We start from the raw sequence: 138,413 nt of genomic DNA, 5'->3' as shown, positions 1-138,413 counted from the left end.
CAGTAACACTTTTGAAAACCGACAATCGTCATAGCATGCCCTGACCGAACAATGTCTCCCAAATGTTGGTTGTTCACTTGTTTTGAATTATAATTTATATCGTGAGCATTGTCGTATATTGCATAAGTAACGTACATTAAAGAAGTGATCTTCGTGATAATGTATCAACTAGATGCATGTAAGTATGAACGTTACGGGAGTAATCGAGCCCAAAGGCAGGCGTGATAAACACAGTGAGTATGGTGGCAACTCCCTCACCAGAGCTGAGTTCTGGATGATCTCAGCGACGTCCGCATTCAGTACGCCGCTTCTATAATAACCTCGGGCCTGGAGAACACTCGTTTCGAATTCGTGAGAGCGCTGATTTCGATTTCAAAGAGGCGAGGCGATAAAAGCGACGTCTTGAGATGGCGGAAACTGCTCCTGCTCAACCACCAGCTGCGGCTACTTCAGCGCCTAAAAGCCCCAAGAAGAAGCGCGCCGCTCCAAAGGCCAAGAAGGTCGGCCCCAGCGTGTCCGAGCTCATCCTCAAGGCTCTGGCCAGCAGCAAGGAGAGGAACGGCGTGTCTCTTCCTGCGCTCAAAAAGTCGCTTGCTGCCGGAGGATACGACGTGGAGAAGAACAATGCCCGCGTGAAGTTGGCCATCAAGAAGCTCGTGGCCAAAGACGCCGTGGCGCAAGTGAAGGGCAGCGGCGCGTCTGGCTCTTTCAAACTCAACAAGGAAAAGGCTGCCGCAAAGGCGAAGCCCAAGTCGTCAACGGCAAAGCCCGCAGCTAAAAAGCCCGCGGCAGCCAAGAAGGTGAAGAAGCCCGCGGCAGCCAAGAAGACCGCGCCCAAGAAGTCTCCCAAGAAAGCAAAGAAGCCCGCGGCTGCCAAGGCGGCCAAGAGCCCCAAAAAGGTGAAGTTGGCTGTTAAGCCCAAGAAGGCGGCGAAGAGCCCAGCCAAGCCCAAGGCTGCGAAGCCCAAGGTCGCTAAGCCCAAGACCGTCAAGGCCAAGGCCGCCAAACCCAAGGTGGCCAAGCCCAAGAAGGCCGCGGCCAAGCCCAAGAAGACTGCGCCAAAGAAGTGAATCCGATCGGACGACGCTCGATTCACTCCACCTCAACGGCTCTTTTCAGAGCCACCCACTTAGTTAAAAAAGTGAACCAGATGCTGCTGCGCTTCCATTAGTTCATCGGTAACACATGACAGTGTATTACGTTGCTGTTGAATGCGTGCCATATTCTGTAAGTCAAACCCATTTACGGCGTGGCGATGGTTGCTCGCCTTGCCTCGGCCCTGATCAAGGAGCTCGACGCTTGGTGCAGTTCAATCGTGAGGATTTGTGTAGATTGGATAAGTTACGTACATTCGCCAAATTAACTATAACATTTTACCCACTCGATGTGTTTTAAGCATTGATGTGATGGGAGTAATCGAGCCCGAAAGCAGGGATCACAAACACAGGCGAGGCGGGTGGCAGCTCCCTCACTCGAACGGAGTGCAGAGTAATCTCAGCGACGTCCGAATTATGTGTTGCACCTCTTCATTCCGTCATCATGTTACTGGTGCCAAATATGGAATTTAGTCTAAAAAGGTATTGATTCCAGACAGCTTTACTCAATTTGCCTTCATTCGCTCGTTCTCGCCTTTTCACTTTGTTTTGTAAACATTGCGGTGCACCATCTAAACTTCTCTATTAAAATTAATTTCTATACGTAAATATCGCATTGTTTGCAATGTCTTTCTTACTTTGGGAGAACTAGTTGGTGACGTTCACTCAACTATTGTGTTGGAAGCCGTTTAGCTTCACACGATTATAAAGTTAGTTCATCTTGTTCACTTGAAAACAAGACCTTACACCGATTATTCACTCCACGTGCAATCTTGCAACAGATCGCGTTCCTCTCGCGTTCGCTGCGGGTGTGCCAATATCATTACAGAGTGCTTCGAAGAAGGGTCATTGCCCAAAACGTCGCATATTATACATGTCAAGGAAGTGTTATTGACGACAGTGGAGGGTTTTCTTCGTCACAGAGGTTAAAGGTCTAAGGTTTAAGGCGGAGCCATCGCGGAGGGCAGGGGTGGTCGGTGACGTCACCACGCTTCGGGTATAAAGGCGGCTGCTGCTGCAAGCTGAGCGCGCAGTCTCTCGCGAGCTTTGTCAGAAGTAGTCGGAATGTCTGGACGCGGTAAAGGCGGTAAGGGGCTCGGCAAGGGAGGCGCAAAACGCCATCGCAAGGTGCTGCGCGACAACATCCAGGGCATCACCAAGCCCGCCATCCGCCGCCTCGCTCGCCGCGGCGGTGTGAAGCGCATCTCGGGCCTCATCTACGAGGAGACCCGCGGCGTCCTGAAGGTCTTCCTTGAGAACGTCATCCGCGACGCCGTCACCTACACGGAGCACGCCAAGCGCAAGACCGTCACCGCCATGGACGTGGTCTACGCCCTCAAGCGCCAGGGCCGCACTCTCTACGGCTTCGGAGGCTGAGCGCCCATCTCTCGCACACTAAGCCAACCCAAAGGCTCTTTTCAGAGCCACCCACCTCTTCGAAACTGCTTGCGCCAGTGTTGCCAAACACTTTCTAAATGGAGCACATGTCCTGGGTTGTTGCGCGCCAATTCCTCGTGAGCGTGGTGGACGTTTGCTTGTTGAGTTGGCGAATCTTCATCTGCTTCCACATGAATGAAAGAAATCATGATATTCACGACACGTCACATTTAACAAGGCGTAATTCTTGAACGCGTTAATACAGTACCCATTTCTGGTATTTTTGCGTTAATTATTTCCAGCTGCAGCCGATTCCGATATTACGTGGAGCATTTGGCGCCACAATCTTACAGCACACTCGTCCTAATTGACGTAGCGTGCCGGAATGCTAATCTCCACCTGTACAGCACAACAGCGAAGTTATTTTTCTCCACCGAGCGCTTGTATTTTTCCAAATTGCGTTCTTAAAACGCCCGTGCGCCGTATTAGACGAGTGGTGAAACAATCCCTCGTAAGAAACAAAAAAACCCACGCTCAAAACACAATATACTGTATTGGGTTTTCCAGTCATCCTTATTAAAACAAAGGCAATGGCCATGGCTGCAATTCACTAATATACATGTTTGGACATTACATTGTGTTATATTCACAAGTCCTTTTTGCAGTAAAAACGATATTAAAGTGAGCATCGCGTCCGCGTTTCTCATTGGAGGCTGATGGAGAGGGATGGTACTAAAAGAGCCACTCAGCAGCGCCGCGCACTACGATCCTCTGATTTGCATCTCGCCTCCTATAAAAGGAGCTCATCGCCCGACCGACATCCACATTCGCTTCCCGTCTGTTCTGACCTGAAGCTGCCTACAACGCGTCGACATGCCCGATCCTCCCGCATCAAAGAGCGCTGGGCCGGCCAAGGTTCCTGCTCCCAAGAAGGGCTCCAAGAAGGCTGTGACCAAGGCAACGCGCAAGGATGGCAAGAAGCGACGCCACCGCAGGAAGGAGAGCTACGCCATTTACATCTACAAGGTGATGAAGCAGGTGCACCCCGATACCGGCATCTCGTCCAAGGCAATGAGCATCATGAACTCGTTCGTCAACGACATCTTCGAGCGCATCGCTTCCGAGGCGTCCCGCCTGGCGCACTACAACAAGCGCTCCACCATCACTTCTCGGGAGATCCAGACCGCAGTGCGACTGCTGCTCCCCGGCGAGCTGGCCAAGCACGCCGTGTCGGAGGGCACCAAGGCCGTCACCAAGTACACAAGCTCCAAGTGAAGCCTCGACTCCACCATTAATTACAAAGGCTCTTTTCAGAGCCACCCACCTCTCCGAACCTGCTTGTACCAGTCCTAGCAGGAGTACAAAACGAAACTTCCAACAAAGCCCCGGTTCACGCGGGGACATTGTTCGCTCATTGAGTGAAGTGGAGAGATCGAACGCATTTTAACATGTTTCCACGTGAATAAAAGCGATAACAATATTCATGGCACATCATATTCACCAGCAGGCATTTCTTGGACTTGATTGTCCATTGATTTCATCTGCAGCCCATTCAGATATTACATTAAATATTTGGCGCCAAAACCTTGCAATGCAATATTTAATTCGTGGTTGTATTTTCGGGCAGGAACTAACATTTTGCACGTGTACATATATGTAAAAGTAAGCGCCTAGCATGGATGACTCGTGCAGTATAATTGATCATCATCTCAATGCCAAGAGAATATATATCTATTCCTGTGATCACCTCTTTCCGACATTTTTACGTATTACTGTTTCCAATGAAGTGCAGTTTCTTCACACTTTATTTAGATCATGCAGAGCACTGTAAAGTTGTTTTCGGAAAGGTGTTTGCTTGAGAAAAGAACATCCGTTAAAGACATCGACGGCGCTCAAACGGTACTACTGCATCGTGATGCGGCATTCTGAAATGATCCAAACTGTGAACATTTTGTTGATTAAGAAGAGTTGACGACTCGAGATCATTGCACGCTGCCAACCAATCAGCACGCTCCCCTTCTTCGCACGTCACGACTCCGCTGACCAGTGAGCGCGCGCTCTGGGCTACATAAGCCGCCTTCTCCCCGCCTGTGAGAATCTTTGCCCTCACCAAGCCATGGCTCGCACCAAGCAGACGGCTCGCAAGTCCACGGGTGGCAAGGCCCCCCGCAAGCAACTCGCCACCAAGGCGGCCCGAAAGAGCGCTCCGGCCACGGGCGGCGTCAAGAAGCCTCACCGCTACAGGCCCGGCACCGTCGCTCTGCGCGAGATCCGCCGCTACCAGAAGTCCACCGAGCTGCTCATCCGCAAACTGCCCTTCCAGCGCCTCGTCAGGGAGATCGCGCAGGACTTCAAGACCGACCTGCGCTTCCAGAGCTCCGCTATCATGGCTCTGCAGGAGGCCAGCGAAGCGTACCTTGTCGCGCTCTTCGAGGACACCAACCTGTGCGCCATCCACGCCAAGCGCGTCACCATCATGCCCAAGGACATTCAGCTCGCCCGCCGCATTCGTGGCGAGCGCGCTTGAACGCCCAGCTCGGCCCTCAAAGCACAACACAAAGGCTCTTTTCAGAGCCACCACTTACTCATGAAAACGCTTCCATGTGTGTTCTTCAAAGTTCGGGTGCCGGAAACCTTCGTTTGCTGGTCACGGCTCTCACGAGTCGTCAGGCGTAAGCGACAATGAAGTTCATTTTCTATACCCCGCCGCTCATATTTTTCAACATCACACGTTGGTGTCGTATATAAGCGTTGTGAAACCATGCTTACATAATGTTCAACAAAAGGGTTATTTTGGTGAAATATATTAACTATTAAACCCAAAGATATTGGTTTATGTTGTTTCAAGCCCGAGCTGATAAGAAGTTCACATTTTGCAAACTAAGAGACTGAATTATTCACGCACATATATTTTTAGGCATTGCCCGAACAGGCGGTTAAAGGAAAATATATATACACCGTATAGGCACGTGGGCGATCAATCACGAGCTCAAGGCTATCACAATGATTTCTTATAACCAATGCGGTCCCTCAAAATGATTATTATAATCAATAATACATTGATATTTGCGGAATCCGCTTATAAGTTTGACTTGCCAGCACGTGCCCATTAATGAACTCTATCATGCTTAAAACTTGAACCTATTAAGTACGTGTATCGCATTGTTTCATTCATAAGATGCGTGTCCGCATTAAAATATATATGGATACAAATAATTAAAGTCAACATCGAATCCTCGCGTCCCGGCTTTTCATTGGTGGCTCAAGGAGAGGGCGGGACTCGACCGAGAGGAGCCAATCAGCAGCGGCGCGCTCTACGATCCTCGTCTCCGCTATAAAAGCCGCTCCGGTGGTGCGTGTTAACGTCACAAATCGTTCGTACTTTGTCTCCAGTGCTTTTTGCATCCTAGGTCGCTTAACAATGTCTGGACGCGGCAAGACCGGTGGCAAGTCTCGCGCCAAGGCAAAGTCCCGCTCTTCCCGCGCCGGCCTGCAGTTCCCCGTGGGTCGCGTTCACAGGCTGCTCCGCAAGGGCAATTACGCCCAGCGGGTCGGCGCTGGAGCACCCGTTTACCTGGCCGCCGTGCTCGAGTACCTTTCTGCCGAGATCCTCGAGCTGGCTGGCAATGCCGCCCGCGACAACAAGAAGACGAGGATCATCCCCCGACACCTGCAGCTCGCCGTGCGAAACGACGAGGAGCTCAACAAGCTCATGGGCGGCGTGACTATCGCCCAGGGCGGTGTGCTGCCCAACATCCAGGCCGTGCTGCTGCCCAAGAAGACCTCTCAGGCAAAGAAGTGAACGCGCCGCCGCCTCTACCACCACAACAACGGCTCTTTTCAGAGCCACCCACTTACTTGCAAAGAGCTCGGACAGTCGTACACAGGAGTTTTGTTATACTGGTAGGAACGAAGTGGACCAGACCACCAATAGATTAATGTGTCCGTCCGTCAACATCGCCCCCTACTGCAAACATTTGGCATGACCCTACGAAAACCTTGACTCAGTGACGCTATCCTGGCTAAACAAGTGTAACATTCCCTTATAATTCCCTCAGCTTTTAATTAAAACATTTAAATTAATGAGGCTTTCCTGGCTAAACACGTGTAACATTCCCTAATAATTCCCTGAGATAGCTTTTAATTAAAACTTTGAAATTAAATAAAACAACTAACAGCGCCCTAATAATTCCCTGAGATAGCTTTTAATTAAAACTTTGAAATTAAAAAAAAACTCACAGCGCCCTAAAGCCTACAGCTAGGCCTAAAGCCTAGAACTAGGCCTGAAACTCTCCATTCGTGTCGTACCCCCGCGTGTGTGAAAGGGAGTTATGTTTAACAATGTTACATTCCCTCATGTTTTTAAATAGAAACATTTAAATTTAAAGCTTTTACATGAATCATTAAATCATTTAAATTAAAAATTAACTCACAGCGCCCTAAAGCATACAGCTAGGCCTAAAGCCTAGAACTAGGCCTCAATCTCTCCCTTCGTATCGTCCGATTAGGTGTAGCAACATCGCCCCCTACTGCAAACACTTGGCAGGACCCTACAAAAACCTTTTGACTCAGTGGGGCTTTCCTGGCTTAACAAGTGTAATAATACATTATGTTTATATTATTTGGTTATTCGTTCCTACCAGCCCACCCCGCAGGGTCCTGTTTAATAAGGACACCGTCGTCGAGTTGCCCTCGTCCCAAATTGCTCGCAATTAAACGAATGCTCTGCTCATTCCAGATACCCTTTATGTCTAATTTAGGAACGGTATTTGAGCAGCATTCCAACATTGCATCAATCATGGAACATGGTTTAGAATAAATTGGGATGCCTATTGGAAGAAAGAATCGTGTTTTTTAAAGAATAAAACTCGCTCTTTTTGAGCGGTCAGAAAAGGGATCAAATGAGCACATCAGCTCAGGGTTGTGGCCGGTGTTAGCTGATAGTAAGCAAAAAAGTACTGGTAAACGCTGGGGATGTCAACACTCGGTAAAGTATAATATTACTTGTCAAATAAGATGGTACAAATATGTGTAGTTAAATATTTTTTACATGGTTAATAACATCTTTCCAATGATTACTCATTCGTGTTACTTAGTGCAGTAAATACGTGTTACTTATTGCAGTAAAAACAACCCATCGGATGAACCATCCTGCGCTCCTAGAATATCAACTCTGTCGGTGCATTAAACGTAAGATTATATATTTTCTTTAAACATTCGACTGCAGAGTCACTTGAGTTGAATTTGAGTGGTGATGATTGTGCACCGTGCCTCGATCTTGTTCAAGGCGCGCGACCCTTCTGCAGTGCGTGAGCTACTCACCTCTTGCCACGTAAAATGTTAAACTTTCTATTTAATGTCGGTTAATTTTGAGTAATTTTCTTCAGTTTGTTGTCCATCTGAAAATCCATATATTTATTCATTTCAAAGTTCGATTAAAACGTCCAGTTAAAAGTTCGGTGACAAGGGACTGTTGACATGGCGCGCAGTCCTCACCATAGCGCGAGAGGAGGAATCGCGAGCGCGCGAGGCAAAACTTAAATAGAAAATATTTCGTTGGAATTAAATATGAGTAGTCTGTTGAAGCATCTTGTCTTGCAAAAAATTCGAGTGCGTTTTAAATAGTGTTCATCAGTAACACTTTTGAAAACCGACAATCGTCATAGCATGCCCTGACCGAACAATGTCTCCCAAATGTTGGTTGTTCACTTGTTTTGAATTATAATTTATATCGTGAGCATTGTCGTATATTGCATAAGTAACGTACATTAAAGAAGTGATCTTCGTGATAATGTATCAACTAGATGCATGTAAGTATGAACGTTACGGGAGTAATCGAGCCCAAAGGCAGGCGTGATAAACACAGTGAGTATGGTGGCAACTCCCTCACCAGAGCTGAGTTCTGGATGATCTCAGCGACGTCCGCATTCAGTACGCCGCTTCTATAATAACCTCGGGCCTGGAGAACACTCGTTTCGAATTCGTGAGAGCGCTGATTTCGATTTCAAAGAGGCGAGGCGATAAAAGCGACGTCTTGAGATGGCGGAAACTGCTCCTGCTCAACCACCAGCTGCGGCTACTTCAGCGCCTAAAAGCCCCAAGAAGAAGCGCGCCGCTCCAAAGGCCAAGAAGGTCGGCCCCAGCGTGTCCGAGCTCATCCTCAAGGCTCTGGCCAGCAGCAAGGAGAGGAACGGCGTGTCTCTTCCTGCGCTCAAAAAGTCGCTTGCTGCCGGAGGATACGACGTGGAGAAGAACAATGCCCGCGTGAAGTTGGCCATCAAGAAGCTCGTGGCCAAAGACGCCGTGGCGCAAGTGAAGGGCAGCGGCGCGTCTGGCTCTTTCAAACTCAACAAGGAAAAGGCTGCCGCAAAGGCGAAGCCCAAGTCGTCAACGGCAAAGCCCGCAGCTAAAAAGCCCGCGGCAGCCAAGAAGGTGAAGAAGCCCGCGGCAGCCAAGAAGACCGCGCCCAAGAAGTCTCCCAAGAAAGCAAAGAAGCCCGCGGCTGCCAAGGCGGCCAAGAGCCCCAAAAAGGTGAAGTTGGCTGTTAAGCCCAAGAAGGCGGCGAAGAGCCCAGCCAAGCCCAAGGCTGCGAAGCCCAAGGTCGCTAAGCCCAAGACCGTCAAGGCCAAGGCCGCCAAACCCAAGGTGGCCAAGCCCAAGAAGGCCGCGGCCAAGCCCAAGAAGACTGCGCCAAAGAAGTGAATCCGATCGGACGACGCTCGATTCACTCCACCTCAACGGCTCTTTTCAGAGCCACCCACTTAGTTAAAAAAGTGAACCAGATGCTGCTGCGCTTCCATTAGTTCATCGGTAACACATGACAGTGTATTACGTTGCTGTTGAATGCGTGCCATATTCTGTAAGTCAAACCCATTTACGGCGTGGCGATGGTTGCTCGCCTTGCCTCGGCCCTGATCAAGGAGCTCGACGCTTGGTGCAGTTCAATCGTGAGGATTTGTGTAGATTGGATAAGTTACGTACATTCGCCAAATTAACTATAACATTTTACCCACTCGATGTGTTTTAAGCATTGATGTGATGGGAGTAATCGAGCCCGAAAGCAGGGATCACAAACACAGGCGAGGCGGGTGGCAGCTCCCTCACTCGAACTGAGTGCAGAGTAATCTCAGCGACGTCAGCATTCTCGCTGGCGATTCTAATCTAAATCCAGATTCAAAATCGATGCATTCTTGACGAACCTCCAATTTTGATTATGTGTTGCACCTCTTCATTCCGTCATCATGTTACTGGTGCCAAATATGGAATTTAGTCTAAAAATGTATTGATTCCAGACAGCTTTACTCAATTTGCCTTCATTCGCTCGTTCTCGCCTTTTCACTTTGTTTTTGTTTTGTAAACATTGCGGTGCACCATCTAAACTTCTCTATTAAAATTAATTTCTATACGTAAATATCGCATTGTTTGCAATGTCTTTCTTACTTTGGGAGAACTAGTTGGTGACGTTCACTCAACTATTGTGTTGGAAGCCGTTTAGCTTCACACGATTATAAAGTTAGTTCATCTTGTTCACTTGAAAACAAGACCTTACACCGATTATTCACTCCACGTGCAACCTTGCAACAGATCGCGTTCCTCTCGCGTTCGCTGCGGGTGTGCCAATATCATTACAGAGTGCTTCGAAGAAGGGTCATTGCCCAAAACGTCGCATATTATACATGTCAAGGAAGTGTTATTGACGACAGTGGAGGGTTTTCTTCGTCACAGAGGTTAAAGGTCTAAGGTTTAAGGCGGAGCCATCGCGGAGGGCAGGGGTGGTCGGTGACGTCACCACGCTTCGGGTATAAAGGCGGCTGCTGCTGCAAGCTGAGCGCGCAGTCTCTCGCGAGCTTTGTCAGAAGTAGTCGGAATGTCTGGACGCGGTAAAGGCGGTAAGGGGCTCGGCAAGGGAGGCGCAAAACGCCATCGCAAGGTGCTGCGCGACAACATCCAGGGCATCACCAAGCCCGCCATCCGCCGCCTCGCTCGCCGCGGCGGTGTGAAGCGCATCTCGGGCCTCATCTACGAGGAGACCCGCGGCGTCCTGAAGGTCTTCCTTGAGAACGTCATCCGCGACGCCGTCACATACACGGAGCACGCCAAGCGCAAGACCGTCACCGCCATGGACGTGGTCTACGCCCTCAAGCGCCAGGGCCGCACTCTCTACGGCTTCGGAGGCTGAGCGCCCATCTCTCGCACACTAAGCCAACCCAAAGGCTCTTTTCAGAGCCACCCACCTCTTCGAAACTGCTTGCGCCAGTGTTGCCAAACACTTTCTAAATGGAGCACATGTCCTGGGTTGTTGCGCGCCAATTCCTCGTGAGCGTGGTGGACGTTTGCTTGTTGAGTTGGCGAATCTTCATCTGCTTCCACATGAATGAAAGAAATGATATTCACGACACGTCACATTTAACAAGGCGTAATTCTTGAACGCGTTAATACAGTACCCATTTCTGGTATTTTTGCGTTATTTCCAGCTGCAGCCGATTCCGATATTACGTGGAGCATTTGGCGCCACAATCTTACAGCACACTCGTCCTAATTGACGTAGCGTGCCGGAATGCTAATCTCCACCTGTACAGCACAACAGCGAAGTTATTTTTCTCCACCGAGCGCTTGTATTTTTACAAATTGCGTTCTTAAAACGCCCGTGCGCCGTATTAGACGAGTGGTGAAACAATCCCTCGTAAGAAACAAAAAAACCCACGCTCAAAACACAATATACTGTATTGGGTTTTCCAGTCATCCTTTTTAAAACAAAGGCAATGGCCATGGCTGCAATTTACTAATATACATGTTTGGAAATTACATTGTGTTATATTCACAAGTCCTTTTTGCAGTAAAAACGATATTAAAGTGAGCATCGCGTCCGCGTTTCTCATTGGAGGCTGATGGAGAGGGATGGTACTAAAAGAGCCACTCAGCAGCGCCGCGCACTACGATCCTCTGATTTGCATCTCGTCTCCTATAAAAGGAGCTCATCGCCCGACCGACATCCACATTCGCTTCCCGTCTGTTCTGACCTGAAGCTGCCTACAACGCGTCGACATGCCCGATCCTCCCGCATCAAAGAGCGCTGGGCCGGCCAAGGTTCCTGCTCCCAAGAAGGGCTCCAAAAAGGCTGTGACCAAGGCAACGCGCAAGGATGGCAAGAAGCGACGCCACCGCAGGAAGGAGAGCTACGCCATTTACATCTACAAGGTGATGAAGCAGGTGCACCCCGATACCGGCATCTCGTCCAAGGCAATGAGCATCATGAACTCGTTCGTCAACGACATCTTCGAGCGCATCGCTTCCGAGGCGTCCCGCCTGGCGCACTACAACAAGCGCTCCACCATCACTTCTCGGGAGATCCAGACCGCAGTGCGACTGCTGCTCCCCGGCGAGCTGGCCAAGCACGCCGTGTCGGAGGGCACCAAGGCCGTCACCAAGTACACAAGCTCCAAGTGAAGCCTCGACTCCACCATTAATTACAAAGGCTCTTTTCAGAGCCACCCACCTCTCCGAACCTGCTTGTACCAGTCCTAGCAGGAGTACAAAACGAAACTTCCAACAAAGCCCCGGTTCACGCGGGGACATTGTTCGCTCATTGAGTGAAGTGGAGAGATCGAACGCATTTTAACATGTTTCCACGTGAATAAAAGCGATAACAATATTCATGGCACATCATATTCACCAGCAGGCATTTCTTGGACTTGATTGTCCATTGATTTCATCTGCAGCCCATTCAGATATTACATTGGATATTTGGCGCCAAAACCTTGCAATGCAATATATTTAATTCGTGGTTGTATTTTCGGGCAGGAACTAACATTTTGCACGTGTACATATATGTAAAAGTAAGCGCCTAGCATGGATGACTCGTGCAGTATAATTGATCATCATCTCAATGCCAAGAGAATATATATCTATTCCTGTGATCACCTCTTTCCGACATTTTTACGTATTACTGTTTCCAATGAAGTGCAGTTTCTTCACACTTTATTTAGATCATGCAGAGCACTGTAAAGTTGTTTTCGGAAAGGTGTTTGCTTGAGAAAAGAACATCCGTTAAAGACATCGACGGCGCTCAAACGGTACTACTGCATCGTGATGCGGCATTCTGAAATGATCCAAACTGTGAACATTTTGTTGATTAAGAAGAGTTGACGACTCGAGATCATTGCACGCTGCCAACCAATCAGCACGCTCCCCTTCTTCGCACGTCACGACTCCGCTGACCAGTGAGCGCGCGCTCTGGGCTACATAAGCCGCCTTCTCCCCGCCTGTGAGAATCTTTGCCCTCACCAAGCCATGGCTCGCACCAAGCAGACGGCTCGCAAGTCCACGGGCGGCAAGGCCCCCCGCAAGCAACTCGCCACCAAGGCGGCCCGAAAGAGCGCTCCGGCCACGGGCGGCGTCAAGAAGCCTCACCGCTACAGGCCCGGCACCGTCGCTCTGCGCGAGATCCGCCGCTACCAGAAGTCCACCGAGCTGCTCATCCGCAAACTGCCCTTCCAGCGCCTCGTCAGGGAGATCGCGCAGGACTTCAAGACCGACCTGCGCTTCCAGAGCTCCGCTGTCATGGCTCTGCAGGAGGCCAGCGAAGCGTACCTTGTCGCGCTCTTCGAGGACACCAACCTGTGCGCCATCCACGCCAAGCGCGTCACCATCATGCCCAAGGACATTTGTGGGGGTCGCTAGCCCCCGAGATCCCTCCCTCGATAATACTAACGGCCGGACTAACATCATCAATCGCCCCCCCGCTGCTAAGCGAACCGCCGCTAGGCTCCTCACCCAGGGTGTGGGAGCCGTCACCCGAGGATTCCCCTCCACCGCGGGTCCGCGTAGCAGGCATGGATAACCACGCACGCGCACACCCACACACAGCTCTGCACGGCACTCACCCAACCCTGACCACTCACGTTAGGATCGCGCACCTGTGTTACACACGTCGTGAACGTGCGCGCACACACGCGTACAGCTCCACACGCGATACCCACTCCTGCGCCGCTCTGCGCTGCGCTGGCCGCCCACGTTACGATCGCGCACCTTGGGCACGCCGATTACGCACGCCGAGAGCTTACGCAAGTAACGAGCGCACGCAAGCGGGGCACACGCCGACACGACGACTCGTCCCCTCCCCCACTCGCGCGTGCACGTCAACACAAATATCGTACAAGGACGATTCTCCTCTCACACGGCTGCGTAGTCACGCCAACACACCAAAAGTGCTCTCCCCGGGCGTTAACGCACACACCTCCGTACCCGCACAATCGTACAGAGACCACGGCCTTTATGCGTACAACGACCACACACTCGCGAATGCAGTGCACGCTAGTACCACGTTCCAAAAACACCCAACAACACGGTTTTGTTACTACGCTCGAGATTTTATTAGCCCTTGCTAACCAACCGAGCCACCCGTGTGTGTGTGCGGGACAGCAAGGCGCCTCTAACCCACACTCTGGTGCCGTGTAGCCCTATTTTATGCTGCGCTCTCTGCTAAACCGCTTTCCTACTCGTCCTTACCCCGAACTAACCCTCTCCTACGGATCCTACCCTCCGCTCTGAGGTGTTGTAAGGCGCGCAACACGATACCGTCTGTAGTCCTTGGTGACCTTGCGGCGCTCAGATCGTCCTGCAGACAATCTAGCGGCTCGCCCGATGACTCCTTCGTCGCTGACCCCGTGTCCAAACTCCAGAAGAAGAGAGTTCCCTACTGCCCCTGCGTTTTCTTTTAAACTATTCACATCAAAGGCTAGGCGCCCCCGTCCCGACCGCCTTGGTCTCTCGACCAATCCTGAGCCTAGGATTTCCCGCTCTTTTGCGATCCCGCCGGCCTTTGAACTTTCTACCAATCAGTCGTCCCGGTTCCTGATCCCAGCTATCTGCCTTGCTGACCCGTGTTTGTGTTTGTATGCGTTTCTAACTGCGGGGCTCTCTGAGCTCGCCGTGGTCGTGCGATCTCAAATCCGCCCACGGCGCCGCAGTGTTACTTGGCCTGGGAAGGGTCCTGTCCAATTCCCTGGCCCTGAGAAACCGTGGGGTAACCCCCCTAGGGGGCCCTCGGGTGAAAACTCAGGGTAGGTGACCCGACCACGAGGCCCTACGTGGGTGCGGGTGCGTGTTTATGTGGGGGGGGTGATGGGGGGCAGTGCGGCGGTGGAAGCCGGGCGGCTCCCTGGCTCGGCCGAGCGGCCCCGTCGCTGTGGCACCACATAGCCCCCCGGGGTGCCAGTCCCCGTCCCGGGTTGACTGGAGCACCTCGCCTGGGTTGCCCCCACGAGGTATCGCCGCGGGGTCCGCGGGATTCGCCCGGCCCTTGTGGCTGGCCTCGGGGGGTGGCGGCTCCGTCTCCTGGGGCTCCGGCGGTGGTCTCCTCCTCCATTCCAACGGCTCCCCTCGGTCTCTGGCACCTGCGGGCTGGGGAACAAACTCAGAGGCGGTGGGGTTTAAGGGTCGCCGTCCTCGTCGCCCCCGGCCCCGCCCGGGGCCCCTCGGAGCCCGGGGCTCCGTGGGGCCCATATACTGCGCGAGGCCCCCGGGCACGGGGGGTAGGGGGACCCCGGGGTTTCGGGGTACTTGGACGGCGGGGCTCCCCCCCTCGGGGGCTGCTCGCCACGGCTTCAGTCGGCGGATGTTGACCACCATCTCCCGGCCCCTCTCTCCTCCCTGAATCAGCACCGTCCATGGTGAGATCTGCCGTCTCACAATCCAGGGTCCTCGCCAGTAGGTGGTCAGCTTCCCTACCTGTCCGGCACCGACGCGGGGAGTGTACAGCCACACCTCGGAGCCCGCAGTGTAGAAGGGGGGCTCCATACGGGGTCGGGCGCCCTGCTCTTGCCGCTGGTGCGCGGCCTCTCCGTGCGGGTAGGCTCGGCCCCTGGCCCCTCGCAGGGTCTCCAGCAAGTGCTCCACGGGGTGGCTCCCTTCCTCCCGTTGCGGCGGAGGGACACCGAACAGCAGATCTGCGGGCAGGCGAGACTCGCGACCAAACATCATTAGGAACGGGGTCTGTCCTGTAGATGTGTGAACGGCGGTGGTGTAGGCGAACAGGGCATAGGGGAGGTGTTCGTCCCAGTCCTGTTGATTCGCGGCCGCCATGCGTTTAAGCTTCCCGGCCAGAGTCTGGTTCATCCTCTCTACCATCCCGTTCGCCTGGGGGTGATATGCCGTGGTTCGGTCCTTCTGGATCCCGAACTCTCGGCACAGCGCCTGGAATAGTTCGGCCTCGAATTCACTACCCTGGTCGGTAATGACTCGTTCGGGGATCCCGCACTTAAGTACGTAGTTTTCCACGAAGGCCCGGGCCACTACGAGGGCTGTTTTATCCGGGATAGCCACCGCCACGGGGTAGCGGGTGAAGTACTCCACCGCTACAAGAATATATCGGTTGCCCCGGTGGGATCGTGGAAAGGGCCCTTGCAGGTCGATTCCGACCAACTGATTCGTCCGACTGACTCGGAACGGCCTCAGGGGTACCTGGTACCTCGCCGGCTTTTGCCCACACTGCTGACAGGCCCGGCAGCCCTGCACCCAGGCGGCCACATCTTGCGCCAATTTAGGCCAGAGATACTGGCGACGCAGAGTCTCCCGGGTGCGCCGTTCCCCATCATGGCCCCCGAGCGGGTGGTCGTGTACCAGTCGTAGCAGCTGGGGTCGCACCTGGGCAGGAACACAGATACACCCCGGCTGGCCGGCCTCGGTTAACTCCCGTACCACTCCGTTCTGTACACACAACCGGGCATACAAACCGCTCCAGGGTCCTGGTAGGGCGCTCTTTTCCTCCCGCAGTGCCGCCTCCACTGCCGCCAGATCCGGATCTCGCTGCTGGGTCTGTCTCAGCTGCTCGTCGTTTAGGCCCGGGAAGGCACAGCCGACGTCCTCCTGGGTCCGTCCGATCGGGTCCCGAGCCGCGGGTCCCGCGCTTGCCGGGCGGTCGACGGGATCCTCAGTGCCACCTGCGAGGGTCTCTGTGGCGCACACTGCACTCTCTCTCGGGGGGGGGAGTTTAGTTTCCGCGCGCTCCTTGGGTTCTGCTGCCTGGCGGCAGCGTCCCCCCGTGAAGCACGGGCAGGCGTCTCCCTCCCTCGTCTCAGCGCGCACCGCGGGCCGTCTTGACAAGGCGTCCGCGTTCGCGTGTGTCCGCCCCGCTCGGTACTCGATCTGCAGGTTGTACTCCTGCAGCTGCGCCAGCCATCGAGCCATCTGCCCCCGCGGTTCCTTGAATGTAAGGAGGAACTGCAGTGCATAATGATCGGTGCGCACACGACATTTCCTGCCGTACAAGTACGGTCGGAACTGTTTACACGCGAAAATTACAGCATACAGTTCCTGACGGGTTACACAATAGTTCAGTTCGGCCCCGCTCAGGGTCCGACTGGCGTACGCGATGACCCGCTCCGTCCCACCCTGCACTTGCGACAGCACCGCGCCCAGCCCACTGCTGCAGGCGTCAGTGTCCAAAATAAAATCGGTGGTGAAATCTGGGAAAGCCAAGGTGGGGGTGTGGGTGAGGTGGTCTTTGAGTGTGGTGAAAGCCGTCTGGCAGGCCTCCGACCACTGATAGGGGTTCTTAGGGGAGGTGAGTTGGGTGAGGGGGCGTGCAATCTCACTGAATCCCTTTACAAATCGACGGTAATAAGTGGCGAGTCCCAAGAATGACCTGATCTCCGTCAGGTTCCTCGGCCGCGGCCAATCCACTACGGCACGCACCTTCTCGGGATCGGTGCTCACCCCTGCCTCGCTGACTCGGTGTCCGAGGTACCCCACCTCGCGTTGCGCAATGTAACACTTACGTGGCTTGAGCTTGAGATGGGCTGCTCGCAGTCGCTGGAATACTTCCCGCAGCCTGGACCAGTGTTCGGACAGCGACCTACTGAACACTATTACGTCGTCCAGGTAAATCAGGCACTGTTCCCACTGCAAGCCCCGCATCACCAACTCCATCAACCGCTGGAACGTCGCGGGCGCGTTAGTGAGTCCGAACGGCAACACTCGAAACTCAAACAGGCCCATCGGGGTGGTGAATGCTGTTTTTGGCCGATCCTCCTCCGTCATCTCCACCTGCCAGTAACCGGACGCCAGATCGAGGGTGGAAAAATACCGCGCTCCTGCGAGACTGTCGAAGGTGTCGTCGATGCGTGGGATGGGAAAAGCGTCGCCGAGGGTGACTGCGTTCAATTTTCGGTAATCAACGCAGAACCGAGTCGATCCGTCCTTTTTCGTTACCAGTACCACCGGGGCAGACCAAGGGCTCGCGGAGGGCTGGATTATGTTATTGCGTAGCATATCCGTGACTGCCTCTTTGATCTGGGTCCGTTCAGGCGCGCCCACTCGGTATGCGGGGAGTTTGATGGGTCGGGCTGCACCTGTGTCAATTTGGTGCTTGACCAGGTCGGTCCGGCCCACGTCCGAATCGTGCTCACTGAACACGTCGGCGTACTCCCGCAATAACCCGCGCAGCTGATCGGCCTCCCCCTTAGGTAAGGCTGCCCAAGGCACATGTAACGCATCCTGCAGGGGAACAATCTCGGCTCGGGGGGTCGGGCCGACCCGCCAGGCCAGATCCTGGCTGTCCTCGGGGCGGCCAGGGTCCTCCGCCCAGAGTGCGAACACCGAGTCGTTCGAGTGGCGAGCATGCAGGGGGTGTACGGTGGCTACCGGGGTGCGTCGTCGTATCATTGCCGGGGTACTGTGTGGGTTAAACACACGTATAAACAGCCGGCCCCCATCTGCGTTTACCAGTGTGGCTGACCCTACCACCCCGTATCGCGATGCCAACTCCGGGTGAGGAGTCAGCATTACCTCGCCCGATGGTCGGTGGGTTGGGTCGGTGGAGAGGGTTGCCACCGGCACCAGCATCTCGGCGAGAGGCCCGATGGTGACGGCCGACACCAGCGTAGCGGCCACAGGTGCGAAGCGGGGGCGCGTTGGTTCTCGTCCCAGGAACGGTATCCGCTCGCCGTTGCTCTCCATGGTGGCGCATCGCTGGCGGGGTTGCACGTTGAGTCCCAGCCGTTCTAAGAGGTCGGTACCTGCGATACACTCGTGACACAACGCACTCGACACGTAGAACTCCTGGGTGCACACCTGACTGCCTATGCGGACCTCTAGGGTGGCTCTCCCCAGCAGCCCCATTCCGGCTCCGCTCGCCGTGTGCAGCGCGCGGTCCGGTGCCTGCAGGTGACGCACGTCGACCCCGATCGCGCTGCAGTGCGCTGCGCTCACGAGCGAGGCCACCGCCCCCGTGTCCAGCAGAATTCGGGTACGCACTCCGTTTACCTCCCCTTCCACCAGCGACGTGGCCCCCGTGATCCCCGCCACCAGCTCCCGTAGCCAGTCGCCAGGAGTCACCGTTTCCGTGGGCGTTGTTGTTGGAACCTGTGTGGAGATCACTCGCTCGCCATTATTACCGTCTTTTTGCATCGGGACCGCTTCGAATGCACCCCCAGATGGTCCACTCTCTAGGGGGCGTTGGGGTTTAACCCCGGCGCGTTTCTAGCGCGGGCGATCTGCGGACAGTCTCTCACGAGATGCCCTCGCCGGTCACACAGGTAACACGCACGGGGGGCCGTCCCGTAGGAGCCCCCCCGTCCGTTCCCTATCCCCCCTCCGGCACGCCGCTGCCCCGACTCTGCCTCCAGTCGAGCCACTCTCCCAGTTAATCCTCCTACCTCGGCCTGGACCGTCTCTACCATTGTCTCCAGCGCGGTCATGTGTGCCCGTACTTGGGTTACCTTGTTGTCTACTTGGGTTACCCTGTCACCTACCTGGGTTACCCTGTCACCTACCTGGGTTACCTGGCCGGAGACATCCTTTATACCCGTTTGTATACCGGCAACCCATCCCGGGGTTGTCTCGCGGGACACTGGAGGTTCTCTTTCCCGGCCCCTTACCGTCCTCGCGAGCTCCTGTTCCTCCTCCTCGTCTTCCGAGAGCAGGCTCGCAATGGCGCGCTCTCGTCCCAGCCCCCGGAGCTGCGCGCGTTCGCTGTGAATTCTTTCACACTTACGTGCGCGCTCGACAAGGGTGTTAAAGGGAAGACGTGGGCAGCTCATGTCTGGCTGCCACCACGCCGTGCGAGACAGGTACCGCTGGATTTTCTCGGCAGCCAGTTCCTCAATAACCTCAGTTGCGTACCCCGGGCGTGCGATCTTTGTTAACTCGCGCACATCCTCGGCGTAATCACGGAGATCTTCGCCAGGTTGGCGACGGCGCGCCTCTAAGGCCGATTTTGCTTCCTCCTCGTCACGCGTGCCAAAACGCTGATCGAGTCGGCGCATCAGCTCCTCTAGCTGTGTCTGTGCGCTCGCGGGTAACGCTTCTACAAAATCGGCTGCCCGCCCATCAAGATTCATATTAAGTTGACGTACTGCCTGCGCGTCCGTCCATCCATTAATTTCCTTGGCCCCTAAGAGATTGCGGGCGAATGCCTTCCACGAAGGGGCCCCCCGGCCGGTAAATATCAGTCTTATTTTAGCGTGAGGTAACGCGGGGGTCCGTACCGCTTCCGACACCAATTTGTGGGGGTCGCTAGCCCCCGAGATCCCTCCCTCGATAATACTAACGGCCGGACTAACATCATCAATCGCCCCCCCGCTGCTAAGCGAACCGCCGCTAGGCTCCTCACCCAGGGTGTGGGAGCCGTCACCCGAGGATTCCCCTCCACCGCGGGTCCGCGTAGCAGGCATGGATAACCACGCACGCGCACACCCACACACAGCTCTGCACGGCACTCACCCAACCCTGACCACTCACGTTAGGATCGCGCACCTGTGTTACACACGTCGTGAACGTGCGCGCACACACGCGTACAGCTCCACACGCGATACCCACTCCTGCGCCGCTCTGCGCTGCGCTGGCCGCCCACGTTACGATCGCGCACCTTGGGCACGCCGATTACGCACGCCGAGAGCTTACGCAAGTAACGAGCGCACGCAAGCGGGGCACACGCCGACACGACGACTCGTCCCCTCCCCCACTCGCGCGTGCACGTCAACACAAATATCGTACAAGGACGATTCTCCTCTCACACGGCTGCGTAGTCACGCCAACACACCAAAAGTGCTCTCCCCGGGCGTTAACGCACACACCTCCGTACCCGCACAATCGTACAGAGACCACGGCCTTTATGCGTACAACGACCACACACTCGCGAATGCAGTGCACGCTAGTACCACGTTCCAAAAACACCCAACAACACGGTTTTGTTACTACGCTCGAGATTTTATTAGCCCTTGCTAACCAACCGAGCCACCCGTGTGTGTGTGCGGGACAGCAAGGCGCCTCTAACCCACACTCTGGTGCCGTGTAGCCCTATTTTATGCTGCGCTCTCTGCTAAACCGCTTTCCTACTCGTCCTTACCCCGAACTAACCCTCTCCTACGGATCCTACCCTCCGCTCTGAGGTGTTGTAAGGCGCGCAACACGATACCGTCTGTAGTCCTTGGTGACCTTGCGGCGCTCAGATCGTCCTGCAGACAATCTAGCGGCTCGCCCGATGACTCCTTCGTCGCTGACCCCGTGTCCAAACTCCAGAAGAAGAGAGTTCCCTACTGCCCCTGCGTTTTCTTTTAAACTATTCACATCAAAGGCTAGGCGCCCCCGTCCCGACCGCCTTGGTCTCTCGACCAATCCTGAGCCTAGGATTTCCCGCTCTTTTGCGATCCCGCCGGCCTTTGAACTTTCTACCAATCAGTCGTCCCGGTTCCTGATCCCAGCTATCTGCCTTGCTGACCCGTGTTTGTGTTTGTATGCGTTTCTAACTGCGGGGCTCTCTGAGCTCGCCGTGGTCGTGCGATCTCAAATCCGCCCACGGCGCCGCAGTGTTACTTGGCCTGGGAAGGGTCCTGTCCAATTCCCTGGCCCTGAGAAACCGTGGGGTAACCCCCCTAGGGGGCCCTCGGGTGAAAACTCAGGGTAGGTGACCCGACCACGAGGCCCTACGTGGGTGCGGGTGCGTGTTTATGTGGGGGGGGTGATGGGGGGCAGTGCGGCGGTGGAAGCCGGGCGGCTCCCTGGCTCGGCCGAGCGGCCCCGTCGCTGTGGCACCACACATTCAGCTCGCCCGCCGCATTCGTGGCGAGCGCGCTTGAACGCCCAGCTCGGCCCTCAAAGCACAACACAAAGGCTCTTTTCAGAGCCACCACTTACTCATGAAAACGCTTCCACGTGTGTCCTTCAAAGTTCGGATGCCGGAAACCTTCGTTTGCTGGTCACGGCTCTCACGAGTCGTCAGGCGTAAGCGACAATGAAGTTCATTTCCCTATACCCAGCCGCTCATATTTTTCAACATCACACGTTGGTGTTGTATATGAGCGTTGTGAAACCATGTTTACATAATGTACAACAAAAGGGTTATTTTGGTGAAATATATTAACTATTACACCCAAAGATATTGATTTATGTTGTTTCAAGCCCGAGCTGATAAGAAGTTCACATTTTGTAAACTAAGAGACTGAATTATTCACGCACATATATTTTTAGGCATTGCCCGAACAGGCGGTTAAAGGAAAATATATATACACCGTATAGGCACGTGGGCGATCAAGCACGAGCTCAAGGCTATCACAATGATTTCTTATAACCAATGCGGTCCCTCAAAATGATGATTATAATCAATAATACATTGATATTTGCGGAATCCGCTTATAAGTTTGACTTGCCAGCACATGCCCATAAATTAACTCTATCATGCTTAAAACTTGAACCTATTAAGTACGTGTATCGCATTGTTTCATTCATAAGATGCGTGTGTGGGGGTCGCTAGCCCCCGAGATCCCTCCCTCGATAATACTAACGGCCGGACTAACATCATCAATCGCCCCCCCGCTGCTAAGCGAACCGCCGCTAGGCTCCTCACCCAGGGTGTGGGAGCCGTCACCCGAGGATTCCCCTCCACCGCGGGTCCGCGTAGCAGGCATGGATAACCACGCACGCGCACACCCACACACAGCTCTGCACGGCACTCACCCAACCCTGACCACTCACGTTAGGATCGCGCACCTGTGTTACACACGTCGTGAACGTGCGCGCACACACGCGTACAGCTCCACACGCGATACCCACTCCTGCGCCGCTCTGCGCTGCGCTGGCCGCCCACGTTACGATCGCGCACCTTGGGCACGCCGATTACGCACGCCGAGAGCTTACGCAAGTAACGAGCGCACGCAAGCGGGGCACACGCCGACACGACGACTCGTCCCCTCCCCCACTCGCGCGTGCACGTCAACACAAATATCGTACAAGGACGATTCTCCTCTCACACGGCTGCGTAGTCACGCCAACACACCAAAAGTGCTCTCCCCGGGCGTTAACGCACACACCTCCGTACCCGCACAATCGTACAGAGACCACGGCCTTTATGCGTACAACGACCACACACTCGCGAATGCAGTGCACGCTAATACCACGTTCCAAAAACACCCAACAACACGGTTTTGTTACTACGCTCGAGATTTTATTAGCCCTTGCTAACCAACCGAGCCACCCGTGTGTGTGTGCGGGACAGCAAGGCGCTTCTAACCCACACTCTGGTGCCGTGTAGCCCTATTCTATGCTGCGCTCTCTGCTAAACCGCTTTCCTACTCGTCCTTACCCCGAACTAACCCTCTCCTACGGATCCTACCCTCCGCTCTGAGGTGTTGTAAGGCGCGCAACACGATACCGTCTGTAGTCCTTGGTGACCTTGCGGCGCTCAGATCGTCCTGCAGACAATCTAGCGGCTCGCCCGATGACTCCTTCGTCGCTGACCCCGTGTCCAAACTCCAGAAGAAGAGAGTTCCCTACTGCCCCTGCGTTTTCTTTTAAACTATTCACATCAAAGGCTAGGCGCCCCCGTCCCGACCGCCTTGGTCTCTCGACCAATCCTGAGCCTAGGATTTCCCGCTCTTTTGCGATCCCGCCGGCCTTTGAACTTTCGACCAATCAGTCGTCCCGGGTCCTGATCCCAGCTATCTGCCTTGCTGACCCGTGTTTGTGTTTGTATGCGTTTCTAACTGCGGGGCTCTCTGAGCTCGCCGTGGTCGTGCGATCTCAAATCCGCCCACGGCGCCGCAGTGTTACTTGGCCTGGGAAGGGTCCTGTCCAATTCCCTGGCCCTGAGAAACCGTGGGGTAACCCCCCTAGGGGGCCCTCGGGTGAAAACTCAGGGTAGGTGACCCGACCACGAGGCCCTACGTGGGTGCGGGTGCGTGTTTATGTGGGGGGGGTGATGGGGGGCAGTGCGGCGGTGGAAGCCGGGCGGCTCCCTGGCTCGGCCGAGCGGCCCCGTCGCTGTGGCACCACATAGCCCCCCGGGGTGCCAGTCCCCGTCCCGGGTTGACTGGAGCACCTCGCCTGGGTTGCCCCCACGAGGTATCGCCGCGGGGTCCGCGGGATTCGCCCGGCCCTTGTGGCTGGCCTCGGGGGTGGCGGCTCTGTCTCCTGGGGCTCCGGCGGTGGTCTCCTCCTCCATTCCAACGGCTCCCCTCGGTCTCCGGCACCTGCGGGCTGGGGGACAAACTCAGAGGCGGTGGGGTTTAAGGGTCGCCGTCCTCGTCGCCCCCGGCCCCGCCCGGGGCCCCTCGGAGCCCGGGGCTCCGTGGGGCCCATATACTGCGCGAGGCCCCCGGGCACGGGGGGTGGGGGGACCCCGGGGTTTCGGGGTACTTGGACGGCGGGGCTCCCCCCCTCGGGGGCTGCTCGCCACGGCTTCAGTCGGCGGATGTTGACCACCATCTCCCGGCCCCTCTCTCCTCCCTGAATCAGCACCGTCCATGGTGAGATCTGCCGTCTCACAATCCAGGGTCCTCGCCAGTAGGTGGTCAGCTTCCCCACCTGTCCGGCACCGACGCGGGGAGTGTACAGCCACACCTCGGAGCCCGCAGTGTAGAAGGGGGGCTCCATACGGGGTCGGGCGCCCTGCTCTTGCCGCTGGTGCGCGGCCTCTCCGTGCGGGTAGGCTCGGCCCCTGGCCTCTCGCAGGGTCTCCAGCAAGTGCTCCATGGGGTGGCTCCCTTCCTCCCGTTGCGGCGGAGGGACACCGAACAGCAGATCTGCGGGCAGGCGAGACTCGCGACCAAACATCATTAGGAACGGGGTCTGTCCTGTAGATGTGTGAACGGCGGTGGTGTAGGCGAACAGGGCATAGGGGAGGTGTTCGTCCCAGTCCTGTTGATTCGCGGCCGCCATGCGTTTAAGCTTCCCGGCCAGAGTCTGGTTCATCCTCTCTACCATCCCGTTCGCCTGGGGGTGATATGCCGTGGTTCGGTCCTTCTGGATCCCGAACTCTCGGCACAGCGCCTGGAATAGTTCGGCCTCGAATTCACTACCCTGGTCGGTAATGACTCGTTCGGGGATCCCGCACTTAAGTACGTAGTTTTCCACGAAGGCCCGGGCCACTACGAGGGCTGTTTTATCCGGGATAGCCACCGCCACGGGGTAGCGGGTGAAGTACTCCACCGCTACAAGAATATATCGGTTGCCCCGGTGGGATCGTGGCAAGGGCCCCTGCAGGTCGATTCCGACCAACTGATTCGTCCGACTGACTCGGAACGGCCTCAGGGGTACCTGGTACCTCGCCGGCTTTTGCCCACACTGCTGACAGGCCCGGCAGCCCTGCACCCAGGCGGCCACATCTTGCGCTAATTTAGGCCAGAGATACTGGCGACGCAGAGTCTCCCGGGTGCGCCGTTCCCCATCATGGCCCCCGAGCGGGTGGTCGTGTACCAGTCGTAGTAGTTGGGGCCGCACATGGGCGGGAACGCAGATGCACCCCGGCTGCCCAGCGTCGGCCAGTTCCCTCACCACCCCGTTTTCTACACACAACCGGGCATACAAACCGCTCCAGGGCCCTGGTAGTGCATCCTTCCTCTCTCGCAGTGCCGCCTCCACCGCCGCCAGATCCGGATCCCGCTGCTGGGTTTGTCGCAGCTGCTCGTCGTCCAAGCCCGGGAAGGCGCAGCCGACATCCTCTTGGATCCGCCCGGTTGGGGTGGGATGATCCGTCTGTCCCCGGGCTCCTTCTGCAGGGGTTCCTGCGGCGCACACTGCACTCTCTCTCGGGGGGGGGAGTTTAGTTTCCGCGCGCTCCTTGGGTTCTGCTGCCTGGCGGCAGCGTCCCCCCGTGAAGCACGGGCAGGCGTCTCCCTCCCTCGTCTCAGCGCGCACCGCGGGCCGTCTTGACAAGGCGTCCGCGTTCGCGTGTGTTCGCCCCGCTCGGTACTCGATCTGCAGGTTGTACTCCTGCAGCTGCGCCAGCCATCGAGCCATCTGCCCCCGCGGTTCCTTGAATGTAAGGAGGAACTGCAGTGCATAATGATCGGTGCGCACACGACATTTCCTGCCGTACAAGTACGGTCGGAACTGTTTACACGCGAAAATTACAGCATACAGTTCCTGACGGGTTACACAATAGTTCAGTTCGGCCCCGCTCAGGGTCCGACTGGCGTATGCGATGACCCGCTCCGTCCCACCCTGCACTTGCGACAGCACCGCGCCCAGCCCACTGCTGCAGGCGTCAGTGTCCAAAATAAAATCGGTGGTGAAATCTGGGAAAGCCAAGGTGGGGGTGTGGGTGAGGTGGTCTTTGAGTGTGGTGAAAGCCGTCTGGCAGGCCTCCGACCACTGATAGGGGTTCTTAGGGGAGGTGAGTTGGGTGAGGGGGCGTGCAATCTCACTGAATCCCTTTACAAATCGACGGTAATAAGTGGCGAGTCCCAAGAATGACCTGATCTCCGTCAGGTTCCTCGGCCGCGGCCAATCCACTACGGCACGCACCTTCTCGGGATCGGTGCTCACCCCTGCCTCGCTGACTCGGTGTCCGAGGTACCCCACCTCGCGTTGCGCAATGTAACACTTACGTGGCTTGAGCTTGAGATGGGCTGCTCGCAGTCGCTGGAATACTTCCCGCAGCCTGGACCAGTGTTCGGACAGCGACCTACTGAACACTATTACGTCGTCCAGGTAAATCAGGCACTGTTCCCACTGCAAGCCCCGCATCACCAACTCCATCAACCGCTGGAACGTCGCGGGCGCGTTAGTGAGTCCGAACGGCAACACTCGAAACTCAAACAGGCCCATCGGGGTGGTGAATGCTGTTTTTGGCCGATCCTCCTCCGTCATCTCCACCTGCCAGTAACCGGACGCCAGATCGAGGGTGGAAAAATACCGCGCTCCTGCGAGACTGTCGAAGGTGTCGTCGATGCGTGGGATGGGAAAAGCGTCGCCGAGGGTGACTGCGTTCAATTTTCGGTAATCAACGCAGAACCGAGTCGATCCGTCCTTTTTCGTTACCAGTACCACCGGGGCAGACCAAGGGCTCGCGGAGGGCTGGATTATGTTATCGCGTAGCATATCCGTGACTGCCTCTTTGATCTGGGTCCGTTCAGGCGCGCCCACTCGGTATGCAGGGAGTTTGATGGGTCGGGCTGCACCTGTGTCAATTTGGTGCTTGACCAGGTCGGTCCGGCCCACGTCCGAATCGTGCTCACTGAACACGTCGGCGTACTCCCGCAATAACCCGCGCAGCTGATCGGCCTCCCCCTTAGGTAAGGCTGCCCAAGGCACATGTAACGCATCCTGCAGGGGAACAATCTCGGCTCGGGGGGTCGGGCCGACCCGCCAGGCCAGATCCTGGCTGTCCTCGGGGCGGCCAGGGTCCTCCGCCCAGAGTGCGAACACCGAGTCGTTCGAGTGGCGAGCGTGCAGGGGGTGTACGGTGGCTACCGGGGTGCGTCGTCGTATCATTGCCGGGGTACTGTGTGGGTTAAACACACGTATAAACAGCCGGCCCCCATCTGCGTTTACCAGTGTGGCTGACCCTACCACCCCGTATCGCGATGCCAACTCCGGGTGAGGAGTCAGCATTACCTCGCCCGATGGTCGGTGGGTTGGGTCGGTGGAGAGGGTTGCCACTGGCACCAGCATCTCGGCGAGAGGCCCGATGGTGACGGCCGACACCAGCGTAGCGGCCACGGGTGTGAAGCGTGGGCGATTCGGCTCCTGTCCTAGGAACGGAATCCGCTCCCCGCTGCCCTCCACCGTAGCGCATCGTTGCCGGGGCTGTACGTTAAGTCCCAACTTTTCCAGGAGGTCCGTTCCTGCAATGCACTCGTGGCACAACACACTCGAAACGTAGAATTCCTGTGTGCACACCTGGTTTCCTAGACGGACCTCGAGGGAGACCTTCCCCAGCAACCCCATCCCGGCTCCGCTTGCCGTGTGCAGCGCGCGATCCGGGGCCTGCAGGCAGCCCACGTCCACCCCGAGCATGGTGCAGTGCGCGGCGCTCATGAGAGAGGCCACGGCGCCCGTGTCCAACAGGATCCGGGTGCGCTGCCCGTTCACCTGGCCTTCCACCAGCGACGTGGCTCCCGTTATCCCTGCCACCAGCTCCCGCAGCCAATCGCCCGAGGTCCCTGCGCCCTTGGGTGTTGTCGTTGTAACCTGTTTATGGATCACTCGCTCGCCATTAGTATTACAGCTGGTTTGGGTCGGGTCTACGTCGATTTCATCCCCCGGTGGTCCCCTCTCTAGGGGGGGCTTAGTGTTTGACCTATGCATCGGCCTCGCACGGGCGAGCTGAGGGCAGTCCCTCATGAGATGCCCTCGACGGTCGCACACATAACACGTCCTGGGAGGAGTGGCGGCTCTGTGGCGAACTTTCTGCCCACTCCCTCCTCCCCCCGTGCGCTGTTGCTCATACTCTGCTTCTAGTCGGGCTATCCTTCCAGTTAGCCCTCCTACCGTGGAGTCTAGGTCCCCCATTTCGGATCGGATGGTCTCAACGGAGGATTGCAGTTGGGTCATATTTTTATTCGTTTCCTCACCTACTTGGTTTACCTTGTTGTCTATCTGGGTTACCTGGCCGGAGACATCCTTTATACCCGTTTGTATACCGGCAACCCATCCCGGGGTTGTCTCGCGGGACACTGGAGGCTCTCTTTCCCGGCCCCTTACCGTCCTCGCGAGCTCCTGTTCCTCCTCCTCGTCTTCCGAGAGCAGGCTCGCAATGGCGCGCTCTCGTCCCAGCCCCCGGAGCTGCGCGCGTTCGCTGTGAATTCTTTCACACTTACGTGCGCGCTCGACAAGGGTGTTAAAGGGAAGACGTGGGCAGCTCATGTCTGGCTGCCACCACGCCGTGCGAGACAGGTACCGCTGGATTTTCTCGGCAGCCAGTTCCTCAATAACCTCAGTTGCGTACCCCGGGCGTGCGATCTTTGTTAACTCGCGCACATCCTCGGCGTAATCACGGAGATCTTCGCCAGGTTGGCGACGGCGCGCCTCTAAGGCCGATTTTGCTTCCTCCTCGTCACGCGTGCCAAAACGCTGATCGAGTCGGCGCATCAGCTCCTCTAGCTGTGTCTGTGCGCTCGCGGGTAACGCTTCTACAAAATCGGCTGCCCGCCCATCAAGATTCATATTAAGTTGACGTACTGCCTGCACGTCCGTCCATCCATTAATTTCCTTAGCCCCTAAGAGATTGCGGGCGAATGCCTTCCACGAAGGGGCCCCCCTGCCGGTAAATATTAGTCTTATTTTAGCGTGAGGTAACGCGGGGGTCCATCCCACTTCTGACACCAATTTGTGGGGGTCGCTAGCCCCCGAGATCCCTCCCTCGATAATACTAACGGCCGGACTAACATCATCAATCGCCCCCCCGCTGCTAAGCGAACCGCCGCTAGGCTCCTCACCCAGGGTGTGGGAGCCGTCACCCGAGGATTCCCCTCCACCGCGGGTCCGCGTAGCAGGCATGGATAACCACGCACGCGCACACCCACACACAGCTCTGCACGGCACTCACCCAACCCTGACCACTCACGTTAGGATCGCGCACCTGTGTTACACACGTCGTGAACGTGCGCGCACACACGCGTACAGCTCCACACGCGATACCCACTCCTGCGCCGCTCTGCGCTGCGCTGGCCGCCCACGTTACGATCGCGCACCTTGGGCACGCCGATTACGCACGCCGAGAGCTTACGCAAGTAACGAGCGCACGCAAGCGGGGCACACGCCGACACGACGACTCGTCCCCTCCCCCACTCGCGCGTGCACGTCAACACAAATATCGTACAAGGACGATTCTCCTCTCACACGGCTGCGTAGTCACGCCAACACACCAAAAGTGCTCTCCCCGGGCGTTAACGCACACACCTCCGTACCCGCACAATCGTACAGAGACCACGGCCTTTATGCGTACAACGACCACACACTCGCGAATGCAGTGCACGCTAATACCACGTTCCAAAAACACCCAACAACACGGTTTTGTTACTACGCTCGAGATTTTATTAGCCCTTGCTAACCAACCGAGCCACCCGTGTGTGTGTGCGGGACAGCAAGGCGCTTCTAACCCACACTCTGGTGCCGTGTAGCCCTATTCTATGCTGCGCTCTCTGCTAAACCGCTTTCCTACTCGTCCTTACCCCGAACTAACCCTCTCCTACGGATCCTACCCTCCGCTCTGAGGTGTTGTAAGGCGCGCAACACGATACCGTCTGTAGTCCTTGGTGACCTTGCGGCGCTCAGATCGTCCTGCAGACAATCTAGCGGCTCGCCCGATGACTCCTTCGTCGCTGACCCCGTGTCCAAACTCCAGAAGAAGAGAGTTCCCTACTGCCCCTGCGTTTTCTTTTAAACTATTCACATCAAAGGCTAGGCGCCCCCGTCCCGACCGCCTTGGTCTCTCGACCAATCCTGAGCCTAGGATTTCCCGCTCTTTTGCGATCCCGCCGGCCTTTGAACTTTCGACCAATCAGTCGTCCCGGGTCCTGATCCCAGCTATCTGCCTTGCTGACCCGTGTTTGTGTTTGTATGCGTTTCTAACTGCGGGGCTCTCTGAGCTCGCCGTGGTCGTGCGATCTCAAATCCGCCCACGGCGCCGCAGTGTTACTTGGCCTGGGAAGGGTCCTGTCCAATTCCCTGGCCCTGAGAAACCGTGGGGTAACCCCCCTAGGGGGCCCTCGGGTGAAAACTCAGGGTAGGTGACCCGACCACGAGGCCCTACGTGGGTGCGGGTGCGTGTTTATGTGGGGGGGGTGATGGGGGGCAGTGCGGCGGTGGAAGCCGGGCGGCTCCCTGGCTCGGCCGAGCGGCCCCGTCGCTGTGGCACCACACGTGTCCGCATTAAAATATATATGGATACAAATAATTAAAGTCAACATCGAATCCTCGCGTCCCGGCTTTTCATTGGTGGCTCAAGGAGAGGGCGGGACTCGACCGAGAGGAGCCAATCAGCAGCGGCGCGCTCTACGATCCTCGTCTCCGCTATAAAAGCCGCTCCAGTGGTGCGTGTTAACGTCACAAATCGTTCGTACTTTGTCTCCAGTGCTTTTTGCATCCTAGGTCCCTTAACAATGTCTGGACGCGGCAAGACCGGTGGCAAGTCTCGCGCCAAGGCAAAGTCCCGCTCTTCCCGCGCCGGCCTGCAGTTCCCCGTGGGTCGCGTTCACAGGCTGCTCCACAAGGGCAATTACGCCCAGCGGGTCGGCGCTGGAGCACCCGTCTACCTGGCCGCCGTGCTCGAGTACCTTTCTGCCGAGATCCTCGAGCTGGCTGGCAATGCCGCCCGCGACAACAAGAAGACGAGGATCATCCCCCGACACCTGCAGCTCGCCGTGCGAAACGACGAGGAGCTCAACAAGCTCATGGGCGGCGTGACTATCGCCCAGGGCGGTGTGCTGCCCAACATCCAGGCCGTGCTGCTGCCCAAGAAGACCTCTCAGGCAAAGAAGTGAACGCGCCGCCGCCTCTACCACCACAACAACGGCTCTTTTCAGAGCCACCCACTTACTTGCAAAGAGCTCGGACAGTCGTACACAGGAGTTTTGTTATACTGGTAGGAACGAAGTGGACCAGACCACCAATAGATTCATGTGTCCGTCCGTCAACATCGCCCCCTACTGCAAACACTTGGCATGACCCTACAAAAACCTTTAAACTCAGTGATGCTATCCTGGCTAAAAAAGTGTAACATTCCCTTATAATTCCCTCAGCTTTTAATTAAAACATTTAAATTAATGAGGCTTTCCTGTCTAAACACGTGTAACATTCCCTTATAATTCCCTGAGATAGCTTTTAATTAAAACTTTGAAATTGAATTTAAAAAACTCACAGCGCCCTAAAGCCTACAGCTAGGCCTAAAGCCTAGAACTAGGCCTGAAACTCTCCCTTCGTATCGTACCCCCGCGTGTGTGAAAGGGAGTTATGTTTAACAATGTTACATTCCCTCATGTTTTTAAATAGAAACATTTAAATTTAAAGCTTTTACATGAATCATTAAAACATTTAAATTGAAAAATTAACTCACAGCGCCCTAAAGCCTACAGCTAAGCCTAAAGCCTAGAACTAGGCCTCAATCTCTCCCTTCGTATCGTCCGATTAGGTGTAGCAACATCGCCCCCTACTGCAAACACTTGGCAGGACCCTACAAAAACCTTTTGACTCAGTGGGGCTTTCCTGGCTTAACAAGTGTAATAATCTATATATATAAAATCGCGAATCTGTCTGTCTGTGTGTGTGTGTCGCCGGACCATACGCACTTTCATTGGACGGCGGTTGCCCCTGGCAATGGCTAGCGACGCCTTCGCCGCTTTCATTGGACGGCGGTTGCCCCTGGCAACGGGTAGTGACGCCTTCGCCGCGGGCTGCAGTTTCATTGGACGGCGGTTGCCCCTGGCAACGGGTAGCCACGCCTTCGCCGCTTTCATTGGACGGCGGTTGCTCCTGGCAACGGGTAGCCACGCCTTCGCCGCTTTCATTGGACGGCGGTTGCCCCTGGCAACGGGTAGCGACGCCTTCGGCGCGGGGTGGACGCCATTTTTAATTCCCCTTAAAAATAGGCGCACGCATTAACACGCGACTTTTAGGTAAATTCATCAAAGTTTCACGTCCTGTTCACTCCCCTCCCACCCCAATGTGTGCAATTACTATTATAGGGTCGCTAGATAATAAAATTATAGCGATTAGACAGTATTATTGTAGCGCGGGGGGGGGGGGGGTAACTGCCCCAGTACCAAGCCTCAGTTGGGTAGGCAATCTAGGCAAGGCCGGAGGCTCTGCACGGTACTAGACCTCGACACCCCACCCGTGTCAAGCGACGACTTTGTGGTGAGGGTGTGATTGGTGAGGATGAGTGGTGAGGGAGAGTGGTGAGGGAGAGTGGTGAGGGTGAATGGTGAGGGTGAGTGGTCAGTGGTGAGGGTGAGTGTTGAGGGTGAGTGGTGAGTGGTGATTGGTGAGGGTCTGATTGGTGAGGATGAGTGGTGAGGGAGAGTGGTGAGGGAGAGTGGTGAGGGTGAATGGTGAGGGAGAGTGAGTGGTGAGGGTGAGTGTTGAGGGTGAGTGGTGATTGGTGAGGGTGTGATTGGTGAGTATGAGTGGTGAGGGAGAGTGGTGAGGGTGAATGGTGAGGGTGAGTGTTGAGGGTGAGTGGTGAGTGGTGATTGGTGAGGGTCTGATTGGTGAGGATGAGTGGTGAGGGAGAGTGGTGAGGGAGAGTGGTGAGGGTGAATGGTGAGGGAGAGTGAGTGGTGAGGGTGAGTGTTGAGGGTGAGTGGTGATTGGTGAGGGTGTGATTGGTGAGTATGAGTGGTGAGGGAGAGTGGTGAGGGAGAGTGGTGAGGGTGAATGGTGAGGGTGAGTGTTGAGGGTGAGTGGTGATTGGTGAGAGTGTGATTGGTGAGGATGAGTGGTGAGGGAGAGTGCTGAGGGAGAGTGGTGAGGGTGTGATTGGTGAGGATGAGTGGTGAGGGAGAGTGGTGAGGGTGAATGGTGAGGGTGAGTGGTGAGGGTGAGTGTTGAGGGTGAGTGGTGAGTGGTGATTGGTGAGTGTGAGTGGTGAGTGGTGAGGGTGAGTGTTGAGGGTGAGTGGTGAGTGGTGATTGGTGAGGGTGTGATTGGTGAGGATGAGTGGTGAGGGTGAGTGTTGAGGGTGAGTGGTGAGGGTGTGATTGGTGAGGATGACTGGTGAGGGAGAGTGGTGAGGGTGAATGGTGAGGGTGAGTGGTTAGTGGTGAGGGTGAGTGTTGAGGGTGAGTGCTGAGTGGTGATTGGTGAGGGTGAGTGGTGAGGGTGAGTGTTGAGGGTGAGTGGTGAGTGGTGATTGGTGAGGGTGTGATTGGTGAGGATGAGTGTTGAGGGTGAGTGTTGAGGGTGAGTGGTGAGGGTGTGATTCGTGAGTATGAGTGGTGAGGGAGAGTGGTGAGGGAGAGTGGTGAGGGTGAATGGTGAGGGTGAGTGGTGAGGGTGAGTGTTGATGGTGAGTGGTGAGTGGTGATTGGTGAGGGTGTGATTGGTGAGGATGAGTGGTGAGGGAGAGTGCTGAGGGAGAGTGGTGAGGGTGTGATTGGTGAGGATGAGTGGTGAGGGAGAGTGGTGAGGGTGAATGGTGAGGGTGAGTGGTGAGGGTGTGATTGGTGAGGATGAGTGGTGAGGGAGAGTGGTGAGGGTGAATGGTGAGGGTGAATGGTGAGTGGTGAGTGGTGAGGGTGAGTGTTGAGGGTGAGTGGTGAGTGGTGATTGGTGAGGGTATGATTGGTGAGGATGAGTGGTGAGGGAGAGTGGTGAGGGAGAGTGGTGAGGGTGAATGGTGAGGGTGAGTGGTGAGTGGTGAGGGTGTGTATATATGTAAGGTTATTAAGAAATATATTTTTCACCCGGGCAACGCCGGGTACTTCTGCTAGTACATTATGTTTATATTATTTGGTTATTCGTTCCTACCAGCCCACCCCGCAGGGTCCTGTTTAATAATGACACCGTCGTCGAGTTGCCCTCGTCCCAAATTGCTCGCAATTAAACGAATGCTCTGCTCATTCCAGATACCCTTAATGTCTAATTTAGGAACGGTATTTGAGCAGCATTCCAACATTGCATCAATCATGGAACATGGTTTAGAATAAATTGGGATGCCTATTGGAAGAATTAATCGTGTTTTTTTAAAGAATAAAACTCGCTCTTTTTGAGCGGTCAGTAAAGGGAACAAATGAGCACATCAGCTCAGGGTTGTGGCCGGTGTTAGCTGATAGTAAGCAAAAAAGTACTGGTAAACGCTGGGGATGTCAACACTCGGTAAAGTATAATATTACTTGTCAAATAAGATGGTACAAATATGTGTAGTTAAATATTTTTTACATGGTTAATAACATCTTTCCAATGATTACTCATTCGTGTTACTTAGTGCAGTAAATACGTGTTACTTATTGCAGTAAAAACAACCCATCGCATGAACCATCCTGCGCTCCTAGAATATCAACTCTGTCGGTGCATTAAACGTAAGATTATATATTTTCTTTAAACATTCGACTGCAGAGTCACTTGAGTTGAATTTGAGTGGTGATGATTGTGCACCGTGCCTCGATCTTGTTCAAGGCGCGCGACCCTTCTGCAGTGCGTGAGCTACTCACCTCTTGCCACGTAAAATGTTAAACTTTCTATTTAATGTCGGTTAATTTTGAGTAATTTTCTTCAGTTTGTTGTCCATCTGAAAATCCATATATTTATTCATTTCAAAGTTCGATTAAAACGTCCAGTTAAAAGTTCGGTGACAAGGGATTGTGGTGCCACAGCGACGGGGCCGCTCGGCCGAGCCAGGGAGCCGCCCGGCTTCCACAGCCGCACTGCCCCCCATCACCCCCCCCACATAAACACGCACCCGCACCCACGTAGGGCCTCGTGGTCGGGTCACCTACCCTGAGTTTTCACCCGAGGGCCCCCTAGGGGGGTTACCCCACGGTTTCTCAGGGCCAGGGAATTGGACAGGACCCTTCCCAGGCCAAGTAACACTGCGGCGCCGTGGGCGGATTTGAGATCGCACGACCACGGCGAGCTCAGAGAGCCCCGCAGTTAGAAACGCATACAAACACAAACACGGGTCAGCAAGGCAGATAGCTGGGATCAGGACCCGGGACGACTGATTGGTCGAAAGTTCAAAGGCCGGCGGGATCGCAAAAGAGCGGGAAATCCTAGGCTCAGGATTGGTCGAGAGACCAAGGCGGTCGGGACGGGGGCGCCTAGCCTTTGATGTGAATAGTTTAAAAGAAAACGCAGGGGCAGTAGGGAGGTCTCTTCTTCTGGAGTTTGGACACGGGGTCAGCGACGAAGGAGTCATCGGGCGAGCCGCTAGATTGTCTGCAGGACGATCTGAGCGCCGCAAGGTCACCAAGGACTACAGACGGTATCGTGTTGCGCGCCTTACAACACCTCAGAGCGGAGAGTAGGATCCGTAGGAGAGGGTTAGTTCGGGGTAGGGACGAGTAGGAAAGCGGTTTAGCAGAGAACGCAGCATAGAAGAGGGCTACACGGCACCAGAGTGTGGGTTAGAAGCGCCTTGCTGGCCCGCACACACACACGGGTGGCTCGGTTGGTTAGCAAGGGCTAATAAAATCTCGAGCGTAGTAACAAAACCGTGTTGTTGGGTGTTTTTGGAACGTGGTATTAGCGTGCACTGCATTCGCGAGTGTGTGGTCGTTGTATGCATAAAGGCCGTGGTCTCTGTGCGATTGTGCGGGTACGGAGGTGTGTGCGTTAACGCCCGGGGAGAGCACTTTTGTGTGTTGGCGTGACTAGGCAGCCGTGTGAGAGGAGAATCGTCCTTGTACGATATTTGTGGTGACGTGCACGCGCGAGTGGGGGAGGGGACGAGTCGTCGTGTCGGCGTGTGCCCCGCTTGCGTGTGCTCGTTACTTGCGTAAAGTGCGGCGCGGTGGTGGACCCCTGACCCCCGACCCCACGGCTCGAGTGCGTAATCGGCTGCGCATTGTTGTACGGTTTGTCTCGCGCGCACGGCGGCGGCGGCTTGAGTCGTTGTGTCGGCGTGTGCCCCGCTTGCGTGTGCTCGTTACTTGCGTAAGCTCTCGGCGTGCGTAATCGGCGTACCCCAGGTGCGCGATCGTAACGTGAGCGGCCAGCGCGGCGCAGAGCGGCGCAAGAGTGGGTATTGCGCGTGGAGCTGTATGTGTGTGCGCGCACGTTCACGACGTGTGTAACACAGGTGCGCGATCCTAACGTGAGTGGTCAGTGTTGGGTGAGTGCCGTGCAGAGCTGTGTGTGGGTGTGCACGTACGTGGTTAACCATTCCTGCTACGCGGACCCGCGGTGGAGGGGAATCCTCGGGTGACGGCTCCCACACCATGGGTGAGGAGCCTAGCGGCGGTTCGCTTAGCAGCGGGGGGGCGATTGATGATGTTAGTCCGGCCGTTAGTATTATATCGAGGGAGGGATCTCGGGGGCTAGCGACCCCCACAAATTGGTGTCGGAAGCGGTACGGACCCCCGCGTTACCTCACGCTAAAATAAGACTGATATTTACCGGCCGGGGGGCCCCTTTGTGGAAGGCATTCGCCCGCAATCTCTTAGGGGCCAAGGAAATTAATGGATGGACGGACGCGCAGGCAGTACGTCAACTTAATATGAATCTTGATGGGCGGGCAGCCGATTTTGTAGAAGCGTTACCCGCGAGCGCACAGACACAGCTAGAGGAGCTGATGCGCCGACTCGATCAGCGTTTTGGCACGCGTGACGAGGAGGAAGCAAAATCGGCCTTAGAGGCGCGCCGTCGCCAACCTGGCGAAGATCTACGTGATTACGCCGAGGATGTGCGCGAGTTAACAAAGATCGCACGCCCGGGGTACGCAACTAATGTTATTGAGGAACTGGCCGCCGAGAAAATCCAGCGGTACCTGTCTCGCACGGCGTGGTGGCAGCCAGACATGAGCTGCCCACGTCTTCCCTTTAACGCCCTTGTCGAGCGCGCACGTAAGTGTGAAAGAATTCACAGCGAACGCGCGCAGCTCCGGGGGCTGGGACGAGAGCGCGCCATTGCGAGCCTGCTCTCGGAAGACGAGGAGGAGGAACAGGAGCTCGCGAGGACGGTAAGGGGCCGGGAAAGACAGCCTCCAGTGTCCCGCGAGACAACCCCGGGATGGGTTGCCGGTATACAAACGGGTATAAAGGATGTCTCCGGCCAGGTAACCCAGGTAGGTGACAGGGTAACCCAAGTAGACAACAAGGTAACCCAAGTACGGGCACACATGACTGCGCTGGAGACAATGGTAGAGACGGTCCAGGCCGAGGTAGGAGGATTAACTGGGAGAGTGGCTCGACTGGAGGCAGAGTCGGGGCAGCGGCGTGCCGGAGGGGGGATAGGGAACGGACGGGGGGGCTCCTACGGGACGGCCCCCCGTGCGTGTTACCTGTGTGACCGGCGAGGGCATCTCGTGAGAGACTGTCCGCAGATCGCCCGCGCTAGAAACGCGCCGGGGTTAAACCCCAACGCCCCCTAGAGAGTGGACCATCTGGGGGTGCATTCGAAGCGGTCCCGATGCAAAAAGACGGTAATAATGGCGAGCGAGTGATCTCCACACAGGTTCCAACAACAACGCCCACGGAAACGGTGACTCCTGGCGACTGGCTACGGGAGCTGGTGGCGGGGATCACGGGGGCCACGTCGCTGGTGGAAGGGGAGGTAAACAGAGTGCGTACCCGAATTCTGCTGGACACGGGGGCGGTGGCCTCGCTCGTGAGCGCAGCGCACTGCAGCGCGATCGGGGTCGACGTGCGTCACCTGCAGGCACCGGACCGCGCGCTGCACACGGCGAGCGGAGCCGGAATGGGGCTGCTGGGGAGAGCCACCCTAGAGGTCCGCATAGGCAGTCAGGTGTGCACCCAGGAGTTCTACGTGTCGAGTGCGTTGTGTCACGAGTGTATCGCAGGTACCGACCTCTTAGAACGGCTGGGACTCAACGTGCAACCCCGCCAGCGATGCGCCACCATGGAGAGCAACGGCGAGCGGATACCGTTCCTGGGACGAGAACCAACGCGCCCCCGCTTCGCACCTGTGGCCGCTATCCTGGCGACAGCAGTCATCATCGGCCCGCTCACCGAGATGCTGGTGCCGGTGGCAACATCCCCCACCGACCCCGCGCTCCGACCATCAGGAGAGGTAATGCTAACTCCTCACCCGGAGTTGGCAAAACGGTATGGGATAGTGGGATCCGCCACGTTGGTAAACGCAGATGGGGACCGATTGTTTATGCGGATGTTTAACCCCCACAGTACCCCAGCGATACTGCGGCGGCGCACCCCGATAGCCACCGTACACCCCCTGCACGCACGCCACTCTAACGACTCGGTGTTCGCACTCTGGGCTGAGGACCCCGGGCGTCCTGAGGGTGACCAGGACCTGGCATGGCGAGTCGGCCCGACTCCCCAAGCCGAGGTCGTTCCCCTGCTCGACGCGTTACATGTACCATGGGCGGATTTACCTAAGGGAGAGGCCGATCGGCTGCGCGAGTTACTGCGGGAGTATGCCGACGTATTCAGTGAACACGACTCGGACGTGGGTCGGACCAAACTTGTTAAGCACCAAATTGACACCGGTGCAGCCCGACCCATCAAACTCCCTGCGTACCGAGTGGGCACACCCGAACGCGCCCAAATCAAAGAGGCAGTTGGGGACATGCTTCGCGATAACATAATTCAGCCCTCGGCGAGCCCCTGGTCAGCCCCAGTGGTACTAGTAACGAAAAAGGATGGGTCAACTCGGTTCTGCGTCGATTTCCGTAAACTAAATGCAGTCACGCTCGGCGATGCCTTCCCCATACCCCGCATCGACGACACCTTCGACAGCCTCGCCGGAGCGCGATATTTTTCAACCCTCGATCTCGCGTCCGGGTACTGGCAGGTGGAGATGGCGGAGGAGGATCGGCCGAAAACCGCATTCACCACCCCGATGGGACTATTCGAGTTTCGAGTACTCCCGTTCGGACTCACCAATGCGCCTGCGACGTTCCAGCGGCTGATGGAGTTGGTGATGCGGGGCTTGCAATGGGAACAGTGCCTGATTTACTTGGACGATGTGATAGTGTTCAGTAGATCTTTGTCTGAGCATTGGTCCAGGCTTCGAGAGGTGTTCCAGCGACTGCGAGCGGCTCATCTCAAGCTCAAGCCACGTAAGTGTTACATCGCACAACGCGAGGTGGGGTACCTCGGGCATCGCGTCAGCGAGGCAGGCGTGCACACCGATCCGGAGAAGGTACGCGCCGTAGTGGAGTGGCCACGGCCAAGGAATCTGACGGAGATCAGATCATTTTTGGGGCTCGCCACCTATTATCGTCGATTTGTAAAGGGATTCAGTGAGATTGCACGCCCTCTCACCCAACTCACCTCCCCTAAGCACCCCTACCAGTGGACGGGGGCCTGCCAGACGGCCTTCACCACTCTCAAAGATCACCTCACCCACGCCCCCACCCTCGCTTTCCCCGATTTTACCACCGATTTTATTTTGGACACCGACGCCTGCAGCAGCGGGCTGGGCGCGGTGTTGTCACAGGTACAGGATGGGACGGAACGAGTCATCGCGTACGCCAGCCGGACCTTGAGTGGAGCCTAGCTGAACTATTGCGTGACCCGCCATGAGTTGTACGCCGTAATTTTCGCATGCAAACAGTTCCGGCCGTATTTGTACGGCAGGAGATGTCGCGTACGCACTGACCATTATGCTCTGCAGTTCCTTCTTACATTCAAGGAGCCGCGGGGGCAGATGGCCCGGTGGTTGGCGCAGTTGCAGGAGTACAACCTGCAAATCGAGTATCGGGCTGGCCGGACGCATGCAAACGCGGAGGACTTGTCGAGGCGACCCACGGTGTTCGCCGAGACGAGGGCGGAGGAGGCCTGCCCGTGTTTCACGGGGGGACGCTGCCGGCAGGCAACGGACCCCCGAGAGGCCGTGGCCACTGACCCCCCCCCAGCGAGAGAGAGTGCAGTGTGCGCCACAGAGACCCTCGCAGGTGGCACCGAGGATCCCGTCGACCGCCCGGCAAGCGCGGGACCCGCAGCTCGGGACCCGATCGGACGGATCCAGGAGGACGTCGGCTGCGCCTTCCCGGGCCTGAACGACGAGCAGCTGAGACAGACCCAGCAGCGAGATCCGGATCTGGCGGCGGTGGAGGCGGCACTGCGAGAGAAGGAGGATGCACTACCAGGGCCCTGGAGCGGTTTGTATGCCCGGTTGTGTGTGGAAAACGGGGTGGTGAGGGAACTGGCCGACGCTGGGCAGCCTGGGTGCATCTGCGTTCCCGCCCATGTGCGACCCCAACTACTACGACTGGTACACGACCACCCGCTCGGGGGCCATGATGGGGAACGGCGCACCCGGGAGACTCTGCGTCGCCAGTATCTCTGGCCTAAATTGGCGCAAGATGTGGCCGCCTGGGTGCAGGGCTGCCGGGCCTGTCAGCAGTGTGGGCAAAAGCCGGCGAGGTACCAGGTACCCCTGAGGCCGTTCCGAGTCAGTCGGACGAATCAGTTGGTCGGAATCGACCTGCAGGGGCCCTTTCCACGATCCCACCGGGGCAACCGATATATTCTTGTAGCGGTGGAGTACTTCACCCGCTACCCCGTGGCGGTGGCTATCCCGGATAAAACAGCCCTCGTAGTGGCCCGGGCCTTCGTGGAAAACTACGTACTTAAGTGCGGGATCCCCGAACAAGTCATTACCGACCAGGGTAGTGAATTCGAGGCCGAACTATTCCAGGCGCTGTGCCGAGAGTTCGGGATCCAGAAGGACCGAACCACGGCATATCACCCCCAGGCGAACGGGATGGTAGAGAGGATGAACCAGACTCTGGCCGGGAAGCTTAAACGCATGGCGGCCGCGAATCAACAGGACTGGGACGAACACCTCCCCTATGCCCTGTTCGCCTACACCACCGCCGTTCACACATCTACAGGACAGACCCCGTTCCTAATGATGTTTGGTCGCGAGTCTCGCCTGCCCGCAGATCTGCTGTTCGGTGTCCCTCCGCCGCAACGGGAGGAAGGGAGCCACCCCGTGGAGCACTTGCTGGAGACCCTGCGAGGGGCCAGGGGCCGAGCCTACCCGCACGGAGAGGCCGCGCACCAGCGGCAAGAGCAGGGCGCCCGACCCCGTATGGAGCCCCCCTTCTACACTGCGGGCTCCGAGGTGTGGCTGTACACTCCCCGCGTCGGTGCCGGACAGGTGGGGAAGCTGACCACCTACTGGCGAGGACCCTGGATTGTGAGACGGCAGATCTCACCATGGACGGTGCTGATTCAGGGAGGAGAGAGGGGCCGGGAGATGGTGGTCAACATCCGCCGACTGCAGCCGTGGCGAGCAGCCCCCGAGGGGGGGAGCCCCGCCGTCCAAGTACCCCGAAACCCCGGGGTCCCCCCACCCCCCGTGCCCGGGGGCCTCGCGCAGTATATGGGCCCCACGGAGCCCCGGGCTCCGAGGGGCCCCGGGCGGGGCCGGGGGCGACGAGGACGGCGACCCTTAAACCCCACCGCCTCTGAGTTTGTTCCCCAGCCCGCAGGTGCCAGAGACCGAGGGGAGCCGTTGGAATGGAGGAGGAGACCACCGCCGGAGCCCCAGGAGACGGAGCCGCCACCCCCGAGGCCAGCCACAAGGGCCGGGCGAATCCCACGGACCCCGCGGCGATACCTCGTGGGGGCAACCCAGGCGAGGTGCTCCAGTCAACCCGGGACGGGGACTGGCACCCCGGGGGGCTATGTGGTGCCACAGCGACGGGGCCGCTCGGCCGAGCCAGGGAGCCGCCAGGCTTCCACCGCCGCACTGCCCCCCATCACCCCCCCCACATAAACACGCACCCGCACCCACGTAGGGCCTCGTGGTCGGGTCACCTACCCTGAGTTTTCACTCGAGGGCCCCCTAGGGGGGTTACCCCACGGTTTCTCAGGGCCAGGGAATTGGACAGGACCCTTCCCAGGCCAAGTAACACTGCGGCGCCGTGGGCGGATTTGAGATCGCACGACCACGGCGAGCTCAGAGAGCCCCGCAGTTAGAAATGCATACAAACACAAACACGGGTCAGCAAGGCAGATAGCTGGGATCAGGACCCGGGACGACTGATTGGTCGAAAGTTCAAAGGCCGGCGGGATCGCAAAAGAGCGGGAAATCCTAGGCTCAGGATTGGTCGAGAGACCAAGGCGGTCGGGACGGGGGCGCCTAGCCTTTGATGTGAATAGTTTAAAAGAAAACGCAGGGGCAGTAGGGAGGTCTCTTCTTCTGGAGTTTGGACACGGGGTCAGCGACGAAGGAGTCATCGGGCGAGCCGCTAGATTGTCTGCAGGACCATCTGAGCGCCGCAAGGTCACCAAGGACTACAGACGGTATCGTGTTGCGCGCCTTACAACACCTCAGAGCGGAGAGTAGGATCCGTAGGAGAGGGTTAGTTCGGGGTAAGGACGAGTAGGAAAGCGGTTTAGCAGAGAGCGCAGCATAGAATAGGGCTACACGGCACCAGAGTGTGGGTTAGAAGCGCCTTGCTGGCCCGCACACACACACGGGTGGCTCGGTTGGTTAGCAAGGGCTAATAAAATCTCGAGCGTAGTAACAAAACCGTGTTGTGGGGTGTTTTTGGAACGTGGTATTAGCGTGCACTGCATTCGCGAGTGTGTGGTCGTTGTATGCATAAAGGCCGTGGTCTCTGTGCGATTGTGCGGGTACGGAGGTGTGTGCGTTAACGCCCGGGGAGAGCACTTTTGTGTGTTGGCGTGACTAGGCAGCCGTGTGAGAGGAGAATCGTCCTTGTACGATATTTGTGGTGACGTGCACGCGCGAGTGGGGGAGGGGACGAGTCGTCGTGTCGGCGTGTGCCCCGCTTGCGTGTGCTCGTTACTTGCGTAAAGTGCGGCGCGGTGGTGGACCCCTGACCCCCGACCCCACGGCTCGAGCGCGTAATCGGCTGCGCATTGTTGTACGGTTTGTCTCGCGCGCACGGCGGCGGCGGCTTGAGTCGTTGTGTCGGCGTGTGCCCCGCTTGCGTGTGCTCGTTACTTGCGTAAGCTCTCGGCGTGCGTAATCGGCGTACCCCAGGTGCGCGATCGTAACGTGAGCGGCCAGCGCGGCGCAGAGCGGCGCAAGAGTGGGTATCGCGCGTGGAGCTGTATGTGTGTGCGCGCACGTTCACGACGTGTGTAACACAGGTGGCGATCCAAACGTGAGTGGTCAGTGTTGGGTGAGTGCCGTGCAGAGCTGTGTGTGGGTGTGCGCGTACGTGGTGAACCATGCCTGCTACGCGGACCCGCGGTGGAGGGGAATCCTCGGGTGACGGCTCCCACACCATGGGTGAGGAGCCTAGCGGCGGTTCGCTTAGCAGCGGGGGGGCGATTGATGATGTTAGTCCGGCCGTTAGTATTATCGAGGGAGGGATCTCGGGGGCTAGCGACCCCCACAGAGGAATCGCGAGCGCGCGAGGCAAAACTTAAATAGAAAATATTTCGTTGGAATTAAATATGAGTAGTCTGTTGAAGCATCTTGTCTTGCAAAAAATTCGAGTGCGTTTTAAATAGTGTTCATCAGTAACACTTTTGAAAACCGACAATCGTCATAGCATGCCCTGACCGAACAATGTCTCCCAAATGTTGGTTGTTCACTTGTTTTGAATTATCATTTATATCGTGAGCATTGTCGTATATTGCATAAGTAACGTACATTAAAGAAGTGATCTTCGTGATAATGTATCAACTAGATGCATGTAAGTATGAACGTTACGGGAGTAATCGAGCCCAAAGGCAGGCGTTATAAACACAGTGAGTATGGTGGCAACTCCCTCACCAGAGCTGAGTTCTGGATGATCTCAGCGACGTCCGCATTCAGTACGCCGCTTCTATAATAACCTCGGGCCTGGAGAACACTCGTTTCGAATTCGTGAGAGCGCTGATTTCGATTTCAAAGAGGCGAGGCGATAAAAGCGACGTCTTGAGATGGCGGAAACTGCTCCTGCTCAACCACCAGCTGCGGCTACTTCAGCGCCTAAAAGCCCCAAGAAGAAGCGCGCCGCTCCAAAGGCCAAGAAGGTCGGCCCCAGCGTGTCCGAGCTCATCCTCAAGGCTCTGGCCAGCAGCAAGGAGAGGAACGGCGTGTCTCTTCCTGCGCTCAAAAAGTCGCTTGCTGCCGGAGGATACGACGTGGAGAAGAACAATGCCCCCGTGAAGTTGGCCATCAAGAAGCTCGTGGCCAAAGACGCCGTGGCGCAAGTGAAGGGCAGCGGCGCGTCTGGCTCTTTCAAACTCAACAAGGAAAAGGCTGCCGCAAAGGCGAAGCCCAAGTCGTCAACGGCAAAGCCCGCAGCTAAAAAGCCCGCGGCAGCCAAGAAGGTGAAGAAGCCCGCGGCAGCCAAGAAGACCGCGCCCAAGAAGTCTCCCAAGAAAGCAAAGAAGCCCGCGGCTGCCAAGGCGGCCAAGAGCCCCAAAAAGGTGAAGTTGGCTGTTAAGCCCAAGAAGGCGGCGAAGAGCCCAGCCAAGCCCAAGGCTGCGAAGCCCAAGGTCGCTAAGCCCAAGACCGTCAAGGCCAAGGCCGCCAAACCCAAGGTGGCCAAGCCCAAGAAGGCCGCGGCCAAGCCCAAGAAGACTGCGCCAAAGAAGTGAATCCGATCGGACGACGCTCGATTCACTCCACCTCAACGGCTCTTTTCAGAGCCACCCACTTAGTTAAAAAAGTGAACCAGATGCTGCTGCGCTTCCATTAGTTCATCGGTAACACATGACAGTGTATTACGTTGCTGTTGAATGCGTGCCATATTCTGTAAGTCAAACCCATTTACGGCGTGGCGATGGTTGCTCGCCTTGCCTCGGCCCTGATCAAGGAGCTCGACGCTTGGTGCAGTTCAATCGTGAGGATTTGTGTAGATTGGATAAGTTACGTACATTCGCCAAATTAACTATAACATTTTACCCACTCGATGTGTTTTAAGCATTGATGTGATGGGAGTAATCGAGCCCGAAAGCAGGGATCACAAACACAGGCGAGGCGGGTGGCAGCTCCCTCACTCGAACGGAGTGCAGAGTAATCTCAGCGACGTCCGAATTATGTGTTGCACCTCTTCATTCCGTCATCATGTTACTGGTGCCAAATATGGAATTTAGTCTAAAAAGGTATTGATTCCAGACAGCTTTACTCAATTTGCCTTCATTCGCTCGTTCTCGCCTTTTCACTTTGTTTTGTAAACATTGCGGTGCACCATCTAAACTTCTCTATTAAAATTAATTTCTATACGTAAATATCGCATTGTTTGCAATGTCTTTCTTACTTTGGGAGAACTAGTTGGTGACGTTCACTCAACTATTGTGTTGGAAGCCGTTTAGCTTCACACGATTATAAAGTTAGTTCATCTTGTTCACTTGAAAACAAGACCTTACACCGATTATTCACTCCACGTGCAATCTTGCAACAGATCGCGTTCCTCTCGCGTTCGCTGCGGGTGTGCCAATATCATTACAGAGTGCTTCGAAGAAGGGTCATTGCCCAAAACGTCGCATATTATACATGTCAAGGAAGTGTTATTGACGACAGTGGAGGGTTTTCTTCGTCACAGAGGTTAAAGGTCTAAGGTTTAAGGCGGAGCCATCGCGGAGGGCAGGGGTGGTCGGTGACGTCACCACGCTTCGGGTATAAAGGCGGCTGCTGCTGCAAGCTGAGCGCGCAGTCTCTCGCGAGCTTTGTCAGAAGTAGTCGGAATGTCTGGACGCGGTAAAGGCGGTAAGGGGCTCGGCAAGGGAGGCGCAAAACGCCATCGCAAGGTGCTGCGCGACAACATCCAGGGCATCACCAAGCCCGCCATCCGCCGCCTCGCTCGCCGCGGCGGTGTGAAGCGCATCTCGGGCCTCATCTACGAGGAGACCCGCGGCGTCCTGAAGGTCTTCCTTGAGAACGTCATCCGCGACGCCGTCACCTACACGGAGCACGCCAAGCGCAAGACCGTCACCGCCATGGACGTGGTCTACGCCCTCAAGCGCCAGGGCCGCACTCTACGGCTTCGGAGGCTGAGCGCCCATCTCTCGCACACTAAGCCAACCCAAAGGCTCTTTTCAGAGCCACCCACCTCTTCGAAACTGCTTGCGCCAGTTGCCAAACACTTTCTAAATGGAGCACATGTCCTGGGTTGTTGCGCACCAATTCCTCGTGAGCGTGGTGGACGTTTGCTTGTTGAGTTGGCGAATCTTCATCTGCTTCCACATGAATGAAAGAAATCATGATATTCACGACACGTCACATTTAACAAGGCGTAATTCTTGAACGCGTTAATACAGTACCCATTTCTGGTATTTTTGCGTTAATTATTTCCAGCTGCAGCCGATTCCGATATTACGTGGAGCATTTGGCGCCACAATCTTACAGCACACTCGTCCTAATTGACGTAGCGTGCCGGAATGCTAATCTCCACCTGTACAGCACAACAGCGAAGTTATTTTTCTCCACCGAGCGCTTGTATTTTTCCAAATTGCGTTCTTAAAACGCCCGTGCGCCGTATTAGACGAGTGGTGAAACAATCCCTCGTAAGAAACAAAAAAACCCACGCTCAAAACACAATATACTGTATTGGGTTTTCCAGTCATCCTTATTAAAACAAAGGCAATGGCCATGGCTGCAATTCACTAATATACATGTTTGGACATTACATTGTGTTATATTCACAAGTCCTTTTTGCAGTAAAAACGATATTAAAGTGAGCATCGCGTCCGCGTTTCTCATTGGAGGCTGATGGAGAGGGATGGTACTAAAAGAGCCACTCAGCAGCGCCGCGCACTACGATCCTCTGATTTGCATCTCGCCTCCTATAAAAGGAGCTCATCGCCCGACCGACATCCACATTCGCTTCCCGTCTGTTCTGACCTGAAGCTGCCTACAACGCGTCGACATGCCCGATCCTCCCGCATCAAAGAGCGCTGGGCCGGCCAAGGTTCCTGCTCCCAAGAAGGGCTCCAAGAAGGCTGTGACCAAGGCAACGCGCAAGGATGGCAAGAAGCGACGCCACCGCAGGAAGGAGAGCTACGCCATTTACATCTACAAGGTGATGAAGCAGGTGCACCCCGATACCGGCATCTCGTCCAAGGCAATGAGCATCATGAACTCGTTCGTCAACGACATCTTCGAGCGCATCGCTTCCGAGGCGTCCCGCCTGGCGCACTACAACAAGCGCTCCACCATCACTTCTCGGGAGATCCAGACCGCAGTGCGACTGCTGCTCCCCGGCGAGCTGGCCAAGCACGCCGTGTCGGAGGGCACCAAGGCCGTCACCAAGTACACAAGCTCCAAGTGAAGCCTCGACTCCACCATTAATTACAAAGGCTCTTTTCAGAGCCACCCACCTCTCCGAACCTGCTTGTACCAGTCCTAGCAGGAGTACAAAACGAAACTTCCAACAAAGCCCCGGTTCACGCGGGGACATTGTTCGCTCATTGAGTGAAGTGGAGAGATCGAACGCATTTTAACATGTTTCCACGTGAATAAAAGCGATAACAATATTCATGGCACATCATATTCACCAGCAGGCATTTCTTGGACTTGATTGTCCATTGATTTCATCTGCAGCCCATTCAGATATTACATTGGATATTTGGCGCCAAAACCTTGCAATGCAATATTTAATTCGTGGTTGTATTTTCGGGCAGGAACTAACATTTTGCACGTGTACATATATGTAAAAGTAAGCGCCTAGCATGGATGACTCGTGCAGTATAATTGATCATCATCTCAATGCCAAGAGAATATATATCTATTCCTGTGATCACCTCTTTCCGACATTTTTACGTATTACTGTTTCCAATGAAGTGCAGTTTCTTCACACTTTATTTAGATCATGCAGAGCACTGTAAAGTTGTTTTCGGAAAGGTGTTTGCTTGAGAAAAGAACATCCGTTAAAGACATCGACGGCGCTCAAACGGTACTACTGCATCGTGATGCGGCATTCTGAAATGATCCAAACTGTGAACATTTTGTTGATTAAGAAGAGTTGACGACTCGAGATCATTGCACGCTGCCAACCAATCAGCACGCTCCCCTTCTTCGCACGTCACGACTCCGCTGACCAGTGAGCGCGCGCTCTGGGCTACATAAGCCGCCTTCTCCCCGCCTGTGAGAATCTTTGCCCTCACCAAGCCATGGCTCGCACCAAGCAGACGGCTCGCAAGTCCACGGGCGGCAAGGCCCCCCGCAAGCAACTCGCCACCAAGGCGGCCCGAAAGAGCGCTCCGGCCACGGGCGGCGTCAAGAAGCCTCACCGCTACAGGCCCGGCACCGTCGCTCTGCGCGAGATCCGCCGCTACCAGAAGTCCACCGAGCTGCTCATCCGCAAACTGCCCTTCCAGCGCCTCGTCAGGGAGATCGCGCAGGACTTCAAGACCGACCTGCGCTTCCAGAGCTCCGCTGTCATGGCTCTGCAGGAGGCCAGCGAAGCGTACCTTGTCGCGCTCTTCGAGGACACCAACCTGTGCGCCATCCACGCCAAGCGCGTCACCATCATGCCCAAGGACATTCAGCTCGCCCGCCGCATTCGTGGCGAGCGCGCTTGAACGCCCAGCTCGGCCCTCAAAGCACAACACAAAGGCTCTTTTCAGAGCCACCACTTACTCATGAAAACGCTTCCATGTGTGTTCTTCAAAGTTCGGGTGCCGGAAACCTTCGTTTGCTGGTCACGGCTCTCACGGAGTCGTCAGGCGTAAGCGACAATGAAGTTCATTTTCTATACCCCGCCGCTCATATTTTTCAACATCACACGTTGGTGTCGTATATAAGCGTTGTGAAACCATGCTTACATAATGTTCAACAAAAGGGTTATTTTGGTGAAATATATTAACTATTAAACCCAAAGATATTGGTTTATGTTGTTTCAAGCCCGAGCTGATAAGAAGTTCACATTTTGCAAACTAAGAGACTGAATTATTCACGCACATATATTTTTAGGCATTGCCCGAACAGGCGGTTAAAGGAAAATATATATACACCGTATAGGCACGTGGGCGATCAATCACGAGCTCAAGGCTATCACAATGATTTCTTATAACCAATGCGGTCCCTCAAAATGATTATTATAATCAATAATACATTGATATTTGCGGAATCCGCTTATAAGTTTGACTTGCCAGCACGTGCCCATTAATTAACTCTATCATGCTTAAAACTTGAACCTATTAAGTACGTGTATCGCATTGTTTCATTCATAAGATGCGTGTCCGCATTAAAATATATATGGATACAAATAATTAAAGTCAACATCGAATCCTCGCGTCCCGGCTTTTCATTGGTGGCTCAAGGAGAGGGCGGGACTCGACCGAGAGGAGCCAATCAGCAGCGGCGCGCTCTACGATCCTCGTCTCCGCTATAAAAGCCGCTCCGGTGGTGCGTGTTAACGTCACAAATCGTTCGTACTTTGTCTCCAGTGCTTTTTGCATCCTAGGTCGCTTAACAATGTCTGGACGCGGCAAGACCGGTGGCAAGTCTCGCGCCAAGGCAAAGTCCCGCTCTTCCCGCGCCGGCCTGCAGTTCCCCGTGGGTCGCGTTCACAGGCTGCTCCGCAAGGGCAATTACGCCCAGCGGGTCGGCGCTGGAGCACCCGTCTACCTGGCCGCCGTGCTCGAGTACCTTTCTGCCGAGATCCTCGAGCTGGCTGGCAATGCCGCCCGCGACAACAAGAAGACGAGGATCATCCCCCGACACCTGCAGCTCGCCGTGCGAAACGACGAGGAGCTCAACAAGCTCATGGGCGGCGTGACTATCGCCCAGGGCGGTGTGCTGCCCAACATCCAGGCCGTGCTGCTGCCCAAGAAGACCTCTCAGGCAAAGAAGTGAACGCGCCGCCGCCTCTACCACCACAACAACGGCTCTTTTCAGAGCCACCCACTTACTTGCAAAGAGCTCGGACAGTCGTACACAGGAGTTTTGTTATACTGGTAGGAACGAAGTGGACCAGACCACCAATAGATTAATGTGTCCGTCCGTCAACATCGCCCCCTACTGCAAACATTTGGCATGACCCTACGAAAACCTTGACTCAGTGACGCTATCCTGGCTAAACAAGTGTAACATTCCCTTATAATTCCCTCAGCTTTTAATTAAAACATTTAAATTAATGAGGCTTTCCTGGCTAAACACGTGTAACATTCCCTAATAATTCCCTGAGATAGCTTTTAATTAAAACTTTGAAATTAAATAAAACAACTAACATCGCCCTAATAATTCCCTGAGATAGCTTTTAATTAAAACTTTGAAATTAAAAAAAAAACTCACAGCGCCCTAAAGCCTACAGCTAGGCCTAAAGCCTAGAACTAGGCCTGAAACTCTCCATTCGTGTCGTACCCCCGCGTGTGTGAAAGGGAGTTATGTTTAACAATGTTACATTCCCTCATGTTTTTAAATAGAAACATTTAAATTTAAAGCTTTTACATGAATCATTAAATCATTTAAATTAAAAATTAACTCACAGCGCCCTAAAGCATACAGCTAGGCCTAAAGCCTAGAACTAGGCCTCAATCTCTCCCTTCGTATCGTCCGATTAGGTGTAGCAACATCGCCCCCTACTGCAAACACTTGGCAGGACCCTACAAAAACCTTTTGACTCAGTGGGGCTTTCCTGGCTTAACAAGTGTAATAATACATTATGTTTATATTATTTGGTTATTCGTTCCTACCAGCCCACCCCGCAGGGTCCTGTTTAATAAGGACACCGTCGTCGAGTTGCCCTCGTCCCAAATTGCTCGCAATTAAACGAATGCTCTGCTCATTCCAGATACCCTTTATGTCTAATTTAGGAACGGTATTTGAGCAGCATTCCAACATTGCATCAATCATGGAACATGGTTTAGAATAAATTGGGATGCCTATTGGAAGAAAGAATCGTGTTTTTTAAAGAATAAAACTCGCTCTTTTTGAGCGGTCAGAAAAGGGATCAAATGAGCACATCAGCTCAGGGTTGTGGCCGGTGTTAGCTGATAGTAAGCAAAAAAGTACTGGTAAACGCTGGGGATGTCAACACTCGGTAAAGTATAATATTACTTGTCAAATAAGATGGTACAAATATGTGTAGTTAAATATTTTTTACATGGTTAATAACATCTTTCCAATGATTACTCATTCGTGTTACTTAGTGCAGTAAATACGTGTTACTTATTGCAGTAAAAACAACCCATCGGATGAACCATCCTGCGCTCCTAGAATATCAACTCTGTCGGTGCATTAAACGTAAGATTATATATTTTCTTTAAACATTCGACTGCAGAGTCACTTGAGTTGAATTTGAGTGGTGATGATTGTGCACCGTGCCTCGATCTTGTTCAAGGCGCGCGACCCTTCTGCAGTGCGTGAGCTACTCACCTCTTGCCACGTAAAATGTTAAACTTTCTATTTAATGTCGGTTAATTTTGAGTAATTTTCTTCAGTTTGTTGTCCATCTGAAAATCCATATATGTATTCATTTCAAAGTTCGATTAAAACGTCCAGTTAAAAGTTCGGTGACAAGGGACTGTTGACATGGCGCGCAGTCCTCACCATAGCGCGAGAGGAGGAATCGCGAGCGCGCGAGGCAAAACTTAAATAGAAAATATTTCGTTGGAATTAAATATGAGTAGTCTGTTGAAGCATCTTGTCTTGCAAAAAATTCGAGTGCGTTTTAAATAGTGTTCATCAGTAACACTTTTGAAAACCGACAATCGTCATATCATGCCCTGACCGAACAATGTCTCCCAAATGTTGGTTGTTCACTTGTTTTGAATTATAATTTATATCGTGAGCATTGTCGTATATTGCATAAGTAACGTACATTAAAGAAGTGATCTTCGTGATAATGTATCAACTAGATGCATGTAAGTATGAACGTTACGGGAGTAATCGAGCCCAAAGGCAGGCGTGATAAACACAGTGAGTATGGTGGCAACTCCCTAGGGGTCGGCACGGTTTGGCTCAAACCACCAAACCGCGGTTTGAACCGAACCAAATCGGTTTGGTTTGGCTCTGTTTGAACTGGTTCGGTTTGGTTTGGGGCTACGAAAACCGACTCGGTTTGGCTCGGACAGGGTGGAACCGGCTCAAACTAGTTTGGTTCAAGCCAACTTAAGAGGTTTGGTTTAGCTTAGTTTGGTTTGGTTTTGGTTTGGTTTGGTTCAGTCGTCGCTGGTTTGGTTTGGATTGCTCAATTTGAAACCAGTTTGAGTCGGTTCAAACCGTGCCGACCCCTACAACTCCCTCACCAGAGCTGAGTTCTGGATGATCTCAGCGACGTCCGCATTCAGTACGCCGCTTCTATAATAACCTCGGGCCTGGAGAACACTCGTTTCGAATTCGTGAGAGCGCTGATTTCGATTTCAAAGAGGCGAGGCGATAAAAGCGACGTCTTGAGATGGCGGAAACTGCTCCTGCTCAACCACCAGCTGCGGCTACTTCAGCGCCTAAAAGCCCCAAGAAGAAGCGCGCCGCTCCAAAGGCCAAGAAGGTCGGCCCCAGCGTGTCCGAGCTCATCCTCAAGGCTCTGGCCAGCAGCAAGGAGAGGAACGGCGTGTCTCTTCCTGCGCTCAAAAAGTCGCTTGCTGCCGGAGGATACGACGTGGAGAAGAACAATGCCCGCGTGAAGTTGGCCATCAAGAAGCTCGTGGCCAAAGACGCCGTGGCGCAAGTGAAGGGCAGCGGCGCGTCTGGCTCTTTCAAACTCAACAAGGAAAAGGCTGCCGCAAAGGCGAAGCCCAAGTCGTCAACGGCAAAGCCCGCAGCTAAAAAGCCCGCGGCAGCCAAGAAGGTGAAGAAGCTGTGGGGGTCGCTAGCCCCCGAGATCCCTCCCTCGATAATACTAACGGCCGGACTAACATCATCAATCGCCCCCCCGCTGCTAAGCGAACCGCCGCTAGGCTCCTCACCCAGGGTGTGGGAGCCGTCACCCGAGGATTCCCCTCCACCGCGGGTCCGCGTAGCAGGCATGGATAACCACGCACGCGCACACCCACACACAGCTCTGCACGGCACTCACCCAACCCTGACCACTCACGTTAGGATCGCGCACCTGTGTTACACACGTCGTGAACGTGCGCGCACACACGCATACAGCTCCACACGCGATACCCACTCCTGCGCCGCTCTGCGCCGCGCTGGCCGCCCACGTTACGATCGCGCACCTTGGGCACGCCGATTACGCACGCCGAGAGCTTACGCAAGTAACGAGCGCACGCAAGCGGGGCACACGCCGACACGACGACTCGTCCCCTCCCCCACTCGCGCGTGCACGTCAACACAAATATCGTACAAGGACGATTCTCCTCTCACACGGCTGCGTAGTCACGCCAACACACCAAAAGTGCTCTCCCCGGGCGTTAACGCACACACCTCCGTACCCGCACAATCGTACAGAGACCACGGCCTTTATGCGTACAACGACCACACACTCGCGAATGCAGTGCACGCTAATACCACGTTCCAAAAACACCCAACAACACGGTTTTGTTACTACGCTCGAGATTTTATTAGCCCTTGCTAACCAACCGAGCCACCCGTGTGTGTGTGCGGGACAGCAAGGCGCTTCTAACCCACACTCTGGTGCCGTGTAGCCCTATTCTATGCTGCGCTCTCTGCTAAACTGCTTTCCTACTCGTCCTTACCCCGAACTAACCCTCTCCTACGGATCCTACCCTCCGCTCTGAGGTGTTGTAAGGCGCGCAACACGATACCGTCTGTAGTCCTTGGTGACCTTGCGGCGCTCAGATCGTCCTGCAGACAATCTAGCGGCTCGCCCGATGACTCCTTCGTCGCTGACCCCGTGTCCAATCTCCAGAAGAAGAGAGTTCCCTACTGCCCCTGCGTTTTCTTTTAAACTATTCACATCAAAGGCTAGGAGCCCCCGTCCCGACCGCCTTGGTCTCTCGACCAATCCTGAGCCTAGGATTTCCCGCTCTTTTGCGATCCCGCCGGCCTTTGAACTTTCGACCAATCAGTCGTCCCGGGTCCTGATCCCAGCTATCTGCCTTGCTGACCCGTGTTTGTGTTTGTATGCGTTTCTAACTGCGGGGCTCTCTGAGCTCGCCGTGGTCGTGCGATCTCAAATCCGCCCACGGCGCCGCAGTGTTACTTGGCCTGGGAAGGGTCCTGTCCAATTCCCTGGCCCTGAGAAACCGTGGGGTAACCCCCCTAGGGGGCCCTCGGGTGAAAACTCAGGGTAGGTGACCCGACCACGAGGCCCTACGTGGGTGCGGGTGCGTGTTTATGTGGGGGGGGTGATGGGGGGCAGTGCGGCGGTGGAAGCCGGGCGGCTCCCTGGCTCGGCCGAGCGGCCCCGTCGCTGTGGCACCACATAGCCCCCCGGGGTGCCAGTCCCCGTCCCGGGTTGACTGGAGCACCTCGCCTGGGTTGCCCCCACGAGGTATCGCCGCGGGGTCCGCGGGATTCGCCCGGCCCTTGTGGCTGGCCTCGGGGGTGGCGGCTCCGTCTCCTGGGGCTCCGGCGGTGGTCTCCTCCTCCATTCCAACGGCTCCCCTCGGTCTCCGGCACCTGCGGGCTGGGGGACAAACTCAGAGGCGGTGGGGTTTAAGGGTCGCCGTCCTCGTCGCCCCCGGCCCCGCCCGGGGCCCCTCGGAGCCCGGGGCTCCGTGGGGCCCATATACTGCGCGAGGCCCCCGGGCACGGGGGGTGGGGGGACCCCGGGGTTTCGGGGTACTTGGACGGCGGGGCTCCCCCCCTCGGGGGCTGCTCGCCACGGCTTCAGTCGGCGGATGTTGACCACCATCTCCCGGCCCCTCTCTCCTCCCTGAATCAGCACCGTCCATGGTGAGATCTGCCGTCTCACAATCCAGGGTCCTCGCCAGTAGGTGGTCAGCTTCCCCACCTGTCCGGCACCGACGCGGGGAGTGTACAGCCACACCTCGGAGCCCGCAGTGTAGAAGGGGGGCTCCATACGGGGTCGGGCGCCCTGCTCTTGCCGCTGGTGCGCGGCCTCTCCGTGCGGGTAGGCTCGGCCCCTGGCCTCTCGCAGGGTCTCCAGCAAGTGCTCCATGGGGTGGCTCCCTTCCTCCCGTTGCGGCGGAGGGACACCGAACAGCAGATCTGCGGGCAGGCGAGACTCGCGACCAAACATCATTAGGAACGGGGTCTGTCCTGTAGATGTGTGAACGGCGGTGGTGTAGGCGAACAGGGCATAGGGGAGGTGTTCGTCCCAGTCCTGTTGATTCGCGGCCGCCATGCGTTTAAGCTTCCCGGCCAGAGTCTGGTTCATCCTCTCTACCATCCCGTTCGCCTGGGGGTGATATGCCGTGGTTCGGTCCTTCTGGATCCCGAACTCTCGGCACAGCGCCTGGAATAGTTCGGCCTCGAATTCACTACCCTGGTCGGTAATGACTCGTTCGGGGATCCCGCACTTAAGTACGTAGTTTTCCACGAAGGCCCGGGCCACTACGAGGGCTGTTTTATCCGGGATAGCCACCGCCACGGGGTAGCGGGTGAAGTACTCCACCGCTACAAGAATATATCGGTTGCCCCGGTGGGATCGTGGAAAGGGCCCCTGCAGGTCGATTCCGACCAACTGATTCGTCCGACTGACTCGGAACGGCCTCAGGGGTACCTGGTACCTCGCCGGCTTTTGCCCACACTGCTGACAGGCCCGGCAGCCCTGCACCCAGGCGGCCACATCTTGCGCTAATTTAGGCCAGAGATACTGGCGACGCAGAGTCTCCCGGGTGCGCCGTTCCCCATCATGGCCCCCGAGCGGGTGGTCGTGTACCAGTCGTAGTAGTTGGGGTCGCACATGGGCGGGAACGCAGATGCACCCCGGCTGCCCAGCGTCGGCCAGTTCCCTCACCACCCCGTTTTCTACACACAACCGGGCATACAAACCGCTCCAGGGCCCTGGTAGTGCATCCTTCCTCTCTCGCAGTGCCGCCTCCACCGCCGCCAGATCCGGATCCCGCTGCTGGGTTTGTCGCAGCTGCTCGTCGTCCAAGCCCGGGAAGGCGCAGCCGACATCCTCTTGGATCCGCCCGGTTGGGGTGGGATGATCCGTCTGTCCCCGGGCTCCTTCTGCAGGGGTTCCTGCGGCGCACACTGCACTCTCTCTCGGGGGGGGGAGTTTAGTTTCCGCGCGCTCCTTGGGTTCTGCTGCCTGGCGGCAGCGTCCCCCCGTGAAGCACGGGCAGGCGTCTCCCTCCCTCGTCTCAGCGCGCACCGCGGGCCGTCTTGACAAGGCGTCCGCGTTCGCGTGTGTTCGCCCCGCTCGGTACTCGATCTGCAGGTTGTACTCCTGCAGCTGCGCCAGCCATCGAGCCATCTGCCCCCGCGGTTCCTTGAATGTAAGGAGGAACTGCAGTGCATAATGATCGGTGCGCACACGACATTTCCTGCCGTACAAGTACGGTCGGAACTGTTTACACGCGAAAATTACAGCATACAGTTCCTGACGGGTTACACAATAGTTCAGTTCGGCCCCGCTCAGGGTCCGACTGGCGTATGCGATGACCCGCTCCGTCCCACCCTGCACTTGCGACAGCACCGCGCCCAGCCCACTGCTGCAGGCGTCAGTGTCCAAAATAAAATCGGTGGTGAAATCTGGGAAAGCCAAGGTGGGGGTGTGGGTGAGGTGGTCTTTGAGTGTGGTGAAAGCCGTCTGGCAGGCCTCCGACCACTGATAGGGGTTCTTAGGGGAGGTGAGTTGGGTGAGGGGGCGTGCAATCTCACTGAATCCCTTTACAAATCGACGGTAATAAGTGGCGAGTCCCAAGAATGACCTGATCTCCGTCAGGTTCCTCGGCCGCGGCCAATCCACTACGGCACGCACCTTCTCGGGATCGGTGCTCACCCCTGCCTCGCTGACTCGGTGTCCGAGGTACCCCACCTCGCGTTGCGCAATGTAACACTTACGTGGCTTGAGCTTGAGATGGGCTGCTCGCAGTCGCTGGAATACTTCCCGCAGCCTGGACCAGTGTTCGGACAGCGACCTACTGAACACTATTACGTCGTCCAGGTAAATCAGGCACTGTTCCCACTGCAAGCCCCGCATCACCAACTCCATCAACCGCTGGAACGTCGCGGGCGCGTTAGTGAGTCCGAACGGCAACACTCGAAACTCAAACAGGCCCATCGGGGTGGTGAATGCTGTTTTTGGCCGATCCTCCTCCGTCATCTCCACCTGCCAGTAACCGGACGCCAGATCGAGGGTGGAAAAATACCGCGCTCCTGCGAGACTGTCGAAGGTGTCGTCGATGCGTGGGATGGGAAAAGCGTCGCCGAGGGTGACTGCGTTCAATTTTCGGTAATCAACGCAGAACCGAGTCGATCCGTCCTTTTTCGTTACCAGTACCACCGGGGCAGACCAAGGGCTCGCGGAGGGCTGGATTATGTTATCGCGTAGCATATCCGTGACTGCCTCTTTGATCTGGGTCCGTTCAGGCGCGCCCACTCGGTATGCGGGGAGTTTGATGGGTCGGGCTGCACCTGTGTCAATTTGGTGCTTGACCAGGTCGGTCCGGCCCACGTCCGAATCGTGCTCACTGAACACGTCGGCGTACTCCCGCAATAACCCGCGCAGCTGATCGGCCTCCCCCTTAGGTAAGGCTGCCCAAGGCACATGTAACGCATCCTGCAGGGGAACAATCTCGGCTCGGGGGGTCGGGCCGACCCGCCAGGCCAGATCCTGGCTGTCCTCGGGGCGGCCAGGGTCCTCCGCCCAGAGTGCGAACACCGAGTCGTTCGAGTGGCGAGCGTGCAGGGGGTGTACGGTGGCTACCGGGGTGCGTCGTCGTATCATTGCCGGGGTACTGTGTGGGTTAAACACACGTATAAACAGCCGGCCCCCATCTGCGTTTACCAGTGTGGCTGACCCTACCACCCCGTATCGCGATGCCAACTCCGGGTGAGGAGTCAGCATTACCTCGCCCGATGGTCGGTGGGTTGGGTCGGTGGAGAGGGTTGCCACTGGCACCAGCATCTCGGCGAGAGGCCCGATGGTGACGGCCGACACCAGCGTAGCGGCCACGGGTGTGAAGCGTGGGCGATTCGGCTCCTGTCCTAGGAACGGAATCCGCTCCCCGCTGCCCTCCACCGTAGCGCATCGTTGCCGGGGCTGTACGTTAAGTCCCAACTTTTCCAGGAGGTCCGTTCCTGCAATGCACTCGTGGCACAACACACTCGAAACGTAGAATTCCTGTGTGCACACCTGGTTTCCTAGACGGACCTCGAGGGAGACCTTCCCCAGCAACCCCATCCCGGCTCCGCTTGCCGTGTGCAGCGCGCGATCCGGGGCCTGCAGGCAGCCCACGTCCACCCCGAGCATGCTGCAGTGCGCGGCGCTCATGAGAGAGGCCACGGCGCCCGTGTCCAACAGGATCCGGGTGCGCTGCCCGTTCACCTGGCCTTCCACCAGCGACGTGGCTCCCGTTATCCCTGCCACCAGCTCCCGCAGCCAATCGCCCGAGGTCCCTGCGCCCTTGGGTGTTGTCGTTGTAACCTGTTTATGGATCACTCGCTCGCCATTATTATTACAGCTGGTTTGGGTCGGGTCCACGTCGATTTCATCCCCCGGTGGTCCCCTCTCTAGGGGGGGCTTAGTGTTTGACCTATGCATCGGCCTCGCACGGGCGAGCTGAGGGCAGTCCCTCATGAGATGCCCTCGACGGTCGCACACATAACACGTCCTGGGAGGAGTGGCGGCTCTGTGGCGAACTTTCTGCCCACTCCCTCCTCCCCCCGTGCGCTGTTGCTCATACTCTGCTTCTAGTCGGGCTATCCTTCCAGTTAGCCCTCCTACCGCGGAGTCTAGGTCCCCCATTTCGGATCGGATGGTCTCAACGGAGGATTGCACCTGGGTTACCTGGCCGGCTATATCTCCCATGCCGGTCTGTAACCCAGCTACCCAACCCGGGGTTGTCTCGCGGGACACGGGAGGTTCTCTTTCCCGTCCCCTTACCGTCCTCGCGAGCTCCTGTTCCTCCTCCTCGTCTTCCGAGAGCAGGCTCGCAATGGCGCGCTCTCGTCCCAGCCCCCGGAGCTGCGCGCGTTCGCTGTGAATTCTTTCACACTTACGTGCGCGCTCGACAAGGGTGTTAAAGGGAAGACGTGGGCAGCTCATGTCTGGCTGCCACCACGCCGTGCGAGACAGGTACCGCTGGATTTTCTCGGCGGCCAGTTCCTCAATAACCTCAGTTGCGTACCCCGGGCGTGCGATCTTTGTTAACTCGCGCACATCCTCGGCGTAATCACGGAGATCTTCGCCAGGTTGGCGACGGCGCGCCTCTAAGGCCGATTTTGCTTCCTCCTCGTCACGTGTGCCAAAACGCTGATCGAGTCGGCGCATCAGCTCCTCTAGCTGTGTCTGTGCGCTCGCGGGTAACGCTTCTACAAAATCGGCTGCCCGCCCATCAAGATTCATATTAAGTTGACGTACTGCCTGCGCGTCCGTCCATCCATTAATTTCCTTGGCCCCTAAGAGATTTCGGGCGAATGCCTTCCACGAAGGGGCCCCCCGGCCGGTAAATATCAGTCTTATTTTAGCGTGAGGTAACGCGGGGGTCCGTACCGCTTCCGACACCAATTTGTGGGGGTCGCTAGCCCCCGAGATCCCTCCCTCGATAATACTAACGGCCGGACTAACATCATCAATCGCCCCCCCGCTGCTAAGCGAACCGCCGCTAGGCTCCTCACCCAGGGTGTGGGAGCCGTCACCCGAGGATTCCCCTCCACCGCGGGTCCGCGTAGCAGGCATGGATAACCACGCACGCGCACACCCACACACAGCTCTGCACGGCACTCACCCAACCCTGACCACTCACGTTAGGATCGCGCACCTGTGTTACACACGTCGTGAACGTGCGCGCACACACGCATACAGCTCCACACGCGATACCCACTCCTGCGCCGCTCTGCGCCGCGCTGGCCGCCCACGTTACGATCGCGCACCTTGGGCACGCCGATTACGCACGCCGAGAGCTTACGCAAGTAACGAGCGCACGCAAGCGGGGCACACGCCGACACGACGACTCGTCCCCTCCCCCACTCGCGCGTGCACGTCAACACAAATATCGTACAAGGACGATTCTCCTCTCACACGGCTGCGTAGTCACGCCAACACACCAAAAGTGCTCTCCCCGGGCGTTAACGCACACACCTCCGTACCCGCACAATCGTACAGAGACCACGGCCTTTATGCGTACAACGACCACACACTCGCGAATGCAGTGCACGCTAATACCACGTTCCAAAAACACCCAACAACACGGTTTTGTTACTACGCTCGAGATTTTATTAGCCCTTGCTAACCAACCGAGCCACCCGTGTGTGTGTGCGGGACAGCAAGGCGCTTCTAACCCACACTCTGGTGCCGTGTAGCCCTATTCTATGCTGCGCTCTCTGCTAAACCGCTTTCCTACTCGTCCTTACCCCGAACTAACCCTCTCCTACGGATCCTACCCTCCGCTCTGAGGTGTTGTAAGGCGCGCAACACGATACCGTCTGTAGTCCTTGGTGACCTTGCGGCGCTCAGATCGTCCTGCAGACAATCTAGCGGCTCGCCCGATGACTCCTTCGTCGCTGACCCCGTGTCAAACTCCAGAAGAAGAGAGTTCCCTACTGCCCCTGCGTTTTCTTTTAAACTATTCACATCAAAGGCTAGGAGCCCCCGTCCCGACCGCCTTGGTCTCTCGACCAATCCTGAGCCTAGGATTTCCCGCTCTTTTGCGATCCCGCCGGCCTTTGAACTTTCGACCAATCAGTCGTCCCGGGTCCTGATCCCAGCTATCTGCCTTGCTGACCCGTGTTTGTGTTTGTATGCGTTTCTAACTGCGGGGCTCTCTGAGCTCGCCGTGGTCGTGCGATCTCAAATCCGCCCACGGCGCCGCAGTGTTACTTGGCCTGGGAAGGGTCCTGTCCAATTCCCTGGCCCTGAGAAACCGTGGGGTAACCCCCCTAGGGGGCCCTCGGGTGAAAACTCAGGGTAGGTGACCCGACCACGAGGCCCTACGTGGGTGCGGGTGCGTGTTTATGTGGGGGGGGTGATGGGGGGCAGTGCGGCGGTGGAAGCCGGGCGGCTCCCTGGCTCGGCCGAGCGGCCCCGTCGCTGTGGCACCACAAAGCCCGCGGCAGCCAAGAAGACCGCGCCCAAGAAGTCTCCCAAGAAAGCAAAGAAGCCCGCGGCTGCCAAGGCGGCCAAGAGCCCCAAAAAGGTGAAGTTGGCTGTTAAGCCCAAGAAGGCGGCGAAGAGCCCAGCCAAGCCCAAGGCTGCGAAGCCCAAGGTCGCTAAGCCCAAGACCGTCAAGGCCAAGGCCGCCAAACCCAAGGTGGCCAAGCCCAAGAAGGCCGCGGCCAAGCCCAAGAAGACTGCGCCAAAGAAGTGAATCCGATCGGACGACGCTCGATTCACTCCACCTCAACGGCTCTTTTCAGAGCCACCCACTTAGTTAAAAAAGTGAACCAGATGCTGCTGCGCTTCCATTAGTTCATCGGTAACACATGACAGTGTATTACGTTGCTGTTGAATGCGTGCCATATTCTGTAAGTCAAACCCATTTACGGCGTGGCGATGGTTGCTCGCCTTGCCTCGGCCCTGATCAAGGAGCTCGACGCTTGGTGCAGTTCAATCGTGAGGATTTGTGTAGATTGGATAAGTTACGTACATTCGCCAAATTAACTATAACATTTTACCCACTCGATGTGTTTTAAGCATTGATGTGATGGGAGTAATCGAGCCCGAAAGCAGGGATCACAAACACAGGCGAGGCGGGTGGCAGCTCCCTCACTCGAACGGAGTGCAGAGTAATCTCAGCGACGTCCGAATTATGTGTTGCACCTCTTCATTCCGTCATCATGTTACTGGTGCCAAATATGGAATTTAGTCTAAAAAGGTATTGATTCCAGACAGCTTTACTCAATTTGCCTTCATTCGCTCGTTCTCGCCTTTTCACTTTGTTTTGTAAACATTGCGGTGCACCATCTAAACTTCTCTATTAAAATTAATTTCTATACGTAAATATCGCATTGTTTGCAATGTCTTTCTTACTTTGGGAGAACTAGTTGGTGACGTTCACTCAACTATTGTGTTGGAAGCCGTTTAGCTTCACACGATTATAAAGTTAGTTCATCTTGTTCACTTGAAAACAAGACCTTACACCGATTATTCACTCCACGTGCAATCTTGCAACAGATCGCGTTCCTCTCGCGTTCGCTGCGGGTGTGCCAATATCATTACAGAGTGCTTCGAAGAAGGGTCATTGCCCAAAACGTCGCATATTATACATGTCAAGGAAGTGTTATTGACGACGGTGGAGGGTTTTCTTCGTCACAGAGGTTAAAGGTCTAAGGTTTAAGGCGGAGCCATCGCGGAGGGCAGGGGTGGTCGGTGACGTCACCACGCTTCGGGTATAAAGGCGGCTGCTGCTGCAAGCTGAGCGCGCAGTCTCTCGCGAGCTTTGTCAGAAGTAGTCGGAATGTCTGGACGCGGTAAAGGCGGTAAGGGGCTCGGCAAGGGAGGCGCAAAACGCCATCGCAAGGTGCTGCGCGACAACATCCAGGGCATCACCAAGCCCGCCATCCGCCGCCTCGCTCGCCGCGGCGGTGTGAAGCGCATCTCGGGCCTCATCTACGAGGAGACCCGCGGCGTCCTGAAGGTCTTCCTTGAGAACGTCATCCGCGACGCCGTCACCTACACGGAGCACGCCAAGCGCAAGACCGTCACCGCCATGGACGTGGTCTACGCCCTCAAGCGCCAGGGCCGCACTCTCTACGGCTTCGGAGGCTGAGCGCCCATCTCTCGCACACTAAGCCAACCCAAAGGCTCTTTTCAGAGCCACCCACCTCTTCGAAACTGCTTGCGCCAGTGTTGCCAAACACTTTCTAAATGGAGCACATGTCCTGGGTTGTTGCGCGCCAATTCCTCGTGAGCGTGGTGGACGTTTGCTTGTTGAGTTGGCGAATCTTCATCTGCTTGCACATGAATGAAAGAAATCAAGGTATTCGCGACACGTCACATTTAACAAGGCGTGATTCTTGAACGCGTTAATACAGTACCCATTTCTGGTATTTCACCGAGCGCTTGTATTTTTCCAAATTGCGTTCATAAAACGCCCGTGCGCCGTATTAGACGAGTGGTGAAACAATCCCTCGTAAGAAACAAAAAAACCCACGCTCAAAACACAATATACTGTATTGGGTATTCTCGTCATCCTTTTTAAAACAAAGGCAATGCCATGGCTGCAATTCACTAATATACATGTTTGGACATTACATTGTGTTATATTTGCAGTAAAAATCGATATTAAAGTGAACATCGCGTCCGCATTTCTCATTGGACGCTGATGGAGAGGGATGGTACTAAAAGAGCCACTCAGCAGCGCCGCGCACTACGATCCTCTGATTTGCATCTCGCCTCCTATAAAAGGAGCTCAACGCGCGACCGACATCCACATTCGCTTCCCGTCTGTTCTGACCTGAAGCTGCCTACAACGCGTCGACATGCCCGATCCTCCCGCATCAAAGAGCGCTGGGCCGGCCAAGGTTCCTGCTCCCAAGAAGGGCTCCAAGAAGGCTGTGACCAAGGCTACGCGCAAGGATGGCAAGAAGCGACGCCACCGCAGGAAGGAGAGCTACGCCATTTACATCTACAAGGTGATGAAGCAGGTGCACCCCGATACCGGCATTTCGTCCAAGGCAATGAGCATCATGAACTCGTTCGTCAACGACATCTTCGAGCGCATCGCTTCCGAGGCGTCCCGCCTGGCGCACTACAACAAGCGCTCCACCATCACTTCTCGGGAGATCCAGACCGCAGTGCGACTGCTGCTCCCCGGCGAGCTGGCCAAGCACGCCGTGTCGGAGGGCACCAAGGCCGTCACCAAGTACACAAGCTCCAAGTGAAGCCTCGACTCCACCATTAATTACAAAGGCTCTTTTCAGAGCCACCCACCTCAACGAACCTGCTTGTACCAGTCCTAGCAGGAGTACAAAACGAAACTTCCAACAAAGCCCCGGTTCACGCGGGGACATTGTTCGCTCATTGAGTGAAGTGGAGAGATCGAACGCATTTTAACATGTTTCCACGTGAATAAAAGCGATAACAATATTCATGGCACATCATATTCACCAGCAGGCATTTCTTGGACTTGTTTGTCCATTGATTTCATCTGCAGCCCATTCAGATATTACATTGGATGTTTGGCGCCAAAACCTTGCAATGCAATATATTTAATTCGTGGTTGTATTTTCGGGCAGGAACTAACATTTTGCACGTGTACATATATGTAAAAGTAAGCGCCTAGCATGGATGACTCGTGCAGTATAATTGATCATCATCTCAATGCCAAGAGAATATATATCTATTCCTGTGATCACCTCTTTCCGACATTTTTACGTATTACTGTTTCCAATGAAGTGCAGTTTCTTAACACTTTATTTAGATCATGCAGAGCACTGTAAAGTTGTTTTCGGAAAGGTGTTTGCTTGAGAAAATAACATCCGTTAAAGACATCGACGGCGCTCAAAGGGTACTACTGCATCGTGATGCGGCATTCTGAAATGATCCAAACTGTGAACATTTTGTTGATTAAGAAGAGTTGACGACTCGAGATCATTGCACGCTGCCAACCAATCAGCACGCTCCCCTTCTTCGCACGTCACGACTCCGCTGACCAGTGAGCGCGCGCTCTGGGCTACATAAGCCGCCTTCTCCCCGCCTGTGAGAATCTTTGCCCTCACCAAGCCATGGCTCGCACCAAGCAGACGGCTCGCAAGTCCACGGGCGGCAAGGCCCCCCGCAAGCAACTCGCCACCAAGGCGGCCCGAAAGAGCGCTCCGGCCACGGGCGGCGTCAAGAAGCCTCACCGCTACAGGCCCGGCACCGTCGCTCTGCGCGAGATCCGCCGCTACCAGAAGTCCACCGAGCTGCTCATCCGCAAACTGCCCTTCCAGCGCCTCGTCAGGGAGATCGCGCAGGACTTCAAGACCGACCTGCGCTTCCAGAGCTCCGCTGTCATGGCTCTGCAGGAGGCCAGCGAAGCGTACCTTGTCGCGCTCTTCGAGGACACCAACCTGTGCGCCATCCACGCCAAGCGCGTCACCATCATGCCCAAGGACATTCAGCTCGCCCGCCGCATTCGTGGCGAGCGCGCTTGAACGCCCAGCTCGGCCCTCAAAGCACAACACAAAGGCTCTTTTCAGAGCCACCACTTACTCATGAAAACGCTTCCATGTGTGTTCTTCAAAGTTCGGGTGCCGGAAACCTTCGTTTGCTGGTCACGGCTCTCACGAGTCGTCAGGCGTAAGCGACAATGAAGTTCATTTTCTATACCCCGCCGCTCATATTTTTCAACATCACACGTTGGTGTCGTATATAAGCGTTGTGAAACCATGCTTACATAATGTTCAACAAAAGGGTTATTTTGGTGAAATATATTAACTATTAAACCCAAAGATATTGGTTTATGTTGTTTCAAGCCCGAGCTGATAAGAAGTTCACATTTTGCAAACTAAGAGACTGAATTATTCACGCACATATATTTTTAGGCATTGCCCGAACAGGCGGTTAAAGGAAAATATATATACACCGTATAGGCACGTGGGCGATCAATCACGAGCTCAAGGCTATCACAATGATTTCTTATAACCAATGCGGTCCCTCAAAATGATTATTATAATCAATAATACATTGATATTTGCGGAATCCGCTTATAAGTTTGACTTGCCAGCACGTGCCCATTAATTAACTCTATCATGCTTAAAACTTGAACCTATTAAGTACGTGTATCGCATTGTTTCATTCATAAGATGCGTGTCCGCATTAAAATATATATGGATACAAATAATTAAAGTCAACATCGAATCCTCGCGTCCCGGCTTTTCATTGGTGGCTCAAGGAGAGGGCGGGACTCGACCGAGAGGAGCCAATCAGCAGCGGCGCGCTCTACGATCCTCGTCTCCGCTATAAAAGCCGCTCCGGTGGTGCGTGTTAACGTCACAAATCGTTCGTACTTTGTCTCCAGTGCTTTTTGCATCCTAGGTCGCTTAACAATGTCTGGACGCGGCAAGACCGGTGGCAAGTCTCGCGCCAAGGCAAAGTCCCGCTCTTCCCGCGCCGGCCTGCAGTTCCCCGTGGGTCGCGTTCACAGGCTGCTCCGCAAGGGCAATTACGCCCAGCGGGTCGGCGCTGGAGCACCCGTCTACCTGGCCGCCGTGCTCGAGTACCTTTCTGCCGAGATCCTCGAGCTGGCTGGCAATGCCGCCCGCGACAACAAGAAGACGAGGATCATCCCCCGACACCTGCAGCTCGCCGTGCGAAACGACGAGGAGCTCAACAAGCTCATGGGCGGCGTGACTATCGCCCAGGGCGGTGTGCTGCCCAACATCCAGGCCGTGCTGCTGCCCAAGAAGACCTCTCAGGCAAAGAAGTGAACGCGCCGCCGCCTCTACCACCACAACAACGGCTCTTTTCAGAGCCACCCACTTACTTGCAAAGAGCTCGGACAGTCGTACACAGGAGTTTTGTTATACTGGTAGGAACGAAGTGGACCAGACCACCAATAGATTAATGTGTCCGTCCGTCAACATCGCCCCCTACTGCAAACATTTGGCATGACCCTACGAAAACCTTGACTCAGTGACGCTATCCTGGCTAAACAAGTGTAACATTCCCTTATAATTCCCTCAGCTTTTAATTAAAACATTTAAATTAATGAGGCTTTCCTGGCTAAACACGTGTAACATTCCCTAATAATTCCCTGAGATAGCTTTTAATTAAAACTTTGAAATTAAATAAAACAACTAACATCGCCCTAATAATTCCCTGAGATAGCTTTTAATTAAAACTTTGAAATTAAAAAAAAAACTCACAGCGCCCTAAAGCCTACAGCTAGGCCTAAAGCCTAGAACTAGGCCTGAAACTCTCCATTCGTGTCGTACCCCCGCGTGTGTGAAAGGGAGTTATGTTTAACAATGTTACATTCCCTCATGTTTTTAAATAGAAACATTTAAATTTAAAGCTTTTACATGAATCATTAAATCATTTAAATTAAAAATTAACTCACAGCGCCCTAAAGCATACAGCTAGGCCTAAAGCCTAGAACTAGGCCTCAATCTCTCCCTTCGTATCGTCCGATTAGGTGTAGCAACATCGCCCCCTACTGCAAACACTTGGCAGGACCCTACAAAAACCTTTTGACTCAGTGGGGCTTTCCTGGCTTAACAAGTGTAATAATACATTATGTTTATATTATTTGGTTATTCGTTCCTACCAGCCCACCCCGCAGGGTCCTGTTTAATAAGGACACCGTCGTCGAGTTGCCCTCGTCCCAAATTGCTCGCAATTAAACGAATGCTCTGCTCATTCCAGATACCCTTTATGTCTAATTTAGGAACGGTATTTGAGCAGCATTCCAACATTGCATCAATCATGGAACATGGTTTAGAATAAATTGGGATGCCTATTGGAAGAAAGAATCGTGTTTTTTAAAGAATAAAACTCGCTCTTTTTGAGCGGTCAGAAAAGGGATCAAATGAGCACATCAGCTCAGGGTTGTGGCCGGTGTTAGCTGATAGTAAGCAAAAAAGTACTGGTAAACGCTGGGGATGTCAACACTCGGTAAAGTATAATATTACTTGTCAAATAAGATGGTACAAATATGTGTAGTTAAATATTTTTTACATGGTTAATAACATCTTTCCAATGATTACTCATTCGTGTTACTTAGTGCAGTAAATACGTGTTACTTATTGCAGTAAAAACAACCCATCGGATGAACCATCCTGCGCTCCTAGAATATCAACTCTGTCGGTGCATTAAACGTAAGATTATATATTTTCTTTAAACATTCGACTGCAGAGTCACTTGAGTTGAATTTGAGTGGTGATGATTGTGCACCGTGCCTCGATCTTGTTCAAGGCGCGCGACCCTTCTGCAGTGCGTGAGCTACTCACCTCTTGCCACGTAAAATGTTAAACTTTCTATTTAATGTCGGTTAATTTTGAGTAATTTTCTTCAGTTTGTTGTCCATCTGAAAATCCATATATGTATTCATTTCAAAGTTCGATTAAAACGTCCAGTTAAAAGTTCGGTGACAAGGGACTGTTGACATGGCGCGCAGTCCTCACCATAGCGCGAGAGGAGGAATCGCGAGCGCGCGAGGCAAAACTTAAATAGAAAATATTTCGTTGGAATTAAATATGAGTAGTCTGTTGAAGCATCTTGTCTTGCAAAAAATTCGAGTGCGTTTTAAATAGTGTTCATCAGTAACACTTTTGAAAACCGACAATCGTCATATCATGCCCTGACCGAACAATGTCTCCCAAATGTTGGTTGTTCACTTGTTTTGAATTATAATTTATATCGTGAGCATTGTCGTATATTGCATAAGTAACGTACATTAAAGAAGTGATCTTCGTGATAATGTATCAACTAGATGCATGTAAGTATGAACGTTACGGGAGTAATCGAGCCCAAAGGCAGGCGTGATAAACACAGTGAGTATGGTGGCAACTCCCTAGGGGTCGGCACGGTTTGGCTCAAACCACCAAACCGCGGTTTGAACCGAACCAAATCGGTTTGGTTTGGCTCTGTTTGAACTGGTTCGGTTTGGTTTGGGGCTACGAAAACCGACTCGGTTTGGCTCGGACAGGGTGGAACCGGCTCAAACTAGTTTGGTTCAAGCCAACTTAAGAGGTTTGGTTTAGCTTAGTTTGGTTTGGTTTTGGTTTGGTTTGGTTCAGTCGTCGCTGGTTTGGTTTGGATTGCTCAATTTGAAACCAGTTTGAGTCGGTTCAAACCGTGCCGACCCCTACAACTCCCTCACCAGAGCTGAGTTCTGGATGATCTCAGCGACGTCCGCATTCAGTACGCCGCTTCTATAATAACCTCGGGCCTGGAGAACACTCGTTTCGAATTCGTGAGAGCGCTGATTTCGATTTCAAAGAGGCGAGGCGATAAAAGCGACGTCTTGAGATGGCGGAAACTGCTCCTGCTCAACCACCAGCTGCGGCTACTTCAGCGCCTAAAAGCCCCAAGAAGAAGCGCGCCGCTCCAAAGGCCAAGAAGGTCGGCCCCAGCGTGTCCGAGCTCATCCTCAAGGCTCTGGCCAGCAGCAAGGAGAGGAACGGCGTGTCTCTTCCTGCGCTCAAAAAGTCGCTTGCTGCCGGAGGATACGACGTGGAGAAGAACAATGCCCGCGTGAAGTTGGCCATCAAGAAGCTCGTGGCCAAAGACGCCGTGGCGCAAGTGAAGGGCAGCGGCGCGTCTGGCTCTTTCAAACTCAACAAGGAAAAGGCTGCCGCAAAGGCGAAGCCCAAGTCGTCAACGGCAAAGCCCGCAGCTAAAAAGCCCGCGGCAGCCAAGAAGGTGAAGAAGCTGTGGGGGTCGCTAGCCCCCGAGATCCCTCCCTCGATAATACTAACGGCCGGACTAACATCATCAATCGCCCCCCCGCTGCTAAGCGAACCGCCGCTAGGCTCCTCACCCAGGGTGTGGGAGCCGTCACCCGAGGATTCCCCTCCACCGCGGGTCCGCGTAGCAGGCATGGATAACCACGCACGCGCACACCCACACACAGCTCTGCACGGCACTCACCCAACCCTGACCACTCACGTTAGGATCGCGCACCTGTGTTACACACGTCGTGAACGTGCGCGCACACACGCATACAGCTCCACACGCGATACCCACTCCTGCGCCGCTCTGCGCCGCGCTGGCCGCCCACGTTACGATCGCGCACCTTGGGCACGCCGATTACGCACGCCGAGAGCTTACGCAAGTAACGAGCGCACGCAAGCGGGGCACACGCCGACACGACGACTCGTCCCCTCCCCCACTCGCGCGTGCACGTCAACACAAATATCGTACAAGGACGATTCTCCTCTCACACGGCTGCGTAGTCACGCCAACACACCAAAAGTGCTCTCCCCGGGCGTTAACGCACACACCTCCGTACCCGCACAATCGTACAGAGACCACGGCCTTTATGCGTACAACGACCACACACTCGCGAATGCAGTGCACGCTAATACCACGTTCCAAAAACACCCAACAACACGGTTTTGTTACTACGCTCGAGATTTTATTAGCCCTTGCTAACCAACCGAGCCACCCGTGTGTGTGTGCGGGACAGCAAGGCGCTTCTAACCCACACTCTGGTGCCGTGTAGCCCTATTCTATGCTGCGCTCTCTGCTAAACTGCTTTCCTACTCGTCCTTACCCCGAACTAACCCTCTCCTACGGATCCTACCCTCCGCTCTGAGGTGTTGTAAGGCGCGCAACACGATACCGTCTGTAGTCCTTGGTGACCTTGCGGCGCTCAGATCGTCCTGCAGACAATCTAGCGGCTCGCCCGATGACTCCTTCGTCGCTGACCCCGTGTCCAATCTCCAGAAGAAGAGAGTTCCCTACTGCCCCTGCGTTTTCTTTTAAACTATTCACATCAAAGGCTAGGAGCCCCCGTCCCGACCGCCTTGGTCTCTCGACCAATCCTGAGCCTAGGATTTCCCGCTCTTTTGCGATCCCGCCGGCCTTTGAACTTTCGACCAATCAGTCGTCCCGGGTCCTGATCCCAGCTATCTGCCTTGCTGACCCGTGTTTGTGTTTGTATGCGTTTCTAACTGCGGGGCTCTCTGAGCTCGCCGTGGTCGTGCGATCTCAAATCCGCCCACGGCGCCGCAGTGTTACTTGGCCTGGGAAGGGTCCTGTCCAATTCCCTGGCCCTGAGAAACCGTGGGGTAACCCCCCTAGGGGGCCCTCGGGTGAAAACTCAGGGTAGGTGACCCGACCACGAGGCCCTACGTGGGTGCGGGTGCGTGTTTATGTGGGGGGGGTGATGGGGGGCAGTGCGGCGGTGGAAGCCGGGCGGCTCCCTGGCTCGGCCGAGCGGCCCCGTCGCTGTGGCACCACATAGCCCCCCGGGGTGCCAGTCCCCGTCCCGGGTTGACTGGAGCACCTCGCCTGGGTTGCCCCCACGAGGTATCGCCGCGGGGTCCGCGGGATTCGCCCGGCCCTTGTGGCTGGCCTCGGGGGTGGCGGCTCCGTCTCCTGGGGCTCCGGCGGTGGTCTCCTCCTCCATTCCAACGGCTCCCCTCGGTCTCCGGCACCTGCGGGCTGGGGGACAAACTCAGAGGCGGTGGGGTTTAAGGGTCGCCGTCCTCGTCGCCCCCGGCCCCGCCCGGGGCCCCTCGGAGCCCGGGGCTCCGTGGGGCCCATATACTGCGCGAGGCCCCCGGGCACGGGGGGTGGGGGGACCCCGGGGTTTCGGGGTACTTGGACGGCGGGGCTCCCCCCCTCGGGGGCTGCTCGCCACGGCTTCAGTCGGCGGATGTTGACCACCATCTCCCGGCCCCTCTCTCCTCCCTGAATCAGCACCGTCCATGGTGAGATCTGCCGTCTCACAATCCAGGGTCCTCGCCAGTAGGTGGTCAGCTTCCCCACCTGTCCGGCACCGACGCGGGGAGTGTACAGCCACACCTCGGAGCCCGCAGTGTAGAAGGGGGGCTCCATACGGGGTCGGGCGCCCTGCTCTTGCCGCTGGTGCGCGGCCTCTCCGTGCGGGTAGGCTCGGCCCCTGGCCTCTCGCAGGGTCTCCAGCAAGTGCTCCATGGGGTGGCTCCCTTCCTCCCGTTGCGGCGGAGGGACACCGAACAGCAGATCTGCGGGCAGGCGAGACTCGCGACCAAACATCATTAGGAACGGGGTCTGTCCTGTAGATGTGTGAACGGCGGTGGTGTAGGCGAACAGGGCATAGGGGAGGTGTTCGTCCCAGTCCTGTTGATTCGCGGCCGCCATGCGTTTAAGCTTCCCGGCCAGAGTCTGGTTCATCCTCTCTACCATCCCGTTCGCCTGGGGGTGATATGCCGTGGTTCGGTCCTTCTGGATCCCGAACTCTCGGCACAGCGCCTGGAATAGTTCGGCCTCGAATTCACTACCCTGGTCGGTAATGACTCGTTCGGGGATCCCGCACTTAAGTACGTAGTTTTCCACGAAGGCCCGGGCCACTACGAGGGCTGTTTTATCCGGGATAGCCACCGCCACGGGGTAGCGGGTGAAGTACTCCACCGCTACAAGAATATATCGGTTGCCCCGGTGGGATCGTGGAAAGGGCCCCTGCAGGTCGATTCCGACCAACTGATTCGTCCGACTGACTCGGAACGGCCTCAGGGGTACCTGGTACCTCGCCGGCTTTTGCCCACACTGCTGACAGGCCCGGCAGCCCTGCACCCAGGCGGCCACATCTTGCGCTAATTTAGGCCAGAGATACTGGCGACGCAGAGTCTCCCGGGTGCGCCGTTCCCCATCATGGCCCCCGAGCGGGTGGTCGTGTACCAGTCGTAGTAGTTGGGGTCGCACATGGGCGGGAACGCAGATGCACCCCGGCTGCCCAGCGTCGGCCAGTTCCCTCACCACCCCGTTTTCTACACACAACCGGGCATACAAACCGCTCCAGGGCCCTGGTAGTGCATCCTTCCTCTCTCGCAGTGCCGCCTCCACCGCCGCCAGATCCGGATCCCGCTGCTGGGTTTGTCGCAGCTGCTCGTCGTCCAAGCCCGGGAAGGCGCAGCCGACATCCTCTTGGATCCGCCCGGTTGGGGTGGGATGATCCGTCTGTCCCCGGGCTCCTTCTGCAGGGGTTCCTGCGGCGCACACTGCACTCTCTCTCGGGGGGGGGAGTTTAGTTTCCGCGCGCTCCTTGGGTTCTGCTGCCTGGCGGCAGCGTCCCCCCGTGAAGCACGGGCAGGCGTCTCCCTCCCTCGTCTCAGCGCGCACCGCGGGCCGTCTTGACAAGGCGTCCGCGTTCGCGTGTGTTCGCCCCGCTCGGTACTCGATCTGCAGGTTGTACTCCTGCAGCTGCGCCAGCCATCGAGCCATCTGCCCCCGCGGTTCCTTGAATGTAAGGAGGAACTGCAGTGCATAATGATCGGTGCGCACACGACATTTCCTGCCGTACAAGTACGGTCGGAACTGTTTACACGCGAAAATTACAGCATACAGTTCCTGACGGGTTACACAATAGTTCAGTTCGGCCCCGCTCAGGGTCCGACTGGCGTATGCGATGACCCGCTCCGTCCCACCCTGCACTTGCGACAGCACCGCGCCCAGCCCACTGCTGCAGGCGTCAGTGTCCAAAATAAAATCGGTGGTGAAATCTGGGAAAGCCAAGGTGGGGGTGTGGGTGAGGTGGTCTTTGAGTGTGGTGAAAGCCGTCTGGCAGGCCTCCGACCACTGATAGGGGTTCTTAGGGGAGGTGAGTTGGGTGAGGGGGCGTGCAATCTCACTGAATCCCTTTACAAATCGACGGTAATAAGTGGCGAGTCCCAAGAATGACCTGATCTCCGTCAGGTTCCTCGGCCGCGGCCAATCCACTACGGCACGCACCTTCTCGGGATCGGTGCTCACCCCTGCCTCGCTGACTCGGTGTCCGAGGTACCCCACCTCGCGTTGCGCAATGTAACACTTACGTGGCTTGAGCTTGAGATGGGCTGCTCGCAGTCGCTGGAATACTTCCCGCAGCCTGGACCAGTGTTCGGACAGCGACCTACTGAACACTATTACGTCGTCCAGGTAAATCAGGCACTGTTCCCACTGCAAGCCCCGCATCACCAACTCCATCAACCGCTGGAACGTCGCGGGCGCGTTAGTGAGTCCGAACGGCAACACTCGAAACTCAAACAGGCCCATCGGGGTGGTGAATGCTGTTTTTGGCCGATCCTCCTCCGTCATCTCCACCTGCCAGTAACCGGACGCCAGATCGAGGGTGGAAAAATACCGCGCTCCTGCGAGACTGTCGAAGGTGTCGTCGATGCGTGGGATGGGAAAAGCGTCGCCGAGGGTGACTGCGTTCAATTTTCGGTAATCAACGCAGAACCGAGTCGATCCGTCCTTTTTCGTTACCAGTACCACCGGGGCAGACCAAGGGCTCGCGGAGGGCTGGATTATGTTATCGCGTAGCATATCCGTGACTGCCTCTTTGATCTGGGTCCGTTCAGGCGCGCCCACTCGGTATGCGGGGAGTTTGATGGGTCGGGCTGCACCTGTGTCAATTTGGTGCTTGACCAGGTCGGTCCGGCCCACGTCCGAATCGTGCTCACTGAACACGTCGGCGTACTCCCGCAATAACCCGCGCAGCTGATCGGCCTCCCCCTTAGGTAAGGCTGCCCAAGGCACATGTAACGCATCCTGCAGGGGAACAATCTCGGCTCGGGGGGTCGGGCCGACCCGCCAGGCCAGATCCTGGCTGTCCTCGGGGCGGCCAGGGTCCTCCGCCCAGAGTGCGAACACCGAGTCGTTCGAGTGGCGAGCGTGCAGGGGGTGTACGGTGGCTACCGGGGTGCGTCGTCGTATCATTGCCGGGGTACTGTGTGGGTTAAACACACGTATAAACAGCCGGCCCCCATCTGCGTTTACCAGTGTGGCTGACCCTACCACCCCGTATCGCGATGCCAACTCCGGGTGAGGAGTCAGCATTACCTCGCCCGATGGTCGGTGGGTTGGGTCGGTGGAGAGGGTTGCCACTGGCACCAGCATCTCGGCGAGAGGCCCGATGGTGACGGCCGACACCAGCGTAGCGGCCACGGGTGTGAAGCGTGGGCGATTCGGCTCCTGTCCTAGGAACGGAATCCGCTCCCCGCTGCCCTCCACCGTAGCGCATCGTTGCCGGGGCTGTACGTTAAGTCCCAACTTTTCCAGGAGGTCCGTTCCTGCAATGCACTCGTGGCACAACACACTCGAAACGTAGAATTCCTGTGTGCACACCTGGTTTCCTAGACGGACCTCGAGGGAGACCTTCCCCAGCAACCCCATCCCGGCTCCGCTTGCCGTGTGCAGCGCGCGATCCGGGGCCTGCAGGCAGCCCACGTCCACCCCGAGCATGCTGCAGTGCGCGGCGCTCATGAGAGAGGCCACGGCGCCCGTGTCCAACAGGATCCGGGTGCGCTGCCCGTTCACCTGGCCTTCCACCAGCGACGTGGCTCCCGTTATCCCTGCCACCAGCTCCCGCAGCCAATCGCCCGAGGTCCCTGCGCCCTTGGGTGTTGTCGTTGTAACCTGTTTATGGATCACTCGCTCGCCATTATTATTACAGCTGGTTTGGGTCGGGTCCACGTCGATTTCATCCCCCGGTGGTCCCCTCTCTAGGGGGGGCTTAGTGTTTGACCTATGCATCGGCCTCGCACGGGCGAGCTGAGGGCAGTCCCTCATGAGATGCCCTCGACGGTCGCACACATAACACGTCCTGGGAGGAGTGGCGGCTCTGTGGCGAACTTTCTGCCCACTCCCTCCTCCCCCCGTGCGCTGTTGCTCATACTCTGCTTCTAGTCGGGCTATCCTTCCAGTTAGCCCTCCTACCGCGGAGTCTAGGTCCCCCATTTCGGATCGGATGGTCTCAACGGAGGATTGCACCTGGGTTACCTGGCCGGCTATATCTCCCATGCCGGTCTGTAACCCAGCTACCCAACCCGGGGTTGTCTCGCGGGACACGGGAGGTTCTCTTTCCCGTCCCCTTACCGTCCTCGCGAGCTCCTGTTCCTCCTCCTCGTCTTCCGAGAGCAGGCTCGCAATGGCGCGCTCTCGTCCCAGCCCCCGGAGCTGCGCGCGTTCGCTGTGAATTCTTTCACACTTACGTGCGCGCTCGACAAGGGTGTTAAAGGGAAGACGTGGGCAGCTCATGTCTGGCTGCCACCACGCCGTGCGAGACAGGTACCGCTGGATTTTCTCGGCGGCCAGTTCCTCAATAACCTCAGTTGCGTACCCCGGGCGTGCGATCTTTGTTAACTCGCGCACATCCTCGGCGTAATCACGGAGATCTTCGCCAGGTTGGCGACGGCGCGCCTCTAAGGCCGATTTTGCTTCCTCCTCGTCACGTGTGCCAAAACGCTGATCGAGTCGGCGCATCAGCTCCTCTAGCTGTGTCTGTGCGCTCGCGGGTAACGCTTCTACAAAATCGGCTGCCCGCCCATCAAGATTCATATTAAGTTGACGTACTGCCTGCGCGTCCGTCCATCCATTAATTTCCTTGGCCCCTAAGAGATTTCGGGCGAATGCCTTCCACGAAGGGGCCCCCCGGCCGGTAAATATCAGTCTTATTTTAGCGTGAGGTAACGCGGGGGTCCGTACCGCTTCCGACACCAATTTGTGGGGGTCGCTAGCCCCCGAGATCCCTCCCTCGATAATACTAACGGCCGGACTAACATCATCAATCGCCCCCCCGCTGCTAAGCGAACCGCCGCTAGGCTCCTCACCCAGGGTGTGGGAGCCGTCACCCGAGGATTCCCCTCCACCGCGGGTCCGCGTAGCAGGCATGGATAACCACGCACGCGCACACCCACACACAGCTCTGCACGGCACTCACCCAACCCTGACCACTCACGTTAGGATCGCGCACCTGTGTTACACACGTCGTGAACGTGCGCGCACACACGCATACAGCTCCACACGCGATACCCACTCCTGCGCCGCTCTGCGCCGCGCTGGCCGCCCACGTTACGATCGCGCACCTTGGGCACGCCGATTACGCACGCCGAGAGCTTACGCAAGTAACGAGCGCACGCAAGCGGGGCACACGCCGACACGACGACTCGTCCCCTCCCCCACTCGCGCGTGCACGTCAACACAAATATCGTACAAGGACGATTCTCCTCTCACACGGCTGCGTAGTCACGCCAACACACCAAAAGTGCTCTCCCCGGGCGTTAACGCACACACCTCCGTACCCGCACAATCGTACAGAGACCACGGCCTTTATGCGTACAACGACCACACACTCGCGAATGCAGTGCACGCTAATACCACGTTCCAAAAACACCCAACAACACGGTTTTGTTACTACGCTCGAGATTTTATTAGCCCTTGCTAACCAACCGAGCCACCCGTGTGTGTGTGCGGGACAGCAAGGCGCTTCTAACCCACACTCTGGTGCCGTGTAGCCCTATTCTATGCTGCGCTCTCTGCTAAACCGCTTTCCTACTCGTCCTTACCCCGAACTAACCCTCTCCTACGGATCCTACCCTCCGCTCTGAGGTGTTGTAAGGCGCGCAACACGATACCGTCTGTAGTCCTTGGTGACCTTGCGGCGCTCAGATCGTCCTGCAGACAATCTAGCGGCTCGCCCGATGACTCCTTCGTCGCTGACCCCGTGTCAAACTCCAGAAGAAGAGAGTTCCCTACTGCCCCTGCGTTTTCTTTTAAACTATTCACATCAAAGGCTAGGAGCCCCCGTCCCGACCGCCTTGGTCTCTCGACCAATCCTGAGCCTAGGATTTCCCGCTCTTTTGCGATCCCGCCGGCCTTTGAACTTTCGACCAATCAGTCGTCCCGGGTCCTGATCCCAGCTATCTGCCTTGCTGACCCGTGTTTGTGTTTGTATGCGTTTCTAACTGCGGGGCTCTCTGAGCTCGCCGTGGTCGTGCGATCTCAAATCCGCCCACGGCGCCGCAGTGTTACTTGGCCTGGGAAGGGTCCTGTCCAATTCCCTGGCCCTGAGAAACCGTGGGGTAACCCCCCTAGGGGGCCCTCGGGTGAAAACTCAGGGTAGGTGACCCGACCACGAGGCCCTACGTGGGTGCGGGTGCGTGTTTATGTGGGGGGGGTGATGGGGGGCAGTGCGGCGGTGGAAGCCGGGCGGCTCCCTGGCTCGGCCGAGCGGCCCCGTCGCTGTGGCACCACAAAGCCCGCGGCAGCCAAGAAGACCGCGCCCAAGAAGTCTCCCAAGAAAGCAAAGAAGCCCGCGGCTGCCAAGGCGGCCAAGAGCCCCAAAAAGGTGAAGTTGGCTGTTAAGCCCAAGAAGGCGGCGAAGAGCCCAGCCAAGCCCAAGGCTGCGAAGCCCAAGGTCGCTAAGCCCAAGACCGTCAAGGCCAAGGCCGCCAAACCCAAGGTGGCCAAGCCCAAGAAGGCCGCGGCCAAGCCCAAGAAGACTGCGCCAAAGAAGTGAATCCGATCGGACGACGCTCGATTCACTCCACCTCAACGGCTCTTTTCAGAGCCACCCACTTAGTTAAAAAAGTGAACCAGATGCTGCTGCGCTTCCATTAGTTCATCGGTAACACATGACAGTGTATTACGTTGCTGTTGAATGCGTGCCATATTCTGTAAGTCAAACCCATTTACGGCGTGGCGATGGTTGCTCGCCTTGCCTCGGCCCTGATCAAGGAGCTCGACGCTTGGTGCAGTTCAATCGTGAGGATTTGTGTAGATTGGATAAGTTACGTACATTCGCCAAATTAACTATAACATTTTACCCACTCGATGTGTTTTAAGCATTGATGTGATGGGAGTAATCGAGCCCGAAAGCAGGGATCACAAACACAGGCGAGGCGGGTGGCAGCTCCCTCACTCGAACGGAGTGCAGAGTAATCTCAGCGACGTCCGAATTATGTGTTGCACCTCTTCATTCCGTCATCATGTTACTGGTGCCAAATATGGAATTTAGTCTAAAAAGGTATTGATTCCAGACAGCTTTACTCAATTTGCCTTCATTCGCTCGTTCTCGCCTTTTCACTTTGTTTTGTAAACATTGCGGTGCACCATCTAAACTTCTCTATTAAAATTAATTTCTATACGTAAATATCGCATTGTTTGCAATGTCTTTCTTACTTTGGGAGAACTAGTTGGTGACGTTCACTCAACTATTGTGTTGGAAGCCGTTTAGCTTCACACGATTATAAAGTTAGTTCATCTTGTTCACTTGAAAACAAGACCTTACACCGATTATTCACTCCACGTGCAATCTTGCAACAGATCGCGTTCCTCTCGCGTTCGCTGCGGGTGTGCCAATATCATTACAGAGTGCTTCGAAGAAGGGTCATTGCCCAAAACGTCGCATATTATACATGTCAAGGAAGTGTTATTGACGACGGTGGAGGGTTTTCTTCGTCACAGAGGTTAAAGGTCTAAGGTTTAAGGCGGAGCCATCGCGGAGGGCAGGGGTGGTCGGTGACGTCACCACGCTTCGGGTATAAAGGCGGCTGCTGCTGCAAGCTGAGCGCGCAGTCTCTCGCGAGCTTTGTCAGAAGTAGTCGGAATGTCTGGACGCGGTAAAGGCGGTAAGGGGCTCGGCAAGGGAGGCGCAAAACGCCATCGCAAGGTGCTGCGCGACAACATCCAGGGCATCACCAAGCCCGCCATCCGCCGCCTCGCTCGCCGCGGCGGTGTGAAGCGCATCTCGGGCCTCATCTACGAGGAGACCCGCGGCGTCCTGAAGGTCTTCCTTGAGAACGTCATCCGCGACGCCGTCACCTACACGGAGCACGCCAAGCGCAAGACCGTCACCGCCATGGACGTGGTCTACGCCCTCAAGCGCCAGGGCCGCACTCTCTACGGCTTCGGAGGCTGAGCGCCCATCTCTCGCACACTAAGCCAACCCAAAGGCTCTTTTCAGAGCCACCCACCTCTTCGAAACTGCTTGCGCCAGTGTTGCCAAACACTTTCTAAATGGAGCACATGTCCTGGGTTGTTGCGCGCCAATTCCTCGTGAGCGTGGTGGACGTTTGCTTGTTGAGTTGGCGAATCTTCATCTGCTTGCACATGAATGAAAGAAATCAAGGTATTCGCGACACGTCACATTTAACAAGGCGTGATTCTTGAACGCGTTAATACAGTACCCATTTCTGGTATTTCACCGAGCGCTTGTATTTTTCCAAATTGCGTTCATAAAACGCCCGTGCGCCGTATTAGACGAGTGGTGAAACAATCCCTCGTAAGAAACAAAAAAACCCACGCTCAAAACACAATATACTGTATTGGGTATTCTCGTCATCCTTTTTAAAACAAAGGCAATGCCATGGCTGCAATTCACTAATATACATGTTTGGACATTACATTGTGTTATATTTGCAGTAAAAATCGATATTAAAGTGAACATCGCGTCCGCATTTCTCATTGGACGCTGATGGAGAGGGATGGTACTAAAAGAGCCACTCAGCAGCGCCGCGCACTACGATCCTCTGATTTGCATCTCGCCTCCTATAAAAGGAGCTCAACGCGCGACCGACATCCACATTCGCTTCCCGTCTGTTCTGACCTGAAGCTGCCTACAACGCGTCGACATGCCCGATCCTCCCGCATCAAAGAGCGCTGGGCCGGCCAAGGTTCCTGCTCCCAAGAAGGGCTCCAAGAAGGCTGTGACCAAGGCTACGCGCAAGGATGGCAAGAAGCGACGCCACCGCAGGAAGGAGAGCTACGCCATTTACATCTACAAGGTGATGAAGCAGGTGCACCCCGATACCGGCATTTCGTCCAAGGCAATGAGCATCATGAACTCGTTCGTCAACGACATCTTCGAGCGCATCGCTTCCGAGGCGTCCCGCCTGGCGCACTACAACAAGCGCTCCACCATCACTTCTCGGGAGATCCAGACCGCAGTGCGACTGCTGCTCCCCGGCGAGCTGGCCAAGCACGCCGTGTCGGAGGGCACCAAGGCCGTCACCAAGTACACAAGCTCCAAGTGAAGCCTCGACTCCACCATTAATTACAAAGGCTCTTTTCAGAGCCACCCACCTCAACGAACCTGCTTGTACCAGTCCTAGCAGGAGTACAAAACGAAACTTCCAACAAAGCCCCGGTTCACGCGGGGACATTGTTCGCTCATTGAGTGAAGTGGAGAGATCGAACGCATTTTAACATGTTTCCACGTGAATAAAAGCGATAACAATATTCATGGCACATCATATTCACCAGCAGGCATTTCTTGGACTTGTTTGTCCATTGATTTCATCTGCAGCCCATTCAGATATTACATTGGATGTTTGGCGCCAAAACCTTGCAATGCAATATATTTAATTCGTGGTTGTATTTTCGGGCAGGAACTAACATTTTGCACGTGTACATATATGTAAAAGTAAGCGCCTAGCATGGATGACTCGTGCAGTATAATTGATCATCATCTCAATGCCAAGAGAATATATATCTATTCCTGTGATCACCTCTTTCCGACATTTTTACGTATTACTGTTTCCAATGAAGTGCAGTTTCTTAACACTTTATTTAGATCATGCAGAGCACTGTAAAGTTGTTTTCGGAAAGGTGTTTGCTTGAGAAAATAACATCCGTTAAAGACATCGACGGCGCTCAAAGGGTACTACTGCATCGTGATGCGGCATTCTGAAATGATCCAAACTGTGAACATTTTGTTGATTAAGAAGAGTTGACGACTCGAGATCATTGCACGCTGCCAACCAATCAGCACGCTCCCCTTCTTCGCACGTCACGACTCCGCTGACCAGTGAGCGCGCGCTCTGGGCTACATAAGCCGCCTTCTCCCCGCCTGTGAGAATCTTTGCCCTCACCAAGCCATGGCTCGCACCAAGCAGACGGCTCGCAAGTCCACGGGCGGCAAGGCCCCCCGCAAGCAACTCGCCACCAAGGCGGCCCGAAAGAGCGCTCCGGCCACGGGCGGCGTCAAGAAGCCTCACCGCTACAGGCCCGGCACCGTCGCTCTGCGCGAGATCCGCCGCTACCAGAAGTCCACCGAGCTGCTCATCCGCAAACTGCCCTTCCAGCGCCTCGTCAGGGAGATCGCGCAGGACTTCAAGACCGACCTGCGCTTCCAGAGCTCCGCTGTCATGGCTCTGCAGGAGGCCAGCGAAGCGTACCTTGTCGCGCTCTTCGAGGACACCAACCTGTGCGCCATCCACGCCAAGCGCGTCACCATCATGCCCAAGGACATTCAGCTCGCCCGCCGCATTCGTGGCGAGCGCGCTTGAACGCCCAGCTCGGCCCTCAAAGCACAACACAAAGGCTCTTTTCAGAGCCACCACTTACTCATGAAAACGCTTTCATGTGTGTCCTTCAAAGTTCGGGTGCCGGAAACCTTCGTTTGCTGGTCACGGCTCTCACGAGTCGTCAGGCGTAAGCGACAATGAAGTTCATTTTCTATACCCCGCCGCTCATATTTTTCAACATCACACGTTGGTGTCGTATATAAGCGTTGGGAAACCATGTTTACATAATGTACAACAAAAGGGTTATTTTGGTTAAATATATTAACTATTAAACCCAAAGATATTGGTTTATGTTGTTTCAAGCCCGAGCTGATAAGAAGTTCACATTTTGCAAACTAAGAGACTGAATTATTCACGCACATATATTTTTAGGCATTGCCCGAACAGGCGGTTAAAGGAAAATATATATACACCGTATAGGCACGTGGGCGATCAAGCACGAGCTCAAGGCTATCACAATGATTTCTTATAACCAATGCGGTCCCTCAAAATGATGATTATAATCAATAATACATTGATATTTGCGGAATCCGCTTATAAGTTTGACTTGCCAGCACGTGCCCATAAATTAACTCTATCATGCTTAAAACTTGAACCTATTAAGTACGTGTATCGCATTGTTTCATTCATAAGATGCGTGTCCGCATTAAAATATATATGGATACAAATAATTAAAGTCAACATCGAATCCTCGCGTCCCGGCTTTTTATTGGTGGCTCAAGGAGAGGGCGGGACTCGACCGAGAGGAGCCAATCAGCAGCGGCGCGCTCTACGATCCTCGTCTCCGCTATAAAAGCCGCTCCGGTGGTGCGTGTCAACGTCACAAATCGTTCGTACTTTGTCTCCAGTGCTTTTTGCATCCTAGGTCCCTTAACAATGTCTGGACGCGGCAAGACCGGTGGCAAGTCTCGCGCCAAGGCAAAGTCCCGCTCTTCCCGCGCCGGCCTGCAGTTCCCCGTGGGTCGCGTTCACAGGCTGCTCCGCAAGGGCAATTACGCCCAGCGGGTCGGCGCTGGAGCACCCGTCTACCTGGCCGCCGTGCTCGAGTACCTTTCTGCCGAGATCCTCGAGCTGGCTGGCAATGCCGCCCGCGACAACAAGAAGACGAGGATCATCCCCCGACACCTGCAGCTCGCCGTGCGAAACGACGAGGAGCTCAACAAGCTCATGGGCGGCGTGACTATCGCCCAGGGCGGTGTGCTGCCCAACATCCAGGCCGTGCTGCTGCCCAAGAAGACCTCTCAGGCAAAGAAGTGAACGCGCCGCCGCCTCTACCACCACAACAACGGCTCTTTTCAGAGCCACCCACTTACTTGCAAAGAGCTTGGACAGTCGTACACAGGAGTTTTGTTATACTGGTAGGAACGAAATGGACCAGACCACCAACAGATTAATGTGTCCGTCCGTCAACATCGCCCCCTACTGCAAACATTTGGCATGACCCTACGAAAACCTTTAGACTCAGTGACGCTATCCTGGCTAAACAAGTGTAACATTCCCTTATAATTCCCTCAGCTTTTAATTAAAACATTTAAATTAATGAGGCTTTCCTGGCTAAACACGTGTAACATTCCCTAATAATTCCCTGAGATAGCTTTTAATTAAAACTTTGAAATTAAATAAAACAACTAACAGCGCCCTAATAATTCCCTGAGATAGCTTTTAATTAAAACTTTGAAATAAAAAAAAAACTCACAGCGCCCTAAAGCCTACAGCTAGGCCTAAAGCCTAGAACTAGGCCTGAAACTCTCCATTCGTGTCGTACCCCCGCGTGTGTGAAAGGGAGTTATGTTTAACAATGTTACATTCCCTCATGTTTTTAAATAGAAACATTTAAATTTAAAGCTTTTACATGAATCATTAAAACATTTAAATTAAAAATTAACTCACAGCGCCCTAAAGCATACAGCTAGGCCTAAAGCCTAGAACTAGGCCTCAATCTCTCCCTTCGTATCGTCCGATTAGGTGTAGCAACATCGCCCCCTACTGCAAACACTTGGCAGGACCCTACAAAAACCTTTTGACTCAGTGGGGCTTTCCTGGCTTAACAAGTGTAATAATACATTATGTTTATATTATTTGGTTATTCGTTCCTACCAGCCCACCCCGCAGGGTCCTGTTTAATAAGGACACCGTCGTCGAGTTGCCCTCGTCCCAAATTGCTCACAATTAAACGAATGCTCTGCTCATTCCAGATACCCTTTATGTCTAATTTAGGAACGGTATTTGAGCAGCATTCCAACATTGCATCAATCATGGAACATGGTTTAGAATAAATTGGGATGCCTATTGGAAGAAAGAATCGTGTTTTTTAAAGAATAAAACTCGCTCTTTTTGAGCGGTCAGAAAAGGGATCAAATGAGCACATCAGCTCAGGGTTGTGGCCGGTGTTAGCTGATAGTAAGCAAAAAAGTACTGGTAAACGCTGGAGATGTCAACACTCGGTAAAGTATAATATTACTTGTCAAATAAGATGGTACAAATATGTGTAGTTAAATATTTTTTACATGGTTAATAACATCTTTCCAATGATTACTCATTCGTGTTACTTAGTGCAGTAAATACGTGTTACTTATTGCAGTAAAAACAACCCATCGGATGAACCATCCTGCGCTCCTAGAATATCAACTCTGTCGGTGCATTAAACGTAAGATTATATATTTTCTTTAAACATTCGACTGCAGAGTCACTTGAGTTGAATTTGAGTGGTGATGATTGTGCACCGTGCCTCGATCTTGTTCAAGGCGCGCGACCCTTCTGCAGTGCGTGAGCTACTCACCTCTTGCCACGTAAAATGTTAAACTTTCTATTTAATGTCGGTTAATTTTGAGTAATTTTCTTCAGTTTGTTGTCCATCTGAAAATCCATATATTTATTCATTTCAAAGTTCGATTAAAACGTCCAATTAAAAGTTCGGTGACAAGGGACTGTTGACATGGCGCGCAGTCCTCACCATAGCGCGAGAGGAGGAATCGCGAGCGCGCGAGGCAAAACTTAAATAGAAAATATTTCGTTGGAATTAAATATGAGTAGTCTGTTGAAGCATCTTGTCTTGCAAAAAATTCGAGTGCGTTTTAAATAGTGTTCATCAGTAACACTTTTGAAAACCGACAATCGTCATATCATGCCCTGACCGAACAATGTCTCCCAAATGTTGGTTGTTCACTTGTTTTGAATTATAATTTATATCGTGAGCATTTGTGGGGGTCGCTAGCCCCCGAGATCCCTCCCTCGATAATACTAACGGCCGGACTAACATCATCAATCGCCCCCCCGCTGCTAAGCGAACCGCCGCTAGGCTCCTCACCCAGGGTGTGGGAGCCGTCACCCGAGGATTCCCCTCCACCGCGGGTCCGCGTAGCAGGCATGGTTAACCACGTACGCGCACACCCACACACAGCTCTGCACGGCATTCACCCAACACTGACCACTCACGTTAGGATCGCGCACCTGTGTTACACACGTCGTGAACGTGCGCGCACACCCATACAGCTCCACACGCGATACCCACTCTTGCGCTGCTCTGCGCCGCGCTGGCCGCTCACGTTACGATCGCGCACCTGGGGTACGCCGCTTACGCACGCCGAGAGCTTACGCAAGTAACGAGTGCACGCAAGCGGGGCACACGCCGACACGACGACTCGTCCCCTCCCCCACTCGCGCGTGCACGTCAACACAAATATCGTACAAGGACGATTCTCCTCTCACACGGCTGCGTAGTCACGCCAACACACAAAAGTGCTCTCCCCGGGCGTTAACGCACACACCTCCGTACCCGCACAATCGTACAGAGACCACGGCCTTTATGCATACAACGACCACACACTCGCGAATGCAGTGCACGCTAATACCACGTTCCAAAAACACCCAACAACACGGTTTTGTTACTACGCTCGAGATTTTATTAGCCCTTGCTAACCAACCGAGCCACCCGTGTGTGTGTGCAGGCCAGCAAGGCGCTTCTAACCCACACTCTGGTGCCGTGTAGCCCTATTCTATGCTGCGCTCTCTGCTAAACCGCTTTCCTACTCGTCCTTACCCCGAACTAACCCTCTCCTACGGATCCTACTCTCCGCTCTGAGGTGTTGTAAGGCGCGCAACACGATACCGTCTGTAGTCCTTGGTGACCTTGCGGCGCTCAGATCGTCCTGCAGACAATCTAGCGGCTCGCCCGATGACTCCTTCGTCGCTGACCCCGTGTCCAAACTCCAGAAGAAGAGACTTCCCTACTGCCCCTGCGTTTTCTTTTAAACTATTCACATCAAAGGCTAGGCGCCCCCGTCCCGACCGCCTTGGTCTCTCGACCAATCCTGAGCCTAGGATTTCCCGCTCTTTTGCGATCCCGCCGGCCTTTGAACTTTCGACCAATCAGTCGTCCCGGGTCCTGATCCCAGCTATCTGCCTTGCTGACCCGTGTTTGTGTTTGTATGCGTTTCTAACTGCGGGGCTCTCTGAGCTCGCCGTGGTCGTGCGATCTCAAATCCGCCTACGGCGCCGCAGTGTTACTTGGCCTGGGAAGGGTCCTGTCCAATTCCCTGGCCCTGAGAAACCGTGGGGTAACCCCCCTAGGGGGCCCTCGGGTGAAAACTCAGGGTAGGTGACCCGACCACGAGGCCCTACGTGGGTGCGGGTGCGTGTTTATGTGGGGGGGGTGATGGGGGGCAGTGCGGCGGTGGAAGCCGGGCGGCTCCCTGGCTCGGCCGAGCGGCCCCGTCGCTGTGGCACCACATTGCCCCCCGGGGTGCCAGTCCCCGTCCCGGGTTGACTGGAGCACCTCGCCTGGGTTGCCCCCACGAGGTATCGCCGCGGGGTCCGCGGGATTCGCCCGGCCCTTGTGGCTGGCCTCGGGGGTGGCTGCTCCGTCTCCTGGGGCTCCGGCGGTGGTCTCCTCCTCCATTCCAACGGCTCCCCTCGGTCTCTGGCACCTGCGGGCTGGGGAACAAACTCAGAGGCGGTGGGGTTGAAGGGTCGCCGTCCTCGTCGCCCCCGGCCTCGTCGCCCCCGGCCCCACTGCGCGAGGCCCCCGGGCACGGGGGGTGGAGGGACCCCGGGGTTTCGGGGTACTTGGACGGCGGGGCTCCCCCCCTCGGGGGCTGCTCGCCACGGCTTCAGTCGGCGGATGTTGACCACCATCTCCCGGCCCCTCTCTCCTCCCTGAATCAGCACCGTCCATGGTGAGATCTGCCGTCTCACAATCCAGGGTCCTCGCCAGTAGGTGGTCAGCTTCCCCACCTGTCCGGCACCGACGCGGGGAGTGTACAGCCACACCTCGGAGCCCGCAGTGTAGAAGGGGGGCTCCATACGGGGTCGGGCGCCCTGCTCTTGCCGCTGGTGCGCGGCCTCTCCGTGCGGGTAGGCTCGGCCCCTGGCCCCTCGCAGGGTCTCCAGCAAGTGCTCCACGGGGTGGCTCCCTTCCTCCCGTTGCGGCGGAGGGACACCGAACAGCAGATCTGCGGGCAGGCGAGACTCGCGACCAAACATCATTAGGAACGGGGTCTGTCCTGTAGATGTGTGAACGGCGGTGGTGTAGGCGAACAGGGCATAGGGGAGGTGTTCGTCCCAGTCCTGTTGATTCGCGGCCGCCATGCGTTTAAGCTTTCCGGCCAGAGTCTGGTTCATCCTCTCTACCATCCCGTTCGCCTGGGGGTGATATGCCGTGGTTCGGTCCTTCTGGATCCCGAACTCTCGGCACAGCGCCTGGAATAGTTCGGCCTCGAATTCACTACCCTGGTCGGTAATGACTCGTTCGGGGATCCCGCACTTAAGTACGTAGTTTTCCACGAAGGCCCGGGCCACTACGAGGGCTGTTTTATCCGGGATAGCCACCGCCACGGGGTAGCGGGTGAAGTACTCCACCGCTACAAGAATATATCGGTTGCCCCGGTGGGATCGTGGAAAGGGCCCCTGCAGGTCGATTCCGACCAACTGATTCGTCCGACTGACTCGGAACGGCCTCAGGGGTACCTGGTACCTCGCCGGCTTTTGCCCACACTGCTGACAGGCCCGGCAGCCCTGCACCCAGGCGGCCACATCTTGCGCCAATTTAGGCCAGAGATACTGGCGACGCAGAGTCTCCCGGGTGCGCCGTTCCCCATCATGGCCCCCGAGCGGGTGGTCGTGTACCAGTCGTAGTAGTTGGGGTCGCACATGGGCGGGAACGCAGATGCACCCCGGCTGCCCAGCATCGGCCAGTTCCCTCACCACCCTGTTTTCTACACACAACCGGGCATACAAACCGCTCCAGGGCCCTGGTAGTGCATCCTTCCTCTCTCGCAGTGCCGCCTCCACCGCCGCCAGATCCGGATCCCGCTGCTGGGTTTGTCGCAGCTGCTCGTCGTCCAAGCCCGGGAAGGCGCAGCCGACATCCTCTTGGATCCGCCCGGTTGGGGTGGGATGATCCGTCTGTCCCCGGGCTCCTTCTGCAGGGGTTCCTGCGGCGCACACTGCACTCTCTCTCGGGGGGGGGAGTTTAGTTTCCGCGCGCTCCTTGGGTTCTGCTGCCTGGCGGCAGCGTCCCCCCGTGAAGCACGGGCAGGCGTCTCCCTCCCTCGTCTCAGCGCGCACCGCGGGCCGTCTTGACAAGGCGTCCGCGTTCGCGTGTGTTCGCCCCGCTCGGTACTCGATCTGCAGGTTGTACTCCTGCAGCTGCGCCAGCCATCGAGCCATCTGCCCCCGCGGTTCCTTGAATGTAAGGAGGAACTGCAGTGCATAATGATCGGTGCGCACACGACATTTCCTGCCGTACAAGTACGGTCGGAACTGTTTACACGCGAAAATTACAGCATACAGTTCCTGACGGGTTACACAATAGTTCAGTTCGGCCCCGCTCAGGGTCCGACTGGCGTACGCGATGACCCGCTCCGTCCCACCCTGCACTTGCGACAGCACCGCGCCCAGCCCACTGCTGCAGGCGTCAGTGTCCAAAATAAAATCGGTGGTGAAATCTGGGAAAGCCAAGGTGGGGGTGTGGGTGAGGTGGTCTTTGAGTGTGGTGAAAGCCGTCTGGCAGGCCTCTGACCACTGATAGGGGTTCTTAGGGGAGGTGAGTTGGGTGAGGGGGCGTGCAATCTCACTGAATCCCTTTACAAATCGACGGTAATAAGTGGCGAGTCCCAAGAATGACCTGATCTCCGTCAGGTTCCTCGGCCGCGGCCAATCCACTACGGCACGCACCTTCTCGGGATCGGTGCTCACCCCTGCCTCGCTGACTCGGTGTCCGAGGTACCCCACCTCGCGTTGCGCAATGTAACACTTACGTGGCTTGAGCTTGAGATGGGCTGCTCGCAGTCGCTGGAATACTTCCCGCAGCCTGGACCAGTGTTCGGACAGCGACCTACTGAACACTATTACGTCGTCCAGGTAAATCAGGCACTGTTCCCACTGCAAGCCCCGCATCACCAACTCCATCAACCGCTGGAACGTCGCGGGCGCGTTAGTGAGTCCGAACGGCAACACTCGAAACTCAAACAGGCCCATCGGGGTGGTGAATGCTGTTTTTGGCCGATCCTCCTCCGTCATCTCCACCTGCCAGTAACCGGACGCCAGATCGAGGGTGGAAAAATACCGCGCTCCTGCGAGACTGTCGAAGGTGTCGTCGATGCGTGGGATGGGAAAAGCGTCGCCGAGGGTGACTGCGTTCAATTTTCGGTAATCAACGCAGAACCGAGTCGATCCGTCCTTTTTCGTTACCAGTACCACCGGGGCAGACCAAGGGCTCGCGGAGGGCTGGATTATGTTATCGCGTAGCATATCCGTGACTGCCTCTTTGATCTGGGTCCGTTCAGGCGCGCCCACTCGGTATGCGGGGAGTTTGATGGGTCGGGCTGCACCTGTGTCAATTTGGTGCTTGACCAGGTCGGTCCGGCCCACGTCCGAATCGTGCTCACTGAACACGTCGGCGCCTGCAGGCAGCCCACGTCCACCCCGAGCATGCTGCAGTGCGCGGCGCTCATGAGAGAGGCCATGGCGCCCGTGTCCAACAGGATCCGGGTGCGCTGCCCGTTCACCTGGCCTTCCACCAGCGACGTGGCTCCCGTTATCCCTGCCACCAGCTCCCGCAGCCAATCGCCCGAGGTCCCTGCGCCCTTGGGTGTTGTCGTTGTAACCTGTTTATGGATCACTCGCTCGCCATTATTATTACAGCTGAATTTTTCTTTTACTGGTCTCTTTTTTTTTATGGGCCACCTACCTCCTCGTCCGCCTCCTCATCCGCCTGCTCGTCCGCCTCCTCGTCCGCCTCCTCGTCCGCCTCCTCGTCCGCCTCCTCGTCCGCCTCCTCGTCCGCCTCCTCGTCCGCCTCCTCGTCCGCCTCCTCGTCCGCCTCCTCGTCCGCCTCCTCGTCCGCCTCCTCGTCCGCCTCCTCGTCCGTCTCCTCGTCTGTCTCCTCGTCCGTCTCCTCGTCCGCCTCCTCCTCCGCATCCTCCACCACCTCACTTTTGTGATGGCCAATTATTTTTTTACTGACCAATTTTTTTTGACTTTTTTTCTTTTTTAATTGCCACTCATTTTTTAACTGGTAATTTTTTTTGATGGCCACATTCTTTAACTCACCACATTTTTTTGACTGGTCTTTCTTTTTTTACCGGCCAATTTTTTTCACTTTTTTTTTAAGACAACTTTTTTTTAGCAGTCAATTTTTTCTTTAATGGTCACCCTTTTTTAACCAGTCACTTTTTTTGATGGCCACTTTTTTTAACCAGTCACTCTTTTTGATGTCCACTTATATTTTTATTGCCCAAATTAATTTTTTACTGGTCTCTCTTTTTTTACGGGCCACTTACCTCCTCCTCCTCTGCCTCCTCTGCTCCGATTCCTCCGCCTACGCTGCCTCCGCCTCACTTTGTGTGATGGCCAATTATTTTTTTACGGACCAATTTTTTTGGACTGTTTTTTTATTTTATAATTGCCACATTTTTTTAACCAGTAATTTTTTTTAATGGCCATTCTTTTTTAACCGGTCACTTTTTTTAATGGCCACATCTTTTTTACTGGCCAATTTTTTTGGACTGGTCTTTTTATAGGCCAATTCTTTTTTGGTCGGCCACTTCATTTTTAATGGCCACTCTTTTTAAACCAGTAATTTTTTTTGATGGCCATTATCTTTTATAGCAGCCAATTTTTTTCACTTTTTTTATGGCCACTTTTTTTTACCAGTCAAGTTTTTTCTTTAATGGCCACTCTCTTTTTGAACCGGTCACTTTTTTTGATGGCCACGTATCTTTTTTAATGGCCCCTTTTTTTTAACCGGTATTTTTTTTGATAGCCAACTATTTTTTACTGACCAATCTTTTTTTGACTGGTCTTTTTTTTCTTAGGGGCCAATTTGATGTGGTCAATCTTTTTTTAATGGCCATTCTTTTTTAACCGGTATTTTTTTTTATTGCCACTTATCTTTTTTAATGTCCAATTTGTTTTGACTGGTCTTTTTTATGGCCCAATTCCTTTTTTGGTCGGCCACTTTTTTTTAATGGGCACTCTTTTTTTAACCAGTAATTTTTTTTGATAGCCATTTATATTTTTTACCAGCCAATTTTTAAACTTCTTTTTATGGCCACTTTTTTTTACCAGTCAATTTTTCTTTTACTGGTCTCTTTTTTTTACGGACCACCTACCTCCTCCTCCTCTGCCTCCTCTGCTCCGACTCCTCCGCCTACGCTGCCTCCGCCTCACTTTGTATGATGGCCAATTATTTTTTTACTGACCAATGTTTTTGGACTGTTTTTTTTTTTATAATTGCCACATTTTTTTAACTAGTAATTTTTTTTCATGGCCACATGCTTTAACTCACCAATTTTTTTTGACTGGTCTTTCTATTTTTAGGGGCCAATTTTTTGTGGTCACTCTTTTTTTAATGGCCATTCTTTTTAACCTGTCACTTTTTTTAATGGCCACATCTTTTTTACTGGCCAATTTTTTTCGACTGGTCTTTTTATAGGCCAATTCTTTTTTGGTCGGCCATTTCATTTTTAATGGCCACTCTTTTTTAACCAGTCATTTTTTTTGATGGCCATTATCTTTTTTAGCAGCCAATTTTTTTCACTTTTTTTATGGCCACTTTTTTTTTACCAGTCAAGTTTTTTCTTTAATGGCCACTCTTTTTGAACCGGTCACTTTTTTTGATGGCCACGTATCTTTTTTAATGGCCCCTTTTTTTTAACCGGTATTTTTTTTGATAGCCAACTATTCTTTACTGACCAATATTTTTTTGACTGGTCTTTTTTTTTTAGGGGCCAATTTGATGTGGTCAATCTTTTTTTAATGGCCATTCTTTTTTAACCGGTATTTTTTCTTTATTGCCACTTATCTTTTTTAATGTCCAATTTGTTTTGACTGGTCTTTTTTATGGCCCAATTCCTTTTTTGCTCGGCCACTTTTTTTTTAATGGGCACTCTTTTTTAACCGGTAATTTTTTTTGATGGCATTTATATTTTTTACCAGCCAATTTTTAAACTTCTTTTTATGGCCACTTTTTTTTTACCAGTCAATTTTTTTTTACTGGTCTCTTTTTTTGACGGGCCACCTACCTCCTCGTCCGCCTCCTCGTCCGCCTCCTCGTCCGCCTCCTCGTCCGCCTCCTCGTCCGCCTCCTCGTCCGCCTCCTCGTCCGCCTCCTCGTCCGCCTCCTCGTCCGCCTCCTCGTCCGCCTCCTCGTCCGCCTCCTCGTCCGCCTCCTCGTCCGCCTCCTCGTCCGCCTCCTCGTCCGCCTCCTCGTCCGCCTCCTCGTCCGCCTCCTCGTCCGCCTCCTCGTCTGTCTCCTCGTCCGCCTCCTCCTCCGCATCCTCCACCACCTCACTTTTTGTGATGGCCAGTTATTTTTTTACTGACCAATTTTTTTTGACAGTTTTTTTCTTTTTTAATTGCCACATTTTTTGACTAGTCATTTTTTTTCATGGCCACATTCTTTAACTCACCATTTTTTTTGACTGGTCTTTCTTTTTTACGCGCCAATTTTTTGTGGTCACTCTTTTTTTAATGGCCATTCTTTTTTAACCGGTCACTTCTTTTTGATGGCCATTTATCTTTTTTACCGGGCAATTTTTTTCACTTTTTTTATGACCACTTTTGTTACCAGTCAATTTTTTCTTTAATGGCCATTCTTTTTTAACCGGTCACTTTTTTTGATGGCCACATCTTTTTTACTGGCCAATTTTTTTTGACAGGTCTTTTTTATGAGCTAATTCTTTTTTGGTCAACTTCTTTTTTAATGGCCACTCTTTTTTAACCAGTCACTTTTTTTAATGGCCACGTCTTTAATGGCCACTTTTTTTTACCGGTTATTTTTTTTGATGGCCACATTCTTTTACTGGCCAATTTTTTTGACTGGTCTTTTTTTACGGGCCAATTTTTTGTGGTCAATCTTTTTTTAATGGCCATTCTTTTTTAACCGGTCACTTTTTCTTATCTTATCTTTTTTACTGACCAATTTTTTTAGACTGGTCTTTTTTATGGCCCAATTCCTTTTTTGGTCAGCCACTTTTTTTTAATGGCCACTCTTTTTTAACCGGTCATTTTTTTTGATGGCCATTTATCTTTTTTACCGGACAATTTTTAAACATTTTTTTATGACCACTTTTTTTTTTACAAGTAAATATTTTTTTTACTGGTCTCTTTTTTTTTACCGGCAACCTACCTCCTCCTCCGCCGCCGCCTCCGCCGTCTCCGCCTCACTTTGTGTGATGGTCAATTATATTTTTATTGACCAATTTTTTTTGACTGGTCTTTCTTTTTTTACGGGCCAATTTCTTGTGATAACTTTTATTAATGGCCATTCTTTTTTAACCGGTCACTTCTTTTTGATGGCCACATCTTTTTTACTGGCCATTTTTTTTGACAGGTCTTTTTTTATGGGCCAATTCTTTTTTGGTCAGCCACTTTTTTTTAATGGCCACTCTTTTTTAACCAGTCACGTTTTTTCATGGCCACTTATCTTTTTTACTGACCAATTTATTTGGCCTGGTCTTTCTTTTTTTACGGGCCAATTTTTTGTGGTCCATCTTTTTTTAATGGCCATTCTTTTTTAACCGGTCACTTTTTTTCATGGCCATTCATCTTTTTTACCGGCCAATTTTTTAACTTCTCTTTATGACCACTTTTTTTTTACCAGTCAATTTTTCTTTTACTGGTCTCTTTTTTTTTATGGGCCACCTACCTCCTCGTCCGCCTCCTCATCCGCCTCCTCGTCCGCCTCCTCGTCCGCCTCCTCGTCCGCCTCCTCGTCCGCCTCCTCGTCCGCCTCCTCGTCCGCCTCCTCGTCCGCCTCCTCGTCCGCCTCCTCGTCCGCCTCCTCGTCCGCCTCCTCGTCCGCCTCCTCGTCCGTCTCCTCGTCTGTCTCCTCGTCCGTCTCCTCGTCCGCCTCCTCCTCCGCATCCTCCACCACCTCACTTTTTGTGATGGCCAATTATTTTTTTACTGACCAATTTTTTTTGACTTTTTTTCTTTTTTAATTGCCACTCATTTTTTAACTGGTAATTTTTTTTGATGGCCACATTCTTTAACTCACCACATTTTTTTGACTGGTCTTTCTTTTTTTACCGGCCAATTTTTTTCACTTTTTTTTTAAGACAACTTTTTTTTTAGCAGTCAATTTTTTCTTTAATGGTCACCCTTTTTTAACCAGTCACTTTTTTTGATGGCCACTTTTTTAACCAGTCACTCTTTTTGATGTCCACTTATATTTTTATTGCCCAAATTCATTTTTTACTGGTCTCTCTTTTTTTACGGGCCACTTACCTCCTCCTCCTCTGCCTCCTCTGCTCCGATTCCTCCGCCTACGCTGCCTCCGCCTCACTTTGTGTGATGGCCAATTATTTTTTTACGGACCAATTTTTTTGGACTGTTTTTTTATTTTATAATTGCCACATTTTTTTAACCAGTAATTTTTTTTCATGGCCACATTCTTTAACGCACCAATTTTTTTTGACTGGTCTTTCTTTTTTTAGGGGCCAATTTTTTGTGGTCACTCTTTTTTTAATGGCCATTCTTTTTTAACCGGTCACTTTTTTTAATGGCCACATCTTTTTTACTGGCCAATTTTTTTGGACTGGTCTTTTTATAGGCCAATTCTTTTTTGGTCGGCCACTTCATTTTTAATGGCCACTCTTTTTAAACCAGTAATTTTTTTTGATGGCCATTATCTTTTTTAGCAGCCAATTTTTTTCACTTTTTTTATGGCCACTTTTTTTTTACCAGTCAAGTTTTTTCTTTAATGGCCACTCTCTTTTTGAACCGGTCACTTTTTTTGATGGCCACGTATCTTTTTTAATGGCCCCTTTTTTTTAACCGGTATTTTTTTTGATAGCCAACTATTTTTTACTGACCAATCTTTTTTTGACTGGTCTTTTTTTTCTTAGGGGCCAATTTGATGTGGTCAATCTTTTTTTAATGGCCATTCTTTTTTAACCGGTATTTTTTTTTATTGCCACTTATCTTTTTTAATGTCCAATTTGTTTTGACTGGTCTTTTTTATGGCCCAATTCCTTTTTTGGTCGGCCACTTTTTTTTAATGGGCACTCTTTTTTTAACCAGTAATTTTTTTTGATAGCCATTTATATTTTTTACCAGCCAATTTTTAAACTTCTTTTTATGGCCACTTTTTTTTACCAGTCAATTTTTCTTTTACTGGTCTCTTTTTTTTACGGACCACCTACCTCCTCCTCCTCTGCCTCCTCTGCTCCGACTCCTCCACCAACGCTGCCTCCGCCTCACTTTGTATGATGGCCAATTATTTTTTTACTGACCAATGTTTTTGGACTGTTTTTTTTTTATAATTGCCACATTTTTTTAACTAGTAATTTTTTTTCATGGCCACATGCTTTAACTCACCAATTCTTTTTGACTGGTCTTTCTTTTTTTAGGGGCCAATTTTTTGTGGTCACTCTTTTTTTAATGGCCACATCTTTTTTACTGGCCAATTTTTTTCGACTGGTCTTTTTATAGGCCAATTCTTTTTTGGTCGGCCATTTCATTTTTAATGGCCACTCTTTTTTAACCTGTCATTTTTTTTGATGGCCATTATCTTTTTTAGCAGCCAATTTTTTTCACTTTTTTTATGGCCACTTTTTTTTTACCAGTCAAGTTTTTTCTTTAATGGCCACTCTTTTTGAACCGGTCACTTTTTTTGATGGCCACGTATCTTTTTTAATGGCCCCTTTTTTTTAACCGGTATTTTTTTTGATAGCCAACTATTCTTTACTGACCAATATTTTTTTGACTGGTCTTTTTTTTTTAGGGGCCAATTTGATGTGGTCAATCTTTTTTTAATGGCCATTCTTTTTTAACCGGTATTTTTTCTTTATTGCCACTTATCTTTTTTAATGTCCAATTTGTTTTGACTGGTCTTTTTTATGGCCCAATTCCTTTTTTGCTCGGCCACTTTTTTTTTAATGGGCACTCTTTTTTAACCGGTAATTTTTTTTGATGGCCATTTATATTTTTTACCAGCCAATTTTTAATCTTCTTTTTCTGGCCACTTTTTTTTTACCAGTCAATTTTTTTTTACTGGTCTCTTTTTTTGACGGGCCACCTACCTCCTCGTCCGCCTCCTCGTCCGCCTCCTCGTCCGCCTCCTCGTCCGCCTCCTCGTCCGCCTCCTCGCCCGCCTCCTCGTCCGGCTCCTCGTCCGCCTCCTCGTCCGTCTCCTCGTCCACCTCCTCCTCCGCATCCTCCACCACCTCACTTTTTGTGATGGCCAGTTATTTTTTTTCTGACCAATTTTTTTTGACAGTTTTTTTCTTTTTTAATTGCCACATTTTTTGACTAGTCATTTTTTTTCATGGCCACATTCTTTAACTCACCATTTTTTTTTGACTGGTCTTTCTTTTTTACGCGCCAATTTTTTGTGGTCACTCTTTTTTTAATGGTCATTCTTTTTTAACCGGTCACTTCTTTTTGATGGCCATTTATCTTTTTTACCGGGCAATTTTTTTCACTTTTTTTATGACCACTTTTGTTACCAGTCAATTTTTTCTTTAATGGCCATTCTTTTTTAACCGGTCACTTTTTTTGATGGCCACATCTTTTTTACTGGCCAATTTTTTTTGACAGGTCTTTTTTATGAGCTAATTCTTTTTTGGTCAACTTCTTTTTTAATGTCCACTCTTTTTTTAACCGGTATTCTTTTTTTGATGGCCATTTATCTTTTTTACCGGCCAATTTGTTTCACTTTTTTTATGACCACTTATTTTTTTACCAGTCATTTTTTCTTTAATGGCCACTCTTTTTTAACCAGTCACTTTTTTTAATGGCCACGTCTTTAATGGCCACTTTTTTTTACCGGTTATTTTTTTTGATGGCCACATTCTTTTACTGGCCAATTTTTTTGACTGGTCTTTTTTTACGGGCCAATTTTTTGTGGTCAATCTTTTTTTAATGGCCATTCTTTTTTAACCGGTCACTTTTTCTTATCTTATCTTTTTTACTGACCAATTTTTTTAGACTGGTCTTTTTTATGGCCCAATTCCTTTTTTGGTCAGCCACTTTTTTTTAATGGCCACTCTTTTTTAACCGGTCATTTTTTTTGATGGCCATTTATCTTTTTTACCGGCCAATTTTTAAACATTTTTTTATGACCACTTTTTTTTTACAAGTAAATATTTTTTTTACTGGTCTCTTTTTTTTTACCGGCAACCTACCTCCTCCTCCGCCGCCGCCTCCGCCGTCTCCGCCTCACTTTGTGTGATGGTCAATTATATTTTTATTGACCAATTTTTTTTGACTGGTCTTTCTTTTTTTACGGGCCAATTTCTTGTGATAACTTTTATTAATGGCCATTCTTTTTTAACCGGTCACTTCTTTTTGATGGCCACATCTTTTTTACTGGCCATTTTTTTTGACAGGTCTTTTTTTATGGGCCAATTCTTTTTTGGTCAGCCACTTTTTTTTAATGGCCACTCTTTTTTAACCAGTCACGTTTTTTCATGGCCACTTATCTTTTTTACTGACCAATTTATTTGGCCTGGTCTTTCTTTTTTTACGGGCCAATTTTTTGTGGTCCATCTTTTTTTAATGGCCATTCTTTTTTAACCGGTCACTTTTTTTCATGGCCATTCATCTTTTTTACCGGCCAATTTTTTAACTTCTCTTTATGACCACTTTTTTTTTACCAGTCAATTTTTCTTTTACTGGTCTCTTTTTTTTTATGGGCCACCTACCTCCTCGTCCGCCTCCTCATCCGCCTCCTCGTCCGCCTCCTCGTCCGCCTCCTCGTCCGCCTCCTCGTCCGCCTCCTCGTCCGCCTCCTCGTCCGCCTCCTCGTCCGCCTCCTCGTCCGCCTCCTCGTCCGCCTCCTCGTCCGCCTCCTCGTCCGCCTCCTCGTCCGCCTCCTCGTCCGCCTCCTCGTCCGTCTCCTCGTCCGTCTCCTCGTCCGTCTCCTCGTCTGCCTCCTCCTCCGCATCCTCCACCACCTCACTTTTTGTGATGGCCAATTATTTTTTTACTGACCAATTTTTTTTGACTTTTTTTCTTTTTTAATTGCCACTCATTTTTTAACTGGTAATTTTTTTTGATGGCCACATTCTTTAACTCACCACATTTTTTTGACTGGTCTTTCTTTTTTTACCGGCCAATTTTTTTCACTTTTTTTTTAAGACAACTTTTTTTTTAGCAGTCAATTTTTTCTTTAATGGTCACCCTATTTTAACCAGTCACTTTTTTTGATGGCCACTTTTTTTAACCAGTCACTCTTTTTGATGTCCACTTATATTTTTATTGCCCAAATTAATTTTTTACTGGTCTCTCTTTTTTTACGGGCCACTTACCTCCTCCTCCTCTGCCTCCTCTGCTCCGATTCCTCCGCCTACGCTGCCTCCGCCTCACTTTGTGTGATGGCCAATTATTTTTTTACGGACCAATTTTTTTGGACTGTTTTTTTATTTTATAATTGCCACATTTTTTTAACCAGTAATTTTTTTTCATGGCCACATTCTTTAACGCACCAATTTTTTTTGACTGGTCTTTCTTTTTTTAGGGGCCAATTTTTTGTGGTCACTCTTTTTTTAATGGCCATTCTTTTTTAACCGGTCACTTTTTTTAATGGCCACATCTTTTTTACTGGCCAATTTTTTTGGACTGGTCTTTTTATAGGCCAATTCTTTTTTGGTCGGCCACTTCATTTTTAATGGCCACTCTTTTTAAACCAGTAATTTTTTTTGATGGCCATTATCTTTTTTAGCAGCCAATTTTTTTCACTTTTTTTATGACCACTTTTGTTACCAGTCAATTTTTTCTTTAATGGCCATTCTTTTTTAACCGGTCACTTTTTTTGATGGCCACATCTTTTTTACTGGCCAATTTTTTTTGACAGGTCTTTTTTATGAGCTAATTCTTTTTTGGTCAACTTCTTTTTTAATGTCCACTCTTTGTTAACCGGTATTTTTTTTTTTGATGGCCATTTATCTTTTTTAACCAGTCACTTTTTTTAATGGCCACGTCTTTAATGGCCACTTTTTTTTACCGGTTATTTTTTTTGATGGCCACATTCTTTTACTGGCCAATTTTTTTGACTGGTCTTTTTTTACGGGCCAATTTTTTGTGGTCAATCTTTTTTTAATGGCCATTCTTTTTTAACCGGTCACTTTTTCTTATCTTATCTTTTTTACTGACCAATTTTTTTAGACTGGTCTTTTTTATGGCCCAATTCCTTTTTTGGTCAGCCACTTTTTTTTTAATGGCCACTCTTTTTTAACCGGTCATTATTTTTGATGGCCATTTATCTTTTTTACCGGCCAATTTTTAAACTTTTTTTTATGACCACTTTTTTTTTAACAAGTAAATCTTTTTTTTACTGGTCTCTTTTTTTTTTACCGGCAACCTACCTCCTCCTCCGCCGCCGCCTCCGCCGTCTCCGCCTCACTTTGTGTGATGGTCAATTATATTTTTATTGACCAACTTTTTTTTGACTGGTCTTTCTTTTTTTACGGGCCAATTTCTTGTGATAACTTTTATTAATGGCCATTCTTTTTTAACCGGTCACTTCTTTTTGATGGCCACATCTTTTTTACTGGCCATTTTTTTTGACAGGTCTTTTTTATGGGCCAATTCGTTTTTGGTCAGCCACTTTTTTTTAATGGCCACTCTTTTTTAACCAGTCACGTTTTTTCATGGCCACTTATCTTTTTTACTGACCAATTTATTTGGCCTGGTCTTTCTCTTTTTTACGGGCCAATTTTTTGTGGTCCATCTTTTTTTAATGGCCATTCTTTTTTAACCGGTCACTTTTTTTCATGGCCATTCATCTTTTTTACCGGCCAATTTTTTAACTTCTCTTTATGACCACTTTTTTTTTACCAGTCAATTTTTCTTTTACTGGTCTCTTTTTTTTTATGGGCCACCTACCTCCTCGTCCGCCTCCTCATCCGCCTCCTCGTCCGCCTCCTCGTCCGCCTCCTCGTCCGCCTCCTCGTCCGCCTCCACGTCCGCCTCCACGTCCGCCTCCTCGTCCGCCTCCTCGTCCGCCTCCTCGTCCACCTCCTCATCCGCCTCCTCGTCCGCATCCTCCACCAACTCACTTTTTGTGATGGCCAATTATTTTTTTACTGACCAATTTTTTTTGACTTTTTTCTTTTTTAATTGCCACTCATTTTTTAACTGGTAATTTTTTTTGATGGCCACATTCTTTAACTCACCACATTTTTTTGACTGGTCTTTCTTTTTTTACCGGCCAATTTTTTTCACTTTTTTTTTAAGACAACTTTTTTTTTAGCAGTCAATTTTTTCTTTAATGGTCACCCTTTTTTAACCAGTCACTTTTTTTGATGGCCACTTTTTTTAACCAGTCACTCTTTTTGATGTCCACTTATATTTTTATTGCCCAAATTTATTTTTTACTGGTCTCTCTTTTTTTACGGACCACCTACCTGCTCCTCCTCCGCCTCCTCTGCTCCGCCTCCGCCTCACTTTGTGTGATGGCCAATTATTTTTTTACTGACCAATTTATTTGGACTGTTTTTTTCTTTTATAATTGCCACATTTTTTTCACTAGTAATTTTTTTTCATGGCCACATTCTTTAACTCACCAATTTTTTTATTTACTGGTCTTTCTTCTTATGGCCCAATTCCTTTTTTGGTCGGCCACTTTTTTTTAATGGCCACTCTTTTTTAACCAGTCATTTTTTTGATGTCCATTTTTCTTTTTTACTGGCCAATTTTTTTCACTTTTTTTTATGACCACTTTTTTTTTTACCAGTTAATTTTTTCTTTAATGGCCACTTTTTTTTAACCAGTCAATTTTTTTTTTACTGGTCTCTTTTTTTTACTGGCCACCTACCTCCTCCTCCGCCGCCATCACCTCCGCCCGCTTTCGCCTCTGCCCCACTTTTGTGATGGTCAATTATATTTTTTATTGACCAATTTTTTTTTGACTGGTCTTTCTCTTTTTACGGGCCAATTTCTTGTGGTCACTTTTTTTTAATGGCCATTCTTTTTTAACCGGTCACTTTTTTTGATGGCCACATCTTTTTTACTGGTCTTTTTTTATGGGCCAAATCTTTTTTGGTCAGCCACTTTTTTTAATGGCCACTCTTTTTTAACCAGTCACTTCTTTTTGATGGCCACATCTTTTTTAATGGCCACTTTTTTTACCGGTTATTTTTTTTGATGACCACTTATCTTTTTTACTGGCCAATTTTTTTTGAATGCTCTTTTTTTATGGCCCAATTCTTTTTTGGTCAGCCACTTTTTTTTTAATGGCCACTCTTTTTAACCAGTCATTTTTTCATGGCCATTTATCTTTTTTACCAGCCAATTTTTAAACTTTTTTTTATGACCACTTTTTTTTTACGAGTCAATTTTGTTTTTACTGGTCTCTTTTTTTTTTACCGGCGACCTACCTCCTCCTCCTCCGCCGCCTCCACCGCCGTCTCCGTCGCCTCCGCCGCCTCACTTTGCGTAATGGTCAATTATATTTTTTATTGACAAATTTTTTTTTGACTGGTCTTCCTTTTTTACGGGCCAATTTCTTGTGGTCACTTCTTTTAATGGCCATTCTTTTTTAACCGGTCACTTCTTTTTGATGGCCACATCTTTTTTACTGGCTAATTTTTTTGACAGGTCTTTTTTCATGGGCCAATTCTTTTTTGGTCAGCCATTTTTTTTTAATGGCCACTCTTTTTTAACCCGTCACTTTTTTTGATGGCCACTTATCTTTTTTACTGGCCAATTTTTTTACTTCTCTTTATGACCACTTTTTTTTTACCAGTCAATTTTTATTTTACTGGTCTTTTTTTTTGACGGGCCACCTACCTCCTCGTCCGCCTCCTCGTCCGCCTCCTCGTCCGTCTCCTCGTCCGCCTCCTCGTCCGCCTCCTCGTCCGCCTCCTCGTCCGCCTCCTCGTCCACCTCCTCGTCCGTCTCCTCGTCCGTCTCCTCGTCCGCCTCCTCCGCATCCTCCACCACCTCACTTTTTGTGATGGGCAATTATTTTTTTAATGACCAATTTTTTTTTACTTTTTTTCTTTTTAATTGCCACTCATTTTTTAACTAGTAATTTTTTTTGATGGCCACATTCTTTAACTCACCACATTTTTTTGACTGGTCTTTCTTTTGTTACCGGCCAATTTTTTTCACTTTTTTTTTATGACCACTTTTGTTTTTAGCAGTCAATTTTTTCTTTAATGGTCACCCTTTTTTAACCAGTCACTTTTTTTGATGACCACTTTTTTTTAACCAGTCACTCTTTTTGATGTCCACTTATATTTTTATTGCCCAAATTAATGTTTTACTGGTCTCTCTTTTTTTACAGACCACCTACCTGCTCCTCCTCCGCCTCCTCTGCTCCGCCTCCTCCGCCTCACTTTGTGTGATGGCCAATTATTTTTTTACTGACCAATTTTTTTGGACTGTTTTTTTCTTTTATAATTGCCACATTTTTTTCACTAGTAAATTTTTTTCATGGCCATATTCTTTAACTCACCAATTTTTTTTGACTGGTCTTTCTTTTTATGGCCCAATTCCTTTTTTGGTCGGCCACTTTTTTTTAATGGCCACTCTTTTTTAACCAGTCATTTTTTTATGGCCATTTATCTTTTTTACCAGCCAATTTGTAAACTTTTTGTGAGCAATTTTTTTTTTACTGGTCTCTTTTTTTTACCGGCCACCTACCTCCTCCTCCGCCAACCTCCGCCGCCATCACCTCCGCCGCTGCCACCTCTGTCCCACTTTTGTGATGGTCAATTATATTTTTTATTGACCAATTTTTTTTTGACTGGTCTTTCTCTTTTTACGGGCCAATTTCTTGTGGTCACTTTTTTTTAATGGCCATTCTTTTTAACCGGTCACTTTTTTTTACGGCCACTTATCTTTTTTACTGGACAATTTTTTTTGACTGGTCTTTTTTTATGACCCAATTCCTTGCTTAGTCGGCCACTTTTTTTTAATGGCCACTCTTTTTTAACAAGTCATTTTTTTGATGGCCATTTATCTTTTTTACTGGCCAATTTTTTAACTTCTCTTTATGACCACTTTTTTTTTACTAGTCAATTTTTCTTTTACTGGTCTCTTTTTTTTCATCACGGGCCACCTACCTCCTCGTCCGCCTCCTCATCCGCCTCCTCGTCCGCCTCCTCGTCCGCCTCCTCTTCCGCCTCCTCGTCCGCCTCCTCGTCCGCCTCCTCGTCCGCCTCCTCGTCTGTCTCCTCGTCTGTCTCCTCGTCCGCCTCCTCCTCCGCATCCTCCACCACCTCACTTTTTGTGATGGCCAGTTATTTTTTTACTGACCAATTTTTTTTGAGTTTTTTTCTTTTTTAATTGCCACATTTTTTAACTAGTCATTTTTTTTTCATGGCCACATTCTTTAACTCACCAATTTTTTTTGACTGGTCTTTCTTTTTTACGCGCCAATTTTTTGTGGTCACTCTTTTTTTAATGGCCATTCTTTTTTAACCGGTCACTTCTTTTTGATGGCCATTTATCTTTTTTACCGGGCAATTTTTTTCACTTTTTTTATGACCACTTTTGTTACCAGTCAATTTTTTCTTTAATGGCCATTCTTTTTTAACCGGTCACTTTTTTTGATGGCCACATCTTTTTTACTGGCCAATTTTTTTTGACAGGTCTTTTTTTATGAGCTAATTCTTTTTTGGTCAACTTCTTTTTTAATGTCCACTCTTTTTTAACCGGTATTTTTTTTTTGATGGCCATTTATCTTTTTTAACCAGTCACTTTTTTTAATGGCCACGTCTTTAATGGCCACTTTTTTTTACCGATTATTTTTTTTGATGGCCACATTCTTTTACTGGCCAATTTTTTTGACTGGTCTTTTTTTACGGGCCAATTTTTTGTGGTCAATCTTTTTTTAATGGCCATTCTTTTTTAACCGGTCACTTTTTCTTATCTTATCTTTTTTACTGACCAATTTTTTTAGACTGGTCTTTTTTATGGCCCAATTCCTTTTTTGGTCAGCCACTTTTTTTTAATGGCCACTCTTTTTTAACCGGTCATTATTTTTGATGGCCATTTATCTTTTTTACCGGCCAATTTTTAAACTTTTTTTTATGACCACTTTTTTTTAACAAGTAAATATTTTTTTTACTGGTCTCTTTTTTTTTTACCGGCAACCTACCTCCTCCTCCGCCGCCGCCTCCGCCGTCTCCGCCTCACTTTGTGTGATGGTCAATTATATTTTTATTGACCAACTTTTTTTTGACTGGTCTTTCTTTTTTTACGGGCCAATTTCTTGTGATAACTTTTATTAATGGCCATTCTTTTTTAACCGGTCACTTCTTTTTGATGGCCACATCTTTTTTACTGGCCATTTTTTTTGACAGGTCTTTTTTATGGGCCAATTCGTTTTTGGTCAGCCACTTTTTTTTAATGGCCACTCTTTTTTAACCAGTCACGTTTTCTCATGGCCACTTATCTTTTTTACTGACCAATTTATTTGGCCTGGTCTTTCTCTTTTTTACGGGCCAATTTTTTGTGGTCCATCTTTTTTTAATGGCCATTCTTTTTTAACCGGTCACTTTTTTTCATGGCCATTTATCTTTTTTACCGGCCAATTTTTTAACTTCTCTTTATGACCACTTTTTTTTTACCAGTCAATTTTTCTTTTACTGGTCTCTTTTTTTTTTTTCACGGGCCACCTACCTCCTCGTCCGCCTCCTCATCCGCCTCCTCGTCCGCCTCCTCGTCCGCCTCCTCGTCCGCCTCCACGTCCGCCTCCTCGTCCGCCTCCACGTCCGCCTCCTCGTCAGCCTCCTCGTCCGCCTCCTCATCCGCCTCCTCGTCCGCATCCTCCACCACCTCACTTTTTGTGATGGCCAATTATTTTTTTACTGACCAATTTTTTTTGACTTTTTTCTTTTTTTATTGCCACTCATTTTTTAACTGGTAATTTTTTTTGATGGCCACATTCTTTAACTCACCACATTTTTTTGACTGGTCTTTCTTTTTTTACCGGCCAATTTTTTTCACTTTTTTTTTAAGACAACTTTTTTTTTAGCAGTCAATTTTTTCTTTAATGGTCACCCTTTTTTAACCACTTTTTTTGATGGCCACTTTTTTAACCAGTCACTCTTTTTGATGTCCACTTATATTTTTATTGCCCAAATTTATTTTTTACTGGTCTCTCTTTTTTTACGGACCACCTACCTGCTCCTCCTCCGCCTCCTCTGCTCCGCCTCCTCCGCCTCCGCCTCACTTTGTGTGATGGCCAATTATTTTTTTACTAACCAATTTTTTGGACTGTTTTTTTCTTTTATAATTGCCACATTTTTTTCACTAGTACATTTTTTTCATGGCCACATTCTTTAACTCACCAATTTTTTTTTACTAGTCTTTCTTTTTATGGCCCAATTCCTTTTTTGGTCGGCCACTTTTTTTTAATGGCCACTCTTTTTTAACCAGTCATTTTTTTGATGGCCATTTTTCTTTTTTACAGGAAAATTGTTTTCACTTTTTTTTATGACCACTTTTTTTTACCAGTCAATTTTTTCTTTAATGGCCACTCTTTTTTAACCGGTCACTTTTTTTATGGCCATTTATCTTTTTTACCAGCCAATTTGTAAACTTTTTTTTACGAGCTATTTTTTTTACTGGTCTCTTTTTTTTACCGGCAACCTACCTCCTCCTCCGCCGCCGCCACCGCCTCCTCCTCCGCCTCCTCCGCCTCCTCCTCCGCCGCCTCCTCCTCCTCCGCCTCCACCTCACTTTGTGTGATGGCCAATCATTTTTTTACTGACCAATTTTGTTCGACTGTTTTTTTCTTTTTTAATTGCCAATTTTTTTTAACTATTAATTTCTTTTGATGGCCACATTCTTTAACTCACCAATTTTTTTTACTGGTCTTTCTTTTTTTACGGGACTATTTTTGTGGTCACTTTTTTTAATGGCCATTCTTTTTTAACCGGTCACTTTTTTTTACGGCCACTTATCTTTTATACTGGCCAATTTTTTTTGACTGGTCTTTTTTATGGCCCAATTCCTTGTTTGGTCGGCCACTTTTTTTTAATGGCCACTCTTTTTTAACAAGTCATTTTTTGATGGCCATTTATCTTTTTTACTGGCCAATTTGTAAACTTTTTTTATGACCAATTTTTTTTACTGGTCTCTTTTTTTTTACCGGCAACCTACCTCCTCCTCCGCCGCCGCCACCGCCTCCGCCGTCTCCGCCTCACTTTGTGTGATGGTCAATTATATTTTTTATTGACCAATTTTTTTTGACTGGTCTTTCTTTTTTTCCAGGCCAATTTCTTGTGGTCACTTTTTTAATGGCCATTCTTTTTTAACCGGTCACTTCTTCTTGATGGCCACATCTTTTTTACTGGCCATTTTTTTTGACAGGTATTTTTTTATAGGCCAATTCTTTTTTGGTCAGCCACTTTTTTTTAATGGCCACTCTTTTTTAACCGGTCACGTTTTTTGATGGCCACTTATCTTTTTTTACTGAACAATTTATTTGGCCTGGTCTTTTTTTTTTTACCGGCCAATTTTTTTCACTTTTTTTATGACCACTTTTTTTTTAGCAGTCAATTTTTTCTTTAATGGTCACCCTTTTTTAACCACTTTTTTGATGGCCACTTTTTTATAACCAGTCACTCTTTTTGATGTCCTTATATTTTTTTTGCCCAAATTTATTTTTTACTGGTCTCTCTTTTTTTACGGACCACCTACCTGCTCCTCCTCCGCCTCCTCTGCTCCGCCTCCTCCGCCTCCGCCTCACTTTGTGTGATGGCCAATTATTTTTTTACTGACCAATTTTTTTGGACTGTTTTTTTCTTTTATAATTGCCACATTTTTTTCACTAGTAAATTTTTTTCATGGCCACATTCTTTAACTCACCAATTTTTTTTGACTGGTCTTTCTTTTTATGGCCCAATTCCTTTTTTGGTCGGCCACGTTTTTTTAATGGCCACTCTTTTTTAACCAGTCATTTTTTTGATGGCCATTTTTCTTTTTTACTGGCCAATTTTTTCACTTTTTTTTATGACCACTTTTTTTTTACCAGTCAATTTTTTCTTTAATGGACACTATTTTTTAACCAGTCATTTTTTTATGGCTATTTATCTTTTTTACCAGCCAATTTTTACACTTTTTTTGTGAGCACTTTTTTTTTAAAGTACTGGTCTCTTTTTTTTACCGGCCACCTACTTCCTCCTCCGCCGCCTCCGCCGCTATCACCTCCGCCGCTGCCGCCTCTGCCCCACTTTTGTGATGGTGAATTATATTTTTTATTGACCAATTTTTTTTTGACTGGTCTTTCTCTTTTTACGGGCCAATTTCTTGTGGTCACTTTTTTTTAATGGCCATTCTTTTTTAACCGGTCACTTTTTTTGATGGCCACATCTTTCTTACTGGCCAATTTTTTTTGACTGCTCTTTTTTTATGGCCCAATTCTTTTGTGGGCGGCCACTTTTTTTTAATGGCCACTCTTTTTTTAACCAGTCATTTTTTTATGGCCATTTATCTTTTTTACCAGGCAATTTTTAAACTTTTTTTTATGACCACTTTTTTTTTACAAGTCAATTTGTTTTTTTACTGGTCTCTTTTTTTTTACCAGCGACCTACCTCCTCCTACGCTGCCTTCGCCGCCTCCCCTGCCTCCGCCGCCTCACTTTGCGTGATGGTCAATTATATTTTTTATTGACCAATTTTTTTTTGACTGGTCTTTCTTTTTTTATGGGCCAATTTCTTGTGGTCACTTTTTTTAATGGCCATTCTTTTTTAACCGGTCACTTCTTCTTGATGGCCACATCTTTTTTACTGGCCATTTTTTTTGACAGGTATTTTTTTATAGGCCAATTCTTTTTTGGTCAGCCACTTTTTTTTAATGGCCACTCTTTTTTAACCGGTCACGTTTTTTGATGGCCACTTATCTTTTTTTACTGAACAATTTATTTGGCCTGGTCTTTCTTTTTTTACCGGCCAATTTTTTTCACTTTTTTTATGACCACTTTTTTTTTAGCAGTCAATTTTTTCTTTAATGGTCACCCTTTTTTAACCACTTTTTTGATGGCCACTTTTTTATAACCAGTCACTCTTTTTGATGTCCTTATATTTTTTTTGCCCAAATTTATTTTTTACTGGTCTCTCTTTTTTTACGGACCACCTACCTGCTCCTCCTCCGCCTCCTCTGCTCCGCCTCCTCCGCCTCCGCCTCACTTTGTGTGATGGCCAATTATTTTTTTACTGACCAATTTTTTTGGACTGTTTTTTTCTTTTATAATTGCCACATTTTTTTCACTAGTAAATTTTTTTCATGGCCACATTCTTTAACTCACCAATTTTTTTTGACTGGTCTTTCTTTTTATGGCCCAATTCCTTTTTTGGTCGGCCACGTTTTTTTAATGGCCACTCTTTTTTAACCAGTCATTTTTTTGATGGCCATTTTTCTTTTTTACTGGCCAATTTTTTCACTTTTTTTTATGACCACTTTTTTTTTACCAGTCAATTTTTTCTTTAATGGACACTATTTTTTAACCAGTCATTTTTTTATGGCTATTTATCTTTTTTACCAGCCAATTTTTACACTTTTTTTGTGAGCACTTTTTTTTTAAAGTACTGGTCTCTTTTTTTTACCGGCCACCTACTTCCTCCTCCGCCGCCTCCGCCGCTATCACCTCCGCCGCTGCCGCCTCTGCCCCACTTTTGTGATGGTGAATTATATTTTTTATTGACCAATTTTTTTTTGACTGGTCTTTCTCTTTTTACGGGCCAATTTCTTGTGGTCACTTTTTTTTAATGGCCATTCTTTTTTAACCGGTCACTTTTTTTGATGGCCACATCTTTCTTACTGGCCAATTTTTTTTGACTGCTCTTTTTTTATGGCCCAATTCTTTTGTGGGCGGCCACTTTTTTTTAATGGCCACTCTTTTTTTAACCAGTCATTTTTTTATGGCCATTTATCTTTTTTACCAGGCAATTTTTAAACTTTTTTTTATGACCACTTTTTTTTTACAAGTCAATTTGTTTTTTTACTGGTCTCTTTTTTTTTTACCAGCGACCTACCTCCTCCTACGCTGCCTTCGCCGCCTCCCCTGCCTCCGCCGCCTCACTTTGCGTGATGGTCAATTATATTTTTTATTGACCAATTTTTTTTTGACTGGTCTTTCTTTTTTTATGGGCCAATTTCTTGTGGTCACTTTTTTTAATGGCCATTCTTTTTTAACTGGTCACTTTTTTTGATGGCCACATATTTTTACTGATCAATTTTTTTTGACAGATCTTTTTTTATGGGCCAATTCTTTTTTGGTCAGCCACTTGTTTTTTAATGACCACTCTTTTTTAACCGGTCACTTTTTTTGATGGCATTTATTTTTTGTTACCGGCCAATTTTTTTCAATTTTTTTTTATGACCACTCATTCTTTTACCAGCCAATTTTTTCTTTAATGGCCACTTTTTTAACCAGTCACTTTTTTTAATGGCAACATCTTTAATGGCCACTTTTTTTTACCGGTTATTTTTTTTGATGACCACATTCTTTTACTGGCCAATTTTTTTGACTGGTCTTTCTTTTTTTACGGGCCAATTTTTTGTGGTCAATCTCTTTTTTTAATGGCCATTCTTTTTTAACCGGTCACTTTTTTTATGGCCACTTATCTTTTTTACTGGCCAATTTTTTTCGACTGGCCTTTTTTATGGCCCAATTCTTTTGTGGGCGGCCACTTTTTTTTAATGGCCACTCTTTTTTTAACCAGTCATTTTTTTTGATGGCCATTCATCTTTTTTACCGGCCAATTCTTTTTCACTTTTTTTTTTTCCAGGTAAATTTTTTTTTACCGGTCTCTTTTTTTTTACCGGCAACCTACCACCTCCTCCTCCGCCGCCGCCGCCGCCGCCTCCGCCGTCTCCGCCGCCGCCTCCGTCGCGCCTCCGCCGCGCCTCCGCCGCCTCCGCCTCACTTTGCGTGATGGCCAATTATATTTTTTATTGACCAATTTTTTTTTGACTGGTCTTTCTTTTTTTATGGGCCAATTTCTTTTGGTCACTTTTTTTTAATGGCCATTCTTTTTTAACCGGTTACTTCTTTTTGATGGCCACATCTTTTTTACTGGCCATTTTTTTGGACTGGTCTTTCTTTTTTATGGGCCACGCGCGTGAACGTGACACACTCGTGAACGCGACACACACTCGTGAACGCGACATACACACTCGTAAACGTGACACATGAGTGAACGTGACACAGACACACACTCGTGAACGCGACACTCACAATCGTGAAAGCGACACAGACACACACTCGTGAACGCGACACTCACAATTGTGAACGCGACACCCGCGCTCGTGAAGGCGACACCCGCGCTCGTGAAGGCGACACCCGCGCTCGTGAAGGCGACACCCGCGCTCGTGAAGGCGACACCCGCGCTCGTGAAGGCGACACCCGCGCTCGTGAACGCGACACCCGCGCTCGTGAACGCGACACACGCGCTCGTGAACGCGACACCCGCGCTCGTGAACGCGACACCCGCGCTCGTGAACGTGACACACACACACGAGTGAACGTGACACACACACGAGTGAATGTGACACACACTCGTGAACGTGACACTGTTGTATATGTGAGCCTTTTTCCTAATAAATTGCGAGGTCACTTGGGAGCGCAAACAACGGAACCCCCCCCCCCCCCCTTGCGATCAGCTGCCGTGAAACGCTCGCGACAGGAAGCCGGATATGAACCATACAAAATAATGAAAGGACCCCCCCCCCCATACAAAGGAGAGACAAAGGTGACACCCCTCCCTCCCACCAACGGAAAGGGGTCAGTCATAAAAAAGAAAACACACGCCCCCCCCCCCCCCGGACGAAAGAGAACACAGGAGTTTCGTTGTAGTTAACTTTTTCATGGTTCTTCCAATAACGAAAATCCAAACTTAGCGACGAAGATTAAGTGAACATTATCGCAGTACGCCTCACACTCACTCCAAGTAAACAAAAACCAGGCTAAAATCTACATCAGTTACTATTATTTCCCATTCATTTTTTAATATAAATATCATTTATTTTTATCTTTATCTACGCGACCCAAGCCAAAATGAATTCCCTTGCCTCGGGATATCAGATAATAATAATAACTCGAGAACAAACAGCACAAACCCAGGATACAGGCAGTGGAACGAAGGTTAGTAAAACCCTATGAATATACGTGGGAATAATAATGCTAAATCACAAATCTTGAATAAACACAAACCAAATAATAATTATGAGTAATAGGCAAATAGTCATCTAGAAGAATGAAAGGTGAAATAAGTCAGTCATAACTAACCAAGATAGAATGTACTCCATAGGGAAAGAGCCTCCCAACCGCCTTTGTCTTCCCGCAGCACGGATAGCAAGATTTGCATACACAAGCAAAGAACATCTCCCCATAAAAACAACAACATACCTTGAATCACTTACAATCAAAATTACAAGTAATGTTATAAGAAGTAAAGTGAGTCTCATTTTAACTTCCAAACAGAAAATGGAAAAAATTGGAAGTTTGTGTAAGACAAAGAGTCACACCCACCGCCGGAGACGGAGAAATCCCCCTCCTTCCAAGTTAATCATTAGAGGCTGAGGAGAGGCACGAGTGGGGGCTATCTGGAGCAAATTCATTTGTTGGCGAGAGAACCCGAGAAAGCCAATTATCACCCCCAATAAAATGGAACACACGGACACACATACCACTCCCCCTCCCCACAGCAAGCGACATCAAAGTCAGGCCTTTTGTGAAGAAAGAGAGGGGAGGGATTATACAATTCGAAGTACGAACACGATTCACAAATTGTCAGTCTTACTACAGCTGGGTTCGGCATGAGCCGACAAGAGTATCACTGAAAGTGTTATGCTACATTTACGCTGATGTGTTGATACATTCGCAAAGTCAAGGATTGCGACAAGTGGTAATGTCCTAAGCTTTCACAGCTGTTTAAGAGGTGTGCGAATACAATTCACAACTTTTGAAAGTGAGCGCGCAGCAAAAGCGCCGTGAGATCATCATCACCACCGACGCAGGAGACCATCACCACCGACACAGGAGATCATCACCACCAACACAGGAGAAGCGCCAACAGAAGAAGTATCGCTCCACCGAGCCGCTGCCGTGCGAGTAAAGCTGGCGAAAATTCCAGCTATTACTCTCGTGAAATAGCGGAAAGTGCCCAACATCGATCAAGCAATGAACGAGAGCATCGTTCATCGCCAGATAACCCGGAGCCGGAGCGCGCGCACAGCCGCATCGCCCAGTGCCCAGAGCACAGGTGTCAGCCACCAGCACACGAGCGAACGAGCACCGCCAAGCGCCGCCGGGCACCACCAGGGCCACCGGGCACCACCGGAGGTCACCGGGAACCACCGGGGGCCACCGGGCACCACCAAGCGCTACGAACGACCGATACTCTTCAAGCACAACATCGTGCCGACGCCGCTCATCTAGCACCGGAGAGAGAAAACTGGCGGCTCACTGCAGCCACGCCCGAGCGAGAGGAAAACTCCAAGCCGTTCGTATCCCACCCCCCCACACTCACAAACCCACGACGCGCCCGGCGTCTGATTAATATAAAGAATTGACCCAAGGAATCAAAATCACACACGCACACATCTACATCCCCAGACTCACACGATAATTTATCAAAGAGACAAGCTACCTCACCCACACAATGGAACCAACCCTAGCCAATCATAAGAAGACTAATCATAAAAGTGCATGAACTATCAGCTGGCTGTGAAGGCATCGTGGCTCATCGAGTGATAAGAATAGGTCGTTTCTAAGTGCATTAGTTGTTTTTATTATTTTACTTCTAAATCGCATTAATTACCAATAGATTCATCGAGACGAACTAAACCCTTGAAACCTTCGTCACCTTCATCACGAATCTACACGCTCATGAAGAGAGAATATCGTTTTAAACCTGTTTCTTTGTCATGGAACCTTGTCCACGAATTAATTAAAGCTTAGCTAGAGATAATTATCTTCCGTAAGAGGGCACACGCACGCCATCGTACACCATTGTTCCAAGACATTTCGTTAAACATATATATATAATCTTGCCTATGAATCTATTGACATATACTTTTGCCTTTGGGGTATAGTAATTTGCTTTTATTGCCTTTCGTATGAATATCATTGCATACCTGTTTTAAAGACTCTACCTGTCGCCGGATATGCTCGCGTTACTCCGTGGAATTAATTGATTGTTCTGATTACCCAGTTTGACAACGTAATCACTGAGGGTTCATTGCACGGATCAATAAGGAGAACATCTCCAGGATTACTGCGTTAAAAATTCCAAGCATGAGAGTTCGCATATTAGAGTGTTATGTTTTTGTTCCTAAGTTCATGCATAACATCTTATTTATAAGAATTGTATCCTGCGTTGAGATATGAATTTGGAGACCTAACATAACACACTAAGATATCTAACCTATATAATAATTTTTTTGTCTGTCTGTCCGTTTGTCTGTCTGCGTACGCTCGCTTGCGGGGGATTTGGCTCTCGGACCGTGGGGTTCGCCGAGAGAAAATTTAGCCGGGAGGCATGCCCCGAGCCCCGCGGTGGGAATAGGCATTTCCGTTTTTTCGTTCCTAAACTTTAAAGCGGTCCGATTATCGATTTAGTGTGATTTCTCCTTATTTATTTATTTAAGTGTGCCGACCAGCGCGCGACGAAGCACGCCGTTGCGCATGCGCGAGACGCTGACCGAGGGTTGCCCCTGGCAACGGGCGGTTGCCCCTGGCAACGGGCGGTTGCCCCTGGCAACGGGCAGCACGCCATCGATGCAGGGCGGACGCCATTGCTAATTCCCGTTCCAAATGCACAAAAATGTACACGCGACGCTGAGGTAAACTCATCAAAGTTTCACGTCTTCTCTCTCACCCCAATGTGTGCAATTACTATTATAGGGTCGGTAGATAATACAATTATAGCGATTGGACAGTATTATTCTAGCGCGGGGGGGGGGGGGGGACGGCCTAGCACCCAGCCTCGGCCGGCTGGGCAATCTAGGCAAGGCCGGAGGCTCTGCACGGTACTAGGCCTCGACACCCCACACTTGTCAGGCGAAGACTTTGTGCTATAAACTCGATATACCCAGCGCTGCCCTGGGCAAAAATACATTTAAAATCTTCTGATAACTTTAAAACATAACATACCAATGAAAATAAAACTCTGTAATAAAAATTTAACCCGAGCGCGCCATGAATCAATTCTTTGAATCGCACAAAGAAATCATCGAAGGTTGTAGATTACTTTAGAATCGCCCTATTCCCGTTTTAGAAACTGCATATCGCCAAGAACTGTATGCTTAACATTTCGAACAGACACACACATTCACAAATTTACCTTTTGCATTTAACATACATAACGTCAGCATGTACTGCTGTCAAAATAGCAGGTACCACCACCACAGTATGTACTGCTCTCATCATAGGCAAAAATATATACCCCTCACCACCACCACTCACCCTCACTACCACCACTCACCCCCACCACCACCACTCATCCCTCACCACTCCCCACCACCACTCACGCCTCACCCTAACCACTCACCACTCACCCCTCACCACTCACACTCACCCTCACCACTCACCTTCACCCCTCACCCTCACCGCTCACCACTCACGCCTCACCCTCACCACTCACACTCACCCTCACCACTCACCCTCACCACGCACCACCACCCCTCACCGCTCACTCACCCTCACCACTCACACTCACCCCTACCACTCAAGCCTCACCCTTACCACTCACGCTCACCACTCACCACTCACCGTCACCCCTCACCAGTCACCACTCGCCACTGCCGCTCACCACTCCCACTCACCACTCACCACTCACCCACACTACTCACCATCACCGCTCACCACTCACCATCACCACTCACTCCTCACCATCACCCTCACCATTCACCCTCACCACTCACCCTCACCGCTCACCATTCACACTCACCACGCCCTCCTCACCACTCACCACTCCCTACCACCACTCACGCCTCACCCTAATCACTCACACTAACCACTCACCCCTCACCACTCACACTCACCCTCACTCACACCACTCTCACCCCACACCGCTCATCGCTCATCACTCGCCACTCCCACTCACCATCACCACTCACTCCTCACCACTCACCCTCACCCCTCACCCTCACCACTCACCCCTCACCACTCCCTACCACCACTCACGCCTCACCCTAACCACTCACACTCACCCCTCACCACTCACACTCACCCTCACTACTCTCAACACTCTCATCACTCACCCTCACCACTCTCACCACTCACCGCTCACCACTCACCCTCACCACTCACCCTGACCGTTCACCACTCACCCACACCACTCACTCACCACTCACCCTCACCCCTCACCGCTCATCACTCACCACTCACTCACCATCACCACTCACTCACCCTCACCACTCACTCACCACTCACCATCACCCCTCACCGCTCACCACTCACCCTCACCACTCACCCTCACCACTCACCCTCACCACTCACTCACCCCTCACCACTCACACTCACACTCAACACTCACTCACCCTCAACACTCACCCTCACCCTCAACACTCACCCTCACCCTCAACACTCACCCTCACCCTCAACACTCACCCTCATCACTCACACTCACCACTCACCCTCACCACTCACACCTCACCCTCACCACTCACCCTCACCCCTCACCACTCTAACCACTCTAACCACTCTAACCACTCTAACCACTCACCCTCACCACTCACCCTCACCACTCACCGTCACCACTCACCGTCACCACTCCCTCACCGCTCACCACTCACCACCACTCACCCTCACGCCTCACGCTCACCACTCAACATGCACACTCACTCTCACCACTCACCCCTCACGCTCACCACTCACACTCACCACTCAGGCTCACCCTCACCACTCACTCTCACCACTCTCCCTCACCCTCACCACTCATGCTCACTCACCACTCATCGTTCACTCACCACTCACCATCACCACTCACACTCACCCCTCACCGCTCATCAGTCACCCTCACCACTCCCCCTCACCGCTCACCAATCACCGCTCACCACGCACACTCACTCTCACCACTCACCCTCACCCCTCACCACACACACTCCCTCTCACCACTCACCCTCACCCCTCACGCTCACCATCCACCACGCACACTCACTCTCACCACTCAACCTCACCCCTCACGCTCACCACTCACCACTCACCACTCTCGCCTCACCCTCACCACTCACACTCACCACTCACCCCTCACCACTCACCCTCCCCACTCACCCTCCCCACTCACCCCCACCCCTCACTCACCCCCACCCCTCACTCACCACCACCCCTCACCACTCACACTCACCACTCACCCTCATCACTCACAACCTCACCACTCACACCCTCACCACTCACACCCTCACCACTCACACCCTCACCACCACCACTCACCAATCACCACTCACCCTCTCCACTCATCCTCACTGCTCACCACTCACCGCTCACCATCACCGCTCACCATCACCACTCACCCTCACTGCTCACCCTTACCGCTCACCCTCACCGCTCACCACTCACCACACACACTCACTCTCACCACTCACCATCACCCCTCACGCTCACCACTCACCAGTCACACTCACTCAACCTCACGCTCACCACTCACCGCTCACCACTCACCACTCTCACCACTCACGCCTCACCCTCACCACTCACCCCTCACCACTCACCCTTCCCCACTCACCCTCACCCCTCACCCTCCCCACTCACCCTCACCCCTCAACACTCACCACCACCACTCACCCTCACCACTCACACTCACCACTCACCCTCACACCCTCACCACTCGCACCCTCACCACTCACCACTTTCACCACTCACCCTCACCACTCACGCCTCACCAATCACCACTCACCCTCTCCATCACCGCTCACCATAACCACTCACCATCCCCACTCACCCTCACTGCTCACCCTCACCATCACCACTCACTCTTCACCATCACCACTCACTCACCACTCACCGCCACCGCTCACTGCTCACCACTCACAGCCTCACCACTCACACCCTCACCACTCACACCCTCACCACTCACACCCTCACCACTCACACCCTCACCACTCACCACTCTCACCACTCACGCCTCACCAATCACCACTCACCACCCACCCTCTGCACTCACCCTCACCACTCACCGCTCACCATCACCACTCACCATCACCACCCACCCTCACCACTCACTCACCACTCCCCACTCACCCTCACCCCTACCACTCATGCCTCACCCTCACCACTCACGCTCACCACTCACCATCACCACTCACCCACACTACTCATCATTACCGCTCACCACTCACCATCACCACTCACTCCTCACCATCACCACTCACCACTCACTCCTCGCCATCACCACTCACTCACCCTCACCATTCACCCTCACCATTCACACTCACCATTTACACTCACCACTCACCCCTCACCACTCCCTACCACCACTCATGCCTCACCCTAACCACTCACACTAACCCCTCACCACTCACACTCACCCTCACTACTCTCACCACTCTCACCACTCACCCTCACCATTCTCACCGTCACCACTCACCCTCACCGCTCACCACTCACCCACACCACTCACTCACCACTCACCCGCACCCCTAACCGCTCATCACTCACTCACCCTCACCACTCACTCACCACTCACCCCTCACACTCACCCCTCACACTCACCCCTCACCACGCACACTCACCATCACCCCTCACCGCTCACCACTCACCCCTCACCACTCACACTCACCCTCACCACACACCCTCACCACTCACCCTCACCACTCACCCTCACCACTCACCCCTCACCGTCACCACTCACCGCTCATGATTCACCCTCACCACTCACCCTCACCACTCACCACTCTAACCACTCACCCTCACCACTCACCCTCACCACTCACGCCTCACCCTCACCACTCACCGTCACCACTCACCACTCACCGCTCATCATTCCCCCTCACCACTCAACCTCAAGAGGTGTATCTTCTTTATGTATCTTTGGCAAGCCGTACAATCTTGGTGGCCTGGCTGCAGAAGGTTTCAACGAGAACTGTTTGGTCTGATCAATGAATGCGGTTGAAGCAGAAATGATGTTGTTGGTTTTGGAGACGAGGCTGTTGGTGGGGTCTCTTTTTATTTTTGTATAGCTGCCATCGTTGAGTAGTTCTTGAATTTTGTTGTTGTATTCTATTTTGTCCATGATGACAGTGGCATTGCCTTTGTCGGCTGAGAGGATGACAATGTCATCCCTCTTTTTTAATTGAGCTAATTCAAAACGCTCATCTTTGCTGATGTTGCTAGCTGGCATCTTAGCGTTTTTGAGGGTTACAGAGATTTCAGATCTTGCTACGTCTGCAGCGATGTGACTCAAGCTCTTGAGAGCTACATCTACTCGAGCAATTATATGGACAAAATAGAATACAACAACAAAATTCAAGAACTACTCAACGATGGCAGCTATACAAAAATAAAAAGAGACCCCACCAACAGCCTCGTCTCCAAAACCAACAACATCATTTCTGCTTCAACCGCATTAATTGATCAGACCAAACAGTTCTCGTTGAAACCTTCTGCAGCCAGGCCACCAAGATTGTACGGCTTGCCAAAGATACATAAAGAAGATACACCTCTTCGTCCCATTGTCTCTACTATCAACTCCCCCACTTACAAACTGGCTCGTTTTTTGTCCGAAATCCTACGGCCTTTCACTGGAAAAAACACCTCTGCAGTACTAAACTCTACTGACCTGGTATCGACAATAAAGGGGATTGCCCTGTCCCCAGACGACCTGCTTGTCAGTTTTGATGTGGTTTCCTTGTTCACCAAGGTGCCTGTGCCTGACACCATCGCAATCATTGAAGACTTGGTTCATCAAGGACTAAATGCTGGGGTACCCCCCCTGGTGAGACACTGCTTAACCAATACATACTTCACCTGGAATGGAACCTTCTACAAGCAAATTGAGGGCACCCCAATGGGCTCCCCCCTATCTCCGGTTGTAGCCAATATCTTCATGGAGAAATTTGAGACGGACGCCATCCAGACTGCCACTCTACGCCCGACCTTATGGAAGAGGTACGTAGACGACATTTTTGTCATCTGGCCACATGGCCGGCCTGCTCTAGACCAATTTCCCGACCACATCAATTCCATACACCCAGCCATCAGATTCACCATGGAAGTCGAAAATGATGGCAAGCTACCCTTTTTGGATGTCCTAATCAAAAGGAAACCTGATGGTTCAATGAGCCACTCTGTCTACAGGAAAGCCACCCACACGGATGCTTATCTAAAACCGGATTCCCACCACCATCCATCCCAGAAGAATTCCCTCATCAAGACTCTATATCATAGAGCCCAATGCATCTCCGACCATGAACACATTTCCAGTGAACTCAAACACGTACGCCAAGCTCTTAAGGCTAATGGTTACTCCGACTACACAATCCGCAAAGCCATCACTCCAACCATCAAGAAGGATCCTGTTGAGGAGCCTTTCAAGACCATCACCTTACCCTACATTGCTGGGGTCACAAAAAAGATCTCCAAAATCCTGATTAAACACAACATCCAGGTCCGATTCAACACAGTACATAAAATCCGTGATCTGGTACCGTCTGTAAAAGATGTGATTCCAGACATACAGTACCCTGGCGTCTACAAACTAAGTTGCCTCTGTGGTAGCAGTTACATTGGGGAAACCAAACGACACGTCTCAGACCGCATCCGTGAACATAAAGCTGATCTAAAACACGGTAGGACAAACACCTCAGCCGTGGCAGACCACTGTTACAACTCAGTGGGCTCACATGACATTGACTTCTCCAAGACGGAGGTTCTCTGCAAGCCATCTGGCTATCATGAGAGATTCGTTCATGAGGCGATCCACATATACAAACACAGAGACAATTTTAACCGAGAAGATGGATTCAGGCTTAGCAATCATTGGAAGGACGTAATAAACCATTTCGATACACATTAGGGTGAGTTGAATAATACATAGTGTTATATTAAAATGTATAAAGTATAGGGTGGTTTACAGCAATACAGTATATAATTTAATGTTGGGTTTATCTATGGCAGTATATAGTACTGTATATGCTAAGAGAATAAAGTTTAGATGTAAGTATATTATATACTTCTTACGACGTAGAATTGTAATTTATTATTTGTTGTTAGTGTAATAAAAGACTTGACCACGATCTCTGGCTCAGTGTCCTTTATTCGGTCCGTACTGCGTTCCCACACGGCTGTCTCTCTTATTCTCTCTGTGCTGGTTCCGATGTCACTCCAGTCCACATCAGCAGCCCCGCTGCTGTTCTTGTCGCTCTTGCAGCCCCACAGCAGCTCCGCTGCTGTACTCTCACACAGCTCCCTTGGCTGTTCCTGCTGCAGCTCTGACAGCCTCGTGCTGTCTCGCCTTCTCGTTACTCCTGCGACTCTTGGCAGCCACCTCGCTGCCCCTCACACACAGCCTTACTGCCTATCTCTGTCTGCAGCTTTACACCTCCCAGTAGCTCCCTACTGTTCCCAGGGTTGGCTCCCGCTTCTGACGGTGCCCCCTCGGCTCGTACGCCCGCGTGGCCCCACACCTTTCCATTCACACCCCGACTGCCTTCTCCTTCCGGTTTACCCGCTTAAGGACCCCCTACCTTTCACCCACGTCACCTGGCTCCGCCTCCTCGTGACGTCACATCCGGAAGGTCGCTTTCGCCCGCATTACACCACCCTCCCCCATAGAAAAAACCCAGCCGACCTCGGCTGAACAACACCAAAGCGTAATGCGGTGAACCGACCTTCCCCCTTAAAGGACACTAAGCATGCAATATAACAACAAGAACAACACACAAGTAACATCGACGAACGTACGAAAGCATGCGATAAATACGACGGCAAGAACAAGAACAATAACAACATACAATCAACGAAACGTAAGCGATTTGGAACGAGTGCGGGTCGCCGGCCCGTCCCGGACGGTCGGCGGCCCACTTGTAGAACGGGGACGCGATGGAACACGAGAAATGACAGGGGGTAATTCCCCTGCTGCGATTGGAAGTCCACCGACATCTCGTGTCCCTGACGAATCAGTCTTGGTCGTATTCCGCGAATGCGCCTGCAGCGGGGTCGGAAGGGTCGCCGGGCTCGAAGGTCCCGCAGCCCTGGCAGGCGCCCTCCGAACAGGCCCACTCCTCCCCCGCGGTGTCACGGTCGGCCTGTCTGGAACAGGTACGACAGGCGCTCTAGCAAGATCAATGGACGCAGGCGGGGAAGAGTCAGAGTCAGCAGCAACAGACCCCGGCAAGGCAACATTGGGAGATGACGCATCACGTAGGGGAGCAACATATGGTTTCAACCGCGACGTATGAACAAACCAACGGCGAGAACCAAACTGAACGCGCGCCGACTGTGGATTGGGAACCTCAATGAGGCGCACAGGACCATGCCAAGGTTTGTGCAATTTAGGAGAGGTCCCCGGCCGCACCTGCGGGCAATGGAGCCAGGCCAGGTCTCCCACCTTCCAGGGGCACTCCCCCTCAGACCGCCGAGCATACCGCTCGTTCCGGGCCTGGGCTTTGGCCGTAGCCACGCGGGCGTTTTCCCGCGCCTCCGTAACCCGGCGAACCGTGTCCCGAATGTATTCAGGGAGTGGTTTACGAGGTCCCTTCACCCCAGTACCCAATTGCACATCCACCGGAGGCACGTTTTCCCGACCATACATAAGGTAAAACGGCGAATACCCTGTAGCCGCATGGGGCGTCATCCTGTACGCCGAAAGCACTCCGGGGATGTGCAGATCCCAATCCGATTGCTGTTCACTCACAGTATGGCAAAGCATGGCAGACAATGTCCTGTTCAGCCGCTCAACCATACCATCCGTCTGCGGATGGTATGGAGATGTCCGTATCTTCTTAGTCCCAAGGCCTGCGCACACTTCAGCCAATAATTTAGAAGAGAAATTTCGGCCCTGGTCCGTGAGGAGTCTCTCCGGCGCCCCCTTGTCCATAATGTACCCAAACAAAAAGGCGTCGGTGATGGCCGCGGCCGACTGATCGGGCAACGGCCAGGCCATCGGCCAACGGGAGAGATACTCAACCCCTACCAGCAAATATTTATTTCCCCTCGCCGATGGTGGGAAGGGTCCCAATATGTCCAGTGCCACCAATTCATTGACTCGAGACACCTGAATCGACTGGAGAGGCGGCACGTAAGGATGTTTAGGCGGCTTACGCCGGGCGCATTCAGGGCACGCGCGCACGTGCCCTACGACATCTGTCGCCATGCCGTGCCAAAAATAATGACGTTGCAACGTCAACAAGGTCTTCTGCACCCCTAAATGCAATAGTGTGTCACAATGGAGAGTTCTAATCAACTCAAATCGCAAGGACGTTGGTACCACCACACGCCAGCTTTCCTGGAACCTTTCTTGCCACATAAGCAGACCATCTCGGAGAGCGGTTCGCGGCCCCACAGCCGAACTCGGACTCCCATTGTCCCTCATAGACCGCTTCCGCATGGACAACAACGACTCGTCCATCATCTGTTCCCGAATCCAGACAGACCGCGGCAGATTCAAAACCCCATCAGTCGGTCCCGGTTCCATCGGAGTATCCGACTTCCCGACGGCCAACGAAAGCGGCTGAGGGGGGTTCAGAATCGGCGAACACCTATGCGTCCCCGACGCACATTTACAAGGGGCGCGCCCTGGTAATCTGGAAAGTGCGTCAGCGTTCGCATGGCGCACTCCCTTCCGATGTTGAATTTGGAAGGAAAATTCCTGCAGCGTGTCCAACCAACGTGCCCACTGTCCCGATGGCTGGTCCATTTTAAGTGCATATTGCAAGGCCGCATGATCCGTACGCACAATAAAAGAACGACCGTAAAGGTACGGTCGAAATTGCCGTAGGAAAAAAACAACCGCCAAAAGTTCTCTACGAGTGACACAGTAGCGTGTTTCCGCAGGCGACAAGACTCGGCTACCATACGCCACGACGCGCTCTACGCCCCCTTTAGACTGTGATAATACCGCCCCAATACCTGTGTCACTCGCGTCCGTATCAAGAATGAAAGGGCGATCAAAATCGGGATAATCCAATGTCGGGGCCGTAGCCAATAGATCACGCAGACTCCGAAAGGCCGCCTCTTCCGGCTCTCCCCAAACAAATTTCCGTCCTTTACCCGTAAGGAGATGCAAGGGCCTCGCAATCGTCGCAAACCCCGGCACAAATCTTCGGTAATACGAGGCAAATCCCAAAAACCGCCGAACATCCCCCACAGAGGCCGGAGTCGGCCAATCCCGGACACACGCCGTCTTTTCCGGATCCGTGGACACCCCCTCTGCACTCACAATGTGCCCCAAATAACGGACGGACCGTTGCAGTAGGTGGCATTTCTTTGGTTTGAATTTCAAATTGGCAGAGCGCATCCTCGTGAACACTGTCTCCAGCCGCGTTAAATGTTCCTCAAATGTGCGGCTGAACACAATAATATCGTCCAAATATATAAGACACGTCTCCCACTGCAACCCCGTCAAAACGAGCTCCATCAATCTTTGAAATGTAGCAGGGGCCGCATTCAATCCCATCGGGAGGCAGTTGAATTGAAATAACCCCTGCGGCGTACGGAATGCGGTTTTCTCCCGTGAGGACTCGTCAAGGGGAAGCTGCCAAAATCCCGAAGAGAGGTCCAGTGTGGAAAAGAACTTAGCCCCCGACAATGCGTCAAGGGAGTCGTCCATACGCGGCAGGGGGTACGCATCTGCCACCGATATCTTATTCAATTTCCGGAAATCGACACAAAATCGCAAGTTGCCATCCTTTTTCTTAACCAAGACCACAGGAGCGCCCCATGGGCTGTTAGATGGCGATATAATGTCCGCAGCCAACATGTCTTCCACCGCCCCCCGAACGTGTTCTCGCTCCGCTGGACTCATCCGATGCGAATTTAAGCGAATAGGGGCAGCGTCGCCCGTCTCAATGTGATGGGAAAGCAACGATGTGCGTCCCAAATCCAAATCGTCGGAGCTGAACACATCCGAATACGTCAGCAACAATTTACGCAGCGCATCACGTTGCCCCACGGACAGGGAAGAATTTTCGTCACATAAGGTAGCGATCCAACGATTATCCGAACCCCTTGGCTCGGAAACACCAGCGACCACTCCCCGGCGATGCGGACAATCGTGCGTCGCAAACGCCGTAGTGGCATGTGCCACAACCGTACCGGCCGGAACACGGATGTTTTCCACCCCCGCATTAAGCACCTGTAAAATCGGTAATTGATCCGGCCGGACGATGGTCTGTGCCCCAACTAACGCCAATCCCGTTGTTATCGTGGCGGATGGTGACAACAAGACCCCTAATGCTCCTAGCCGATTGGGCAGGGGCTTCCGATACCGCAAGGGTATAAGCATCTGTGAACCAGGTGGGATGTCCACAGATGTGACGGACAGCGCCTGCACCTGTACGGCCGAAGCAGGTCGCCCCCAGGGCGACGGCAGAAACGAGATTCGACGGCCCCCTGGCAATTCAATACAATTCTCATTGATTTTAATCAAAATGGGCATCTTAGCCAAAAAATCCGTGCCTAGTAAGCAAGGAACCGCCAAAGATCTCGATATTAACACAACGCCCGAAGCCGACACATCCCCTATAGATATCTTAGCATCCACCTGGCCCACGATACCCATACTACCCCCGTTCGCAGCGACGCAAGACCCATAAACCGGACGCACAGCCCCCGGCGGAATGCCCAACAGATGGAAAATGACATCCGATATAATAGTCGCAGACGCCCCCGAGTCGACCAAAATGCGCACGTCCACACCTTGTATGGACCCCGGTACAGTGGACGAACCCGTAGCGGCCGCGACAACTCTCCGTGCCAATTTGCGCCACTGCGTAACTGAATGACAAGGCTCCGTCGATGGCCTTTCTTTAACAACAACAATAGGATCGCGCAACACAGGTGGTGGGTGAGGTGGAAAGCCTTGCCGAGTGTCTGGTGCGTGCCGACATGCCTGTTTCGGAGGTTCCTTGGTCGGCTTGTCCGGTGTTGTGGGCTCCTGCTGCGGCGGACCCGGGAAGCGGGCCCAGCAATCTTTGGCGTAATGGCCCCTACGGCCGCAGCGGAAGCAATCGGCCTCGTTGCGCCGAAGCGCAGGTCTTGCATCCCGGCGGCCCCGTCCCGATGGCGTAGCGCGCGGCCCCGGCCTTCCGCGTCCCGACCATGGAGAGGAGGCAGCCGTCAGCTCCTGTGGACCCCGCTCATCCGGCACATAGATCGCCCTTGTGGGGTCCCACCCCATCGCGCCTCCTTCCTTGACGGGCCCACCCGTCCATGCCGCCACTTGCTTCCAGCGACGGAGATTAAACTGCGCATCCAGACACTTTGCTGCCGCCCGGGACGTGAGCTTCTCATGCCCACACACAGGCATGGGGATCCCCAGATCCCGAGACAGCTCCAGCATTTTTCCCAATATGAGAGGCTCGAGCAGATCCTGTGGCGTGTCAGGATATGCTGCCATGGCCAGCTCCAACACCGCACCCCTGAACGCCACGGGCGATTCTTCGGGTGCTCGTTGTCGTTGAGCGAATCGCCGATGCGCGTCGTCAGGTGGCTCATAGGCGTCGGCCATTTCCTCAAAAACTCCACATAAAGTCTTCTTCTTATCGGCCGTTATGGAACGGAAAAATCGAACAGATTCGTCGTCCAGTAGAGTCGGCAACACTTCCAAGGCCTCCGCATCGGTCCATCTTGCTGAACGAACCGCCGCCAAAAATCGGCAGGCGAAAGCGCTCCAATCGCCCCCGATAGAGAATTCCTTAACTGTAGTAAGGTGGCGACTCCGACTCCTCTTTACGCCGTCTTCCAATGATGGTTGTTCTGGAGGCAAATTCAAAATGGCGTCGGCCCGCGGCGTGGCCAAGATGGCGGTTTGGCGCCGCGGAGCGCGCAAGATGGCGTCTTCTTGCCGCGTGGCCAATGGCGGCGGCAGGGCAGGCAACGTGGCGGCCCGTGGAGCACCTTCTCGTTCCATCGTTGTCCTTGGCGTAACGAGGTGACATAGATGCGCCAGGACGTCCTTGAGTGTCTCCAGTTGTTCTGCCACCTGTTGCCATCCTTGGTCAGCGTCCGATGTTGTTGACGGACCCGCCATCGCGCCGACATCTTCCACGCCCGTCCCCGTGCTCGCCTCAGCAGGGCTCTCCTCCACCACCCCAGCAGAATCCGTGGTCGGAGGGAATTCGTCGTCGTCGGACGAAGAAGCCGATGCTGGCGCCGGGGGAATTTTCTTCCTTACTTGCTTAGACATGCCGTTTCACTTCTGACCCCAGTGTAATAAAAGACTTGACCACGATCTCTGGCTCAGTGTCCTTTATTCGGTCCGTACTGCGTTCCCACACGGCTGTCTCTCTTATTCTCTCTGTGCTGGTTCCGATGTCACTCCAGTCCACATCAGCAGCCCCGCTGCTGTTCTTGTCGCTCTTGCAGCCCCACAGCAGCTCCGCTGCTGTACTCTCACACAGCTCCCTTGGCTGTTCCTGCTGCAGCTCTGACAGCCTCGTGCTGTCTCGCCTTCTCGTTACTCCTGCGACTCTTGGCAGCCACCTCGCTGCCCCTCACACACAGCCTTACTGCCTATCTCTGTCTGCAGCTTTACACCTCCCAGTAGCTCCCTACTGTTCCCAGGGTTGGCTCCCGCTTCTGACGGTGCCCCCTCGGCTCGTACGCCCGCGTGGCCCCACACCTTTCCATTCACACCCCGACTGCCTTCTCCTTCCGGTTTACCCGCTTAAGGACCCCCTACCTTTCACCCACGTCACCTGGCTCCGCCTCCTCGTGACGTCACATCCGGAAGGTCGCTTTCGCCCGCATTACATTAGTAACTCAGCTTATTGTAGAGTATAGTAAGTATCAGTTTATATTTTAGTTTTTTATGTAGTTTTTTACTTTGGTTTTCTACATGGTTGTTTGGTAAATGCAGCTACATATCATTAACATTCCTTTCCTTTATTAACGCTGTTCCTTGCGCCCCCCCGTGGTGCTGTTGATCCTGCATAATGCATGGGCATAATGGGACTTTGAAACCCCTCCGCCCACCTCCTACGCATTGCCCATTGGTATGCTAAATTCCTCTTCATATGCACATTCTTTTGTTAAGGCGCTCCTCCTCGCTACACCTATATAAGCTCCTAGCTTGATAATGTCTCATTCTTCGCCTGAGGACGGCTGCTTGCGTTGTGGCCGAAACGTCGTGAGAATTGTTATATTATGTTTTCTTTTTATTATTTTATTACTTCCCTTCTACGTGACTTTACCGAAAGAACCAAGAAGATGAATCCCTGCAGTCACGAAAGCTTTAAATCGAAACTGTTTGAGGGGTTTAATGCTGTAAAATCAATGACCCAGGGCGTGGACGAGGATCCGCGAGATTACCTCCTACGATTTAAAAGAGCATACTATGCAGGCGATGTGAATCAGTATCACGAAGGTGACAAAATGTTCAAAATATTGTTTTTTTAATCCTTGAGTCCAGAGATTACAGAAATTGTGGGAATGGTTTTAGACCCAGAGACAGCCTCCTTACACCGCATAGAGAATAAAGCTTACATGGCATGGCCACACAAAACTAAGAGCCATAATTCGGACCCAACACACAGGGAGAGGGATAACGAACCCATCCTCTCAGAGAGATAAAAATCACACAAGCAGCCATTGCACTCCAAATACGAGCCAATCCATGCAAAGAGGAGCAAGCACCCACGAGCTACGAACATAATTACACACACAGATAGCAAGATAACAATCCAGCGGGAGGTTGGCACACAAATTGGAGGCGCCCAAAGCCAAGTATTTACGAGAATCGCAGGATGTGGAGGTCAAATGCAGAATCATATCAGTACCCAATGCGACGGCACATGGGAGGTCAAACACAATCTGCCAATTTCCGACCGATTCCCCCACCGGCTATACCAGGAGGGAATAGAGAAACAGGTAATACGGAAAAACAAATGGGCTTAACTGAGATACAAAATGCGGCACAAACACGTGATGAATCGCCCACATTGAGCATGAGCTGCCAGAAAGTACACCACCCGCTGAATTAAAGCAAAATCACAGCCCCATTGAAAAATGTAAGCAGGCTGCTAGTTGCAAGGCAAACCAGAAGGATAACCACGATCGAGAAACACTAAAATGCGTCGAGTACCAATTCGGATAATGTAGTAGAGAACGCAAGCATCGCTCCTGTAAGAGACACCTATCGAACGTAAAAACATAACTGCATTGAGGTGCGATCCGACAGGAGATGATAATAAACAACAGGGAGGAAGAGAAAAACCGGATCGCCAGGTAATGGGAAAAGCCACCTGGGGTGTCATAAAATCGCACGATTGTACTCCGAAGGGTGCAGGGGATCGGGACACGGAGACACACCCTGAGGAATGCGGGCGTCAGCCTTTGAATGAAAAATTGTGCATTGACACATTAAGGATGGATGTAGATCAGAATGCTGAAATAGAGATGAAGATCCATGACGTATCGGGAATTGTGTTGAAATCCAGCACACTCAAAAGAACAAAAAGGGAGACACCATGGGGCACGGAATTGAATCGACTCACTGAATCGACAAATGCGCATATTGTTGCAGAGAGGGCAATTGCCACCGACAACGAAGCACAAAAATTGGTGGTGTGTGCGGATTCTGGTTATGTGCAACACGACTTCACACCACACAGCCTCACAGCAGGAGAGAGTGACATGAGAAGTTACAAAAACGAACCAGCAAACCGTGATCGAATGATCAAAGCCATAAAAATTATGAACCAGGTTGATAATGTTGTGATGTTGCATAAAAGGGTAAATGGTTGCTCTAAAATATCTGGCCATGAAAATATTGTAAATGATTTTGAAAATGCCATAAACGAACCAAGTCTGAAGGAAATTACGTGGAAAGCAGCATGTCAAAATAAAACCAAAAGTGGCAAAATAAACACTCATAACTTGGTAAAAATGTAGCAAGGAGGTAACATGAGGAAGACAACGCATAAGTGCGTTCGAAACCGCTACCTAGCGTTTCCCAGAAACTAAAAAAAAAATCACAGTAGCTATGATGGATAAGAACCAATGTAACGTGTTGCCTCGATGTTCAACTTTTTTTTCTTTGCTTATTTCAAATGTAACCATGCTAAGTTGTGATACGTACGCGCGCGTTGTAAGGAAATAGCAGCCGAAACACGAGAGCGGTTGATGAGTTCATAATGGAAAAAAGGGAATTTATTTTGTTTAAAAATAGCCAGTGGCCAAGTTGACCACTGATCATTTTTAAAAGGGCGGACTGTTGTAAATGTGACTCTTTTTCCAAAATTAATATTAAGAATAATTCTGCCAATACATTTTCTTCATACAATAAATTGCGAGGTCACTTGGGAGCGCAAACAACGGAACCCCCCCCCCCCCCCCTTGCGATCAGCTGCCGTGAAACGCTCGCGACAGGAAGCCGGATATGAACCATACAAAATAATGAAAGGACCCCCCCCCCCCCATACAAAGGAGAGACAAAGGTGACACCCCTCCCTCCCACCAACGGAAAGGGGTCAGTCATAAAAAAGAAAACACACGCCCCCCCCCCCGGACGAAAGAGAACACAGGAGTTTCGTTGTAGTTAACTTTTTCATGGTTCTTCCAATAACGAAAATCCAAACTTAGCGACGAAGATTAAGTGAACATTATCCAGTACGCCTCACACTCACTCCAAGTAAACAAAAACCAGGCTAAAATCTACATCAGTTACTATTATTTCCCATTCATTTTTTAATATAAATATCATTTATTTTTATCTTTATCTACGCGACCCAAGCCAAAATGAATTCCCTTGCCTCGGGATATCAGATAATAATAATAACTCGAGAACAAACAGCACAAACCCAGGATACAGGCAGTGGAACGAAGGTTAGTAAAACCCTATGAATATACGTGGGAATAATAATGCTAAATCACAAATCTTGAATAAACACAAACCAAATAATAATTATGAGTAATAGGCAAATAGTCATCTAGAAGAATGAAAGGTGAAATAAGTCAGTCATAACTAACCAAGATAGAATGTACTCCATAGGGAAAGAGCCTCCCAACCGCCTTTGTCTTCCCGCAGCACGGATAGCAAGATTTGCATACACAAGCAAAGAACATCTCCCCATAAAAACAACAACATACCTTGAATCACTTACAATCAAAATTACAAGTAATGTTATAAGAAGTAAAGTGAGTCTCATTTTAACTTCCAAACAGAAAATGGAAAAAATTGGAAGTTTGTGTAAGACAAAGAGTCACACCCACCGCCGGAGACGGAGAAATCCCCCTCCTTCCAAGTTAATCATTAGAGGCTGAGGAGAGGCACGAGTGGGGGCTATCTGGAGCAAATTCATTTGTTGGCGAGAGAACCCGAGAAAGCCAATTATCACCCCCAATAAAATGGAACACACGGACACACATACCACTCCCCCTCCCCACAGCAAGCGACATCAAAGTCAGGCCTTTTGTGAAGAAAGAGAGGGGAGGGATTATACAATTCTAAGTACGAACACGATTCACAAATTGTCAGTCTTACTACAGCTGGGTCCGGCATGAGCCGACAAGAGTATCACTGAAAGTGTTATGCTACATTTACGCTGATGTGTTGATACATTCGCAAAGTCAAGGATTGCGACAAGTGGTAATGTCCTAAGCTTTCACAGCTGTTTAAGAGGTGTGCGAATACAATTCACAACTTTTGAAAGTGAGCGCGCAGCAAAAGCGCCGTGAGATCATCATCACCACCGACGCAGGAGACCATCACCACCGACACAGGAGATCATCACCACCAACACAGGAGAAGCGCCAACAGAAGAAGTATCGCTCCACCGAGCCGCTGCCGTGCGAGTAAAGCTGGCAAAAATTCCAGCTATTACTCTCGTGAAATAGCGGAAAGTGCCCAACATCGATCAAGCAATGAACGAGAGCATCGTTCATCGCCAGATAACCCGGAGCCGGAGCGCGCGCACAGCCGCATCGCCCAGTGCCCAGAGCACAGGTGTCAGCCACCAGCACACGAGCGAACGAGCACCGCCAAGCGCCGCCGGGCACCACCAGGGCCACCGGGCACCACCGGAGGTCACCGGGAACCACCGGGGGCCACCGGGCACCACCAAGCGCTACGAACGACCGATACTCTTCAAGCACAACATCGTGCCGACGCCGCTCATCTAGCACCGGAGAGAGAAAACTGGCGGCTCACTGCAGCCACGCCCGAGCGAGAGGAAAACTCCAAGCCGTTCGTATCCCACCCCCCCACACTCACAAACCCACGACGCGCCCGGCGTCTGATTAATATAAAGAATTGACCCAAGGAATCAAAATCACACACGCACACATCTACATCCCCAGACTCACACGATAATTTATCAAAGAGACAAGCTACCTCACCCACACAATGGAACCAACCCTAGCCAATCATAAGAAGACTAATCATAAAAGTGCATGAACTATCAGCTGGCTGTGAAGGCATCGTGGCTCATCGAGTGATAAGAATAGGTCGTTTCTAAGTGCATTAGTCGTTTTTTATTATTTTACTTCTAAATCGCATTAATTACCAATAGATTCATCGAGACGAACTAAACCCTTGAAACCTTCGTCACCTTCATCACGAATCTACACGCTCATGAAGAGAGAATATCGTTTTAAACCTGTTTCTTTGTCATGGAACCTTGTCCACGAATTAATTAAAGCTTAGCTAGAGATAATAATCTTCCGTAAGAGGGCACACGCACGCCTTCGTACACCATTGTTCCAAGACATTTCGTTAAACATATATATATAATCTTGCCTATGAATCTATTGACATATACTTTTGCCTTTGGGGTATAGTAATTTGCTTTTATTGCCTTTCGTATGAATATCATTGCATACCTGTTTTAAAGACTCTACCTGTCGCCGGATATGCTCGCGTTACTCCGTGGAATTAATTGATTGTTCTGATTACCCAGTTTGACAACGTAATCACTGAGGGTTAATTGCACGGATCAATAAGGAGAACATCTCCAGGATTACTGCGTTAAAAATTCCAAGCATGAGAGTTCGCATATTAGAGTGTTATGTTTTTGTTCCTAAGTTCATGCATAACATCTTATTTATAAGAATTGTATCCTGCGTTGAGATATGAATTTGGAGACCTAACATAACACACTAAGATATCTAACCTATATAATAATTTTTTTGTCTGTCTGTCCGTTTGTCTGTCTGCGTACGCTCGCTTGCGGGGGATTTGGCTCTCGGACCGTGGGGTTCGCCGAGAGAAAATTTAGCCGGGAGGCATGCCCCGAGCCCCGCGGTGGGAATAGGCATTTCCGTTTTTTCGTTCCTAAACTTTAAAGCGGTCCGATTATCGATTTAGTGTGATTTCTCCTTATTTATTTATTTAAGTGTGCCGACCAGCGCGCGACGAAGCACGCCGTTGCGCATGCGCGAGACGCCGACCGAGGGTTGCCCCTGGCAACGGGCGGTTGCCCCTGGCAACGGGTAGCACGCCATCGATGCAGGGCGGACGCCATTGCTCATTCCCGTTCCAAATGCACAAAAATGTACACGCGACGCTGAGGTAAACTCATCAAAGTTTCACGTCTTCTCTCCCACCCCAATGTGTGCAATTACTATTATAGGGTCGGTAGATAATACAATTATAGCGATTGGACAGTATTATTCTAGCGCGGGGGGGGGGGGGGGGGGACGGCCTAGCACCCAGCCTCGGCCGGCTGGGCAATCTAGGCAAGGCCGGAGGCTCTGCACGGTACTAGGCCTCGACACCCCACACTTGTCAGGCGAAGACTTTGTGCTATAAACTCGATATACCCAGCGCTGCCCTGGGCAAAAATACATTTAAAATCTTCTGATAACTTTAAAACATAACATACCAATGAAAATAAAACTCTGTAATAAAAATTTAACCCGAGCGCGCCATGAATCAATTCTTTGAATCGCGCAAAGAAATCATCGAAGGTTGTAGATTACTTTAGAATCGCCCTATTCCCGTTTTAGAAACTGCATATCGCCAAGAACTGTATGCTTAACATTTCGAACAGACACACACATTCACAAATTTAGCTTTTGCATTTAACATACATAACGTCAGCATGTACTGCTGTCAAAATAGCAGGTACCACCACCACAGTATGTACTGCTCTCATCAAAGGCAAAAATATATACCCCTCACCACCACCACTCACCCTCACCACCACCACTCACCCCCACCACCACCACTCACCCTCACCACTCACCACTCACCCCCACCACTCATCCCTCACCACTCACGCCTCACCCTAACCACTCACCCCTCACCACTCACACTCACCCTCACCACTCACCTTCACCCCTCACCCTCACCGCTCACCACTCACGCCTCACGCCTCACCACTCACACTCACCACTCACCCCTCACCACTCACCACTCCCCACCACCACTCACGCCTCACGCTAACCACTCACACTCACCCTCACCACTCACCCTCACCACGCACCACCACCCCTCATCGCTCAATCACCCTCACCACTCACACTCACCCCTACCACTCAAGCCTCACCCTTACCACTCACGCTCACCACTCACCACTCACCGTCACCCCTCACCAGTCACCACTCGCCACTGCCGCTCACCACTCCCACTCACCACTCACCGCTCACCACTCACCCACACTACTCACCATCACCGCTCACCACTCACCATCACCACTCACTCCTCACCATCACCCTCACCATTCACCCTCACCACTCACCCTCACCGCTCACCATTCACACTCACCACGCCCTCCTCACCACTCACCACTCCCTACCACCACTCACGCCTCACCCTAATCACTCACACTAACCAATCACCCCTCACCACTCACACTCACCCTCACTCACACCACTCTCACCCCACACCGCTCATCGCTCATCACTCGCCACTCCCACTCACCATCACCACTCACTCCTCACCACTCACCCTCACCCCTCACCCTCACCACTCACCACTCACCCCTCACCACTCCCTACCACCACTCACGCCTCACCCTAACCACTCACACTCACCCCTCACCACTCACACTCACCTTCACTACTCTCAACACTCTCATCACTCACCCTCACCACTCTCACCACTCACCGCTCACCACTCACCCTCACCACTCACCCTGACCGTTCACCACTCACCCACACCACTCACTCACCACTCACCCTCACCCCTCACCGCTCATCACTCACCCTCACCACTCACTCACCATCACCACTCACTCACCCTCATCACTCACTCACCACTCACCATCACCCCTCACCGCTCACCACTCACCCTCACCACTCACCCTCACCACTCACTCACCCCTCACCACTCACACTCACCCTCAACACTCACCACTCACTCACCCTCAACACTCACCCTCAACACTCACCCTCATCACTCACCCTCACCACTCACCCTCACCACTCACACCTCACCCTCACCACTCACCCTCACCCCTCACCACTCACCACTCACCACTCTAACCACTCTAACCACTCACCCTCACCACTCACCCTCACCACTCACCGTCACCACTCACCGTCACCACTCCCTCACCGCTCACCACTCACCACCACTCACCCTCACGCCTCACGCTCACCACTCAACATGCACACTCACTCTCACCACTCACCCCTCACGCTCACCACTCACACTCACCACTCAGGCTCACCCTCACCACTCACTCTCACCACTCTCCCTCACCCTCACCACTCATGCTCACTCACCACTCATCGTTCACTCACCACTCACCATCACCACTCACACTCACCCCTCACCGCTCATCAGTCACCCTCACCACTCCCCCTCACCGCTCACCAATCACCGCTCACCACGCACACTCACTCTCACCACTCACCCTCACCCCTCACCACTCACCACACACACTCCCTCTCACCACTCACCCTCACCCCTCACGTTCACCATCCACCACGCACACTCACTCTCACCACTCAACCTCACCCCTCACGCTCACCACTCACCACTCTCGCCTCACCCTCACCACTCACACTCACCACTCACCCCTCACCACTCACCCCTCACCACTCACCCTCCCCACTCACCCTCCCCACTCACCCCCACCCCTCACTCACCACCACCCCTCACTCACCACCACCCCTCACCACTCACACTCACCACTCACCCTCACCACTCACAACCTCACCACTCACACCCTCACCACTCACCCTCACCACCACCACTCACCAATCACCACTCACCCTCTCCACTCATCCTCACCGCTCACCACTCACCGCTCACCATCACCGCTCACCATCACCACTCACCCTCACCGCTCACCCTTACCGCTCACCCTCACCGCTCACCACTCACCACACACACTCACTCTCACCACTCACCATCACCCCTCACGCTCACCACTCACCAGTCACACTCACTCAACCTCACCTCTCACGCTCACCACTCACCGCTCACCACTCACCACTCTCACCACTCACGCCTCACCCTCACCACTCACACTCACCACTCACCCCTCACCACTCACCCTTCCCCACTCACCCTCACCCCTCACCCTCCCCACTCACCCTCACCCCTCAACACTCACCACCACCACTCACCCTCACCACTCACACTCACCACTCACCCTCACACCCTCACCACTCGCACCCTCACCACTCACCACTTTCACCACTCACCCTCACCACTCACGCCTCACCAATCACCACTCACCCTCTCCATCACCGCTCACCATAACCACTCACCATCCCCACTCACCCTCACTGCTCACCCTCACCATCACCACTCACTCTTCACCATCACCACTCACTCACCACTCACTCACCACTCACCGCCACCGCTCACTGCTCACCACTCACAGCCTCACCACTCACACCCTCACCACTCACCACTCTCACCACTCACGCCTCACCAATCACCACTCACCACCCACCCTCACCACTCACCCTCACCACTCACCGCTCACCATCACCACTCACCCTCACCACTCACGCCTCACCAATCACCACTCACCCTCTCCATCACCGCTCACCATAACCACTCACCATCCCCACTCACCCTCACTGCTCACCCTCACCATCACCACTCACTCTTCACCATCACCACTCACTCACCACTCACTCACCACTCACCGCCACCGCTCACTGCTCACCACTCACAGCCTCACCACTCACACCCTCACCACTCACACCCTCACCACTCACCACTCTCACCACTCACGCCTCACCAATCACCACTCACCACCCACCCTCACCACTCACCCTCACCACTCACCGCTCACCATCACCACTCACCATCACCACCCACCCTCACCACTCACTCACCACTCCCCACTCACCCTCACCCCTACCACTCATGCCTCACCCTCACCACTCACGCTCACCACTCACCACTCACCGTCACCACTTGCCACTGCCGCTCACCACTCACCCCTCACCACTCACCACTCCCTACCACCACTCACGCCTCACCCTAACCACTCACACTAACCCCTCACCACTCACACTCACCCTCACTACTCTCACCACTCTCACCACTCACCCTCACCATTCTCACCGTCACCACTCACCCTCACCGCTCACCACTCACCCACACCACTCACTCACCACTCACCCGCACCCCTAACCGCTCACTCACTCACCCTCACCACTCACTCACCACTCACCACGCACACTCACCATCACCCCTCACCGCTCACCACTCACCCTCACCACTCACTCACCCCTCACCACTCACACTCACCCTCACCACTCACCCTCACCACTCACCCTCACCACTCACCCTCACCACTCACCCCTCACCGTCACCACTCACCGCTCATCATTCACCCTCACCACTCACCCTCACCACTCACCACTCTAACCACTCACCCTCACCACTCACCCTCACCACTCACGCCTCACCCTCACCACTCACCGTCACCACTCACCACTCACCGCTCATCATTCCCCCTCACCACTCAACCTCACCACTCCCTCACCGCTCACCACTCCCCCTCACGCCTCACGCTCACCACTCACCACGCACACTCACTCTCACCACTCCCCCTCACCACTCCCTCACCACTCACCCTCACCCCTCACCGCTCACCACTCACCACTCACCACTCTCACCACTCACGCCTCACACTCACCCCTCACCACTCACCACTCACCCCTCACCCCTCACCACTCACCATCTCCCCTAACCGCTCATCACTCACCGTCACCACTCACTCACCCTCACCACTCACTCACCCTCACCACTCACCCCTCACCACTCACCCTCACCACTCTCACCACTCACCCTCACCACTCACGCCTCACCCTCACACCTCACCCTCACCGCTCACCCTCACCACTCAACATTCACCCCAACCACTCAACCTCACCACTCCCTCACCGCTCACCACTCACCGCTCACCACTCACACCACTCACCCTCACCACTCACCACTCACCACGCACCCTCACCACTCACACTCACCCTCACTACTCTCACCACTCTCACCACACACCCTCACCATTCTCACCGTCACCACTCACCCTCATCGCTCACCACTCACCCACACCACTCACTCACCACTCACCCGCACCCCTAACCGCTCATCACTCACTCACCCTCACCACTCACTCACCACTCACCCCTCACACTCACCCCTCACCACGCACACTCACCATCACCCCTCACCGCTCACCACTCACCCTCACCGCTCACCACTCACCCTCACCACTCACTCACCCCTCACCACTCACACTCACCACTCACCCTCACCACTCACCCTCACCACTCACCCTCACCACTCACCCTCACCACTCACCCCTCACCGTCACCACTCACCGCTCATCATTCACCCTCACCACTCACCCTCACCACTCACCACTCTAACCACTCACCCTCACCACTCACCCTCACCACTCACCCCTCACCACTCACCACTCACCCTCACCACTCTCACCACTCACCCTCACCACTCACGCCTCACCCTCACCGCTCACCCTCACCACTCATCATTCACCCTAACCACTCAACCTCACCACTCCCTCACCGCTCACCACTCACCGCTCACCACTCACCACTCACACCACTCACC

At 52.4% G+C, this 138,413-nt stretch overlaps 24 protein-coding genes and 1 pseudogene across 24 annotated transcripts; all 25 read left to right on the top strand.

The window, feature by feature from the left end:
* Positions 1-344: 344 nt before the first annotated feature.
* LOC144733763 (histone H1.2-like) lies at positions 345-1,703 on the top strand. The gene has a single exon (XM_078615783.1). The coding sequence runs from the start codon at positions 408-410 to the stop codon at positions 1,068-1,070; it is 663 nt and encodes a 220-aa protein (XP_078471909.1). The 5' UTR covers positions 345-407; the 3' UTR covers positions 1,071-1,703.
* A 431-nt stretch (positions 1,704-2,134) lies between these two features.
* Positions 2,135-2,525, top strand: LOC144733770 (histone H4). Its single transcript, XM_078615789.1, has one exon. The coding sequence runs from the start codon at positions 2,160-2,162 to the stop codon at positions 2,469-2,471; it is 312 nt and encodes a 103-aa protein (XP_078471915.1). The 5' UTR covers positions 2,135-2,159; the 3' UTR covers positions 2,472-2,525.
* A 782-nt stretch (positions 2,526-3,307) lies between these two features.
* On the top strand, positions 3,308-4,214 carry LOC144733767 (histone H2B type 3-B). The gene has a single exon (XM_078615786.1). It carries the CDS (start codon positions 3,345-3,347, stop codon positions 3,744-3,746), a length of 402 nt encoding a protein of 133 aa, XP_078471912.1. The 5' UTR covers positions 3,308-3,344; the 3' UTR covers positions 3,747-4,214.
* A 373-nt stretch (positions 4,215-4,587) lies between these two features.
* LOC144733766 (histone H3-like) lies at positions 4,588-5,020 on the top strand. Its single transcript, XM_078615785.1, has one exon. The coding sequence runs from the start codon at positions 4,588-4,590 to the stop codon at positions 4,996-4,998; it is 411 nt and encodes a 136-aa protein (XP_078471911.1). The 3' UTR covers positions 4,999-5,020.
* An 827-nt stretch (positions 5,021-5,847) lies between these two features.
* On the top strand, positions 5,848-6,291 carry LOC144733771 (histone H2A-like). Its single transcript, XM_078615790.1, has one exon. It carries the CDS (start codon positions 5,893-5,895, stop codon positions 6,271-6,273), a length of 381 nt encoding a protein of 126 aa, XP_078471916.1. The 5' UTR covers positions 5,848-5,892; the 3' UTR covers positions 6,274-6,291.
* Positions 6,292-8,447: 2,156 nt separating this feature from the next.
* On the top strand, positions 8,448-9,175 carry LOC144733764 (histone H1.2-like). Its single transcript, XM_078615784.1, has one exon. The coding sequence runs from the start codon at positions 8,511-8,513 to the stop codon at positions 9,171-9,173; it is 663 nt and encodes a 220-aa protein (XP_078471910.1). The 5' UTR covers positions 8,448-8,510; the 3' UTR covers positions 9,174-9,175.
* Positions 9,176-10,312: 1,137 nt separating this feature from the next.
* Positions 10,313-10,678, top strand: LOC144733769 (histone H4). Its single transcript, XM_078615788.1, has one exon. It carries the CDS (start codon positions 10,339-10,341, stop codon positions 10,648-10,650), a length of 312 nt encoding a protein of 103 aa, XP_078471914.1. The 5' UTR covers positions 10,313-10,338; the 3' UTR covers positions 10,651-10,678.
* Positions 10,679-11,484: 806 nt separating this feature from the next.
* Positions 11,485-12,560, top strand: LOC144733768 (histone H2B type 3-B). Its single transcript, XM_078615787.1, has one exon. The coding sequence runs from the start codon at positions 11,517-11,519 to the stop codon at positions 11,916-11,918; it is 402 nt and encodes a 133-aa protein (XP_078471913.1). The 5' UTR covers positions 11,485-11,516; the 3' UTR covers positions 11,919-12,560.
* Positions 12,561-12,761: 201 nt separating this feature from the next.
* LOC144733815 (histone H3) lies at positions 12,762-21,547 on the top strand. The gene is made up of 2 exons (XM_078615826.1): positions 12,762-13,133; positions 21,509-21,547. The coding sequence occupies exons 1-2, from the start codon at positions 12,762-12,764 to the stop codon at positions 21,545-21,547; spliced, it is 411 nt and encodes a 136-aa protein (XP_078471952.1).
* A 9,228-nt stretch (positions 21,548-30,775) lies between these two features.
* Positions 30,776-31,188, top strand: LOC144733904 (histone H2A-like). Its single transcript, XM_078615910.1, has one exon. The coding sequence runs from the start codon at positions 30,791-30,793 to the stop codon at positions 31,169-31,171; it is 381 nt and encodes a 126-aa protein (XP_078472036.1). The 5' UTR covers positions 30,776-30,790; the 3' UTR covers positions 31,172-31,188.
* A 12,927-nt stretch (positions 31,189-44,115) lies between these two features.
* LOC144733759 (histone H1.2-like) lies at positions 44,116-45,472 on the top strand. Its single transcript, XM_078615779.1, has one exon. The coding sequence runs from the start codon at positions 44,177-44,179 to the stop codon at positions 44,837-44,839; it is 663 nt and encodes a 220-aa protein (XP_078471905.1). The 5' UTR covers positions 44,116-44,176; the 3' UTR covers positions 44,840-45,472.
* Positions 45,473-45,928: 456 nt separating this feature from the next.
* LOC144733645 (histone H4-like) lies at positions 45,929-46,238 on the top strand (annotated as a pseudogene).
* An 834-nt stretch (positions 46,239-47,072) lies between these two features.
* LOC144733761 (histone H2B type 3-B) lies at positions 47,073-47,979 on the top strand. Its single transcript, XM_078615781.1, has one exon. The coding sequence runs from the start codon at positions 47,110-47,112 to the stop codon at positions 47,509-47,511; it is 402 nt and encodes a 133-aa protein (XP_078471907.1). The 5' UTR covers positions 47,073-47,109; the 3' UTR covers positions 47,512-47,979.
* Positions 47,980-48,337: 358 nt separating this feature from the next.
* On the top strand, positions 48,338-48,816 carry LOC144733760 (histone H3). Its single transcript, XM_078615780.1, has one exon. The coding sequence runs from the start codon at positions 48,353-48,355 to the stop codon at positions 48,761-48,763; it is 411 nt and encodes a 136-aa protein (XP_078471906.1). The 5' UTR covers positions 48,338-48,352; the 3' UTR covers positions 48,764-48,816.
* A 790-nt stretch (positions 48,817-49,606) lies between these two features.
* LOC144733762 (histone H2A-like) lies at positions 49,607-50,082 on the top strand. The gene has a single exon (XM_078615782.1). The coding sequence runs from the start codon at positions 49,659-49,661 to the stop codon at positions 50,037-50,039; it is 381 nt and encodes a 126-aa protein (XP_078471908.1). The 5' UTR covers positions 49,607-49,658; the 3' UTR covers positions 50,040-50,082.
* Positions 50,083-52,518: 2,436 nt separating this feature from the next.
* LOC144733643 (histone H1.5-like) lies at positions 52,519-62,499 on the top strand. Its single transcript, XM_078615670.1, has 3 exons — positions 52,519-53,031; positions 61,277-61,504; positions 62,485-62,499. Exons 1-3 carry the CDS (start codon positions 52,582-52,584, stop codon positions 62,497-62,499), a joined length of 693 nt encoding a protein of 230 aa, XP_078471796.1. The 5' UTR covers positions 52,519-52,581.
* Positions 62,500-62,601: 102 nt separating this feature from the next.
* Positions 62,602-62,979, top strand: LOC144733756 (histone H4). Its single transcript, XM_078615776.1, has one exon. The coding sequence runs from the start codon at positions 62,627-62,629 to the stop codon at positions 62,936-62,938; it is 312 nt and encodes a 103-aa protein (XP_078471902.1). The 5' UTR covers positions 62,602-62,626; the 3' UTR covers positions 62,939-62,979.
* Positions 62,980-63,083: 104 nt separating this feature from the next.
* Positions 63,084-64,138, top strand: LOC144733755 (histone H2B type 3-B). The gene has a single exon (XM_078615775.1). The coding sequence runs from the start codon at positions 63,651-63,653 to the stop codon at positions 64,050-64,052; it is 402 nt and encodes a 133-aa protein (XP_078471901.1). The 5' UTR covers positions 63,084-63,650; the 3' UTR covers positions 64,053-64,138.
* A 743-nt stretch (positions 64,139-64,881) lies between these two features.
* Positions 64,882-65,359, top strand: LOC144733754 (histone H3). Its single transcript, XM_078615774.1, has one exon. It carries the CDS (start codon positions 64,896-64,898, stop codon positions 65,304-65,306), a length of 411 nt encoding a protein of 136 aa, XP_078471900.1. The 5' UTR covers positions 64,882-64,895; the 3' UTR covers positions 65,307-65,359.
* Positions 65,360-66,148: 789 nt separating this feature from the next.
* LOC144733757 (histone H2A-like) lies at positions 66,149-66,624 on the top strand. The gene has a single exon (XM_078615778.1). It carries the CDS (start codon positions 66,201-66,203, stop codon positions 66,579-66,581), a length of 381 nt encoding a protein of 126 aa, XP_078471904.1. The 5' UTR covers positions 66,149-66,200; the 3' UTR covers positions 66,582-66,624.
* A 2,436-nt stretch (positions 66,625-69,060) lies between these two features.
* LOC144733753 (histone H1.4-like) lies at positions 69,061-78,706 on the top strand. The gene is made up of 3 exons (XM_078615773.1): positions 69,061-69,516; positions 71,036-71,042; positions 77,829-78,706. Exons 1-3 carry the CDS (start codon positions 69,124-69,126, stop codon positions 78,077-78,079), a joined length of 651 nt encoding a protein of 216 aa, XP_078471899.1. The 5' UTR covers positions 69,061-69,123; the 3' UTR covers positions 78,080-78,706.
* A 437-nt stretch (positions 78,707-79,143) lies between these two features.
* LOC144733751 (histone H4) lies at positions 79,144-79,534 on the top strand. Its single transcript, XM_078615771.1, has one exon. It carries the CDS (start codon positions 79,169-79,171, stop codon positions 79,478-79,480), a length of 312 nt encoding a protein of 103 aa, XP_078471897.1. The 5' UTR covers positions 79,144-79,168; the 3' UTR covers positions 79,481-79,534.
* A 91-nt stretch (positions 79,535-79,625) lies between these two features.
* On the top strand, positions 79,626-80,669 carry LOC144733749 (histone H2B type 3-B). The gene has a single exon (XM_078615770.1). It carries the CDS (start codon positions 80,193-80,195, stop codon positions 80,592-80,594), a length of 402 nt encoding a protein of 133 aa, XP_078471896.1. The 5' UTR covers positions 79,626-80,192; the 3' UTR covers positions 80,595-80,669.
* Positions 80,670-81,422: 753 nt separating this feature from the next.
* Positions 81,423-81,901, top strand: LOC144733748 (histone H3). The gene has a single exon (XM_078615769.1). The coding sequence runs from the start codon at positions 81,438-81,440 to the stop codon at positions 81,846-81,848; it is 411 nt and encodes a 136-aa protein (XP_078471895.1). The 5' UTR covers positions 81,423-81,437; the 3' UTR covers positions 81,849-81,901.
* Positions 81,902-82,727: 826 nt separating this feature from the next.
* Positions 82,728-83,140, top strand: LOC144733752 (histone H2A-like). The gene has a single exon (XM_078615772.1). The coding sequence runs from the start codon at positions 82,743-82,745 to the stop codon at positions 83,121-83,123; it is 381 nt and encodes a 126-aa protein (XP_078471898.1). The 5' UTR covers positions 82,728-82,742; the 3' UTR covers positions 83,124-83,140.
* Positions 83,141-138,413: the final 55,273 nt, after the last annotated feature.

This window comes from Lampetra planeri, chromosome 48 (assembly GCF_965212315.1).
Source record: "Lampetra planeri chromosome 48, kcLamPlan1.2.h2, whole genome shotgun sequence".
NCBI classification, from domain to species: domain Eukaryota; kingdom Metazoa; phylum Chordata; class Hyperoartia; order Petromyzontiformes; family Petromyzontidae; genus Lampetra; species Lampetra planeri.
Note: the sequence above shows the minus strand (reverse complement) of the source record. Positions and strands in the feature narration are given on the sequence as shown.

Bases quoted from the DNA above. Each gene is read 5' to 3' on its own strand.
- LOC144733763 (XM_078615783.1), top strand. From the start codon at position 408: ATGGCGGAAACTGCTCCTGCTCAACCACCAGCTGCGGCTACTTCAGCG.
- LOC144733770 (XM_078615789.1), top strand. From the start codon at position 2,160: ATGTCTGGACGCGGTAAAGGCGGTAAGGGGCTCGGCAAGGGAGGCGCA.
- LOC144733767 (XM_078615786.1), top strand. From the start codon at position 3,345: ATGCCCGATCCTCCCGCATCAAAGAGCGCTGGGCCGGCCAAGGTTCCT.
- LOC144733766 (XM_078615785.1), top strand. From the start codon at position 4,588: ATGGCTCGCACCAAGCAGACGGCTCGCAAGTCCACGGGTGGCAAGGCC.
- LOC144733771 (XM_078615790.1), top strand. From the start codon at position 5,893: ATGTCTGGACGCGGCAAGACCGGTGGCAAGTCTCGCGCCAAGGCAAAG.
- LOC144733764 (XM_078615784.1), top strand. From the start codon at position 8,511: ATGGCGGAAACTGCTCCTGCTCAACCACCAGCTGCGGCTACTTCAGCG.
- LOC144733769 (XM_078615788.1), top strand. From the start codon at position 10,339: ATGTCTGGACGCGGTAAAGGCGGTAAGGGGCTCGGCAAGGGAGGCGCA.
- LOC144733768 (XM_078615787.1), top strand. From the start codon at position 11,517: ATGCCCGATCCTCCCGCATCAAAGAGCGCTGGGCCGGCCAAGGTTCCT.
- LOC144733815 (XM_078615826.1), top strand. From the start codon at position 12,762: ATGGCTCGCACCAAGCAGACGGCTCGCAAGTCCACGGGCGGCAAGGCC. The intron at 13,134-21,508 runs ATTTGTGGGGGT...GTGGCACCACAC, and splicing joins TCACCATCATGCCCAAGGAC to ATTCAGCTCGCCCGCCGCAT.
- LOC144733904 (XM_078615910.1), top strand. From the start codon at position 30,791: ATGTCTGGACGCGGCAAGACCGGTGGCAAGTCTCGCGCCAAGGCAAAG.
- LOC144733759 (XM_078615779.1), top strand. From the start codon at position 44,177: ATGGCGGAAACTGCTCCTGCTCAACCACCAGCTGCGGCTACTTCAGCG.
- LOC144733761 (XM_078615781.1), top strand. From the start codon at position 47,110: ATGCCCGATCCTCCCGCATCAAAGAGCGCTGGGCCGGCCAAGGTTCCT.
- LOC144733760 (XM_078615780.1), top strand. From the start codon at position 48,353: ATGGCTCGCACCAAGCAGACGGCTCGCAAGTCCACGGGCGGCAAGGCC.
- LOC144733762 (XM_078615782.1), top strand. From the start codon at position 49,659: ATGTCTGGACGCGGCAAGACCGGTGGCAAGTCTCGCGCCAAGGCAAAG.
- LOC144733643 (XM_078615670.1), top strand. From the start codon at position 52,582: ATGGCGGAAACTGCTCCTGCTCAACCACCAGCTGCGGCTACTTCAGCG. The intron at 53,032-61,276 runs GCCGGACTAACA...GGCACCACAAAG, and splicing joins CTCCCTCGATAATACTAACG to CCCGCGGCAGCCAAGAAGAC.
- LOC144733756 (XM_078615776.1), top strand. From the start codon at position 62,627: ATGTCTGGACGCGGTAAAGGCGGTAAGGGGCTCGGCAAGGGAGGCGCA.
- LOC144733755 (XM_078615775.1), top strand. From the start codon at position 63,651: ATGCCCGATCCTCCCGCATCAAAGAGCGCTGGGCCGGCCAAGGTTCCT.
- LOC144733754 (XM_078615774.1), top strand. From the start codon at position 64,896: ATGGCTCGCACCAAGCAGACGGCTCGCAAGTCCACGGGCGGCAAGGCC.
- LOC144733757 (XM_078615778.1), top strand. From the start codon at position 66,201: ATGTCTGGACGCGGCAAGACCGGTGGCAAGTCTCGCGCCAAGGCAAAG.
- LOC144733753 (XM_078615773.1), top strand. From the start codon at position 69,124: ATGGCGGAAACTGCTCCTGCTCAACCACCAGCTGCGGCTACTTCAGCG.
- LOC144733751 (XM_078615771.1), top strand. From the start codon at position 79,169: ATGTCTGGACGCGGTAAAGGCGGTAAGGGGCTCGGCAAGGGAGGCGCA.
- LOC144733749 (XM_078615770.1), top strand. From the start codon at position 80,193: ATGCCCGATCCTCCCGCATCAAAGAGCGCTGGGCCGGCCAAGGTTCCT.
- LOC144733748 (XM_078615769.1), top strand. From the start codon at position 81,438: ATGGCTCGCACCAAGCAGACGGCTCGCAAGTCCACGGGCGGCAAGGCC.
- LOC144733752 (XM_078615772.1), top strand. From the start codon at position 82,743: ATGTCTGGACGCGGCAAGACCGGTGGCAAGTCTCGCGCCAAGGCAAAG.